This window comes from Cyprinodon tularosa, unplaced genomic scaffold, assembly GCF_016077235.1.
Source record: "Cyprinodon tularosa strain WSP-4 unplaced genomic scaffold, ASM1607723v1 ctg501, whole genome shotgun sequence".
In the NCBI taxonomy this organism is placed as follows: domain Eukaryota; kingdom Metazoa; phylum Chordata; class Actinopteri; order Cyprinodontiformes; family Cyprinodontidae; genus Cyprinodon; species Cyprinodon tularosa.
The window spans coordinates 247,400-391,578 of NW_024039232.1; the positions used below are offsets into that span (position 1 = coordinate 247,400).

General features: G+C 39.7%; 2 protein-coding genes across 5 annotated transcripts in view; one reads left to right on the forward strand and one right to left on the reverse strand.

Moving 5' to 3' along the window:
- The first annotated feature begins 10,525 nt into the window (after positions 1 to 10,525).
- asph (aspartate beta-hydroxylase) lies at positions 10,526 to 63,087 on the forward strand. Of its 4 annotated transcripts, none has more exons than XM_038303019.1 (11): positions 10,526 to 10,693; positions 23,885 to 24,046; positions 26,508 to 26,552; positions 27,735 to 27,803; positions 49,280 to 49,369; positions 50,616 to 50,942; positions 52,288 to 52,340; positions 54,158 to 54,229; positions 58,856 to 59,339; positions 59,515 to 59,559; positions 61,987 to 63,087. In XM_038303019.1, exons 1-11 carry the CDS (start codon positions 10,651 to 10,653, stop codon positions 61,992 to 61,994), a joined length of 1,398 nt encoding a protein of 465 aa, XP_038158947.1. In that variant the 5' UTR covers positions 10,526 to 10,650; the 3' UTR covers positions 61,995 to 63,087. The 4 variants fall into 4 exon arrangements, with proteins under 4 accessions (XP_038158947.1, XP_038158946.1, XP_038158948.1 ...); XM_038303018.1 differs by lacking the exon at positions 10,526 to 10,693 and adding an exon at positions 17,079 to 17,227; XM_038303017.1 differs by lacking the exon at positions 10,526 to 10,693 and adding an exon at positions 21,350 to 21,573.
- Positions 63,088 to 97,267: 34,180 nt separating this feature from the next.
- Positions 97,268 to 144,179, reverse strand: part of LOC119795163 (2-lysophosphatidate phosphatase PLPPR4-like) — a 52,038-nt gene continuing 5,126 nt past the window's right edge. Inside the window, exons 2-11 of the mRNA XM_038303014.1 lie at positions 135,438 to 135,623; positions 132,464 to 132,593; positions 127,521 to 127,716; positions 119,630 to 119,687; positions 119,338 to 119,511; positions 117,173 to 117,308; positions 103,555 to 103,783; positions 102,627 to 103,242; positions 99,576 to 99,705; positions 97,268 to 99,241 (exon numbers count right to left, since the gene is read on the reverse strand). Of these exons, the coding sequence (XP_038158942.1) occupies positions 98,349 to 99,241; positions 99,576 to 99,705; positions 102,627 to 103,242; positions 103,555 to 103,783; positions 117,173 to 117,308; positions 119,338 to 119,511; positions 119,630 to 119,687; positions 127,521 to 127,716; positions 132,464 to 132,593; positions 135,438 to 135,623 (2,748 nt within the window). The 3' untranslated portion in view covers positions 97,268 to 98,348. The remainder of the gene's footprint in view (positions 99,242 to 99,575; positions 99,706 to 102,626; positions 103,243 to 103,554; positions 103,784 to 117,172; positions 117,309 to 119,337; positions 119,512 to 119,629; positions 119,688 to 127,520; positions 127,717 to 132,463; positions 132,594 to 135,437; positions 135,624 to 144,179) is intronic.

A 144,179-nucleotide genomic window follows, 5' to 3' on the forward strand; every position in this document is an offset into this window, starting at 1 on the left:
CACAATCTGATCTCACAGCTTCGGAATAGCAGAAATTTCTACTACTACATGCCACACACATAACAATTCCCTCTCCATAACATGGGAAAAAATTAATTCACCTGCAAGTCTTTAACTGTGTTTATTCCTCTCCTCATTAACAACAAACTGTGGATTTGGTGACTTATTATTATTATTTGCCAAAGTTATGAGAGGGAAATCATATATTTTATCTGCCTGATATAATAAGGCTAGACTTAAAACTTTCCTTTTTGATAACGCTTATAGTTAGAGTGGCTCAGGTTATCCTGAGCTATCTCTATAGTTATGCTGCTATAGGCTTAGACTTTTGGAGGACATAGGGACCCCCATTTCATCATTCTGCTTCATTCTCTCTCTGTTCTCCTATTCTGCAGAATCTGTTAGTTCAATCTCTAACCTTCTGCTCTCTCTGCTTTTCCTCAGAGTAGCTTTGCCTCGTCTGTTCCTGTTTGGCTGTGACGTCATCCTGGAAAGAAACATCAGCTGTGCTGCTTCCATCAACACCCTTGTTTATAGATGTTGGAGATCGGCCTGTTTTCCAGTGTGGTCCTGTTTCTCTGACCGTGACTGAGTGGATGTGCTCTCTTCGTCCTCTGGCATGGGAGCTGGCTTGGAGCTTGTCTGCCTGGCTGTGTGTTTCCTGGACGGGGCCGCCTTTTACAGCTGCTTTTTGTATCTCTGCTTCTGTCTCCTTGAACCTCGGCAGATGGCCGCTCACACTGAGCCTGGTTCTGCTGGAGGTTTCTTCCTGTTAAAAGGGAGTTTTTCCTCTCCACTGTCGCTACAAGCATGCTTAGTGTGAGGGATGGTATTTGAGTCAATGAGTCGATGCAATCAACTGGTTTTCCTTAGATAGAAAACTTTGTATCAATTTGACTGTATGATCTGGTTGAACTGTAAAGTGCCTTGAGATGACATGTGTTGTGAATTTGGCGCTATATAAATAAACTGAATTGAATTGAATTATACTTGAAGTATACTAAATTGGGACACTTTTTATACTTCTCGGTGTAAGTCAAGTACACTTGACTTTACTATTGTTAAGTATATGAAATATAGTTTAGAATAAGTAAACTCTAAGTGCAATGCCTGATTTTAAGTATGAAATTAGTGCACTTTTAGTATACTTGAATAAGCTACTTTTTGCTAAGGGATATGATTATAGGAGTTGTTTAACATCGGGACAAACAACACCTGGAAGTCAGGCAGAGCTTCACCTCCCTGGAACTTCACTCTGGCTCTGTTCGAAATCCTGGGCTGCATCCTCCAAGGACGCGGTCTACCTAGACTGGATCCTTCTAAGACCTTGAAAATAAGGAGACCGGAAGAGTTTTGGCTGTGAATTCGAACAGGTCTACCCTTTGTTGGGTTTTACCGCCGTAAGCTCTGTTGCTTAGCAACCGTGAAAGTTGACATACAAAGCAGGAAAAGAATGAAAACCGAAGTTTTCAAAACTGTTTGTTTATTTATTTCTTTTTTATTGTAGTGAACAAGGACTACATTGACAAGAATCCAGAGTGGAATAAAGATTCCAACCACCGGGAGCAGGAACAAATAAAATCAAATGTAATGATATAAAACCTCAGTCAGTTAAATAATCTGCTGCTGTCATTTTGCACATCTCTGATGTTGCTGCTATTTTCAAATATCCATTACTGTAAAAATGTCCATAGCTGCATATTGGTTATTATTTCTCCAGTAACGAGGAGTCTTGGAATCCGACCAGACCTCGGCGCCGCGCTATGACGTAATCGGCCTTCGAATCCGGCCTTTTAAGGACACGTCCTAGGTTTTCGAACAGAGCATCTGTTTAGCAACAGCTAGTGGTGACAACTTCTTCTGCACGGTAATGCTAAAGGCTGCTTTCCTGTGCATGCTGCCACTATCTGGTAAATTTCAGTACTGCACATTTTACTCAGACGGGCTCTGGGGGAAACATCCGGGGCTGCAGCCAAAGTAGCCGCCCCCTAGATCCGCCACTGGTTTAACCTATTCAAAATCGGAGATGAAATCAATTTCAACGTCACATCAACAGCAGCAGTAGTACCCTCTATTGGCAGGAGAAAGGTTTGCAGTCAAAATGAGACGTCTTTGCATCATCTTTAACCTTGAAGACTTGACATGACCGCTTTCGCATAAGGGTGTTGATGAGCTGGGTGACAGCTGCGTATGTGGGCTGGGTCCTTGGAAGGCAACATGGCAGTAGGCCATATATGTATTTCCGGTTGGTACAGACTGGATGAGCAGCAGCGCCCCCTGCTGTCTGATCAAGGGTACTACCCACAAGTCACAGATGATTTTTACCAATGGGACATTTGTGTCCAAAGTGAAAATGAAGGCGTAACTTCTAAAGTTGAATTTTTGACTCACAATTGCAGTTGTATTCATTGATTTGTATTTGCGTTAAGAAATATATATCCATCCATCCATCCATCTTCCTCCACTTATCCGGGGTCGGGTCGCGGGGGCAGCAGCTTAAGAAGGGAGGCCCAGTCTTCCCTCTCCCCAGCCACTTCTTCCAGCTCTTCAGGAGGAACCCCAAGGCGTTCCCGGGCCAGCCGAGAAACATAGTCTCTCCAGCGTGTCCTGGGTCTTCCCCGGGGCCTCCCCCCGGTGGGACGTGCCCGGAAATATATAAGTATATATAATATATATATATAATATATATGACAGATTAAAAAAAATCTATAGTTACAAAACACCAAAGTTAAATGCACAAATAGTTTTGCAATAATAGTTCTGAAACATTTGAATCAAAACTGAGAATGTCAGAGGTTTTTGATGTGCAACTTGTAGAACAGTGTACTTGTACTTAAAATTTGAACAGGTGTTAAATAAATTTTTACTTCTGAATTTTCTTTTATTCTACAAGTACAAAACTTAAAATGTAACTATCTCTAAAACTTCAAATTCACACTTACAATGCAGAAATAGTTTTGAAACAAAATAACCTTCATATACACAAACTTCTTGTTCTACAATCTATTTGAACGTCAAGTGATAAAACAGTAAAATGGTGTTGTCGCTCTCAAAGGAGCCGAAAGTACTTTAGTAAAAGTACAAAAAAAGATTGTGGTAAATTTACAAATAAAACCACTTTACTTAAGGGTCAATCATCTGGCACTGGTGGTGGGCTTGATTTCTCATTCAATTCACCTGTTTAACTCTGCCCAGTTTCTCATTACTGCTTATGTGATCCACCTGTTTCCAGCTCCCCAAATATGCTGCCTGTCTTCCAGCTACCAGTGCCAGATTATTCAAGCTGTTTGGTGTGACTAACTCTACCGTTCTGTTTGTTGCTCTGATTATTTGAGTGTGGCCTTGTGACAGCCTGCTGTCACACTCTGAAGCTGTGTGGTAACTTTTATATTTTTAATTTTCAAAATGGGTTGCACATTTCATATATTTTCATTAGCCTGACTTTAAGTTAGCTTTTTGTAGTGTACAGATTTAGTTAACTTTGTCAGGTTTCTTTTTTCGTTAAGATGCAATTGACTTATTTCTTTTTCTTTGAGTTGCCAGTTTCCTTTGGATCTGCTGGTGGAGGGCTGCAATGAGCTCCAGCTTTCCTCAATTGGTTGTTGCAGGCTAATCAGCGGGTCACACCATTTGTAATGGGAGGGAAATTTGTTTATCATTTGTTTAAATTTGCTTAGACTGGGTCATTTTGTTCATTAGTTAAATTTAAAAAGTACTTAGTGTCAGTATTTATCTGTTTAAGTTTTTTTTTGTTAGTCAGTTGTCCCCCTTGTGTGTCAACAGTAGTCTGATCAGTGGCCCAAAAACAGGGGTCAACAAAACAGACTTCAATTCAGGTACTAACATAAAGAACTCAAGCACAAACTGACCAAACAAGACATGAGGGAGACTTAAAGGGGGACGCCGATTTTTTTACATTGGGTCCTTGATTTTACGTTATTACATCATGTTCTACTCACCCATATGAGTTTTGTGTCATTTGGAGCTGTTCTGAAGATATTCAGCCCATAATAATGTCTTCCTATGGGCAACGACTTGAAACTAAACAGTTCATAATTTATCATTTATGGTACGCCAGCTTTCATAAAGTAGGCCAATCACTGTCCCCCAGATATCCACGGGTATATTTGCTATATTTATATCTTAAAAACGAAGCGGCGCATGTATGATGTCATCTGCGCGCGCCGGCTACCGTTTATTCATCCTGTCCGCTGAACTGCTGCTAGTTTTCCTCACATGCCTGGAAGATGTCTAGTGCTGCTACCACAGATGATCTCGCTCTCGAAATGGAATTGAACAATTCAGATTAGCTAGCCGCATGAATAGAAGGGGTAGAGCGTAGCCGCCTGTGGCCCGGGCAGCCTGTCACAACTCCAGTACGCATGCGCAGATGACATCAGACACACTCCGTTTTGTTTTTAAAACATATAAATAAAAAATATAACCGCAGATGTCTGGGGATCAGTGATTCGCCTCGATGTCATGAATGCTGGCGTACCATAAATGATAAATTATTAACAGTTTAGTTTGTGCCTTCAAGTCGTTGCCCATAGGAAGACGTTACTTGGATATAACCTAACAGAATATCGTCAGAACAGCTCCAAATGACACAAAACCCATATGGGTGAGTAGAACATGATGTAATAACGTAAAATCAAGGGCCCAATAAAAAAAAAAAAAATGGCGTTCCCCTTTAAGGGCATTTTTGAGGCCACTTTTTTTTTTTTCAGAGCGCTGAATGTAAGCCCCCCTGGCGCTGAGGGTAAACATGCTCAGACATCCCAAGTTCCAGAAACTCATTTCAGGGAGATGCTTGTTGTTTCTGCAACCCCCTTCTGTACATCATCGGCTCTGTTCTTCTGGTCTGTGAACTTGGTTCTCCTTCGACTTTGTCCCTTCAGGACAATGTTACCACTCGGCGTCAACTGGCATCAGCTCTGCTCTTAAGCCGAAGCTCCGAGGGCGGTGCCCGTTCAGCGGAGGAAAATCTCCCGCTTGGATTAATCTCCATCTGGGAACGGACTGAACTCAGAACCAGGTCAGTGACTATTTTCTCTTAGTTGTTATTGGCCCGTTATTAGTCACTGACCTGAGTTTCTGTTCCTACAGAGGATCCGGTTTAACTGCTCCAGCTCAAGAGCAGCCGCTCACTGATCCTTTAATAACGACTTGTTTGAACTAATCCAGATCTGTCTGCTTTCAGTATTGGGTCCAAGGTTTTGAGCTTATGGCACTTAACTACAAATGAAAAGTACAGGTTGTTCGTTTTTCTCAAGTTCGAGACAGAAAATAAATTCTTCCCTTTTAAACATTATTCCTAAAAAGACTTAGACGTAGACAAACTTTATTGTCATTTTGTACACACAGAGTGTATGGACACAAAACTCATATGGGTGAGTAGAACATGATGTAATAGCGTAAAATCAAGGGCCCAATGTTAAAAAAATAAATAAATAAATAAATGGCGTTTCCCTTTAAATTGAAAAAACCCATCAAGATGTTCTTTTACAAACTATACCATCAACGTCAGTATTGATAATGAGCATCATTCATAACATACTTTGATTTTTCTATATATTGGAATAAAGTTAATCTTTTGCTTTTTCGATGAATATGGGTACCAATTCGACAGAATGTAATTCAAATTAAAAGATATACCTTTGTGCTGTTTTTGCATTGTGTGTGTGTTTCCGTTTTCATCTCTTTGTGAGGAACTTCAGTGCCAAAGTGACATTGGTTTATACAAAGTCCCAACAAACATGAACTGATCAAATTAAGGTGTTTGTTTATTGTCCTCTTCTTTGTCCAAGGGAAATGGAAACCCTGACAACTCCCTGAAGGTGGTCCTTCTAGCTAGGTGTGGCTCACCTCCAGGGGAGATGCCTGGACCCTCTTGATGTTCAATTTCATCAGCAATTTACTGATTATATTTCGATTTAATGAATGTGGCAAAGTACACAGACTAGGGATTAAAGTCATGACCATTCAAGCAAATTGATATCCCCTTGAACAAGTAGCCAAGGTGCAAAAATCAGTTGGAGGCATAGTGACGGGATCCCACACTGTCAAATCCAGATAAATAAGTTTGTCACCCTAAATTTGAGTTCAGCCATCCTTTGGAGGATGATCATTTCCTCTGCATATTTTGGTCATGATCCATCCTTTAACCATAGCTGAAGATGGGAATGTGTGCAGTGCAGTAAAGTTGAGAGAATATTTTCGGACTGGGGAAGCATTTGCATTACTGCAGAAAAACCACCAAAATACAGAAATGTCTGGAGGAAAAAATAATTTCTACTCAGGATGAAGCAATCCCCTTTTATCTAGCTGAGTACCATGACCTCAGACTGAGTGGATCTGTCTCTTATCTCATCTGCTTTAGCTACAAATTGCTTAAATAGGTTTGAGGCTTGTAGCCTAAAGATGTCAACAGTAAAACAACCCCAGCGAAAAGAAAAACTGAGACCACTAAGGTATATGCCTTCAGGTTCTCTTCCCCAAAACCATGCTGTCAATGAACACCATAAATGGAGTCAGTGAAAAGGGGAAGTCCTTGTCCAACTGGTAATAAAAACAGGCATGACATTAATCATACTAGTCCTCCTGAGTTCAATTTGTTGCCAGCTCATGTTGTCTTTACAGTCCACAGTTACAAGACAACGGTGAACATCTTGATATTTTCTGATAACTACTGATTATAGTAGTTAAGACAGGCTACATGTTTCAACATTGCATTAAAGACTATGCCAATCGTGGCAGATGAACGCCATGGCACATTAAACCGGGCATACACTGTGCGTTTTTATTTTTGAATCGTTGCACGCAGCTCACACTGTACATCTAGAAAAACACTTCGGACTCAGCTGAGATGGCGCTACTCTGACTCGTCTATCTGGAAGCCAGACGAGTAGAAGAGGAATATGAAACTCACTAGAGTGAAACGCGCTGCCTTGGCAATTTGTGCTATTTTGCGTGCTGAAAGCCCTAAAAAGAAAAGGAAACTACGTATTTGGACAAAAACATGGCTGAGAAAACGTGGCTACTACGGTCTGTCAATTTTACAGAAAGAACTCCATTTCAGTCGCACCCCCGCCATGCTTCTGTGTTTACACCTGAGAGGAAGAAGAAGTGTCCTTGTTTGCCCAGGACCACCTTACGACAGCCGACTGAATTTCAAACATGTTGAATTTTCTCCCGACCTTAGAATTCCTGATTGGGAGGTGGTAGTGAGAGGCTGATCGTCCCTCATTACCCCCTGTATACTACATGATGCACGACCAGGCTGAAAGTCGGCCTGATCGAAAAATTCTCGCATGACAAAAAAATTGTGCATTGTATGCCAAGCTTTAATTATGTGAATTACCTTGACTTGAAAGTTGTGATGGTGCCTCATGCTGAGAGTTTCATCAACTAAGTGGTGAATTACTGTTTTGAGCTCTTGCTCCATCTGACTCTAGTATTAAGCACTTGATTCGTGCTACACGGGTAGGGAACATTTTTAATTGCTTTATCATTGCGTTCTTTACATCTAGCCTGCCATTGCCTTTTTAAGACACGAGAATAGAAAAAATTGGGAACAAAACAATTAGCATGTAGGATATAACTTTTCTTGGAAATCAATCATTTCTTTCTTGGTGTCAAATATCTAAGAATACTAAAGCTATTGACAGTGTTGAATACTTTTTTCTAACATTCTCACATTTTTAATTGAAAACGCTTCCTGGCTGGGAAGCGAAACACCAAAGTCCAATGGATTGCTTTTAATTTTTATGGAATGATTTGATTTTATCCATTACTTTTTTGGTTATTTTTATGAATAAAAAGTTTTAAATTTTTAACATATTTTTAGTTTTGCTTTTCAATGTCCTCAGAATAATATGTGTGCTTTACATAAAAAATATATATAAATTTTTTTTAACAAATAATAATTTGATAAAAAAAAAAAGGTTTTAAGGTAGGGTGGCCAGATGTCCGGCTTTAGGGCGGACAGTCCGGATTTTCATTGCACTGTCCGGCGTCCGGCGCCGCATCCAGCCGGACGTGTATTTGCCCTCCTTTACCCACAGATTCCACATACTCCGTCAGTGCTCCGCTCCGCTCAAGTACATCGTGCGGAGTACTTGTCTGTCATGTAAATCAATTAGAGCTGTTCCCAGGGGCGGGGCTTGTGGACAGGCAAGCCAGGCAGTTGCTTGGAGCCCCGGCCTTTAGGGGGCCCCCAATGGCTGATAAATTGTACTTTACAGCAACGACAAGACTGGGGATTTACTTTACAATGAAATGACACCGTAGTCAAAAACCCCCTTGTTGGGCCCCCACCCCATGCCTTCAGCCTGCATCTGACGCTGCTGGCGCGACTCTGCAAAAGGTGAACTTTTATGGTAAAGCTTCCCAACCTTCCATGAGAGAGTCATGAAGAGGAGTTATCCCAGTGGGGCAGAAAAAAAGAGACAGAGAAAAGAAAAAGAGGAAAAACGAAAGAAAGACAGTGATAAGAGCATTTTACCTACTGACTTACTGTATTGTCACAGACTCCAAAGGGACATACAGTAGCTAACAATTAATCATGATGAATGCTGCTTAACAAGAAACATCAATATTAGCAGCTAACCTGCTAATATTGAGCCTAATTTTTAATTATTTATTTAATTTAGTATAATTTATCTCCACTGCATGTGTTAAGGCTATTACATTTTTTATATGGCTTCCTACATTGTTTAATTATTTACTAGATTTTACTTTTTATATTTGAAGTTTAACAATTTACAGTGCACTTTTGTAATAAACTAAAGTTCATATTTTATATATTTTGTTGGTGTCAGATTATTTACAATGATTATTGATAGGCCTGGGCTGTCATGGACTTCTGTTGGACCTCACTTTGAGAACCACTAATCTATTCTAGTCTATTTTTTTCAGTACACATCTTAAATGCTCTAGAAATTGTGCATTTATTTCTCCCAAAACTTTTTTTTTTTCTTTTGCGTGCAGAGGTGGGGTGGAGGCCCCAGAAATGTCTTGCTTGGAGCCCCATTAAACCCTAGCAACGCCACTGGCTGTTCCACATCCTCCACTACTCCTCCGCACGTCTCTGCCCACGTACGTCTTCTCCGTCCTTCACCGTCAAAATACGGAACTGAGCTCTTTTTGGCTCCGCTCCCGTCAGTCCAGATCAAGACCCGCAATTGCAATCGCACCAAACAGGATAAAGAATGTAGAGAGGACCCGGTTTGTCAAATTAAATTATAGTAAAAACAGGTCGGTTACTAGAAATTAGAGCATAGTTCGTATATATTCCCAAAATCAAGAGCAATTAATTAAATAACTGGATGCAGACTATTGGTGCTTCAACAGACCAAAAAATTCTTATTGCAGGAATGGATGAAGAGATGATGAGTTTGGAAGCGGAGAACAAACATAGTTCATACAAACTATGGATGATTCTGTTTATTCCTGTTACAAAAATCCACAACAGAAAGAAAATATTTGGGCAGAAACTGAACATCTGCTGGATGATGATGAGGATTTTTTTTAATAAGTCATATTAAATTAAACGTTCACAGGGTTTATACCGGAATGAGGAACTCTAATTTAATGCTATTTTAATGCTATTAGAAATAATTTTAATTTCATCAACAAGTATCATGTACACAAGTTATTAGTATACATGAAATAAGGAGCTGTAAGCACAGTTCCATGACTCAAGTTTGTGTATATATATATATCTATCTATATATATATATATATATATATATATATATATATATATATATATATATATATATATATATATATATATATATATATATAGATATATATATAGATAGATAGATAACATGGTGAAATCATCTTTACTCTCGACAGGCTGCAGCCATGTCACGAATTCCTCTTTTCCAGCCATTCCAGTATTGTCCTATTCTCTAGCTCTCTCTCCGCCTCAAGCTTATTTTCCAAACAACTGCTTTATGATCAATTGCAGTTCTGCTCAAATTAATCGTGTCAAAAAATAGACACTTTTTAAACACCACAATGTATTAAATAAATACAAATGCTGGGAACCAATTCTTTTTTTACATCTCTTTAATATTTTGTTCTATTCAACTACACCAGCATCATCTTTAAACTACTAAGAATTGTACTATAAATGTGACTTTACCCGATTTTTATGTACACCGTAGTAATTTATTGATATGCCGCACAATGTCCTCCTTTTTGGTGCTATAGAAATGGCCACCCTATTTTAAGGGCATCAATAGTTTTGCTGTAATATTCAAACATCTCTGAACGTGAGGGTTTTTAGCAGGTTTAAAGGTAAAAGACAGCAGCAAACGCAGAAGGGAGAGGAAAAGCGACGACACTGGATCTACCATCTTGCCACGTTCCAGAGGAACACGGGGGGCGGGACTTATATCAGCAATATCCACACAGTTGAATAAGCCCTAGGGTCCTGGAATCCCATTGGCTGTAAGATGTAAAATCCCCGCCTGTTTGAGTAAGCGGGTCATTTCATTGGCTGTCAGAGCTGCCAGCTAAAACAGCGGATGGGGGTTTGCCGTTCCGACTCATAGAACTCAGATCTCAAACTATTTATGATTTCTTTTCACTACCAGAACTGTATCAAGAGAGCTGCTCCAGGTTCTATTCTGCAACATGGCCTCCAAGAAAGCCGCGAAAGGAAACACAAAAACCAAAGGTGCGTTGTTGCTAATCTTGTTAATTCTGTGGTTTAGATGTATTATAACCTCAGTAATTACAGCCAGGCCTGGAACCTACAGAGAACATCTCCAGTTTCCTCATCAGATTTTGGTTTTGAGGCGCACAGACACTGAACGTGGTGTCATCCTGCTGTTTGCAGAGTTTTTTACGCACAAAATCAGTGTCAACGCAAGCTGGCTGCTAACACGTCAACAGCTGCGTCAGAACCAGCCCTCTGATCCACGGCTTAAGCCGTTTGGCTCGGTAGCATTTGCAGAATTATGTCAAACGTTTCTGTTGTCAGCCTGTTCCATCTCTCTGGCCGTTTGCTCTGTAGCCTTGAAGGCTGCTTGGTTGGCGAATCCAGCGATGGGGATTAGAAAGGAGCCCCGCTTCTCACGCACACATGACGCAGCTCTGCTGCTCGCAGCCCCGTCAGCACGCGCAGCAGGATGGAGGCCTCGTCCTTTCTGAGCCGCTGGGCCACGCACCCACTTTTCCCAGTGTTGTTGCTGTGCGCCCAGCTTTCTAAATGTTCACGTGTCAGTGAACCATCTGAAAGGAGGGGGAGGGCTTTCATGGTCCTAACCAATCAGCACTGGTTGAACTGGAGCTTTTGGAAGAAGTATGCCTGGTTTACTCTGTGCCGCCTTTCCTTCACCAGGGGCTGATTTAGGAAATTTGGGGCCCTCTGACAAAGACAGACAGGGGGCCCTCTGAATTGAGAAGACAATACATAAGCTACATTCACACTGCAGCCTGAAGTGACCCAAACCTGATTTCTTTGGCCCATATGTGACCTGGATCTGATCTTTTCATGACAGTCTGAACAACAAAATGTATTTTTATTTTTTATTTTTTTACAAACCCACCAGGGCCACTTGGCCACTTGGCTGAATCTGATACGAATCTGATCTTTTCAAACGCGACCTGTGTCTAAATGGCCAGATCGCATTCATCCAACCTGAACGGTATTAATACTCAACAAAGGTCACTATTCTGGGTCTTGCTATGAAGTAGCCGCAAGAAAAACAACAACCATGGTGGACGATGATGCGGAGAGCAGTATTTATGTTTAACCATCTTGAAAAGAATTAGTTTTTATGGTTGGGAAAGATCGCTAGATGCGCTCCTGTGCTGCCATCCATGTTTACTTCTGTAAACACAGAGCACGCTTGCTTGTGATGTCATTGATTCCTCTACTGTGCAGGCGAGACACTTGCGTTGCATGACTGCAGTTCACACAGGAGATCACATACAAGTCGCATATATTTGAAAATGTGAATAGAGCATCAAGGCCTGCAGTGTGGGCGTAGCCATTAAACATTATACAGGTACAGAAATATTTATAGAATAGACATCTATTATTTGTTCTACATTTTGTCCCTTTTCTTGTTATTTTCCTTTGTTTTGTACTCAGCTGAAAGCTGACATGCTGTCTCAAAAGGAATGAAAGATTTTTTCCAAGCACTAAGCTCATTTAGTTATTTGCTCCCAAAAAGGTGATGGCTAAAATAAATAACCCGGTCCTTCTTTTCACTGTAGACAAGTCATGATCTGCTGATCTCTTCTCCATTTTTCATTTGTATGAAATAATCGCTGCATGAATCGTGACAGCAGACAAGATACAGGAGAGCAGGAGGTGGGGTTACCAATCTACTTGCTCTGGACAGCAGAGTTAGGTGCTTTTATATGTTGTCGCTAAAGTCTCCAGTAGCAGAAAAAAGTAACTAGATTTGGCGCTAGGTGCTTTTTTGAAATAAAATTGGTAGAGGGGCCTGAAAAGTCACTAATTATAGAGACAAAAGAGCTAAGTCGGTTACATTACTCTACGCATCTTTTGTTCAAATGGTTTGCTGCTGTTTGTTTTGCCCTTTCTGAACATGTGCAGCAAATTGACTGATCCGAAATGGGGGTGGGGGGGGGGGGGGGGGGGTGGGGGGTCTGAGACAGACTTAATATTCGAAGCGTTCTTTGGCGTTTTAACAAAAGGATTTTTATTAAAAACATAATTAATATTCAAAAATAAGTCAAAATTGTATTAACCATACATGTCAAAGGAGTTTTATAAGGCCCCAAGGAGCTCGCTTGGCTCCACAGGATTAACGTATGTAATTTTGTTTACAGCTGTTAGACATTTCTTTACTGGGCTCATCCGCCATTCTCTTTTTTTTTTGACGCTTCTGATTGGATCAGTGGAGTATCATGATTCCCCACATACTGCAGTATCTTAAAGAAATACCAGCAACCGCTGCACACAGGAAAAACAGCAGAATTAAGTTTATTTCTTTTACCAACGGTTATTGTGGTGAACAATGGTAAGGTAAAAAAAAATCAGATTTATCGGCCAGCCCTAATACATATTTATAAAAGCAATACTGGATCATTGAAGGCCAATTAAGTTACATATTAGCTGTTTAAAGGAGTGCTGTTTATCTTTTAGCCACTAGGGGATGCTAGACCCTGACTTCCATGCTTTTAGACCCTGAAATCAACTAACAATACTGCAATGTAGAAGAATTAAACTATCACCCTCTGTGTTCTGGTCTGATAGCTGACCAGCAAGTTAACCCCCGGATTCCACATCCTCCTCAGCTGTGGCGCGCAGCTCCAAGCTGACAACAGAAGTTCCAAACCCCACAGCTCTGGAACTGTTATAGCTAGAGGTCTGAAATTTTTAGCATTTGTGGTATCATTTCTGAGAATAAAAAAACAACAACTTTGAGTCATCTTTGAACTGATGCAGGTTGAAATGTGTTCTAGTCACCCAATTTTAATTTTATATATTTGGGAACTAGAGGGTGTTAGCTTTCAAATAATGTATTGCACATGTAATTACATTTGCTAAGTTATTTGCTTTTCCATTTGGGAATGCAAAATAGGCGAGGATTACCCAAAATGAGGTGGATGTTATGAGGTTAAAGAATAGTACTGATAAACGTGATTCGTTTTTTACAAAATAACCTGTCGCAATATTTTTTTCTGCTTTCTGGCCAGAAGGGGTATAACTGAGTAGCATGAACAATGTTTTCCCAATGATTGGCTGCAATGTGCACTTTGTAAGCATTGCTGAAGTTATGTCACATGACTGGGACTCATCAAGTCCTTTGCTTTGTCTTACACAGTCAGTTGATAGCCAACTGCAAACAGTGAGTTGTTTGCCAACTGTTACAATGTTTGATCATTGGACCTTGGATTAGTTTTGGATTGGGGGTTGGGGGGGTATAGTACGTTTGGTTGATTAACCCGTCCTCTATCAAACATTGATATAGCTGGATTTGGTATGGTCTCCATTTTTTAATAAATTAATTCGTTGAAGTAGAGCTAAGAAGACCTGGTAGTTAGAGCTGCTGTTTGGCCCATAGGCCGAGACAACGGATCCCTTCGCCTTCCTGCTACCCGAAGGCGAAGGGATCCGACCCTGTCTCCAACACAAGAAGGCTGAGCTGGGGGAGACTAGCAGAGACCTCTGCCTCTCCCAGGCCCCTCCAGAGTAGAAGAGCCCCAGGCTATGCTTGGAAGTGACCCTAAGTCTAGCCGGTAACGCTCCACCCAGAGAGGTGACAATACATGGCGCCAGGTCTGGTTAGTGTCCATGGATCACTGGACCCGGCGCCTCTGACTGCTGCTCCATCCTCTATGTACCGATACCTGATGGCTCCCCTCAGAGGTGGGGAGGGATGACCCCCCCCTCATTCTTTGTTGGAGTTATTTAGTCTTTGATGGAAGTAAATTAAATGGGCTAAGTCACAGATGTCTATGGATGTTTGACTTTGCAAGCCCTCACTAGCAGGAGCTGTCGCTCATCCATTTCTTTTTACTTATTTTACTGTGCAGCATAGTTACACATTTTCAGGTGAGGAAAATGACCTAATTTGGCCATGAGGACTTCACCAGGGTTATGTGTCCCACAGAGAGAGGCATAGATTGTGAAAAGGTGTGAAGCTTGAAGGCACTGAAAATAAGGGAAAAAGTAGGAAATGTTTTTTTAGGGATCCCCAAGACTTCAAAGACTGGTGTAATATGCTGATTTAGACTCCCTGAAGCACTGATCTTGGCTCTATGTGTTGAAGTGAGTCAAGTATTGATAGCCAACCTGCTAGAACCAGGCCATCCAGAGGATTGGAATTATATTTGTCTTTTTATTTCCTTGTTGACACAGCGGCTGCTGAGGAACAAAATGTCCCATGTGCCAGTCTTGTCTCCTTGCTACTAACACCTGAAAACATAAATCTGCACACGTTATTCCTAATTTACAAAGAATGAGTTGATTGCAATGGAAATTTAGGGATTAATCTTAAATATGAACATAACACAGTACTATATAAACACAAACAACGATAGACGATCATCTGAATTGAACAGCGTACACAACCCAGTGTGTCAATCACAAAGTCCTTTGTTTACTTTGTAGATTTAATTATCCTAATCTGATGCCATGCTGTGCATCTTAGGAGTTTACTCAAAGGACTTTAAAAGGAAATTCACTTGTATAGACCTTGGGCTTCTACAGGAAGACCAAAATTTCATTTATTCTGGAAGAATGACGACTTTCCTTCTTTAAAAGTTTGGACAATGTAGACAATGTCCTGCGTTCTACTTGAAAGACTTGCAGAGGAGAAGTTACGAGAGGAAGAGCGGAGAACTATGAGGAAATATGAGACCTTTGGTTACGTTTTTGAAAAAGTAACTATGCTTGAATTTGTAAATTTGATTGCAATACCAGTATCTTATTGGAAATGACAAACATCTCTAAGTAGAACAGTGGGACACGCTTTTATTTTTATATCCATCTTTTGTAAAATGAATTGATCTTTAGGGATCCTGAGTCGATTCAGGTTTGGAAAATCTCTTATTTTTCAACACAGTTGAAGTTCTGGCAGCAGGTGAGATATCAGAGCGATCAGCTACTGGGCGTCATCGACTTCCTGTCACTTTTAATAAGCTTCTTCAGGGTGATGGAAGTTAGAATGAAGCTGAGCCCCATTCACACACATTATCCACTTTAAATAAGACACTGCGGTTGTTTTTTTCTTATTTTAAATGTAAATTGTCTCATTTCATCGGCAAAGTGTCTCACTTAGCTGCTCAATTCAAGAAATAAAACTTATTTTAAGAAAAATAGACTTACTTAGATGGGATTTCTTAGCAGTATAGAAGCAATATGACAGAGAAAACTGAACGTATCTTTTAGTTAGGCTCCATCCCTCGTGATAGCATTTCCACACTTACTCTCTTAATCTTCAGAATCTCCAGAAAACTTCCTTGCCATTTTTCCTATTGAAGTTTAGTGCATATATTATATTTTTATTTACAAATCTTTTTTCGATCCATTGAATCGGCTTGTTGAATATTCGTTCTTTCCTTAGAAAAAGGCACAATTCTAAGGAATGAAATGCCCTGAATTATGATGAGATCGATGCCTCTGAGTGGAAAACCTAAAGATTAATGATGTTGGATTCCGGATCTTCTCCTTATATTTCTATATTGCTGTCCCTCAGGCCTCTTCCTCTGTTCCAAATCCCGGAAGCTGCAGAACTGTGCAGAGATGGACGGGTAACAGGCTTCTGTTCCTCTTGGTCTGCTGTGTGATGAAGTTTTTTTGTTTTTTCTTTTTATTGAATGTGCTCAGTGTAACCTAAATGCAAACATCTCCATTTGACCTTGCATGGACCTGTGGTGCTGTGTGCATCTGCATTGTGTGTGTTATTATAACTGCAAAAACCAAACTGTACTATGAAAGATATAAACCTGGCTTTAAATGGTCAAAACTTAAATCCAGAATTTTGTAGCTGACTGAAAAGTTTCTAGTAACTCTGTTTTGTTAAGTAAGGCAAAGCATATTTATTTGTGTAGCTCAATTCAGTACAGAGATTCAAAGTGGTTTTCATGAATTAAACTGTAAAACGGAAGAAAAAAAAAGAAAATGACTTATGGAGTTAATATAACGAAACATATGACAGAATAGAACAGTCTAGCCGTACAGTTAGTTCCCACATGTATTTTAAGCAGTTTTTCCTTTATTATCAGCTAACATTGGTGACTTTCATGGTCTTCCTAACAAAGCCAGATATGGGATTATTGGTGTGCAGGAAATATATAGTCCAAATCCACAAATGGAAGTGATTCGTGAGGATCAGGCGGCTTTCTGCCAGGAAATACCTGTCATAGATGGTGATTCAGTGATTCCTATTCTTTTTAAACAGACTAGTTTGTCAACTGCATCAACGAGTGCACAATAAGGCGAGCCAGAATGTCCTCAGAGTTATGCAAAAATGAATTTGTGAGTGTGGTACGCAACAGCTTGCATGTTTGTAAAAAGCCTGCAAGGGAAAAGTTGAGTTTAGGAGCCAGGAACTCTGCAGCTCTTACATAAGATATAGGAGAAGTCGCTTGAATTGCAATGCGTCCGGGGTATCGCAGAGAGAACAGCTTCAGCGGCCACGGTGAATATTGTGCAGAGCAGGGGGCATCCATGTGTGAATGAACCGCTGCAGCAGCAATAACATGGAAGGCGTGGAGGAACAGAATGGTATGTTGAGCAACGGTTTCTGTGTTTTGTCACGTCGGTTTTTATTAGGTGTGTGTGCATGTGTGAAAATGGCTGCATAGGAGGGGCTGTAGATCAGAACAATTTAAAGCCAAATATTTCAATTTTCAGACCGTTTTTCCACTTTTTGATTATTTTAACTTCAGAGAGACTTTTGTAGCTGGAGCCATTAGTACAGCGAGGTCCTGCAGACGGTCTGCATGTACTCTACATGCTTTCCCCGGTGCATGTATGCATGCATACTCTGGGTTCCTCAGGTTAAAACATTAGCTTGACCGGTTGCTCTAAAGTTGCCCTTTCGCCTAAATCTGAGTAGTTTCTCCTGTGTGTCTCTGAGTTTATCCTTTGATGGAGAGATAACCCGTGAAGAGCAAACCCTGCCTTGGCCCTGCAGGGGCAGGAGGGGTTAAGATGATGGATCCATGGAACTCAGTCCTTTTATCATCTTTAGTCAGGATTTTATTTGAGATGAGAACAAAATGAAATCCATTTTTATTGAACTACTGAAAGAGGTTTGTTTAGCAGGTAGCTTGACTGTGCGTTAGACTGTGCCTCTGTTAATGAAATAACTTCAATAAAAGTTGGTTATTTTAAGGTGTTTAAGCTGCTGTCTAATTAAACAGGCTTTGTAGTTTATTTAGTTTGAAGTAGTAGTTAAATGCTAATCTAGTTTATCAGTAAAGCATTTGTCATAACCTTTATGAAAACCTGATTATCCTGCTCTGACCAATTAGTTTGATCCCAGCTATGGTGTCAGAGGAGCAGAGATATTTAGTCTGATTGACAGCAAATAAAAAAATGACAACAAACAGCATTCAAACTTTCTGAAGCTGTTAATTAACTTCATCCAAATAAAACGTCTCTTTCAGGACCGAGGAAGGAGCCGCTCCTTTGATCTCAGTTTCTGGGCGAATTTACTGGTTTGTTAAATGGAATACATTTTGTAATGTGTTTGTTTTTGAATTCCATGCATGGTTATGAGGTTTGGTGTTTCAGTGATTTGCTGTGGTTTGTTTTTAGTTTGGTGGTTTTTACTTATGAATTGGATGCGTTCATTCGTGGTTCCCAAAATGTGGGGCCTCCCTAATGGGGGCCGGTGTAAATGCAGGTGGGGTCATGGTATGAGGGTATGGGGGAGTAACTGTATTATTAACACATTTTTTTATGTATTGATTTTGAATCCTGTTACACAATAACATGAGCAGTTAAACTTAAATAGTTACACTTTAAATGTGGTAGTTTTGTAACCTAACTGAGAAAGTAGTCTAATTTCTTACAATTGTTGTCATTCGACTGTTGAAAAGCAAGGGCAGTGTTCGTCAGACCAGTATACCCATACTCCATACAAATTTATCCCTGTAGTTTATCCCTGTTTATCCTTTTAGTTTATATATGTAGTTTATCCCCTTAGTTTACATATTTAGTTTATGCCTTTAGTTTTACCCCTTAGTTTACATATTCAGTTTATCCCCTTAGTTTACATATTTAGTTTATCCATTTAGTTTACATATTTAGTTTATGCCTTAGTTTTCATATTTAGTTTACCCCTTAGTTTACATATTTAGTTTATTCCCTTAGTTTACATATTTAATTTATCCCTTAGTTTACATATTTAGTTTAACCCCTTAGTTTACATATTTAGTTTATCCCTTTAGTTTACATATTTAGTTTACCCCTTAGTTTACATATTTAGTTTATGCCTTTAGTTTTACCCCTTAGTTTACATATTTAGTTTATCCCCTTAGTTTACATATTTAGTTTATCCATTTAGTTTACATATTTAGTTTATGCCTTAGTTTTCATATTTAGTTTACCCCTTAGTTTACATATTTAGTTTATCCCCTTAGTTTACATATTTAGTTTACCCCTTAGTTTTCATATTTAGTTTACCCCTTAGTTTACATATTGAGTTTATGCCTTTAGTTTACATATTTAATTTATCCCTTAGTTTGCATATTTAGTTTACCCCTTAGTTTACATATTTAATTTATCCCTTAGTTTACATATTTAGTTTAACCCCTTAGTTTACATATTTAGTTTATCCCTTTAGTTTACATATTTAGTTTAACCCCTTAGTTTACATATTTAGTTTATCCCCTTAGTTTACATATTTAGTTTACCCCTTAGTTTTCATATTTAGTTTACCCCTTAGTTTACATATTTAGTTTATGCCTTTAGTTTACATATTTAATTTATCCCTTAGTTTGCATATTTAGTTTAGCCCTTAATTTACATATTTAATTTATCCCTTAGTTTACATATTTAGTTTACTCCTTAATTTACATATTTAGTTTATCCCTTTAGTTTACATATTTAGTTTACCCCTTAGTTTACATATTTAGTTTATCCCTTTAGTTTACATATTTAGTGTATCCCTTTAGTTTACATATTTAGTTTACCCCTTAGTTTACGTATTTAGTTTATCCCTTTAGTTTACATATGTAGTTTATCCCTTTTTTTGTACAAAAAAATAGACTAAATTACGTTAACCAGCGTGACTCCCTTTAGTCATGTATAAAAAAAACTATTTAATTACCTAGTTTTTGCTGTTTTTTGAAGCGTATGGCGATCTGACCTTACATTGTGATTACTTTTTTTTTTTTTTTTTCAAAAACTAAAACCGTCCAAAAAGAGATCCAACATCATTAAAGTGTTTTTATTTTCCTTTCTGCTATTCTAGTAAACTGGTTGTTTACTAGAACAACCAGTTTACGGTCTCCTATCTATTGTTCTCTGTTAGCCCCAGTGCTAAGTTGGTCTCGTTCCTAATTCAAACAAATTCTAGTTACTGAACCAAACTTTGTTTTCATGCTGAGCTTTGATATCGCTCTATTGTTTTTTCCAGTTATCTTCCCTTTATTTATTGTTTTTATTAATTGCTTTTCTTATTCTTTATTAGTGTAGTTTCATATTGATAGCCTGCTTAAAGGTTTCTCTCAGCCGGAGCAGCGGAGCGGGGTTCAGGCACAGGGGTACATTGGAGTCCGCAGGGCACGCATCTCGTCCCTGATTGGTTACTGCGACACCAATATAAACAAAGTTCAGGCGAAGCAGCAACAAATTTAGCTGTGATCACAAACACAATATCATGATTTGACTGGAATGTATTTGGATTACATAATTGTACCAGATTGCACCGTTTATATAGACATAAATACAAAACCGGCAATTGGGCTAAAAAGGTGCCCTGGTAATACGGGATGGGGAATATTCAGACTGTCACTTTAAGCTGCAATGAGGTCAGCTTGCCTCCTGCAGAATAACTAGATATTTATGCTGATCAGCATAAAACGCGACTCCCAGATGATTACAGTTTTGTTCTGATCCTGACGCCATTTGTGTAACTGGCTCTTTCCTCACATGAGCCAGTGAAGCCCTCACCACCCTTAACCAGCAGGCGCTGGAACCACACCAACGCCCATTTTCTTTTTCATCCCGGTGGCGCCAGTGTACGGCAGCCTTGCTTCTGTCAGTGAGCCCCAGAGCAGCTGTGGCCACAGCTGCCCTGTTGTTTGCCACCATCAGTGTGTGAGTTTGTGCGTGAATGGGTGAATGACTGAATGTAGTATAAAGCGCTTTGGTCAAGTCTCCTAACTTGAAAAAGCGCTATATAAGTACATGCCATTTACCATTTATTTCATCCGTTTGTTCATTGTTTCATTTGCTGACTTCGAGTACTATTTTTGGTGGATCCAAGGAAGGAGCGGCTCAGGTCCGGAATAAGGTTCCTGATTGACCGTGGGAGCCAGTTTACCTTCTGACCTGCATTCATGGACCAGCTGATCCATTCCTGTTTATATGCAGACTAGTCACTGTTAGAATCAATGATTGCTGAAGCAGGAGGTGGATATCATTAGATTATTTAGCCTTTTTCCTTTTTAGAGATCATTTTGTTTCATAAGATTTGAGTATTAAACTACAGATTTGAGATCTTTTCATTTTCTTCTCTACTTCAGAGAGAACGTTTCCTGACTCTCCTTTAGCTTTGTTCCAGGCTGCGGCAGGCCATGACTGTGTCCCTTTCTTTGTATGTCAGGGCCAGCTGGTTTAACAGCCTATAAATAGCCCTGAATGACCTCCAGATCCATACCAGGCTCATAAACAAGTGTACCTTACTGACTGTCTGCAGAGAAAACAAGTCAGGAGGGAAGGGCTAGATAGAGAAACACAAAGAGGGAGTGAGGGAGTGGAGGACGGCTGTTTTTTAAGTTGCCTTAAGTTCTCAAGCCCTCAGAAAGCAGGGATGGGGGATCCAGCAAACCTGGTGGAGTCCATCACACCTTCCGTGGTCACAGCAACTCCTGCAGCGGTAGCCGGGGAAATGCAAGGTGAGGAACAGGTCACTGGGATGTATGGGAGGACTGGGAACCTTCAAGGTCCCTTAATGGGACTGGCTGTCGAGTTCAAAGTGAAGAGCCATGTCGTCTGAAGCTCCGGTTCTTCTGGTTTGGTATCAGCTCTTCCTGTCCTACTAATTCTGTGTTTTATTATCGGTTATACTAAACATGAATAACAGCTATTTAATGGATTTAGTTTCCTTCTAAGTTTCTAACACCTACTTGTTGAACTGAATTCAAATCAACCTGAAAAAGCGGACGGTTCTTCTGCTACTACATTCATTTAGTTTTCATGCAAGGATCTCATTTATGTTCAGTTCAACAAGTGCAGCTCAGACCTCTGAATCAGACATTTTTCTGTTCAAATCCTTCCTGACAGCTGAGCGTTTCCATGACGATTAGACTGAAGTAACCCTTCATGTGCCTCAGGCGGTTGGTAAACTTTCAACTCAGAGTCAAACTCATCACGGAGGTGTGTCTTTGAAATCTGACCTAGCAACACACATCTCCTTTACCACCTGTTCATTCTCTCTGCCATTTCTCCCATCATGCTTTGCGGGGTATCTTGACCACACCCAGAATAACTTTCTGGGTGTGAGTGGGGCTGTCTGGTTTGGCTGCCTTCTTACCTCTAGGGCTGACTGTGAAGATGACGAATACATCAGGTTGATTTACCTGAAAAATATTTGACTTTTTATGTTAGGGATTCACCAATCAGTTGTTCAGAAGTAGGACATGACTTTTTCTTTACTTGAAAGAATGAAAGGAACAGTTTACTGCAGGAAGACTCAGTTTTTATAGCGGTTTCAACATTTTAAACTGAAATTCTTTTTTTGTTCGGTGGTTTAAATTTATAACTAAATAAAAGTTATTACATCAGGTGCTTATCAGCTAAAATGTTGATGCTACTATTAAAAAGTCCTAAATGGAATTCTAAGTGATGACTTTAGAGGCCGTTGCTCCTTCTTGTCATAAGTGGCTTTCTTTAATTTCCTCACCATGGCTTTTTTATTTCTGGATACCTTGACCAAACAACTGATTTGTCCTTTTTCAGCCAAAACAGCATGGCAACAGGTAGGGGAGGGGGGGTCACTGTTAGGCCGGCTTTGCATCATTCCCATTCTGAAGGTACAGTGCATTGATGGGGGGAGGCAGAGGGGAGGAAAAACACTTTTTTCATCTAAAAATTAGATTATTTTTAAGGCCCTCCTGCATAAAACACAACTTCGTAACTTGTTATATCTCTCTGAGATAAAACTTTGCGGCTTTAAAACTGTGAAGCTCTCCCTTTCTAACTATGGAGAAAGAGGTTCTCCCACCTGAGTCTGGGCTTTCAAACGAAGCATAAAGCACATCTACGCTCCTACAGCTTTAACACAGTTAGGCTGCTTTTCTTCTGTGCTTTTATCAGTAGGAAAATAATACAGCATTGAAAACATCAGAATTAGAAATACTTTAATAATACACGCTCCAGATACAGAAATGTATATATATTAGGGATGGAACGGTTTTTGAAAACCGTCCGAACCGTTCGGTTCGCTTGTGTTGCGTTCGGTTCATGCGCTGCTCCTACTCAAAAAATAGTTTGAGTTGATTTTTTTTATTTATTTATTTTTTTTTGTACGCAGTTGTAAAAGAACAAAATTTGTCTGAAACAGAGACATTTGGAAAAAGCTAATTAAAACAAAATAATAAAAAAAAAAAATAACCTAAAAATAACAGAAGTTATTCCCAAAGTTATTCCTGTTATTTTTTTTCTTTCTTTTTTTTTTTTTTTTTAATTTCCATTTCCAGAAGCTGGTTTCTATTTGCAACAATAATGGAAGAAAAGTGACTCCATAGAGGAGAGGGCCCTCGTCGGCCTTTAATCCTCAGCATTTCTGGTATCTGCTCCTTTGCAGCAGCCAAACAGGAGGAGTTCTGCCTTTCAAAGTGACCTCCAGCAGGCGTCTCTGAGCAGACCACTAAAAATATACTCCTGATGGTTGCCTGATGGCCTGTTCCCGCTGCCCGCCATTCAAACCCCAGAATGCAGTGACATTTTAGCTAACTGGCCTGGCTTCCTGCAGCATTATTTTTGTTGTTTCTCACGTTTAACACATTGCCTGTCATAATTTCTTTTATTAAGATCTGGTGCCTTCCAGCTGTTCCTTTTGTATTGAAAGTAAAGAATGTGTTGGAAGAGAAAATGGAAACTGGTGCATGCAGAGAATTATGATTTGCTGTTCTTCATTTAGCATGGATTAAGAGAAAACTATCCAAGTCCAATCCTTAAACTTGTGTTTTGCTCTTTTTGTTCTAGATGGGTCCAAAACCCAGTCCGTCAATAAGAATGGAAAAAAGTCCGACTCTGGATCCAGCAGCAGCAGTTTCTTCACCTGGTTCATCGTGCTGGCCCTGCTTGGCGTCTGGACATCTGTAGCCGTGGTCTATTTTGACTTAGTTGACTATCAAGGAGTTATTGGTGGGTACAGCTGCTCCATGGAGAAGCTCCTCTGTCGATTCTTACTTCATGTGTTTGTAGATGTAAAGCTTTATTGCAATAAGTGAACTAAAAGAAAGTAAGATTTCTGCAAAGAAGCGTTTTTTGACTTTATTTATGTAAGTAATAAAATTAACTGCCAGCAGGAATAAAGTAGTTTCATTTTAAATAAAAAATTATATTTCTTCCCTTAATCTTATTTCAAGCCCAGTTACAGCAGTAAATAGAATTATCTGACATAAGGGGCCCATTTCATTGGTGGATAATTTTACTTATCTGCTCAAATAAATGGCAAGTCATATATTCAAGAAATTTGACTTATTTTCTAGATCAGTTTTCACCTGAAAGGTGAAGGTTGCCAGTGCATCATGTGTCTGCTTCAGTATATAATCCTGCTTGTTTGGGTCCTTTTCTAATTGTCATCTCAAACTTTACAACATTAAGACACACGCTGCTAAACTGTCTGTTGTTAGGCCTTTTAACGATGTTAATACAAAGCGCCACAATCGGGGGTGGACATCTTTAGATTCTTTGTGAAATTATTATGCAGTTGTGAGTCAGAAAGTGGCGATGCAGCTTAAATCCAAAAGCATCTGTCCTTTACAGAGCTCTGAAACGGCTCCAGAACGCATCATCATGGTAAAATGGCAGCATAGTGTATTTTGATTTATTTTTGTTGTCTTGCACTATTTCTTATTGTAAAATTGACTCTTCAAGCCCTAGCAAGTTGAGGTTAGCTGGTTAGGAAGTGAGGCTAATCCTATTGGATCATCGTCAGTTTTATTTATGCAGCACATTTAACACAACGCCAAAGTGTTTCCCACAGAGATCTCTGCAAACAATGAGATGTAAACATCTACAATCAGAAGGTTGCTGTAACAATGGCAATGCAAGCAGGGTAAAAGAAAGCTGCTTAATATAACAGGTTTCATGAAACCTATTGGGGTTCACACTAAGGATGCATGACGTTTGATTTTCTGGCCGATGTGTAATAATTTATATTTAAACTGGCCGATAACTGATACCATTATCTTTATTTTCCTTTGACCTACTTGAAGTTGAAGCCTTTGGACAGTAAGCATCTAGGGCTGGTTATACTCCTGCAGCAGTGTGTCGCAGTGAGCTTGTCGCAGGTATGAGGCAGATATTGTAATTATATGATTTATGCCCAATATTGAATACATGTTATTCCACGCCACAGCGCAAGAGGGACAATCACGAACTAGCTGTGGGTCTAGATACGGCCGAGGCGCTGAGGAAGTGGAAAAAGGCAAGGGGCAAGTTTGTCCGACAACGGAGGGACATGAGGGCGAAAAAGAGCGGGGATCCAGGTGGAAAAAGGGTGCCAGCGTTCCTGTGAACCTCACTCTTCTAGCTGGTTCATCTTTATCAGTCGTTTCCACAATGGCGGTCATACAAACAAAACAAGCCGCTAAGGTACCAAACAGGAAATATGCATAGTGTAGAGTGGATGTAGAATCGACCAATCAGAGGCCTCCTGTCTGCGGCCACCTACGATTTTGGAGAGATGCAGCAGAGTGTCTGCAGAAGGGGCGGGGCATATTTGCATTTATTGTGACACACATGCAGATGACCCTGTTTCTGAGGATAAATCAGCCTTTAATATGCAAACATCTAAATTACCTTTGGTGAAACTCAGTTTTGGACATTTAAATAATATCACAGGCTAGTTAGTAAGACCTAACATCGTTCAAAAAACGGGATAATCCAATAGTTTGAATGTTACACTTCCTCAGTTGAGTAAAGACTTTCCCCTCAGGTAGTCCCAGCTGTACAGGCTGGAAGAAGAGTCTGCTGGTGAACGGCGACAGATTTGCTGTGTTCCTCCAGGCCACCATAGTTCATTGTAACAGCTGGAATGCTGCTTCCTGAGATGGTTGATTTGAAATTTTCCCTTTTGCTCCTTCTTGACTCACTGACGCTGTGCAGTCATTGCAAACAGCAGTTCAGCTCTTTCTGGCCCTTTAGAAAACATCCGCAGCGCCAACATTTTCACATCAGCATCTCTTCATGGAAGACGCTTGGATCAGGCAGGAGCGCTTTACATCATAACCTCTGCAGGCTTATAGAAAAAAGCAGCACCTTTTATATTTCTGAGTTATTTCAGTGAGATATAAGATAGTGTTGAAGCTAACAGTGTGGTTAGCTGTTGATAATATCGTGCATCCCTGCATTTATGCATTTTATAGGTGGATCCTGGGAGGTCAAAGGTCAAAGGAAGAAAATGTTTTTTACAAACTGTTTATTCTTTTTTTGTTTTACATGCATGTATTATATCATCTGATTCAATCTGCACGTAAAACACAAACAATGCTTTCTTGTCTGTATATGGATCTTTGATAAATGTCGGCTGTATGATTTTCCTCTGTTTGTTTGCTAATCTTGCTATTTTTTTTCTTCAAATTTCTTGTTTTGCATGCAGACAAGGCTAGGGGCATACAGATTAACCTGTCTGAAAGCTTGCAAGGTAAAAAATCAAAACAAGATGACTGTCACTGTCTCATTTTTTTGTGATGTTAAATGCAGTAATCAGTCACTTTCTGCAAAGGTCTGTTCTAGATGTCTTAGTGTTGCTTAAACATGTTGAACGAGCCAAATTGCATTCTGCATGTTTAAAAGCAGCATGCTTGCTGAACTGGCCAGCCTGCAGACCTATCCCCGCTAAAACATCCTGCTCATTATGAGGTGAACCGTAAACTGCCAAACAACAAGCCTGAAAAAAATGTTCTTCTTATTTAGAAAGCAATTAAAACAATATATTCAAGGAGATTAAAACGATCTCCTTGAACCCCAGTCGGCCTCAGCAGATGGCCGCTCACACTGAGCCTGGTTCTGCTGGAAGTTTCTTCCTGTTAAAAGGGAGTTTTTCCTCCCCACTGTCGCTATAAGCATGCTTAGTGTGAGAGATTGTATTTGAGTCAATGAGTCGATGCAATCAACTGGCTTTCCTTAGATAGAAAATTTTGAATCAATATGACTGTATGATCTAGTGAACTATAAAGTGCCTTGAGATGACGTGTTGTGAATTGGCGCTATAGAAATAAACTGAATTGAATTGAATTAACTCATATTTAAACACATAGAAAATGTTTTTATTTTCCAAACCATTAAATGTTTTTTGTGTGTGTTCAGCAGCATCAACGCTTTTAGGAGCTTGAGTATAAGATCTGGGGTTGAAATTCACCAGATTGTATTTTCTCACTGTAAAACACTCAGATGCACAGATCTGTGCACCTGTGCATCTGAAATGATAGTCCAGTGTCACACTATGAAACATGCAGTAAATTGAAAAGCATCAGTAGCTTTTCATTAAAATATGATCAATCATTTACTTTATAATTTTAAAGAAGATGTTAGCTTTGTTTTCTCCTAAGATCCATGTATTATAGTATAAATCTAGTGCTTTATCCATTTGCCCCTCCAGGGCAACACTTTTCAGCAGGATGTAGACCACTGTTCCACACATAGTAAGAACTGATGTCAAGCTGCACTGAGCCGCGCTTAAAAACCTGAATACAGACCAAATCATAAAATAGTTTTTAGCCTCTGAACTAATTAAGGTTTTGATTGTGCCATAAATAATGAGATGATGTATCTCAGCAAACCCCTGTGAGAACAATCATGTTGTGCGTGTTTGTGGTTTCTGTAGGTAAACTGGCTGCATATGACACGGATGGAGATGGAGACTTCGATGTCGAGGACGCTAAAGTACTTTTAGGCAAGTGGATTTATCTCATTCATCAACAGGATAGTGTCCATTTTCCCTTTTTTAGGACAGAAACAAATGTTTAGTTTAGGAAATTGGTTTGATTTGTGCATGGACGGCTGGCACCTCGTTTGGATTAGCTGCTCAAATAATATTTGATTATTTTGGTTAGTTCACTCAAAAAAAAACACACTACTTGGTGGTAACATAAAGGATGAATATAAGTTTTCTATGAATCTTTACATCCGAAAAGGTTTGGTTAATCTTTGTTTATTCAACCGTCAAACCATTTTAAGTTTTTAACATCAGGTGTTTGTTCTACAGCAGGGTTTAAACTGTTAAACCGCTTTCTGTCTGATATTACAAAACATAATGAATAACAGAAAACTCCAGTCAGAAGGTCTTCATTCAAACTCCTACTTGTTTAAGTCTGTCTGTCTGTCAACAGAAGTTGACCCTCTAAGACACAGCCCCTCCTCATTTGCATATTAGGCAGAAATGCATACAGAAATGTAAAAATGACTGGCAGAAATAAATAGTGTAAAAAAATCCAAAGGAGAATAAAACAGAAAAAATATTATCACATGCACATAAATAAATACTTAAAAATATAAATATTAAATAAATTAAGTTGAAGATTATAAGGGACATAAATAAAGAAGGTAATTATTGCAAAGGTGAATAAATTAAGAAACTAATTAAAAGATATATATATATAAATTATATACTCTATAATTAATTTCTATCTACATTTATTTTCGGGGGCAGTTAATTTTATGCTTATTTATTTATTAAGTATTTATTTACTTCTGTACTTATTTTTAAATATGGCAGAGTTGGTACTCCATATGTATGTATATATATATATGTATATGTATATATATATATATATATATATATATATATATATATATATATATGTGTGTGTGTGTGTTATACCCTCATCTATCTAGCTGGAGAGCATAACTTCCGTTAATGAAGGGGTCATGTGACCTAGAGCATTGCTGCCTTTCCCATAAGCATGAGTGCTAACTAAGCTGGAAAGTGCTAAAAAACGGCAACAAAACAGCTTTAATCTTGAGGAGACATTTTTCTTTTCTTTTGTTTTCTTTTCTTTTTTTGTTTTTTTTTGTTTTAGGTATTTTTTTAAAGAGGAAGGCACCGTAGCTTCTGTGAAAGAGTTAGACTCAGATTAGATAATACATAATTACATATAATAAAGGAGTGATAGTCTGGTATTTTACATTTACAATCTTTCTGAAATGACCCTTAGATTCACATTTATTCATTTTTAGGACAAAAAAGGTATAGCTCAGGACCCTTTCTTTACTAGTGAGGGTACGTAGATGATTCTGACCTGCGTGTACGCTTGTTAATGTGGCTGTAACTTTAGGATCATTAGCGGTTAGCCAGGGTCCATTTACCATCTTTCCTGATTTCTGACACAGACTGCCTGCAGGTGAAAGGAGACAGTAGTGATGATAGCAAGTCTGGCCAATGTTGGCAACGTTCTATACATGAGAGGGCACATTTGTGGAGAAAAAAACAACTAGCCAACTTCAACTGAACCCCATAACATCCACACGCTTTAACATTAAAAAGTAACATTTCCCTGAAGCAACTGTTTTAAGGCCCAACTAACCGAGGCCCTACTCTGCCTACATCTATCATCCGAATGGGTGTGGTCTTTGCTAGGGATGGGAATCGAAAACCGGTTCCTGTTAAGAACCGGTTCCTTTTTTTTCCGATTCCATGGCATTGTTTGGCAGCTCGCTGAACGATTCTTTTTTCGATTCCCGCAGCACCAGAGCCTAGAGCGCCGGCTCTGGGGAGCACGACTTACGTCACATTTTTTACGTAAGTTACGCAACTTACGCAAGTTACGCAAGTTGGAAGAACTATTCGAGGAGGAAGACAACGAGCTGCGGTCACTTTGTGAATCAAAGCCCCGTCTTTCCTTAGCCCACAGGGTAGATCAGGAAATCCAGCTTGCCCTCCATCCCCTGCAGGGATAGCGCCACACTGTGGTGGTGGAACAAGCAAGATACGCTGCCCTTGCTATCTGCACTGGCTGAAAACTACCTCTGTGTGCAGGCTTCCTCCACCCCATCTGAGAGGGTGTCCTCCACGGCTGGAGACACCTTAAGCGCTGAAAGATCCCGTATCCTTCCAGAAAAAGCAGATATGCTCATCTTTCTGCAAAAGAACTGTTAATTTTCCCTACTACTGTTTTATAATTAGTATTTTTTGTTATTTAAAATAGGTTATTATCCCATCATTTGTTATTAGACATTGTTGGTTATTAAGTTTGTTCTTGTATTCATTTTTCATTTAAACACAGATGTTACTCCAGTTTCACATTTCCTGTGGACATCTTGATCTTGTTGAGTTTGTAAGATTGTGCAATAGTTAAGTAAACAAAGTTGATGCTGATAATCAAACTGTTTGTTCTCCTTTTTTCCCCAAATTGGAATCGAAAAAAGAATCATAAAGAATCGAATCGTTTCATAGAATCGAAAAGGGAATCGGAATCGTGAAAATCTTTTCAATTCCCAACCCTAGTCTTTGCTGTGATTGGCAGATGGATGGACCCCAAACCAAAACATGGAGAGCATTTATGGTAATAATAGTTTAGTGATATGAGGTTGAGGGTTTTTCCTCACTGCGCTCATCAGACACGGCAGAACTAATTCTGATGGCTGGCGGCTCGAGCTGCCCTGGTTGGAGCTGCTCCTTCCAAAGGCCACCAGTGTTTCAGAGCTTCCCAAGGTGATGTCATGAATATCTGTTAAACCTGGTGCACTGCAGTTGATCCAAAATCAAATGCAGCGCTCCAGGTACACCAGTAGAGGGCGCCAAACAGAGGTTTTAGACACATCCAGGAATGCAATAATGCTGAGGACATGTAGAAAATATGGTTTACAGGCAAAAAATAGGCTTTTGGGATTGATTGTCCTGCTAAAATATTTGTTTGAGTGTGCTCTCCATTTTTTTTTTTTTTTTTTGGTTTAGATTTTTTTTTTCCATGAAGCATATGAACTTGTTTTTCTCTTTTATCCTTGAACAGAATCTGTCAAAATGATTTTGCTTCTCTGAGCTCTGTCTACTCTGAGCAAGTTGCCAAAAAGGAAGAAAGTTACCTGAAATAATTTCTTTGAACATTTTTTAAGCCCAAACTAAGAGAACTGGAGATTTTTAAATAGTCCACGTTAATCTTAATTTGCTTGGTGTTTTTATGATAATAATAATTGAACTTTATTGATTTCACATTGGAGAAATTTACTCTCTGCATTTAACTCATTCTCTTGGGGAGCAGTGGTCTGCCAAAGTGTGGCGCCCGGGGAGAAATGGGGGGTTAAGGGTCTTGCTCAGGAACCCAGAGTGGAGGCTTTGAGGATCGAATCGGCTACTTGCAACCTTCTCAGAGCACAAGCGCACTGCTCTAGGCAAACACTCCCCCTCTTGACCTGGAATACCTTGAAAAGGAGTTTTGATTAATCTAAATGGGACTTTTCAGGTAAAATATCAGTGTAGCTAAAATAAACTCTAAAATAACTCTAAAAGTTGCTCTACATCCTCTATGGCTTCATGTTTCCCTGTGACCTTAGGGTTCCTCTGTTTTTCCATGGCTGTCTGCAGATTGTGATCCACAAAATGGTCATTTGTTTGTTTTTTCTCTATTTTAAGGTTTTATTTCTAATAACCAAACCTAAGGGCTGGCATACACTTATGATGTTTCAAACTTTCCTCTCAGCTAAAGCTCAACCATTACGATGAACTGCTGGGGTTAGAAGTTAATCACTCACGGTATCTGCTAAAAGACCAAAGACCGCGGCGGACTGGAGACAGCTCTGCTGGATTAGTCTATCCATAAGTAAAGTCAGATTGTTTTCACACACACTGGGAGCAAAGTTTAGTTAAATCGGGTATAGCTCTGCTTCAACAACAGGATATGCTCATCATCACCTCACAAGGGCCGACTGAATTTCAAACATGTCTGATTTCTATTCAGCCAAATGATTCCCGATCAGGAGGTGGTGTGAGAGGCTAATCCTCCCTCGTCTCCCCCTGCATACTCTAGCGCACAGCGAACGATGAGGCCTGATCCAAACTACATGAGCACAGCTGAAAAATCTGCCCAAATCAGGCCATCAATCGTTGAGTGTATGCCGGCCCTAAGCTCTATCTACTTATTGTTTTAGATAATAATATAAAAGCTTATTTCTAGTGGATCACATGCAGATGGTCTGACTAGTGGTGTGAATAGTTCCCTCGCTGCCTAACCTACACTTTAAACTTTCTTACCTTCTTGTTTCTCCCTCCTTCTCTCCCCCCTCCCCCCACATATTTTTCATTCATATGATCAACATTTCTTTTTTCACCTCATGTTTGTTTTTACTACCCTTTGTTTTCACCTCCACACCTTTGGCTCCTGAACTTCCCCTCTGCCTCCCCCTCACACCCGTTTGTTTGCGTAGGCCTGACCACTGTGGGCCACAGTCAGGGGGAAGCCCTGGATTGGTTAGAAGAAGTGGATGAAGGTGGCTCTGATTGGTTAAACAGTTTCTTCACTTTCCTCTACGGTCTGATAAACCCACTGGAGAACCGGGAGGACGAGGCGGGAGGTGGCACCGCCGGGGGAGTCATGAAGGGACACGAAGAGAATGATGATGACGATGATGACGTCCGACAGGAGGCGGCCAAAGGCGATGGAAATAACGGTCAAAAGATCATCATTGTTGGCCTCCATAACCAATAGTGAAAGGCCAACGATAGCGGCCGGGTTCACTTTTCACAAGGGGCTTGGACATCAAGAAGGGAAAACCATGCAATGTTTGACCTGCAAACCATTTAGTCAGTTCTGGCGTTTACAATACGAGCCCGCTCCTTCAGCACCCTTTTGGTACCACGTCACAATGGGGCTCCTCTCAAAGATGGCCAATAAGTACTTAATAGATGTGTTATTAAGTTGTAACACAATCAGAAGTTTTTATTATGCTTTGAAAACTTCATGGACACAAAGAATATGCTTGCAAATGCTTATGATGCTTCCGAGGCAGTACTTTATTTGGACATGTTTTAATATAAGCAGCACTCGATGAAATGTGTCGTTGAACAGATTACTTTCACTTTTTAGAAAGAAACTGATCAGTTTTGTTTCTTGCTCACCTTTAATTAATGCATAATAAGCACATATTATTAATTCCTATTTTAAGATTACTTAATAAAATATCTCTAAACTATCATAAGGGAAGCCCTAACTCAAGGTGGTACTGTTTTTTTAAAGAACCTATTCATGCCGTACCAAATTCAGCTTTATTCCAAAGCAAAGATGCAACAGCAAAAGCCGTCCCAGGCCCTCCTCGTAAGGATGGGCCCGATTTGGAAGCAGAGACATTCAGCACCGATCAGTAGTTTTCTTTTCAGCATCTACATCCCATGTTCTTACAGTTAAAAAAATCCAGGTTAGAACAGCCGACTAATTTGTAAAAAGACCCTCATGACTGCGCTGCATCTCTGCTCGTCCACACGACACCGCCATGCTGGCAAGCACACAGTGACAGTGGAGAAAATAGCTTTTTCCTCTTCAGAACCAGACTGAAAGCCATTAGCTGTGGCTAACTGGAGGATGAACGCAGGTTTAGTCTAACCGACCGTATCGCTGCGTTAGCAGATCTTTTTCTATGATGTCCATTCGTCTGCCTCGGCAAGCAGAGGATCCTCAGGAAAACTGTAGTACTTTTCTCTCTTTCAACCTTTTTAGAGTTTCTTAATGCATTTTGTGCTCAAGATTTTTGAAAACAACCAGTAATACTGTAAAGGAACAGAAGGTATAAAGGGCTTTGCTCTTTCTCTAACGCTGCATGCCTTCAAACTGATCTGGAAACATTCTCTGTACAGTTTGCATGCATTTCTACCTCTGGTGGCTCTTTCAACTTTAACCTTTTTTTAAACTAAGCCAGTTTTCTTTCCTAGAATAATAAAAAAGCTTTTGTATCTGTATTAAAAGAAGACATAAATGTTATTGTAAATGAATTATTAAACATTGTCAAGCAGAATGATAGATTATAGCATGTTACCAGTTTCTGCCCACTGGCTGCATCTATTATTAGTATTTATACTTGGAGATATAGCCACAGATTGGCTGTTATTCCCAATATCTTGCACGTTGCCATAGCAACAGCAACCGTTGGCTGTGGAAAATTTAGCAGTGAGGAACAGAACAACTGCAGTTGCCAGACTGATGGTACCACTCTGCGTTTGCAAAGCCATTCTTTTGCAAATCTTTGCCCAAAGCAATCTGATATGAGGTTGCTGGAACTTAATATGGCTGCAACTAAGAGTTATTTCTATAGTCGACTAATCTAACAATTAGTTTAATGATTAGTAATACTTTGACTTCTTTTCAATTTATTCATTATATTTATCTTAACTGTTGAACCATCAAATAAGAATACGAATGATTTGTTTTTTCTGCATTTGTGCTGTATAAATTGGGTATATAGGTTCTGTTTAATGGTACAGTTTTTTTATTCATGTGATGTTTTTTAGTTCTGAGATATGCCTTTGTAAATTCTCAGGTAACCAAAAAAAGGTTTTCTCAAAATCCTCCTAGATCTGCCCTACGTGGTTGAACAGTTGATAATAGTGCCTGATCATACAGCTGTATTCAAAATTTCTCCACTTTCTTTCATGTGCCTTTGGCTGGTTCCCTATTATTCCTTTTTAAACATCAATCTTTGTACTAAAATATTCTTTCTGTCATGATTTGTGGACATTAAGATCTAAAGAGAAGCGCCATCTCCTGGTCAGAACCTGTAATTCAATGAAAGGGTGGAGTCAGAGTAAAAAACATGTTGGGTTCATGGAGGGGATTTTGCTGGGAGTTGGCTATCATTCGGTTGGCATTTAACTGGGAAGGGCCATTTTGATTGGCTGCTACTCATACCAGGGACTCATCCCAGTCCCTGGTACCGGCATTCGTCATCAGAGCAGCTCAGTCAGGCATATTCCTCTGCAGCTGGTCATCCAGTCAAGCTTCTGGTCCGGAAACTTGTCAGAAAATTGAAGCCATCAGCCTGAACTGAGAAGACTTTTGCTCACTGGGCTCCATAAATCCTTTCCTCATCCTTCAGTGTTGAGGGGCAGGGATAAAAAATTCCACCTTAAAAAAATCTAGATGTCGCTTGGCTGCTTCTAGGTTTGGCTCGTCGCACACATCAACAATCTTTATCGTCATTTAACCATAAAGGCTTGCAGCCTAGAATGCATACATTATAAGCAGACCTAAGTTAAAAACACTCATAAAAGTACAAACATTCTTAAAAGAAATGGAATTTTTTCATAGAAAAAACATACCTTAGAACACACTTAAAAAAAAAAAGATTTTTCATAAATCAGAGCTGTCTTTGAAAAGAGCTAACGGTCTCTTTAATTGGTCACTCTTACACAAACCCTGGATATTCAGTCATACCTAAAATGGCCCATGATTTATTTCAGAAGAATGATAATGCAATATGAGAACTGTAACAAAGTTTTTAAGAATCCTCTTAAAATAAGTCCAAGACGCTGAAGCTTCACAACCTCGGTTTATCTGCACCACTTTGTCCTGGATCAATAACAACATCTGCTTCACTGATCCTTTCAGGGCTGTTTGGTGTTTTGAAAATAAATTTTAGAAAATGTCGGTGATGCTTTGCTATTCCTTCTCCCTTATTTCACCTACTGTATCAAATAACCTATTATCTTTATAAAGTTGTTTGTATTCTGTACCTTTTCCACCTTTTATGTGATTTTAGCGAAGCAGAGAAGGGAAATGGGGGAAACAAAGTTGAAGAGGAAGGTATTTGATGTATAGAGGTAACATTTGAACCCTCTTCTTGTTTTTATTCAACATTAGATGATAAACCTGCTGGAAGAGCAAACAGAGGAGCTAATAAAGGTATATTTGCATCAGCATGAAGCTTTGCTTTGTTACAAGTATAGCTTGCACTACTAGATGCAATGCATGTCCCACTCAAAAAGGATTTTGATGTTTGACTAAACAAAGTGTGACGATACAAACTAAACCGCTTCTTGTTTGGTTTTCATATGATTGAAGCCTCAGTTCGACTAAAGTGGTTTGTTGAGATTTAAAGAGATGATTTGCTGTGGAAGGATACCTTGAATTTCTCCTGGGATATTCCCATGGCTGCCTTCTGTGAGCTTGAGTGTGGTCTGAATCTTTATACACGCTCTGACTGATGAGACCCCAAACTGATGATGATGGTTCTGTCCCAGAAACATCTTCTCCCAGGGATGTTGGCTTGAAGCTTCGTGAAGCTCTAAAGCAGCAGCTGGTGATCATCCATGAACGTGTGGAGGCCAAGAAGATCGCTAAGCTCGCCCTAGCTGAGGTCAGGCAGCTGCTGGCCAAAGAAGAGGAGGAAAGGGAGCTGGATTTGGGAAGGAAAGAAATAACTGCCAGAGTGAAGGAGAGAGTGGCCAATAGACTGAAGGAGGAGGAGGCAAAGATGGAAAAAGAAGAGATAGAAAAGGCTTTGGAAAAAGTGGTGAAGGAAAAGTCTAAACAGAAAGATGATGAAAAGGAAGAAGAGGCCATAGAAGACAAGAATGGAGAAAAGAAATCAAAGAAAGCAGCGGAAAAAGAAGTGGGAAAGGAAGAAAAGGAAAAGAGATTCAAGATGAAAGAAATAATGAAGAAAATTAAAGCTGAGAAATCAGTTAAAACAAGAAAAAATAAATAGTTTGGCATATTTTACAAGAAACTTTCGATTTTCAGCTGTTTTAGTTACAGGGCTGATTTTTCGTTATGACTATATTACACAGCTATTACTCGTTTTCCCCACAAAGGCAGTTGGTTCGCCTTTGTGCAGCTGCTCTGTGGGCTTATGGGCAGCAACTGACTGTTATCATACAGATTAAGTGGAAAACTTCATCATAATGATCTTTGCTATAGAAAAACAAATATTTAAGTACACCCCTTTACTAATTTATAGAGTAGCAGATAACATTTCTGGATTTCTGGTCTACTTTGATCATTTGCTTCTAGGACCCTGGCTCCGTATGTTTTAATTCTGTCTCTCCCCTTAACAAACCAGATTCAAATGTACTCATCCTCTGCGTCCTATCAAGCGCTGCAGAAGCCTGTAATTTACAAATTCATTTAAGTCAGGTGTGTAGCTGCAAGGAGACACCTATAGGGAAGGGCTCCCTGGGAACCACCGCTTTAGAATACCATTTAAATCAGAGGTGTCGTTCAGAACGTTTACACAACTGACTAGAAGGCACTCAGATTAAACATTAATTTTTATTTTTTTAAATTTTAGATTTCAGTCACAGCTGCCTAGCAAATGTATTAATTACTCAGCTCACCAACGGAAATCTATCCACCTTCCTACATGCTGACCTGCCACAGACTCTGTCTTTCATTGCCACCTCATGAAAGGTGGCTTTAAAAAGTCAAGAAAACTTAAAATGATATCAATGAACATATTATGTATTTGATCTGATGATTAGAGTTTGAAGTTTTTACACCATTAACCAGGTTAGTTTCTATGATCAGAGGTGGCTTGGCCTCATTCTGATGTGATAGCTGGTTAAGCTAGCATTGCTAACATTGAGTAGCAAGCTAGTTGCACTATTTTCCAACCGGAAAGTTTGGACTTGGCTCTGTTTTAATGTAATAAACCTCTTAACATCCCTTTTTTCTCAGTGATACATTTATTTATTCACAACTAAAGCGATCCGTACTATTATTAATTAAAGTGCTACTTAAATAAATGAGCTTTCTCCTAATGTTTGCGAGGCTGAGCAGTAGTTCAACAGGGCTGGACCAGTGGTCTCAGTCTCCACTCCTTCAGAACCAGAGTCCTACAACTGTTGGGTGTTTCTCTGCTTCAACAGGGTTTATACATAAATACTTTTTAATGCTCTTTTCATGCTCTTAGAAATAATTATGCCACCAACAAGTAAGGCAAGGCAAGGCAAATTTATTTGTATAGCACAATTCAGTACAAAGACAATGCAAAGTGCTTTACATGATTAAAATATAGGAAAATAAAACAGAATCAAAGCAAGTAGGAAAAATAAAAAAAATTAAAATAAAAAATGCAGAAACAAAAAAGAGTATTAAAAACAGTTGGACTAAAGAAAATGAAAAAGTTAAACTAATGATGTTTCAGTTGAACTGTTTAACTAGAACAGTCGAAGGCAATCCTAAACAAATGTGTTTTTAGTCTTGATTTAAAGGAACTCAGGCTTTCGGCACTTTTACAGTTTTCTGGAAGTTTGTTCCAGATAAGTGGAGCATAGGAACTAAATGCTGCTTCTCCATGTTTAGTTCTGGTTCTAGGAATGCAGAGCAGGCTGGAGCCAGAAGACCTGAGTGGTCTGAAGGGTTGGTACACTGATAGCAAGTCTGTGATGTATTTAGGTGTTAAGCCATGCAAGTACACATTAGTCTTTTATATTTATATATATATATATATATATATATATATATATATATATATATATATATATATATATATATATATATATATATATATATATAAAGATAGATAGATAGATAGATAGATAGATAGATAGATAGATATAAACACAGCAAAATCTTCTTCAACTTAACTGTTGACAGGCTGCAGCCATTTCCCGAATTCCTCGTTTTCCAGTCACTTTTATTGAAATAAACTGGTTTATTGAAATAAACTGGTTCTGCGTGTTTGTGCTGAACTTGTGCAATCATGTTCACACATCTGAAAACAGTTTAGCTCGTTACAGAAGCTACAAAACTGACCTTCCTTTGAGCAGATTGAGTTTCTGGAGCATCACATTTGTGGGGTCAATTAAACGCTCAAAATGGCCAGAAAAAGAGAACTTTCATCTGAAACTCGACAGTCTATTCTTGCTCTTAGAAATGAAGGCTATTCTATGTGAGAAATTGCTAAGAAATTGAAGATTTCCTACAACAGTGTGTACTACTCCCTTCAGAGGACAGCACAAACAGGCTCTAACCAGAGTAGAAAAAGAAGTGGGAGGCCGTGTTGCACAACTGAGCAAGAAGATAAATACATTAGAGTCTCTAGTTTGAGAAACAGACGCCTCACAGGTCCCCAACTGGCATCTTCAGTAGCCTGTTTGTGCTGTCCTCTGCTCTGAAGGACAGCACAAACAGGCTACTTTTGAACGGTAGTGTGTATATATATCATACTATATCATAGTGGGAGATTTTAACATCCATGCTGACATTGAAGGCGATAGCTTAAGAGCAGCCTTTAATGCTATCTTAGACACTATTGGCTTTGTTCAAAATGTGAATAGTCCCACGCATTCTCATCTTCATACTTTGGATCTTGTGCTGACATACGGCATAGAATGTGAAGAAATAACAGTATTTCCTCACAACCCTGTCCTCTCTGACCACTTTCTAATAACCTTCAGGATTACTTTAACAGAGTTCTCCTCCCCCAAAAGAAGGTTCAATTTTAGTAGATCTTTATCAGATAGTGCAGTTATAAATTTTAAAGAATCTGCTTCACTTTCTCTCTCCTCTGTGTCACTGAGCAGTGCTGCAGAGTGCAAAAGTTTAGCTTATTCGCCTTCACAGGTTGATGATTTTGTTGATGGGGTTGCTAGTTCTCTGCGTATTGCCTTAGACAACGCAGCTCCTTTGAAAATGAAAACCGTTAAAAATAGAAAGCTTGCTCCTTGGTTTAATGCAGAGCTGCGTACTTTGAAGCAAAATGCTAGGAAACTGGAGAGAAAATATCGCTCCACAGGCCTGCGAGAGTCCTTCCTAGTCTGGAAAAATGGTTTACTGCTGTATAAGAGGACCCTTTGTAAAGCAAGAGCAGCATACTTCTCCTCATTAATAGAGGAGAATAAGAATAATCCTAGATTTCTTTTTAATACAGTTGCCAAACTCACCCAGAGCCATAGCTCTGTTGAACCGTCCATTCCACCTGCTCTTAGCAGCAATGACTTTATGGGATTCTTTATAAATAAGATTGATCTTATTAAAAATAAGATCATAAGCACTCCTCTATCCGCGATTGTACCTGAGGTAGTCATGGAATCTGAACTGGGTTTAGACTGCTTTGATCCAGTTGAACTCTCTGAATTAGCAAAATTATTGTCTTCATCTAAGCCTTCAACTTGTATGTTAGATCCAGTTCCAACCAGGTTATTTAAGGAGGTATTCCCTTTGATCTCCTCCTCCATTTTAGATGTGATTAATCTATCTCTGTTACAGGGATATGTACCTAAAGCTTTTAAGGTTGCTGTAATTAAACCTCTGCTTAAGAAACCGTCTCTTGACCCAGATGACTTGGTCAATTATAGACCTATATCCAATCTTCCTTTCTTATCCAAAATTCTTGAGAAAGTAGTTGCCAAACAAGTTTGCGATCACTTCCACCATAATGAACTTTTTGAAGAGTTTCAGTCTGGCTTTAGAGCTCATCATAGCACTGAAACAGCTCTGGTGAAAGTCACTAATGATATTCTCATGGCCTCAGATAATGGACTTGTATCTGTGCTCGTCCTGTTGGATCTTAGTGCTGCATTTGATACAGTTGACCATAATATTCTTTTAGAAAGACTTGAATATTTTGTTGGAATTAAAGGAACAGCACTAGACTGGTTTAAATCTTATCTATCTGATCGAATTCAGTTTGTTCATGTTAATGATAGATCTTCAACACGCTCAAAGGTTACCTGTGGAGTACCACAGGGATCAGTGCTAGGACCAATTCTCTTTACTTTATACATGCTCCCAATTGGTAGAATTATTAGACAGCATGGGATTAATTTCCACTGTTATGCTGATGATACCCAGCTATATCTGTCTATAAATCCAGATGAAGCTAACCCATTACATAGATTACAGGCATGTCTTGAAGACATAAAAACCTGGATGACTCTTAACTTTCTGCTTCTGAATGCAGACAAAACAGAAGTTATAGTCTTTGGACCAGAGTCTCTGAAAAAGAAACTGATTAGCCAGTCACTTCATTTGGATGGGATTAAACTGATTTCAGATAATAAAGTAAAAAATCTTGGTGTTGTTTTTGATCAGGACCTGTCATTTAAATCCCACATCAAAGAGGTTTCTAGAATTTCCTTCTTTCATCTGAGGAACATTGCAAAAATTAGAAATATCCTGTCCAGGGGTGATGCTGAGAAACTAGTCCATGCATTTGTTACTTCAAGGCTGGACTATTGTAATTCTTTACTATCAGGAAGTCCACAAACTGTAGTTAAAAGCCTTCAGCTGATCCAAAATGCTGCAGCCAGAGTTCTAATGAAAATTAAAAAGAGAGATCATATCTCGCCTATCCTGGCTTCTCTTCATTGGCTTCCTGTTAAATCAAGAATAGAATTTAAAATCCTCCTTCTCACATATAAAGCCTTAAATGGCCAAGCTCCATCTTATATCAGAGATCTGATTGTTCCTTATGTTCCTAACAGAGCACTTCGCTCTCAATCTGCAGGTTTACTAGTGGTTCCTAGAATTTCTAAAAGTAGAATGGGAGGCAGATCTTTTAGTTATCAGGCTCCTCTCCTGTGGAACCAACTACCAGTTTTAGTCCGTGAGGCAGACACCCTGTCTACTTTTAAGTCTAGGCTTAAAACTTTCATTTTTGATAAAGCTTATAGTTAGGGTGGCTCAGGTTATCCTGAGCTATCTCTATAGTTATGCTGCTATAGGCTTAGACTTTTGGAGGACATAGGGACCCCCATTTCATCATTCTGCTTCATTCTCTCTCTGTTCTCCTATTCTGCAGAATCTGTTAGTTCAATCTCTAACCTTCTGCTCTCTCTGCTTTTCCTCAGAGTAGCTTTGCCTCGTCTGTTCCTGTTTGGCTGTGACGTCATCCTGGAAAAAAATATCAGCTGTGCTGCTTCTATCAACACCCTTGTTAATAGATGTTGGAGATCGGCCTGTTTTCCAGTGTGGTCCTGTTTCTCTGACCGTGACTGAGTGGATGTGCTCTCTTCGTCCTCTGGCATGGGAGCTGCCTCGGAGCTCGTCTGCCTGGCTGTGTGTTTCCTGGACGGGGCCGCCTTTTACAGCTGCTTTTTGTATCTCTGCTTCTGTCTCCTTGAACCCCAGTCGGCCTCGGCAGATGGCCGCTCACACTGAGCCTGGTTCTGCTGGAGGTTTCTTCCTGTTAAAAGGGAGTTTTTCCTCTCCACTGTCGCTACAAGCATGCTTAGTTTGGGGGATTGTATTTGAGTCAATGAGTCAATGCAATCAACTGGTTTTCCTTAGATAGAAAACTTTGTATCAATTTGATCTGGTTGAACTGTAAAGTGCCTTGAGATGACATGTGTTGTGAATTTGGCGCTATATAAATAAACTGAATTGAATTGAATTGAATATATATATATGTATATATATATATATATATATATATATATATATATATATATATATATATATATAGATATAGATATATGTGTATGTATGTATATACAGTCAATACTCGTTTATCCCTTTAATTTCTCCCTTTAATTTTGTACAAAAAATACACTCTAAACTACCTCAATGGGCGTGTATCCCTTGTACAAAAAAAACAATTTAATTACTTAGTTTTTGGTGTTTTTTGAAGCGTATGCGATCTACCCTTAAATTCTTTTTTTTTTTTTTGTACATGACTAAAAGAATACACGCCCGTTGAGATAGTTTAAAGTCTATTTTTCCAATAAAACTAAAGGGAACGCAAATCTGATGTCTTTCACGTGCGTATTGACTATAGGTATTGCTGGTCTGATGAGGTAAGCTCAACTGACAGAACATCTGCATCCAGATAAACATTAACTGCCTAAACTAAAGTATAATTCTTGTACAAAACTTTTATCTCGTTAGACTTGATAGTGGAAAGTATCCATATAATCATGACAAGTAGATTCATTAGAAGGATGTCATCAAAACCAAAACTTCTCAAAACACAAAAAGAAAGTCTTCATATTATTTGAAGTTAGAAGGCTTAGAGCACTGCTGATCCATTTAAATCATTTTGAACTAGAAAAATCTGTAACAGTCAGAACATGGGATCATTTCTCATGTCTTTGCTTCATTTGAATGGATACTTTGTATTGTTTGTCATTGGTTCATACAGATTCAGAGGCGTAGCCAGGAAATTTTAATAGGGGTGGCCAGTCAAAAACTAATGTGAACTGAGGGGTGGCCAAAAGCAGATAGGCGCCAGAACCTCAGGGTCCATCTACACTTTTTCCAACAGGAACGAGCACAACATCCATATTTTCTAAATAAAGACAAACTATAATTTCCTGCAGCCTTTTGATTACAAATAGATGAATATATTTAAACGTCCATGCTGTCTAAAAGATATAATGGACAAAATGTCTGGGGAAAACATATTTTCCATTGTCATTATTTACCCACTTTAATCAAAAATTGTTCTGCATAGCATTAATATGACATGTACTAATACATTCAATGGATTTTGAAGTTATTAAAATAGTTATTTATCTATGATTTCATTGAAAACTCCTTGATGACTAGCAGAGACATAATTTTCTCTTCACCCCATATAACACAAAATTAGGGTCTTAAAAGAGCATGAATTCTTCATATATAAACTTTAATGTTAGTATTTTGATGTGCCATAATTAACCACAGCATTTTAGTTGTCAAGTAACTATTAATATATGAAAAATTTAAATGTTTAATAAGTTAAAACATTCCTATTGATAGTATTACTGCTGCCAATGTCTGTATTAGAGGGCGAAAAAAATGATAGGGGTGGCCACAGGGGTGGCTAAGGGTGGCCATGCCCAGCCCTGCCCCCCCATCTAGCTCCGCCCCTGTACAGGTTTAGTGTTAATTAAATAGGAAGTATCTTTATTACTATGTAAAATTATGGCCGTTTCTCAATATGCGTTCTTGAGCGTTCTCGTGTGCTCCTGTACTCGTGATACGTCATCAGCCTCAGCCCGAGTACCGTTCCAATTCTCAAGAACGCCAGATCGAGAACGCATCAAATCCCCGGATGTTGTTCTCACCCCGCCCTCTTTATCGAGCATGCATCAGAGCAGACTTGTGCGTTCTTCAGACTGACCGCTTCCCCAGAATGCCCCGCGGCCGCAGCTTGATTCGAGACAGCGCTCATAGTGTTAAGTTAAACATTCCCTTTTCTGCTGCTGTTGTTCTTCAAAAGTATATTTTGAAATCGTTTGAGGCGATAACATTATACATTTAAGCCTCCCTTTGTGGTCTGTTTACAGAGTTAGTGCGAAATTAAAAAAAAAAAGTCCGACATTGAGCGGACCAGAGTGACCAGCAGACCTCCGAGGGTAACCGCAGCCAGGGCTAAATTTACCCCGTCTGTAGTGCACTTCTCTCGGTCTAGTTATGTGTGAACTACTGCTCGTTCTGATGGCGTTTTTTTGCGGTTCGGTAATTTTTTAAAATGTTTTTTAAGCTTTAGAAATTAAAAATATTGTTTTCAACATGTTTTGTGTAGGGAATAAATAGTTTTGACTGTTAAAGAAATGCTAAACAACGTTGCATGTGATGACGTCACGAGTACACTTCTGCTCCAATACACATACGTGCTTGCGTGCTCGCGTTCTCGTCAAGTCCGCTCTTCCTGCGTTCTCGCCAAGAACGGACTTGACGAGAACGCGAGTACGTACTCGCGTTCTCGTGAATTGAGAAACGCAGTATGTTTCACTAGTTTTCCTTTGATCAACACTTCAAAGATTGGCCTTTTCCTGTCCTTCACCAACAGGTGTCCTGATTACAGGTGTGGGTGTTATAAAGGAGTGGACCTGTCTGTTAGACTATATCAGAACAATTCAGAGCCGATGAGCTTCTAAAAGTATGAGAGGACAATAAAAGAAAATAATGGGGGCTGAAGAGAGGTCCATCTTGTTTTAAGGCAATTTATTTCTTAATGTGTTGCTTTTTTCGAATATTAAGCTTTAAACCTGTTTTCCTTAACACTAAAATCAGTTTAATTGTGATGAGTTTTTTACAAGCCTAATGTGTCCTTTATATCCTCCTGGGAAGTGAAGTGTGCGAAATCGTGGGTGGAGCGTTGGTGCCGCATGTAGTGACAGGACAAAACCTCCTGCAAAGCCAGGCTCAGTGTGAACAGCCCGTCTGTTTGAGAACACAGAGCATGCACACAGAAAAAAACACTGATCAGGGATATATTAATATTTTAGTCAAAGTCTTAGGAAAATAGTTTGGCTTTGTGGCAAGATGGTTATTCTACTCCACTTTGCAGCTGTGGGGATAAGTTGGGGGACTGCAGCAGGTAGTAGAACATCAAAGGATCCCTGATGTGCTTCTTCTCCATATTGATTGATGTGTGGCACATCAGGTCCTTTGTAAGACAGACCATTACTGAAGATCCTCACTTCCCACTGCAATCAGCCTCTACACACTCTCAAAAAAAGGCTGCAGGATGAGTACATTTCTGTCCCCTGAGGTACATTTTGGACTTTTGTACCCCTTAGGTGTGGAGATAAGTTTGTTTCAACAGATTTGTGTCTGTAATGCTCGATTTTTAATGTAATTTGTCTATAACATTTTGTGCATAACTTCCTATAAATGTGTGTTCAAAAACAAGTACAAAGAAATTATGAATGAAAAATTAAACAAATCTGATATTTAGAAATTCAAAAAGGATCCTAAAGATAGAAACCTTTACATGTTCCGCAATTCATTGTGAGTCCAAGCAAGCCGGCTGTTCTGTGCTTTGAGGAAAAAGGGAAATGGCACCGAAATGGTGAATTTTATAAGTGCAGTTTAATATAATGCAAGTATGTGAATAGTTCCATCTGAAATTAAAGAAAATAGATTTAAATGGTTATATGTGGTGGGTAAGATTTGGTCTATTGAGAGGGTTTTATCTGTCCCTATGCAGAAGGGTTTCGCTGAGATTTAAGCACAGATTATTATTCGCGATGTCGGTACTGCTGCTGAAGCTCAAAAACGTTATTGGCGCCCAGAACAGTAGGGAGCAGTTAGGCATCCATTTTTTTGCCTGCTTTGTATGTCACTGTTATAAGGCGAGAGCGTATGGGCGGTGAAAGCCAGAGATGGCTGGAACTGTTTGAATCCATAGCCAAAACTCTTGCGGTGTAGGTACCAGATCTGCTCGGGGCCCTGCTCCTTCTTATGAAGACGACATATGGCAATACCACTCGGACAAATGGTATTGCACCCGTTTATTAAGGATCAAATCTCTTTTGGAGTTGCAACATATGTTTACCTATATTTGCTACTATTTCACAGGCGATCTAAAGTAAACGAAAGTAGAAATCAATCATTGTCAGTCATGAAGGAAAGTACTGCTTTCTAAGACTAAGCTCTTCTACTTAACAAGGTGACAAAAAGTCTCAGCTTATTTTATTTTTTTTTTTTATTAAGATCTGACGGACATCTTAAAAAATTACTCTTGGAGATTTTAGACAAAACTGTTATTCTACTTGTAGAAAACTATGGGTTGTTGTTGACATTAATTTAAAAGTAATGTGGCTTAATAGGGCTAACTGATAGGGGTGTAAATCACATCCATCATGGCAATTCGACTGAAAAATAATAATGACCCTAAACACACCAATTGTGCAAGAACTATTTAGAGCAGAAGCAGGTCACTGGTATTCTATGGGTAATGGAGTGGCCAGCGCAGTCACCACATCTGAACCCCATTGAGCTGCTGTGGGAGCAGCTTGACCGTATGGTACGCAAGAAGTGCCCATCCAACCAATCCAACTTGTGGGAGCTGCTTCTGGAAGTGTGGGGTGCAATTTCTCCAGATTACCTCAACAAATTAACAGCTAGAATGCCAAAGGTCTGCAATGCTGTCATTGCTGCAAATGGAGAATTCTTTGACGAAAGCAAAGTCTGATGTAAAAAAAATCTTATTTCAAATATAAATCATTATTTATAACCTTGTCAATGTCTTGATTCTATTTTCTATTCATTTCACAACGTATGGTGGTGAATAAGTGTGACTTTTCAGGAAAACACTAAATTGTTTGGGTGACCTCAAACTATGTATGTATATATATATATATGTGTATATATATATATATATATACATACACAGTCCGCTTTGTTTTAAAAAAAATATAAATATAAAAAATATAACCATGGATGTCTGGGTGACAGTGATTGGCCTACATGTTATGAATGCTGGCGTACCATAAATTATAAATTATGAACAGTTTAGTTTGTGCCTTCAAGTCGTTGCCCATAGGAAGACGTTACTTGAATATAACAAAACCGAATATCTTCAGAACGGCTCCAAATTACTCAAAACTCATATGGGTGAGTAGAACATGATGTAGAACGTAAAACCTAGGGGCCGATGTAAATTAAACGGTGTTCCTCTTTAAAATTATGTACATTAGCACTGCGGCTAACATTTTTGTCTTAAATCCATGTACACATGTTAGCACTGCAGCTAAAGTTTGTGCCTTAAAACCATGTACGTTAACACTGCAGCTAACGTTTGTGTCATAAAATTATGTGTGTTAGCACTGCAGCTAACATTTTTGTCTTAAATCCATGTACACATGTTAGCACTGCAGCTAAAGTTTGTGCCTTTAAACCATGTACGTTAACACTGCAGCTAACGTTTGTGTCTGGAGCTACGTTCACACCTACAGCAGCAAGAGCAACAAAAACACTTGTGCTGCTTCGTCTTTGATGCTTGTACAAGTTTAGTTCTGACGCGCGGCATCTAGCTAGAGCATCTTTGCTGCTCTTTGCTGCTTTAGCTACGTGGTGGAAAAGTGGGTCTGATGCACGTTGGGCGGAGCTACCCTATCCTTTCACTGCCTGTAACAATGGCAGCTATATATGCTGTGATCAGCGGGTAAACAGTAGTTTCAATATGTTTTTAAATGAGAAAGTCCACCTGAAATCTTAATCTGTGCAGTCAGTTCATCCAGATTACCATCCTGCCTTCAAATATTATTTCTGTGGCAGCCGCTCAGACCCCCACATACCGACGGTGCGCTGTCAGTAGGAATCCCATTCAACAGCAGCCTCTAGCCCGGTCGCCTCCTCGCGTTTTGCTGTGACGGCTGGAAGGCGGTTTTCATGTACTTAATCCAAACTACAGGCACCAGCATAATAAAAGTGAACATGTTTTGCCAGCAGATTTCAGCATTTTAAGTTAATTTAGCCGTTAAAGCTGAAGTCTGTAAGTTTTTAAAAATCACTTTTTTTTCATATTGGCTAAAACTGTCCCTATGCCCAGACAGCAGTACATGTGATATGTAACCTGTGAAAAAAACTGCTTCAATTGGTACCGCATACTGCCTGTATTTCAATCTGGAACGAATAATTCGGGACGAGTCAAAACAACCAATCACAGCCAGAGGAGCGTCTGATGGAGTGTCAATCACAGCTCACACACGCTGAATCCCGCCCCCCCCCCCTTCTGGTCGCATGCGGTAGCCGCGCAGATGCTGTGAGAGGGGTGGAGCTTAGAGGTGGGGAATGAGTGAAGCAGAGAGGGTGGGGGAGTGGCGTGAAACCTGTTTTTCTTCAAATTTTCAGTCGAAGTCTGCTCTCTTCTCAATGTTACAGACTGCAGCTTTAATAAAAGTTTCTGTGGAGTGATCATAGTGATCTGTATCATTAGCGATGTGTCTGTCTCTCTGCCAGCTCCCAGATCAGCTTCTCTGATTGGTTGATGTGGTGCGTTGAGCAGCAAAAGTTACATTTTTCCAACTCCAGCAGCAGCTGCGTTTACAGCGCGGCACGCATCAGATGCTGAAACGCTCACGACTTGCTGCTCAAAACGCGTTGTGGGACCTTTTGCTGCGCCTTGATGCCCGTCAACCATTGACCTTGCATGTAAACTAGCTGCTCCTGCTGCCTTTGCTGCTTGCGGTCTGAACGTAGCATAAAAACCATGTACGTTAGCACTGCAGCTAACGCTTGTCTCTTAAAATTATGTATGTTAGCAATGCAATTAATTATTATCCTCTGCTGTTTAACTTATCTGGTGGTTGTTATAAGATGGATAATCTTTCCTGCGCTTCACAAACAGTATTTTTAAGGTAAATTAATGTCAGTGTGTAACTATCTGGACAAGCTGCTCCTGTTATGTTGCTGTTACTTAGAAGCTCCTCAGACCAGCTCCTTGGTTAAGGTCAGCCTTTGTCTTCTGTATTATTCTGCTCTCCTATTGGCCATCATTATAAACTCTGACTGGTTGTCATGGTTGGGTTTGGGTGTGGAAAGCCAAAACAGCTGGTTTAGAAGACGGCTTAATGAGGAGGTTATTGGGTCATGCTGTCTGCCAAATCTGAGAGGATTTTCCTGCTCAAACAATGAAAACATGCTCTGGAAAGCTTATTGTTACTGATTTTATTTTCAAATGTACCATAATATTACTCATTTGAAGACCCTGTAAATATAACAGTATTTCAGGTTTAAAGCACTTTATAATTTGTACTGATTGACCTACTAATATGCCCATTATTTAATGTAGGACTGAAAGAAAAGGCTGTTGCCACCATCACCTCTACGCAGAAGGCTGCTGCTCCTGGAGATGCTGATGAACTTGAAAAAACACCACAAGGTACGGCTGGTTAAATATCTCTTTAGTAAACAATTGTAGATTTCCGTTACCTTAAAATAGGTAGATGCTGTTGATATAATTCAGAAGTATAAAAGGTTTAGCAATAAGATTTAAGTTACAACCTCACAGGTACCAATTTGTTTGAAATGTGGTTTTATTTCCCATTTGTTCTACTGTTTTTCAAATGACTACTTCATTGTTTGCCTGTTTTTGTTTGTAGCCACTATAACAGCCAATTTCTAAATGAAAGAGATGAACCTGTCATGATGCTTTTAAGGGATCTGACCCACATGCAGAAAACCACTCAGAACCAAGGGAAAGTTTAACAGGTTTATTGAAGAGGACAACAGGTGGTGGAATCTTGAACTCAGAGAGAGCTGTTGAACCGGAACTAGAAGTGGAAGGGAAGTTCACAGCGGTTAGTTCAATGGCCGTAGGAAACAGAATAGAGTTCTTGAGCATGGAGGAAAAAGGGACTCACATAGGAGGGGGTTTTAATCAAAGCCTTGAATCCAGAATGTGTGAGTTTTCCAGAGGGAGAGCAACTCGTTGGAGGGCGGACAGGTTGGTGGAGTTGGACCCTGAGGAGTATGAGAGCGTACTGCCACTTAGATTTTCGAGGGTACTTGAATGGATCGTGTGGAACATTTCCCCAGCTCAGTGTGAACACAAAATATCCTTCCTGGGGGAGAAGGCCAAAACTTCCAGTCAGCGGGAAGGCTTCCTGCCAAAAGGCAAAGACAAAAACACGGTTAGACTCAGAAAAAAGAAGCACAGGTTAGACTCAGCTGATCACGGCTTGGCTAGAGTACCCAAAACTGGCAAACACTCTGGCCTCGAGGTAGTGACAGTCCACTGCTTAAATACTCCTCCAGATAATGATCCAACGAGCCGCAGGTGTGCAGGAAGGCCCAACGACGACAGGGCACCACCTGGTGGTGGAGAAAAAGAAACACAAAAACAGACCACACGAACTGGACTCCTGACAGAGCCAGTATTGTGTAATCACATTATACATGTCTTAAAAAAAAACAGTTTTATAAGCACTGGATACAAGTCCTAACATGTAGAGTCTTGTTTCCATTTATTTAGTCGGATAAAATTAGTGTGTTGCAACAAATACGTACATAAAACAAAAACTTCCCTACTACAAATGAGAAGTGTTTACATTTACAGGTTGATCAATGTTATTTATATCAGCAGCCATTAGATCTGTGGTTCTGAAATTCACTTTCTCCTTTTTAAGCCATAATTGAACCTGACCCTGTGCCTGTGGAAGATAAAACTGAGGATGTGATTGAAGCTAATGTGGAAGAGGATGTGGCTGCGGAAGAGGACGCTGCTGTAGAAGAGGACGCTGCTGCAGAAGAGGACGCCGTGGCCGAAGAGGATGCTGCTGCTGAAGAGGATGCTGCTGTGGAAGAGGACGCTGCTGTGGAAGAGGACGCCGTCGCCGAGGAGGACGCTGCTGTGGAAGAGGACGCTCCTGCCGAAGAGGACGCTGCTGCGGAAGAGGATGTTGCTGTGGAAGATGATGCCGCTGTGGAAGAGGATGCTGCTGCATCATCAACAGGTGACTGTCTGCAAGAAGTGTTTTTGTGAATAGCCATGATGAATTAGGCCTGTCATGGTTAATGCATTACTCGCAATCAATTAAAAAGTATTTATAATGAGTTATTTTAGTTATCGCATTTAAGACTGAATCCTGACTAACCCATAGTCAGTGCCTTTGTCCATTTTGTGAAGCGGTAAAAGGTGATGGATGAAAAAGTACAACCTGAGTTTTAAACAGCCTTTTTTACTTAAAAAAAAAAGTTAGTTTGTTTGGTTTTTTTTTGCTCTCCTGGGAATAATGTGTCCATGACAATGGGCTAAGATCTGGAGATAAATGGCTAAAATGTTCATGATGGACACCGTGCGCTCTCGCCTTTTTTTTCTATAAGGTTTGCATGAACTACCATTGGCAAATGATAGTGTCTGAAAATGAAACGTGGCTGTAGTGTAAATATAATATGCTGATGCACTGAAGACACTGAATGGAAAAATCTGCCCAGTTCACTAGAAGGTGCAGATTGGTGCTCCTTAACCATAAGACCAAAACGGTCATTTCTGTCTATAATAAATGACTATATTCTACCACCAGATTATGGTTATTTTCAGACATGGATTAGTGCACTCCTCTTCTAGAGTCCGATTCTGCTTTCGTACTGACCCAAACGGACCAAAGCTGCAGGTGTAAAAAAAAAAAAAAACCCAAAAGTTTTTCTTATGGTGTTCTTAATTTCTCACGGAGCTTAAGGTAGTGGCCTGATATCCCATTAAATCTCTCAAAGTCACCCTTTAATATGTGGAAGTTTGCCTGAATTGCACTTTTTTTTTTTAAATAAAAAAAGGTTCAAAATAAAATTCTGGGCTTATTTGATTGGTTAAAAGGTTAAAGGCAAATTAACAGTATTGTAAGAGATGCAATTCAAACTCTTAAGTCTGCAATTAATCACAGTTAACTATTAAGCTTCTGAGATTAATTGCGATTTAAAAAACAAATCGTTTTACAGCCCTATTATTAATATTATTATTACTTTCCCTGCTATTCTGTTAAGAAGGCTCTAATCCTTTTTATTTAATTGTTAGTCTGAGTTGGCCTCACTTTTATCTCTCTTCTCAGCAGCTGATGGTCTATGAGCTCTGTTAAATTTTTAAGTGATCCTCTAACATAAATAACAGTGGTTGTTTCTTTTCTTGTGCTGTTTTTGGGTCTTATTTTATGGCAAGAAACTTGAAAAACCTGTTCTAATAATGGACTACGGTATTTTTTGTTTTGGACCTATTTGGGATTTGAGGCCACCTAGGAGATTTTAAATGTTTTTTCGATGCATTGAACTCCTAGTAAAGTACACATCTCTGTTTCTCTGTTCTAGAACCTGATCCTGAAGTACCCGCTGAGTCTGAGCCAGAACTGGAGATCAATGAGGTCTGAACAGTCCAAAGTGTTTTAAGAATGAATCTCTAGCTCTGTAGCTGTTCTGTATGGTTCTTTCATTCTAGATAGATGTTTAAACTGCCAGTATGTTGGTGTTCCTCATCACACTTTTAATATATTCTTGCAAAAATTGAGAAACAGACTGAAATACAGCCAGACCACTGTCTCCCTCTTGTTTTCATCTGAACAGTTTTACTAGCAGCAAAATAGGTTTTCTCATCGCTAGACGCATCCCTAGAAAACAGTTTAATTAGCAAGAGATGAAACAGACCTTGAGCATCAGATATCTAAACATCTCAGCAGACGTTGAGCTGCCCAGCCTATCTATCCAGAGAAAAGAGTTATCTTCCCACAGAATAAAAAAAACATAAGAGGAACGACTTCTGGACTTTGTTTCACCAGAGCTGTTTCAGTGCTATGATGAGCTCTAAAGCCAGACTGAAACTCTTCAAACAGTTCATATTGTGTAAGTGATCGCACACACGTATGGCAACTTCTTTTTCAAGAATAAGAAAGGAAGATTATATATAGGTCTATAATTGACCAAGTCATCTGGGTCAAGAGATGGTTTCTTAAGTAAAGGTTTAATTACTGCAACCTTAAAAGCCTTTGGTACATATCCCTGTAACAGAGATAGATTAATCAAATCTAAAATGGAGGAGGAGATCAAAGGGGAAACTTCCTTAAATAACCTGGTTGGAACTGGATCTAACATACAAGTTGAAGGCTTAGATGAAGACAATAGTTTTGCAAACTCTGAAAGTTCAACTGGATCTGCTTCTCTCTCTCACACTAAGCCTGGTTCTGGTTCTGCTAGAGGTTCTTTCCTGCTAAAAGACAGTTTTCCTCTTCACTTGCGCTGCTTGCATGCACAGCTTGAGGGATTGCTGCAGAGTAGGGCTGAAGAAGACAGATTAACTAGGATTAATCGATTATTAAAATAATCATCAAGTAATTTAGTAATTGATTAATTGTTAACTGGAGTTTAGAGAGTCTAAAACGTGTCTTTAATTAACAGATCAACCCACCTTGAGTAGCAATTATACCAAAATTGTAAAAAAAATAAAAATAAATAATATATATATATATATACATATATACATATATATATATATATATATATATATATATATATATATATATATATATATGGTAACATTGTGCATTTAAGATTTTAAAAAACATATATGTCTGTCAACATGCTTTATCCAGAACTCCTCAAGTGGAAAAGTTTCACCTAGTTTCATTTATAAAAAGTCTTCTTTAAGGAACCTTTGGCTATCAGATTATTAATTGATTAATCACAAAAATAATCGTGTCCGTGTCCATGATCTGAATAAATTGTCTCTGTGAAGTGCCTTAAGATTAATTGAATCGGACAGCGACTATGCACTGCCACCCTGCGAAGTATTAGTGCTGGTATTGCATATATTTGGTGAATAATTCTACACCAGGGCAAACAAATTGCGAGCTGCACCTTTAACACACTGAATGTCTCTGAGAGCATTTTCTTAATGTTTACTCAGTCAGACTTTTTTTATGTCAGTAAAGGTGACCTACTAAACAAATAAATCCCATAATCAAAAGTTTGTGAATAAAAAAAAGAATAAAAATTTGATTTGATGCCAAGTTTCTGCTTTTTTGAAACGACTCGAAATCTTATCCAAATCTTACCTTGTAGAGAGGATGCCCGGGATCTAGCCTTTCCTTTGGCTTTAAACTTTGACTTGCAATTTATATAAATGTTTTGTTTAATGTGTGAAGTTTGCACAGAGCCGGTAATCTTTGGGTGATCTCTGATGTTTCAGGTGATAGAGGAGGATCCAGAGGAGCTTCCTGCCGAAGAGGAGGATGCACCTTTCGAGCAGCCTGAGGAGGAGGTCAGTGACGTTATTTTGTGCTTCATCCTAGCGGTGCAGCATTTTAACACTTCAGCTGGAAGTAGGAATGTTCAGTTTAATACAAGTTTATACAAAGAGTCTTAGTAGCAAACGTGCCAACTTCTGTTGTGTTGCTGTATATTATAGCAAACTCGAAGTTCCAACTTCCTCATGATTCCCAAATCTACCAATTGTGCAAAATAATGTCCTGCAGATAATGAATAGATGGTTAACTAGAACTGGAGTTATAGTTAATTTTCTATCCTATTCAACATCGAAGGCAAAATCAATTTAGTGTTCTTAGGTGGATAATTGTAGCCTTGAATTATCTACTTACCGGGTTGCGGATTCACCTCTGGAGGGTTCCGGGACCGGCTGTTAAAATCCAGGTATCCACCAGTCTAGTGGCCCCGGTTAAGTTATCAGCAAAGCTATTAAATTATCAATAAAGAACCTTCTATCTCTGTTTATTCGCACTATTACCAAAAGGGGGTGGATTCACCCTGAGTGATAAACCCTCCGTTATATGAACGAGCAAAACCACTACAGATTAACCAATGATGTCTTTATTCTAATAATTCAGAACTACAGAAAATCTAACCTCTATGCAAACACTACACACTACTAGAAAAATAAACACGACGTAGATTAAAATGACTAGTTTAAAGAAATCGAAAATAAAGAATAAAACGAGATAGAAAACAAAGAAAAAAAACCATAAGAGTCACTTTACTGGCGTCTGAGATTGTCGAAAATATGCCAGATATTAATACATTCACTAATGTCCGTTAGCAGCAGGTATGATGATAACAGTGCAATTACTCATGTAAAATTAATACATCCAGCTTAATATTGGTAAAATGATTAAAAATGTATTAACAACAGCAGCAGAAGTCGTTTAGCAAAACACATTAACGGACAATGTAGCTGTGTGTGTGAAGGGGTGTAGGTAAATGAGGGACTCCCCCCTTTCACCACGGGGTGATAGGAACAAAGAAAAATGGGGGAGAAACAGTCTGTAATCAACCGCGTGGCCCCACACGGCTGAAGGTGATAACTCTATAACTATCTCAAAGCGGAAACAAAAGAGGATAGGAAAGCCAAGAAAAAGAGAATAAAGAAGTATCACTCGCAGCTTTCACAACACACTTATTTCAACCAAATGAACAAACTCTTGATCAGCACAGATTAAAAATCAGCATTAATTCAAATCCCTGAATCTACCTGCCTCTCGCCGAGCGCAATCGCCTCTATAATGCATCAAAAAGGAAAGGAAATTGCTTTACTGTGAGCTGCCCGGTCCCTGAAGGAGCGGGGAAGTTCCGAGGGAGCACGTGGTCTGGCTCCGGCCGCGTGGATCTCCTTCAGCCCTTCAGCCCAGATCCGCTCTCGGGAAAGTCCAGTCAGTTCGATGCTACAGCAGAGGCCTTAATATGCTCACAAGTCGAAGAGGATGGATTTTGCTGAAGTAATCGTCCTTCCGGCCGATCCTTACAAAAAGGGAAAAACACACAGCTCCCAAGCTTCTTTCTCCGGTGTTGGTGCAGCCGCTATGCACGATGGAACACTGCAATCCGTGACTTTTGGCGCAGGAAAAACGAAAGCTACTTCCAGTTAGCTTTCTTCTGTTATTTCACGTGAAATGAGCCTCCCCTTTTGGGCCGTGACCCACGGAAAAGAGAAAGAAAAATGTGCTCGGCTGGGTTTTAAACCATGAGTGACGTGCAAGCACTTCCTGTTGGCGTATCGGCTTATTGGTTCGTTTGAGGTGGCCGCCTCCCACAGTGGGCCGATACGTTCTTGTTCTTGTTTTGGCAGGAATTCTTTGTTCTCCGTTTTGGGCGGAATCCTTTGTTATTCTTTGTGGAGAAGAAATGGATGGTTTGAGATGGCTCACCCCACTGATTTAGCTACATGTTGGTAATATATCCCAACACAATCAAGTTAGGCGTCTGACACAAGAAGAAATACGAAAATAACATTGCCTTCTGCAAACAGCTTAATTTAAGTAATTATTTTTGTTCGGTTTGATGATTATTGCTAGCTGCTGAAAAAATTAAACTTTCTTTTTTTTTTTTTTTTTAGAAAATCTGAATATTTTATGAGTTATTAAATTCAATTCAGTTTATTTATGTAGCACCAATTCACAACATACCGTATGTCATGGCCAGGCTCTTTAAAGAGACAGTTTAACAAGATCATCCGGTTAGATTGGTTTATAGTTTTCAATCTAAAAAAACATCAGAACCAGAAAATCAGCTGTTTTCATCAGAAGCAGAGATACAAAAGGCGATCCGGTCCAGGAAACACAGCCAGGCAGACGAGCTCCCATGTCAGAGGACGAAGAGAGCACATTCAGTTAGTCACAGTCAGAGAAACAGGACTACACTGAAAAACAGGCCGATCTCCAACATCTATAAACAAAGGTGTTGATGGAAGCAGCACAGCTGATATTTCTCTCCAGGATGGAGTCACAGCCAAACAGGAACAGACGACACAAAGTTACTATGACAAAAAGCAGAGAGAGCAGAATGTTAGAGATTGAACTAACAGGTGTGAGTGGGAGAATAGAGATAGAATACAGTAAAAAGCAGAGATACAAAAGGCAACTGTCAACCAGCTCCACAGGCGGCCCCGTCCATGAAACACTCAGCCTGGCAGTGTAGCTCTAATTCATTAGCATTTATCATGAATAATGTCCTTTAATGCAGCGTAGTTCAATCCATTAGCTAAGGAAGAATAGCCTCTTGCCACAGAATTCGTGTTCCTTTCATTATAGAAACATGTTGATCGATATCTTGTGAACTTTTTCTTTCCAGTGCTCATTGCTAGTTGATTTCTATTGTACCTTTTCTAAATGTTTAGCCTCCACTTAACACTCAGTCAGTTTGCTCGATTATAGGCCTCTGGGAATAACACTAAATGGACTGTCATTTTGTTCACACAAGCGTAAAACAAAAAGAAATTTCGCTTGGAAACAGCTCACTGGACAATTTCATCTTTTAAAAGTGCAGCCTGGAGAAATAGTAAAAGTGACTGTAAATATACAATTCTAACAATTCTAATGCTAAAAAATAATAAATAATTATAAAATACCATACAGTAACCCATTCTACAAAACATTCAGCAGTCTAATGGCAGTGGGGGAAGAAACTGTTGTGGAAAACAGATTTCTGCATCCAATGCTTCGAAGCCTCTTCCCAGAGGGCAGCAGGGAGAACAGTCCATGGTGGGGGGGTGAGGGGTCATTGATGATGTTATGGGTTCAGGACACACAGCTCTGGGATGAAATGTCTTTTATGGAGGGAAGAGGAGCCCTGATGATCTTTTTTTCTGTAGGACGTCAAGTCACCACTGAGGTGTTCAAATTGCAAGAATTGAACTAGAAATCAGTCAAAATGTCCTGAAATAGGTGTATTTGTCATCAGTATAGCCTGTTAAGTAAACTGCCAATTTAATTGTATTCAGCCCCTTAAATTAAATAATCAAGGATAGCTAAAGTGCTAAGTCTTGTTCTGGGCATACCATTTTATTTATCTACTCAAACCAAGTGCAAATATATTCATATTAAGAATACATTTCTTCTTTTCTTGCAGTACAGAGTTTCTCTTACCTGATAACAAACACATCCGCACCATTATTTATTATTTGGGTTAAAAGCCGTTTGTCTAGTAGCACAAGTTGGCGATGGAATCAAAATCCTAACTTCCTTTTGTACCTCAGTCATCTTATAGATAAGCCCTCTCCGTTGTATGCAGGCTGTTGAACTGTGGCTTTACATCATGATGGTTGCATCAGAAAACATTTCACAGTTTTTACACTGCTGCTGGACATAAGTCCACTAGTATTAAAATACTCAGAAATAAAAAAATCGGAAAACATCCAGCTAACTTCTCCTGCTTATTCCAGCAGTCTATGGGCGAGAGGCAGGGTCCAACCTGGCCAGAACGGCAGTCTGTCACAGGGCGACACAGACACACAACCATCCACACAGTTTAGAGAAGCCAATTAATGATTTCATGTTTTCAGACAGTATCTGTAAAAAGTTTCCGGGCCGGTGTTCTGTCAGATCAGCATACCTTATCAGACCAGCATACCCATAGTCAATGCGCATGCGCAAGACGTCAGATTTGCTTTCATCCCTTTAGTTTTGTACTAAAAAAATAGACTTTAAACTACCTTGAAGGACGTGTATCCCTTTAGTAATGTCCAAAAAACCCAAACAATTTAAGGTCAGATTGCCATAGGCGTCAAAAAACACCAAAAGCAAAGTAATTAATTAAATCGTTTTTTTGTACATGACTAAAGGGATACAGGCCCATTGAAGTAGTTTAAAGTATATTTTTCATACAAAACTAAAGGGATAAAGATGGATAAACTAAAGGGATGAGCAGGTATTGACTATGGGTATGCGGGTCTGACTGGGTATGCTCATCTGACAGAACACCGGGAATCGTATCCGGAGCCTTCTGGCTGCAAGGCCACAGTGCTACACACTGCGACACCATGCAAGCCTGCTTAAAAAACATTGTGTGCAAATAAGACCCAATGACTGTTTCCTTTAGATCAAGCAAAACAAGACAGCTGTATGTTCATGAGGTGAAATAATTTTTGCCAATTACTCAGGTTGGAGCTTACGAGGAAGAGGCTGAAGAACCGGAAGGGACCAGTGATGGAGCAGAGGAATCTTTAGACGAGGCACTAGAGCAAACAGAGGAAGAAACTCTCCCTGTTGATGAGGAACCAACTGAGCAGGAGACCTTCTCAGAAGAATTTGTAGAGGAGGTAGCCGCCACAGATGGTTCAGAGGAACGTGCAGAAGAAGAGGATGTGGCTCCACTGGAGGAAGGTTTTTCAGAAGAGCCTGCTAGAGAGCTGGCTACAGAAGGACACCTAGAAGATGAAGCTGTGGAAGAAGCAGCTCTCCCAGAAGAGCATGTTATAGGAAAAGATGCACCTCCAGAAGAAGAGGTGGTGGAGGAAGAAGAGTTCTTAGAACCAATGGTTGAAGGCGAAGCTGTTGAGCATCAAACCAAGGAGGAGGAAACGCCTGCAGACGAGGAAGAGGAACAAGGCGCTGATGCAGCCGGCATGGAGGCAACAATTCCAGGTAAGAATAATCATACAAGCAAAAAATAAAAAGTTTATCCAATGTTTAGCTTTTGGTTTTTTATCTTTTCCATCTTGTGATTTACACGCTTTCATTCTCACTTAAACAAGGCTAAATTTACCTGCCTGAATTTTAAGGACCACAATCTTCACATTTTCACCCTGATATTTTTCAGACACAGAAACAGTGACGGAAGAGGTAGAGGAGGAGGCAGAAGAAGGTGGGTAACTTTGAGTTTTTACACTTTATAATTGTCTTTATAAACTCACTTTAACATCAACCATGCTGAGACCGGGGAACAATTTAAGAATGAGCCCACAGTTAAAACGTCAATTTATTATTTAAATAAACAATAAATGCTCAGGTTGGCCACAGATATGAGATATAGTCCCATGAAAGATGTTCCACCCCTGGGACTTTATTGTGGTATCCAGGAGGGAGGAAACACCATGGAAATTCAAACCTTTATGTAAAATCATACTGTATATTTACACACAGTTTGCTCCCCTAGCCCACCGTACTTTATCCTGCCACGTTATAAATACTGCCTTTAGTGTTAGTATTTCAATAGGATTTTATGTGATGCAGAAACATACAGCAATGCATAGTGTAAGTGGGGATAAAGGAGAAATGTCACAGCATAAAGAAATATAAATTTAGGCAAGAATTGGTATAAATACACACTCAAAGCGTTAAACTCACCCAACCTGGTGCCATTTAAGAGAAGCGATTCATATTCTCCGCATTTATAAAAGTAGGTCAGACATTCTCACATTTTTACATTAAGTAGAATCATATTACAACTCTTAAAATTTACCGAAGTAAAAGAAAATTCTCCAAGGAGGAGAAGATAAAAGAGGACTGCTGCTTTCTAGGGGTGTTAATCACATCCGTCATGGCGATTTGATTCAGTATTGATTTCCTGACCCAACGATTCGATTATTTTCGATACTCAAGAAAACACCATGATTCGATTCGATTAATTTGTTAATTTTTTATTTTTTTTTTTACACCTTACAGGCTAAACAAAGTTTAAAATTTGAAATTAATCAATTAAAGCTATGAAATCGTTATGCTTTTTTTTTTTTTTTTTAGAAACAACAGCTATTAACAGAAGTAGAAAAGTTGCATCAAAAAATACTGCACAAAATCAGTGCAATGAAATACCTCGGCTCCAGACGTTACCGCCCCCTCCACAGACGCTCCGCTGCTCCTCTCCTAAATTGTAGCTGACCGCAGACAGTGCCGCAGACAGGAGGCCGGCTTGTTTTGTTTTTATGACCGAAATTATGGAAAACAACTTGTGAAGTTTGACCCGCTAGAAGAGCGAGGTGCACGAGAACGCTGGGGCCCTTTTTTCCACCTGGATCTCCGCTCTTTTTGGCCCTCATGTCCCTCCGTCGTCGGACTAAACTCGCCCCCACTTCCTCACCGCCTCGGCCGTATCTAGACCCACAGCGTGTAGCACAGACCACGCTTCAATATTGAGCATAAATCAAATATTCCTGTGTCAAGCTCACTGCAACACACTGCTGTAAGAGTATAACCAGGAAGCGAGGTAGGAGGGCAAAATAGGTTTAGCGCCACAGCAGCACGGGAGGGAGAATTACGCCCAGGAGCAAATGGATAAAAATAGACCGGAGGAAAAAAAAAACATGCGGATGTATCGATGCATCGGATCGTCAGCTGTTGGATCGATGCATCGATACAAAACAATTATTGTTTACACCCCTACTACCTTCTCTGATCCACATATTTGGGGAACGAATCTGTCATTAAATGAGTGGCGTTGGAAATGCTGTTCTACACACAAAGCAGACCACAGACCTGGGGATAGTGCAGATGTTTCCATTAAACTCCATGTTTATTTAAAACCAACTATGCAAATTAACCAACACCTAGGAAAAGTACACTATATCATATTATTTTCCATGTGAATCCCAGATTGTTCATTCTTCTTTGCAGTACAAATCAGTAGTACATGTCTTTATCCAAGCTGGCTCAGATCCTGATGTTTGTAAAAAAGGAGGCAGGGAAAGCAGAATAAAGCGTTAGCCTCTCTGCATGCAGTTAGCCAAGCCGTATACCGTCTCCATCTGTCTTTGGACTAATGATTAATTTTGATGTTCGGCCCATCAGGTCCAAATGCTTTCACCTCTGGGTAAGTTTGCTTTAAGGGACTTAATTAAATTTTTCTTGCTAAATTTCTCTCTCTCTCTATCTCTCTCGTCTCATATTTTGGCGACTCAACCTGTCAATCAGCCACAGTACTACTGTGACGACAGTTCCTGTCAGCTCAAGTCGCAGGTCTCCTGCACCCTCCTATACGTTTTCATTGCAGAGGAGCTATTGCGCATTTACAACTTTTAACGAGAATCTATGGCCAAAGATTTTTGCGCCCCATGGCGGAAATTACGTCACCAGTGCGACGACCATAGAAACAGCTTTAAAAAATTAAAAAAATATGATGATATATTTTAAAATATTAAAATTGTATCATTTGATTTTTTTTATTTTTATGTATTAATCAAGCTCATTGGGTGGGTGGGGCACCCTAGCCCACTCTATTGACCAGCCGGCACTGGCTGTAACTTCTCTTCCAGAGAGAAGTGAAGGAATTTCTAACTTATTATTTTCCTTCTTGCAGAAACGTAGAGGTTGCAGCGCTACCTGCTGATGGAGTAGAGACCCTCTGATGGATCGGCTCTATCTGAGCACGCTCAGAATGATGCCTCTCTCCATGTGCAGAGAAGTGCCCATGACCCCCCATACCCCGACCTTCACTCCCTGTTTTGAAATGGTTGCTTTTAGTAAAATTGTAAGACAATGGATGAGTTGTGTACTAACACGGTATTCTGTATTTTCACTACTCCTTTAATGGCCCCTTTTTTATTTTCTGTTACCGTTTTTTCTGGCAGTTGAGGATTTATTTGGATATGTCTGCTTTTACCCACAGCAGTAAAACAATGTCTTAGCTTCATTGCTGAGTCTTTTTCTATATTTTCTTTTTAAACGGAGCAAGACTCAGCTGCAGTTTTTATTAGTCAGTGAATGAACTCAGACACTAAGGTTTAAAACTGAATGAATCTCCTGACAATTAATTCCAATTTCTTTTTATGCGGTCAGCCCAGTTTATATGCTTCTTTTTTATCATAAATGAAAATCTTTGACTTTTACCAGTTTAGAATCTATGCAAAGCTGTGATGGCGTTGGCCTTACCTGCTCTCCACTTCTGGCCAGGTCAAATACCACTCCTGGATGAGCCATATACCCGCCCTCTGAGGGAAAGCTGTGTGTGTGTGTTTTCTTGTTTTAAACATTGTGGGGCCCGTGTTCTGGAAAAGTAGCATGTTGTGGGGACCGATGAGTGGACCCCATGTGAGGAATTGCTGTTTTTAGGTCAGGGTTCATTTTTAGCACTAAGGTATAAACTAATCTGCTGATAAGCGTTCATCCAGTCAGTTCATTCTGAGCCCAGTTAATCAGGAAATACCATCATTTTAGAGACTTTACCTCCTCATGATGTTCCTCTCACTTTAAGTTAGTGTGTATTAGTTATCTTTATTGTCTCATTTCTTTGTGTATATTTGTATCATATCCTGACCAGAAAAGAAGTTGTCTCATTTTTTAAAGGGGAAGTTTTGGTTATATAATTGTGGACAATACTTACACTTGGACAAAGTAGGGATTAAAGCAATTTTGGTCACAAAGTTCTGATATCCAGAGGTCCCTCTGATGGGTGGGGGGTAATTTTTTCTTTTTGAGGAAATCCAACTTCTACGGGCTCATTTACTTCCTCCTTCTGTTCTTAAGGGGAAAGGAGTGACAATTCAGGTGATTTAATTTCAATTTTTTCCTTTAAACTTTGTGACCCAAAGAGGAAAACTGATTTAAATTCAATCATCGCTGACCTTTGCATTGAGTTCAGTTTAAATCAGCATCTATTTCTGGTCGCAAACCACACACTACCATACCGATAAACTGTGTTCCTCTTTTTCTGTTTATCTATTTGTTTGTTGTGGACGTGTTTTTTTTTTTTTTTCCTGTAACACTAACTGGTCTTTTCTACTTTGTGTTTGTGATCTTAAAGACCACTCTAACAATGAACACTACAATCTTTAGTAAAAGAGAGCTTCTAGGTCTTTAAATGAATATATTTTATATGTCAGGATGACCATTAGTTTAACTTTTCAGAAACACACCATGTGATGACTGGTTAAAGGGACCAGGCCACTTTTATATTATGAAAAAACAAAAACAAAGCAATAAAGTAAAAGGCAGGTAATTGCTGTGAAAAATGTTTTCATCACTGATGTTTAATCCAAAGTGGTTGACATACTCAACCTGCTCCTGCAACCAAACTCTGCAGGGTCATAAAGCATTAGCAGGTCAAGAAAAGAAGGTTTATCACATTCATAATGTTTCAGTGTTTCTTTAAGTTTTACTGTCTTACAGCCCTGCTGCTGTTCTTTGGACAGTGACTGTAGTGAATAAATTATTCTGATGTCACAATGGTTTGTTTTTTATCCTTGAAGTGGCAAATTTCTCTGCGAAACTATTCTGGAAGCCAAAATAAAAGGTTTGGGACAACAGTACAATGTCTTCATCTTTTTCTTTCTGAACATCATAATTAATTTCAAGCCTAAGAAGAGAGATACTCTGCATATTAAGCTTCAGCTCTGATTTACAAAAGCGTAAGTATACATTATTTCCTCAATAAACCTCCATCCAGATAGATAAATGTGATGTTTTGCTCTTAGTTTTATGATGCAATAAATTACAAACATTTGTATGTAATCCACCAACACAAAGTAGTGCCTAGTTTCCAAGCAGAAGGAGATTATGCAATTTAATTCAGTCTTCATATCCTAAAAGATCAACACATAATCTCATTGTACTTTAGAACAGAGAAAGTTTTTTTCAGTTGTATTTTGCAAGTTTCAAGCCAAGCACAGGATATCCCACTTGATTCCGGTTATCAAACAATGCAGCACAGTTTATTTACCTACGCCAAGGAGGTTATTTGATAAGGTGAGTTTGTGTGTTTGTCTGTCTTTGTACAGGATGACTTGAAAAGTTATGAAGGGATTTTATGATTTGATGAGTAGTTGTTTTTACCAAAGGTGCAGATAAGTCCATGGAACAATATCAGTTTTGGGGATGAACTGGATGCAGGAATTTTCTTAAAGGATTTTTTAACATTATTTGGCCTAATAATCAGTTCCCCCTTAAACCAGAGAGCGCAGCAGTGACAACTGACAGCTTCAGAATCTGGCTTAGGGACAAAGAGAACATTACTTCGAGGCCTTAGTTTAAAAGGAAAATGATCATGGGTCATAGCCCTTACCATTCTGCGAACTACTGGATGACGATCTAGCAGTACAGTGGTTCTGCATACCTGTCTGAACTGCAGGTAAAGAGCATAAGCGAAGGGTCAAAGTGTTTTTTGTAAGTTGATGACTTTCTGTAATGGTAAAAACTAACCGTGCCTTAACAGCAATGGTCAACTCAAATTCTAAATAAATGAAATAGAAAATCTGGGGCATAGCTGGGGAATTGCTGTTTGATCAAGCACAACAGACATTTCTGGAGCAGTGCACAAGTGGAAGAAAACTAACTTGATTCTGGATTCAGTTCAGTCTGTTTATATAGCGCAAATTCTCAACACATCTCAAAGCACTTCAAAGACAAAATTCAACCACATCATACAGTGAGAATGGTTTAAAGTTTTCTATCTAAGGAAAACCAGCTGATTCATTGACTCGAAGGCAATCCCTCATACCAAGCACGGTTGTAGCGACGGTGGAGAGGAAAAACTCCCTTTTAATAGAAAGAAAACTCCAGCAGAATCAGGCTCAGTGTGAGCGGCTATCTGCCGAGGCTGACTGGGGTTCAAGGAGACAGAAGCAGAGATGCAAAAAGAACCAGAGTTACAAAAGTTAACTATTAACTAGCTCCATAGGCGGCTCTCTCCAGGAAACACACAGCTAGGCAGATGAGTATATACTACACTGGCCAAACTCCAACATCTATAAAAAAAGGTGTCGGACTCGTTTCCAGTGAGGGTTGGACTCCGCCGAGATTGCCCTTTTTCACCGATTTTGTTCAAAACTTTTATGGACAGAATTTCTAGGCGCAGCCAAGGTGTTGAGGGGATCTGTTTTGCTCTTCCACATCGAGAGGAGCCAGTTGAGGTGGCTCGGCCATCTGATTAGGATGCCTCCTGGACGTCTCCCTGGTGAGGTGTTCCAGGCGCGTCCCACCAGGAGGAGGCCCAGGGGGAACGCCTTGGGATTCCCCCCAAAGGAGCTGGCCCAAGGAGGGAGAGGGACGTCATGGCCTCCCTACTGAAGCTGCTAACCCGTGACCCAACCCTGGATAAGCGAAAGAAGATGAATGGATGGAACTTTTTCATTAAAATTAATATTTTATTTATAATATTTGATTTTCTTTATGGCCAGGACACTGTTTGGATGGAGTAGCAGACAGTCTCCTAGAAGTTCCGGGAGTCTCCCTGATATCGATAGTTGTTCACTGATGCCCGCGAGTTGGATAAATTATCCCGGATTTTAGACTATGGGAGGTGGAGTTTTTTTTTTATGAGAGTGAGAGCAAGCAGGGAATAATTCATGCATCATGTGCGAATTAGAACTACTTTGATTGCGCAGACAACAAGAGAGCGCGGGGTGTATGGAGGAGGTTGCTTTTGGATCCTGTGCAGCGTATTTGTCCAAAGCGATGCTCTGTTCAACCAGCGTTCCAGGAGGCTGGTTGATCAGAGTGCTGATTGGATCAGTTCGATAAGTTTCTCTGGGTTACTCTCTGGCAGTCACCTAGTTAGCACTCAAAGCTGTGCATCCTGTAAAACGGCAGAGGTTCAATCCTCGAGTAAAAAACGAAAATATCAGACTAATTTCCAGCAGAATATACTAAAGTATATCCATGTCTATTGAATGGGAGGGACAGCGGCGGTTCTAGACCAAATGTACCAGGGGGCCAGTGTGTTTTCATGGGGGGCACAGCAAAGCATGAAATAAATAATCAGGGCAAGGGATTCAAATATATTAAGAGAGCTGCATGAAGGGACATTTATTTTCAATTAGGTTCAATAGAAATTCTATTTCTTATGAGGTCAATATACATTTATAATTTAGGACTGTTACACATGTTTTTCTTAAAGGAATAGTACACCCAAAACATGATTAGCCTTCATTTTCTACTCATCCCCATGCTGAACAACCCTCTGGAGTACTTTTTTGATATCTCAAATGCATCTGGAGATCTGGGAGGCTTCTTGCTGTCTGCTGACATTCAAATAATGGAGGTCTATGGTGCCCGAGGCAGAAAGGTCCATAAAAGTCCACAAAAAACGTGTCAATATTCCTCCATACTGCTCGTCCAATGTATTCCAAGTGTCCTGAGTGGGTAGCATCCAGAATTTACTCGAAACGAAGTTATTTAGAATGTTTTTAGAGCATAAACAGTAGTGTATAGGATTTCCTGAAAGCGCGTTCACGACGCTACGGAAACCGCGGTAGACCAAACCAGATGTAAGTGCGCATTCAGCTCGGCAAAGAACTCATGCTCTTCCTCAACACTGAAGTCCTCAGACATTTTTCTTTCGTTGTTTCTTTCTTTGCACAGGTAAACAGCACATTTCTTCTTCTACGCTTGCATTATTGGCAGAGCAGACGCTGAATGCGCACTTTTGTCTGGTTTGGTCTGCCGGCTTCCGTAGCGTTGTGAACGCGCAGGTGCGCGCTTTTAGGAAATCCTATACACTACTGTTTATGCTCTAAAAACATTCTAAATGACTTTGTTTCGAGTAAATTCTGGATGCTACCAACTCAGGACACTTGGAATACATTGGACGAGCAGTATGGAGGAAAATTGACACGTTTTTTGTGGACTTTTATGGACCTTTCTGTCTCGGGCGCCATAGACCTCCACTATTTGAATGTCAGCAGACAGCAAGAAGCCTCCCAGATCTCCAGATGCATTTGAGATATCAAAAAAGTTCTCCAGAGTGTTGTTCAGCATGGGGGTGAGTAGAAAATGAAGGCTAATCATGTTTTGGGTGTACTATTCCTTTAATGTGAGTTAAAACTCCTGTTTTCTATAAAGTTTGAATTAGAAGTCAAGAAAAACTGTTATTGATGTTATGTAATTTATCTATAAAAAATAGAGCATTTTTTCTCATTTTTTTTCATTTAGCAGCTGAAAACTGGGATCCTATCTCAATACCACTGAATCTATCACCTTATTGTTTTTGAATAATTACTAAACCAGAATTTGTAAAGAACAATAAGAAATAGATCCAAATGACCTATCAGTAACCATGTCTGTTCCAGTGCATATCATCATTAGAATTTCTTTCAAGTATTATGTCTTCAGTACAGGGGCCATAACAGGGGCCAGGGGCACTGGCCCCCTTTGGCCCCTGTCTAGAACCGGCCATGGTGAGGAATGGCGACACCGTGGCGAGGTGCACTGTATGCTGAAGTCCCATGAAAAACAGAAAGCACAACCGATGTTCAAGGCTACAAGATTAAACTACTACTCCTGGTCTGCACCCTGGGTTTTCACAGTTTTGGAGGACAATTTTTTTTGCAAGATTCCTAGTAAAGAAGAGCTGCACCATTTAAAGTGGAATGGATGTCATCTCTTTGAATCAGTCCAGTTTTTCCCCAAAAGAATGCCAATTATTAAAGTAGCCACATCACCACCTAGACAACCAGGAGGACATAAACCTAAACATGTCAGATCAGGGAAGGGACCAGAAAAATTGCGTAATCTGACATTGTTTTGGCAAACTTACACACCAAAACAACAGTAATTTCACCTCCAATGACCTCTGATCGACGTACCCAGGGCAGACAACCACGGCTATGCTTTCAGGCATAGCGGTGCGGCTATGCTTCCTGGCATAGCGGTGCGGCTATACTTTCTGGCATAACCGTGCTTTCTCTTGGACACTACAATGTGGACGTGTCCCCAATCTCGATCTTGGTGACTCCAGGCTGTGAACAACTGGGCCTACTCTAACTCCTGGATGTTCCACAGCCTGAGGCTGGGATTCAGACTCTCACACCATTGCCCCCAAAGCTACACAAATACTAAACTTATTAGACATATCATTATCTCTAAGAGGGAAGCTCCAGATCCTGTTCTCTGAACATCTGATACAGAGAGCAGGAGAAAGGAGAGGAAGGTTTAGAAAGACTTGAAAATGGGTCAGGGGAGAGAAACAGAGAAGCAATTACAGTGCAAAATTACCTCTAGCATTAGGGGCGACAGTGGCATTGGATGTAGGAGTTTGCCCTGAAATCGAAAGGTTGACGGTTCAAGCCCCGACTCCGACTTTCAGTGTCGTTGTGTCCTTGGGCAAGACACTTCACCTGCATTGTCGATGGTCAGAAGGCCCGGTGGCGCCAGTGTACGGCAGCCCCGCTTCTGTCAGTGAGCCCCAGGGCAGCTGTAGCTACAATGTAGCTTGCCACCATCAGTGTTTGAGTGAGTGGGTGATTGAATGTAGTGTAAAGTGCTTTGGTCAAGTCTTCTGACTTGAATAAAGACACTATATAAGTACATGCCATTTACCATGTCCAACATGGGGGGAACACTATCCGATAGTACTTTTGACCCATCATTTACCGTTCTCCCAATGTTAGACAGAATAAACGTTATCTGACAGGGTTTATAGGCCCATCAGATACAGTTCCCTGCATGTTAGGCAGCTAGAATGCTTTGTGCCAGGGATTATAAACCCATCACATACCGTTTCCCCCCATGTAAAGCTAGGGGTAAGCTATCTGACAGGACTTTTTGACCCATGATTTACTATTTCCCCCATGTTAGACAGGGGGAACGCTATCTGATAGCGTTTACAGGCCCATCAGATACCGTTCCCCCATGTAAAGGGAATGCTATCTGACAGGACTTTTGGAACCATCAGAAACTGTTCCTACCATATTAAACAAAGGGGTCGCTATCTAACTGGGTTTATAAGCCCATCATTTACCGTTTCCCCATGTTAAGCCGGGGTAACATTATCTGATGGATCTTTTGGACCCATCAGATACCGTTCCCTGCATATTTCACAGGTTAAACGCTATCGAACAGGGTTTATAGGCTCATCAGATATTGTTGTCCCCATGTTAAACATGGGAATGCTATCTAACAGGGTTTGTAGGCCCATCAGATACCGTTGTCCCCATGTTAAAAAGGGGGGAAGACTATTTGAAAGGGTTTATAAGCCCATCAGGTACCGTTTTCCCAATGTAAAGCTGGGTGTATGCTATCTGACTTTTGGACCAATCAGATACCATTCCCCCCATGTTAGATGGGGGAACTCTATCTGAAAGAGTTTATAAGCCCATCAGATACTGTTCCCTACATGTTAGGGTGGGGGAAAACAATGACAGTACTTTTGGAGCCATCATTTATCGTTCCCCCCCATGTTAGACAGGGGGAATGCTATCTGACAGGACTTTTGGACCAATCAGATACCATCCCCCCCCATGTTAGACAGGGGGAACTCTATCAGCAGGGTTTAAAAGCCCATCAGATACCGTTCCCCCATGTAAAGCAGTGAAAAAGCTATCTGACAGAGGTTTATAGGCACATCAAATACCTTTGCCCCCATGTTAGACAGTGGGAATGCTATCTGACAGGACTTTTGGACCAATCAGATACCATTCCCCCCATGTTAGACAGGGGGAACTCTATCTGAAAGGGTTTAAAAGCCCATCAGATACCGTTCCCCCCATGTAAAGCCATGGGAAAGCTATCTGACAGTACTTTTGGATCCATTATTTAACGTTCTTCCCATATTAAACAGGAAGAACGCTATCTGATGGGTTTAAAGGCCCACAAAATACTGTTTACCCCATTTTAGACAGGGGGAACGCTATCTGACAGGGGTTTTGGACCCATCTGATACAGTCCATCTCATTTTAAACCGGGGTACCAGTATCTGACAGGGTTTATAAGCCCATCAGATACTGTTTTCCCAATGTAAAGCTGGGGGTATGCTATCTGACAGGACTTTTGGACCAATCAGATACCAATTCCCCCATGTTAGACAGGGGGAATGCCATCTGATAGCGTTTATAGGCCCATCAGATACCATTCCCCCATTAAAGAAATGGAATGCTATCTGACAGGACTTTTGGAACCCTCAGAAACCGTTCCTACCATGTTAAACGAAGGGGACGCTATCTAACTGGGTTTACAAGCCCATCATTTACCGTTTCCCCATGTTAAGCCGGGGGAACGCTATCTGATGGATCTTTTGGACCAATCAGATACAGTTCCCTGCATGTTTCACAGGTTGAACGCTATCGAACAGGGTTTATAGGCTCATCAGATACCATTCACATGGGTGAATGATATTTCACCCATGTCTAACATGGGTTAGACAGGGGGAATGCTATCTGATGGGGTTTATAGTCCCATTCGATACAGTTCCTCCCATATAAAGCAGGGCAAATGCTATCTGACAGGACTTTTGGACCCATCAGATACCATTCCCCCCATGTTCGACAGGGGGAACGTTATCTGACGGTTTTTATAGACTCATCAGATACGGTCCCCCGATGTAAGACAGGGGAGCGCTATCTAACAGGGTTTATAGGCCCATCAGATACTGTTGTCCCCATGTTAAAAAGGAGGAAGGCTATCTGAAAGGATTTAGAAGCCCATCAGGTACTGTTTTCCCAATGTAAAGGTGGGGGTATGCTATCTGACAGGACTTTTGGACCAATCAGATACCATTTCCCCCATGTTAAACAGGGGGAATGCTGTCTGATAGCGTTTATAGGCCCATCAGATACCATTCCCCCCATGTAAGACAGGGTGAACGCTATCTGACGGGGTTTATTGGCCCATTAGATACCGTCCCCCCTTGTTAGACAGGGGGAGCGCTATCTAACAGGATTTATAGGCCCATCAGATACCGTTGTCCCTATGTTGAAAAGGGGGAATGCTATCTGAGAGGGTTTATAAATGCATCAGATACCGTTTTCCCAATGTAAAGCTGGGGGTATGCTATCTGACAGGACTTTTGGACCCATGAATACCATTCCCCCCATGTTAGATAGGTAGAATGTTGTCTGACTGTGTTTATAGACACATAAGATACATTTGCCCCCATTTTAGACAGTGGTAATGCTATGTGATAGGGTGACAAGCCCATCAGATACTGTTGTCCCAATGTAAAGCAGGGCCAATGCTATCTAATGATGTCTGATTTAAAGGCCCATCACATACCATCATATACCATTCCCCCATGTTAGATAGGAGGACTGCCATCTGACAGTGTTTAAAGGCCTATAAAATACCGTTCCCCCCATTTTAGAGAAAGGGAACGCTAATCTGACAGGTTTATTAGCAGTTCAGATACCATTGTCCCAATATAAAGCAGGGTGAATGCTATCTGACAGGATTTAAAGACTCATCAGATACTATTCCCCAATTTTAGAGAAGGGTAACGCTATCTGAAAGGGTTTATAGACCTGTCAGATACTGTTCACCCGATCTTGGACAGGGTAAACGCTGTCTGACAGGACTTTTGGACCCATCAGATACTGTGCACCCCATGTTAGACACGGAGACCGGCATCTGACGGGGTTTTTGGGCGCATCAAATAGCATTCCCCCATGTTAGACAGCGGGAAAACTATCTGACATTACTTTTTGACCCATCATTTACAGTTCCCCCCCATGTTAAACACTGGGAACGCTATCTGACAGGGTTTATAAGGCTATCAGATAATGTTGTCCCAATGTAAAGCAGGAGGACCGCTTTCTGACAGGACTTTTGGACCCATCATTTACTGTTCCTCCCATGTTAGACAGGTAGAGTGCTATCTGGCGGGCTTTATAGGCTAAGGTGACCAGATTTCTGAAATCAAATCTGGGGACATTTCTTGCTCGTGGATAAAAATCAATATATCTTATCGAGATGAAATTAGGAAACGGGGACAGTAATGGTTTCATATATTTTTACATATTTATTAATATTTAAACAACAAAAATCAAGTGTAAAAGCCAGGAATGTGCCTTTCCAAACGTTTAGTGTATCCTAAGATTAATAACATGAATAGTGTTATTAGTAGAAAACTAGAACTGTGTCTCTGGGTTGGGTCAAAGTGGTGGGGGTGGGAGCGGAGGGGTCAAGGGTCATTAGCAGGGCTTTCCAATTTTGTTGGGCTCAAAGAGCTCTGCCGCCTCCTAAGGGGAGAGTGACATGAGGAAAAGAAATTTAGAAAAGTAAATACAAATATTTATTCTATGCCTGTGGCTGTCTGTTGAGACAGAGTTCCCCCACCTCTTCAAAAAAGTGCAACAAATATTTATTCTGTTTACATCTACTGTACATACCTATAAGAAATATTTTTTTTTCTTCATTAACATAAAAAAAAAAACAAGTAGTAGTCAAGCCTGCAGGTAAAGGTTCATATATGTTTCTTACTGTCACCTAGCCACATCAGGGGCCTGTGTGTCTCAAAGTAGCAGGTTCATTTTTCCTACTAACCTGAGTATACAGCCACTCTGTGTTCCACAGCATACTTTGCACACTACATCACTCAATATGTTAGTTTATCACTCAAATCATGTCAACGCTTTATCACTTGAACTTTATTAATACATATTATACATTTTAAATGTTTGAAACAGAAATATTAACTGAACAGGGTCTGAGGCAGTGGCCCTGGTAATTTGGGTAAAATAATATAAGAGAAGACATAGCAAGTAAAAAGCAAAATAACCTTTTTAAATGTCTTAAACAAGTTTAACCATTGAACAGCAGAATAGGCTTAACATCAACACAATGTATATAATCCAAGAATAGTCCATATTTATAAACAGCAATAACATATACATATATAATTTCCCAATGGAAATTCTGATTGTAATTTCTCCGTAAAATGACACTTCCTCTTCTTTGAAAGAGCCATCTGGTCATTCAGTCTTGTCTGTTTTCTTCCCTCTCCACCTTCACTTTTGTTTCTAGCCCTCTTCTGACTTCTGCCTGCTCTCTGCTTTACTCCTCAAAGTAAATTTTTCTCCCTTCTTGTCAACCGTTTTTTCTATCAGAGTTCCTAGTTTCCTCCTCTCTCATTCAATCTCCTTTCTGTCTTTCTATCTTCTTCCTCACTCCTCCAGCATCAATCTTACATTATTCTAAAACAGAGACATTATATAATCAAAATCACCTCCAAAAAAAATTAGGATGTGCAACATGAAAACTTATTATTATTAATATCTCATCTAAATACTAAAAATGCTAATTACCACAATATTAGGAGCTACAAGCAAAAACCACATAATAAATGAACATTAAACAGGTGGTTATCTCTTCCTCCATCATTCTCAGATCATGTAGATCTTGTCTTATTCAGTTCTCCTGTTACTGACTCCTATTTTTTCTCAAGGAACTTTCATATATATCCAAACTGAGCAGTAAAAAAGCACACCAAAAACTGGAAGTCTGTGCTCATAAATCACAACCATAAATCATCAAAACAAATTGAAATAACTCTACTTATAATAACTATCTGAAATATAAACTAAAGGTCACCTATCCATTCTAAAACATCTTTATACAAACCAAGGGCGTAGGTTTGATTTTAACTTTGGTAGGGACACGATTGGTCGGGTGTCATTGGTGCTATGCAATATGCACGCCCTTTTTTATGCTCGATGTGAGCATCCGTACTGATAAGAGGAATTCAATGTTAAAAGAGAAAAGCATAATTTTGCTACATTAATAAAAATTAAATAAAAAAAACACTACACTCATTAGATGCTGTTTATCAATGTTTGAAGCATTAATTGATTATTTCAATAATCGTCAACTAATTTAATAATTGATTCATCATTAACTGGAGTATAAAGACTCTAAAACATAATATAAATGTAAAATGTGTCTTTTTCCAACAGAGCAACCCACTTAGATCAGTAATTATACCAAAATTGTAAAACTACAATACATATATATAATCAAAATTCTCCATCCAGAACTCCTCATGTGGAAATATTTTAGTTTCACCTGGTTTATTTAGACGTCACCTGAAGCACTGAATGGCAGCTGCTTCACCTACAAGCTGCCCTGCACCATTATTACTGGATATCTGTGTTTCCTATAATCATATAATGTATAAGTGCATTTTTAATAGTAAAGGATTAAATGTAACACAACCTTTTATCATTGTCCTATATTGCTACTGTCTGACTGTATAAATAGCTCCTTATGTATATTTTCTTTTTAGTGGCATCATCTACAAACACAACACTGAGAATGAGCCTAAGTTTATTAAAATATAAAATCACTTTTAACAATTATAAAAGACAATATAACACTATCTTATCTGTAATTTAATAATATCCAAAATAAACAGTCAGATTCCAGCATTTTTACCAGACATTAATGTTTGTACTAATTTACTTATAGACTGTGTGGAAATCTATGTAAGATAAAATCAATGTTAATATTCTTCATCTGTTTGTTCTTCTCTTTATCCTATTTCTAGAAGTATAAATAGTCAATTAAATTATTATTATTATTTGGAACCCTAATTATGCTTTTTAAACGATATACAGCAGATGTTTAGCCGCCATTTCTTGTTGTTTTCCTCTATAAGAGAAATAACACCTGCTAATAATTATACCTGAACTTCCTCAGAGTCATCAAAAAATGAAACCAGTAACAGCAACTAAATATTGGTAAAAAGGAAACCGTCACATTTTCTTTTTTAGGTGGCTGTGGCTAAGAATCAGAAATGTTGATGGCTTACAGCCTTTATTTGCCCATTTTGTGTCTTCAGAACTCCTGGCTGACTCAGAATATTTCGTTTTATAAAAGAAAAAAAAAGGTTTTTGTTTTTTAGTGTACATGATATTCATTTTTTTATTGGGACTAGTTTCATAGTCTAATATTAATTGTAGTAACCGCTGCATTCTAGTGTGAATAAATTTTCAATGTTGTGCTCCAAGCACAGCGGACTAGAAAACAGCCAATCAGAAAGAGAGAAGGCGGGACCTAAGGCAGAACAGCCAATGAGAGTGGAGTTAAACAGCGCAGCACAGTTCAATGCGCTGCTAGGTGAAAGGGACAGGAGAGACCAGGCAGAGGAGCTGCGAGAGGAAAAGAGCCACTGCTGTAAATTATAAACATGTTGCTCACATCCAATTATTGGTCGGGACAATTAGGACGGTTCAAAACTTTGGTAGGGACATGTCCCTATGGTCCCTATGCAAACCTACGCCCATGATACAAACCCTTGTTGATCCCTGGAGAACCAGCGTACCAGATTAGCGCCTTACAAGGAGTTTTCAATCATTTTGCTACATTTTAACCCAGCGTCTTTTACTCATGCTCAACTCGTGGTCTTGTCTTACTTTTTATTATTGTTTTAACCTGGACACAAACCAAACATTTATCACAAGATCAGCCCGATCAGAATAAAATAAATTGATTAACACACTTACCATCACTCAGCGTAGCTCCCCATCAGTTGCCACAGGTTGTAAAAAACGAACTTCCACTTCTTCTTCTTCTGTTTTAAAAGTGATGCGCTCTTCTTCTTTTTTGTGTTTTAATGGCAGCTAACATCCAAAAGGATAATTTACCGCCCTTCTAGTGGTGCGCTCTGTTCCTTATCTTTATGTTATCAGCAGCGCAACCAGCTACCGTAATACCTATTTTTGCGCGCAACAGCTCTACCGTAATAACAGTCTACACGCAACATTTTTCGCCTCGGTAAAATCGGGGACATTTCCGGGGACAGCTTTAGCCGGGGACAGGTGGTCCAAAACGGGGACAGTCCCCGGAAATCGGGGACGTCTGGTCACCCTATTATAGGCCCATCAGGTACCGTTCCCCCATGTTTGACAGGAGGAATGCTATTTGACAGGGTTTATAGGTGCATCAAATACCTTTCCCCCCCATGTTAGACAGTGGGAACGCTATCTGACAGGGTTTATAAGCCCATCATATAACATTAAAATGTAAAGCTGGGCGAATGCTATCTGACGGGATTTAAAGGCCCATCAGATACCATCGCCCCATTTTAGAGAAGGGGAACTCTATTTGAAAGCGTTTATAAGCCCATCATATACCTTTCCCCCATGACGGGGTTTATAGGGCTCTCAGATAACGTTCACCTGATCTTGGACATGGTGAACGCTGTCTGACAGGACCTTTGGAGATGTATGTGAGACGTATCGTGTTCTCTTCCTGTTTGGACTACTTGTTGCTGTCAAGACTATCTTGGTCTAAATCATTTTTTAATAATTTTTTCTGTGATATCTCTGTATCTAAGTAACTCTAACTGTCCAAAACCACTTTAAAACATAGCTCCTTCTGCTGCACTTTTCTACCTAGCACTGTAGTCAGTTTTAAAAGGATTTATGTCTGGTAGAAAGGAGTAGCTAGCCTAGGCTAGCGCTAGCTTTGCATCTCTATGGCTTTTCTTTCTCCCTCCCTTGACTCTTTTCCAAATCTTCCTTCTTCCTCTCCTCTCTCCTGCTCTCTGTGTCAGATGTTCAGTTATTCCTCTGCCTCCTTTAGTGATAATGGTCTGTGTAATAAGTATGGTATTTTTAGAGTTAGAATTCAGGCTTCAGACTGTTGTAGGCCCCCCCGTGTAGCTGTCCTCCACCGGTGCCTGAGCAGCCAGGCGATTGGGTAACTGTACGCAGAAATTGTAGTTGTGGATCTCTGCCCACTGGTCACCACCAACCCGTTCTGTCATGATCTTGGCGCTGATGGTTTGGTTTTTTTCCTTTGCTCCTTGCTCCCCTGTCTAATTGGTTCTGTAGCTGATTATTTCCACCTGGTTTCTCTACTATTTAAGTTGTGTGTTTGCCTCCCATCAGCGCCAGGTTATTCGTTTGTTTTGGTGAGATGTTTCCGAGCAATCTTTATTTTTGTTTTCCTGATTATGACCAGTTTGCGGACAAAGCTCCGCGAACTGACTGAACTTTGAATCAGGTCAGTGACTAGCTCCAAGTCATACTCAGCTCCACATCCAGTCACTGACCTGTATTTTCCTATCCCTGCAGAGATCCGCCCCGCAGCAGACGAGCAGTCCGGTTTTGGTTAATAAACGCTTTGAACTTTCCCACTGCATGTCTGGCCTTGAATTCTGGGTCAAATATTCTGAGATCATTACACGTTCATGTTTTTAACCGATTTTTCCCAGTCAGTGACACCCACTGAGAAGCGCACTCTGGTGATTGGCAGCTCCATAGTCAGAAACGTGGCATTAGAGACACCAGGGTCCATAGTAAACATCAAATCCTACCTGAAACTGCTGGCGAAGGATATGGTTAAATACAATAAGATTGTTATTCACGCTGGCGGTAATGACACCCGGTTACGCCGATCTGAGGTCACTAAATTTAGTGTTGCTTTGGTGTGTAAGTTTGCCAAAACAACGTCGGACGAATTTTCTCTGGTCCCCTCCCTGATCTGACCAGTGAGGACATGTTTTGCCGCATGTCATCATTCAACAACATGCGGCTGGCTATCTAGGTGGTGTCCTGAAAACAACAATGGCTACATTAATAATTGGCAATCCTTTTGAGGAAAGCCTTAGATAGAAAATTTTGAATCAATTTGACTATATGATCTACCTCCCATTCTATTTTTAGAAATTCTAGGAACCGATAGTAAACCAATGCTCTGTTAGGAACATAAGGAACAATTAGATCTCTGATATAAGATGGAGCTTAGTCATTTAAGGCTTTATATGTGAGAAGGAGGATTTTAAATTCTATTCTGGATTTAACAGGAAGCCAATGAAGAGAAGCCAGGATAGGAGAGATATGATCTCTCTTTTTAATTTTCATCAGAACTCTGGCTGCAGCATTTTGGATCAGCTGAAGGCTTTTAACTACAGTTTGTGGACTTCCTGATAGTAAAGAATTACAATAGTCCAGCCTTGAAGTAACAAATGCATGGACTAGTTTCTCAGCATCACCCCTGGACAGGATATTTCTAATTTTTGCAATATTCCTCAGATGAAAGAAGGAAATTCTAGAAACCCGTTTAATATGGCATTTAAATGACAGGTCCTGATAAAAAAAATAACACCAAGATTTTTTACTTTATTATCTGAAGTCAGTTTAATCCCATCCAAATGAAATCCTGACCAATCCGCTTATTTTTCAAAGACTCTGGTCCAAAGACTATAACTTCTGTTTTGTCTGCATTCAGAAGGAGAAAGTTAAGAGTCATCCAGGTTTATATGTCTTCAAGACATGCCTGTAATCTATGTAATGGGTTAGCATCATCTGGATTTATAGACAGATATAGCTGGGTATCATCAGCATAACAGTGGAAATTAATCCCATATAGTAAAGAGGATTGGGCCTTGCACTCATCCCTGTGGTTCTTTTACAGGTAACCCTGGAGCATAAGGAAGATCTACCATTAGCGTGAACAAACTGAAATCAGTCAGATAGATAAGATTTTAATCAGTCTAGTTCTTCCTTTAATTTAAACAAAATATTCAAGTCTTTCTAAAAGAATATTATGATCAACTGTATCAAATGCAGAACTGAGATCAAACAGGTACAGATACAAGTCCATTATCTGAGCCCATGAGAAAGGATATAGGTCTATAATTAACCAAGTCATCTGGGTCAAGAGATGGTTTCTTAAGTAAAGGTTTAATTACAGCAACCTTAAAAGTCTTTGGTACATATCCCTGTAACAGAGATAGATTAATCACATCTAAAACGGAGGAGGAGTTGAAAGGGAATACTTCCTTAAATAACCTGGTTGGAACTGGCTGGAAGTTGTGTCCTCACCAAGTATGTTCTTGAGAACACAGTAAAGTTTGGGAGCACGCAGCATAAATATGGGTCAATTGGAACAGAAGTGTACTTGTGACGTCACCACACGCACGGTTTGTCTGAAGCTGCATTTCTCCTTCTCTTATTAATAGTCTCTAGATAATAATGATTTTTTTTTTTTTTGTGGGGGAATAATGATTAACACAGTGAGATAGATATCAAATAAACATTTTGCCAAATAAAACAAAAATCTCCATCATAGCCAGCGGTCCTTCAAACGTGGCTATGATGAGAGAGGGGCAAAGCAGACGTGCTGTGGTTAGCCCTGACTGCCGTTACTCTTGGAGCTCTGCTGGTTGCTGCGGTCCTCTTGACTTTTATTTTTTTATTTTTTTATTACACATTAAATCGGTAAATACAGTGGGCTATATAGTGACAATTAAAAGTATAATGTTCTCGCCTCAAATGATCTTAAAACATACTTTTATTGAACAACAGCAACAGAAAAGAGAACTTTGAACTTAATACTCTACCATTGAAAGCTGCTGCTGCCGCAATGCATGCTGGGACAGCTGTCAATCTCAAGAACAGAAAGACTGGAGATCTGTAGCATATGTTTCATGGTCCTTAACTGAGACTGAACAGAGGTATGCACAGGTGGAGGAGGGGCGCTTGCAGTAGCATGGGTGTTAGAGTTATAATTATAAAAGTATGCTACATTTGTGTGCTCTGAATCAATCAAGAGGGTCGTAGACTTTTGTGACCTGCATCCTGCTATCCTGTGATTCAATCATTAGGTCATGAGGCAAAGTCACACGGTTGCATCCTGCTGAGATTCAATCAAGAGGAGCATTTTGTCCTATGACCCAATCAATTGCCTTGTCAGAAGAACACTGTTCTGTAACCCAACCCATGTGTTATGATCTGCTAATAAAAGGCTTCGGTTGAGGAGACCCTTGGTAGAGAGAGAGGGCAGATGTAGCTGAACGTGACTCTCTCCTCTTGGAGGAGCCAAAGAACCATATTCTGTGTGGACTCAGTTTCTTTTATCATAAACCTATGATTTTCAACGTAACAATGGGGATGTGAAAGGTTTAAAGACTTTCTTACTGGGGCACAATTTTCCTTAAAAACTGATCATAAGCCAGTTGTTAGCCTGCTAGGACAACAAGCACCTACAGAGCTTCCTCCCAGGATTCAGTGATTCAGACTCAGGCTTATGAGGTACAGTTACTCCATCACCAACACTCCAGGTAAAGCAGACAAACGCACAGCAGACAAACTTTCACGTGCACCTGTTAACCAAGATCCAGATCCTAAAGCTACTGTGGAACATTTGGCAGACACAGACATCTGTGTGGATGAAATAATCACACAGTTGGGTGTACATCACACAGCTGAAAGAAGAGCTTAAATCAGACAGTATCTGCCACTCTGACCAAATGCTCATTTGGTCAGAGTGGCTGGCCAGACTATAGCTTTCATACTGGCCCCAGTGTTCTCAGTGTACTTGAGGACATTTACTGGAAAACACCAGACATGTTATTACAACCATATGCTTAACCCTGTCCTTTTCGTCCTGCATTAGGAACATCAGGGCTCTAAAACCAATATTAGACTGAAGGGATTGTCATCTCACTCCACTCTCCGCTCATATGTTGTGGAGAGCCCTTTCGGTGCCGTCATGAGGAACAGACATCACTTATTGCCACTACCAGACTCCAAACCAAAGGTACTACTCCCCAGTACACCTACACGTGCTACAGAGGGTGCTCTGTCCACACCAAACAAATCTTAGACTGAAATACAGACTCAAAAGCCCGTTTTCCCTGGTCCCGTCAGAACAAGAAGTGGGAGGGTCATCATTAAATGTCAAAGACTGAAATTATGAATGTGGAAAGAGTTCATATAAAGGCAGTGGTCAGAAAGGAAAAAAATAGTATTCTGCACTCATAACAGAAGAAATTTAAGGTTAAGTTTGATAAGAGTTCAATTATGAGGCAAATGTTCATTTGAGTGCATTGTTATCTAAGAAAGGGGGATGTGTTGTGTTCTGAATAAACACTTGTTTTAATGTCTCGGCTGGCTTCTTAAACAACGAGCGCGACACAATGGGAAGATTTTCACAAAGGTCTATTTTTTATTATTCTAAAACGACCTATCACTCTGCGATGGACTGGCGACCTGTCCAGGGTGTACCCCGCCTCTCGCCCATTGACAGCTGGAGATGGGAACAAGCACCCCAAGCGACCCCACTTGGGAGTAAGAGTGTTAGAAAATGTATGGATGGATGGATGGATGGAGCTACCTATCACACGGGCCTAATAAAAATGCTGCAAAGATCTACACAGAGACACACAATTCAAACCACCATACACACAAAAATAAATCTGAGTTCAAATAACTAAATATAAACTATAAAAATGCCCATAGTTAATATGGTGTGTGATAGTAATTCTGTAAATAAACCCCAAAACATTAGTTCTTATTAAACAATGTGGGTTCTGTTTCAGCTTTCTTCCCCAAGCAGATATATGATGCCCCAAATCTTCTGCAAACTTAGCTGTATATACTCTGCTTCTTCTCTTCCAATTTAGCTGTGTGTGTTTTTTTTGTGGGATCCATGTGGAAAAGTCAGCTACTTGGCCTTTGTTACCATGGTAATTTTTTGACAAGCCAATGAAATGTTCCCAGCAGCAGAGGGATAGCAGTTTATGATATGTGAATTTGATATGTGCATATTTAGTTTTTTTTTTCTGTTGAAGAAGCTTATGTGACATAAGGTCACATAGAAAGATGTTGCATTTCTATACAAAAATGTCTCTCTTGTCTCTACACCCACCCCCGGTCTGTTTGGTTTCCCAGCTCTCCATCATCTTATTGCCATGGAAACTGCTAAAATCGCAGCATTGTAGCTTCAAAGAGGGAGGGGTGGTGGACACTAAAGATTGAGGAAGAGAGGGGGGACTGTTTTGTGCATTTTCTTTTAAAATGTGCAATGATTAAATGTGATGTGCAGGCTCCATTGCCGTTGAAAATCACAATATTCATGCCAGCAGCCATGTCACTGTAATGTTTACTGCTCTACGATTCCCTTCAGCCCACTCCAATTGAAAAGCTCAGCCCACACTATTACAGGCAGTAGATGTTACTGTGTCCCTCTTTTCCGTCCGTGATCCAAACAGATCCAGCTTTAAATGACCTCATTATCTTTCAAGTTGGCCCTAATCACTGTCACTTACTTAGCTATTAATAGCATGAAAAGCTTACATTAAGACATCAGCTTCCTCCGCTCTCCTCCCTTACAGTGAGCTGGTAATCTAACCATCGCTTTGACAATAGACAATGACAGCAAAAATCCATTATTTTAGGAGATATTGCACTAGCAGTTCCTATTGTTACCGCTTTTATTCAACCATTTTACTTGAATGTCATGGGGCAGATGAACAGCTTAATCATCTCATGATAAGAAAAATTAGAAATGTTTTGCTAATTCTTTAAACATCTAAAAAAGTGTCGCATATATTTTTATTCAGCACACTAGCCCAGGATTGCAGCACTGATGCCGGCTCTGACCACTCATTGAACACACCTGCTTGACCATTCCCAGTTCTCATTACTTGCTAATCAGATCCACCTGCATTAGTCACTATATAACCAGCCTTCAGACCAGTCATCAGTGCCAGATTATTTCAAGACATTAGTGAGACTTAAACGAAACTTCTGAGCCCGTGGCGTCCTCTTCAACAACATCTTCATCCCCGCTTTCATCCTCTAAATAAAAAATGTAGGACAAACGAGAGTCCTCCACGACCTCCGACACTAAACTGTCCTCCTCTTGCATGTTTCCACTGTCCATAGCGTTCCTGGACAGTGTTGTTGCTAAGTGCTAATGTGATTTCCCATTGGGAACCTACTAGCACTAAGTTGCTAACTGGTTAGCAAGATGCTTCGACAAACCGGCTACAATCAAACATGCTTGGGAACCTTCCGCCACAACAATCCCGCCTTTTTGATAAATGACCAATCACATTTACTTTATTCACTCATGTAAAGTCGGGCACCACTCAGGAGAATTTAGAACTGCAAGGCTTGGAACAAAATAAATAAATAAATAAATAAATAACCTTCAAAGTGTAATTATTTGAAGTGTAACTGTTTTTCTTACATAATTCAACATTTAGATTTAAAACGTACAGCTGGTAAAGAGGTTTTGGCTATATTGCTTTTCTCACCTTGGGGTCTGCAAAGGCAAAATACACTCCTAAATAAATGCAGCTAAGAAATAAAATAACATTAAATGACAAAGACAAGATATCATGATATCAAACCTTTATTTTTTTACATAAACACCACTGGAAAACAGAAAGATATCTGCTATCATCAATACACTTTTGCTGATGTGTGTGATTAGTATCCGTACTGATACAGTCCTCCACATGTGGCTGCTAGTCTGAATCCCGCTGCATGTAAAAACATCTCTGATGTTTTTCGAAGTCATGTGACACTTAAAAGGTAGAAGTAGGGATGATATGGCATCCTTTCAGATGATGCTTTTCCACATTTTCCTTGTTTTGACTTTGATCCCAGTTCATTGTCTGAGTTGGTTAGTCATTGTTGAAATACATGTTTTTCTACATGCTTGGAAATAACAACAGAGATAACTTGAAAGCATAAAAAGCACTGAGAAAGTGCCTAACATTTTATGTTGAACATTTTCATCAGAATGGCAAAATAAAAGGTTGTAAGAAAAAACACATTTCTTAGAAACAAAACGGGAGATTGTATGTGATATGAGGTTCTACACTGAAAAAAAAAAGCAAACTTTTTTGGTATTTACTTGATCATATTTTGTTACTTGAACACAATTGTTTCATGTTAGCAGGGTAGGACATAAAGAAATTTTGTTAAAGTAAATAAATATGATTAAGTAAATGCCAAAATCAGTTGCATTATTTTTTTCAGTGTATTACCAATAATTTAAAGGTACACTATGCAACCGGTGTTGATTTTCCAGTGAGGCTCCCCCCAGAGGGCGAAAGTAAAAGTGCACTGTCGTAAATATGCTCAGCTGTTCTCCTGGTTTCTCCGTCAAGCCAGGCGCGGTTGTTTTGAGCTTAGCAGCGAATGACTAACGCTGCGTTCACACTGGATGTAGCTGGCGCGACAGAAGCAGCGAGTTTACATGCAAAGTCAATGGTTGACGCGCGTCAAGGCGCAGCAAAAGGTCCCGCGGCGCGTTTTGAGCTGCAGGCGCAGCATGTCTGAGCGGCTGCAGCAGCGCGTCGGTGCGTTTAACGCAGGGAGAGAGACACAGCGCTGATGATCACTGCTCTTAAACAGTTTATTGACGCCTAAATTAACTTAAAATGCAGAAATCTGCCGGCAGAATATGCAGTTTGGATTATTTAGATGAAAAACACCTACCAGCTGCCGCGGTGAACCGCTGCTGATGAAGGGATCCATACTGTCGGCGCATCCCTGGTATGTGGGGGTCTGAGCGGCTCCGACAGAAAAAATTTTGAAGGCAGGATAATAATCTGAATGAACTGACGGCACTGATTATGTTTTCAGGTGTATTTTCTCACTTAAACACATATTAAAACTACTTTATTCCCACTGATCACAGCAAATATAGCTGCAAGGCAGAGAAAGGATAGTGAAGCTCCGCCCAACGCGCCTCAGACACACTTTTGCAGCCAGAGCAGCAAAGCTGCTTCAGCCGCGCGTCAGTACTAACTGGTACAAGCAGCAAAAATGAAGCAGCAGATGCGATTTTGCTGCTTTTGCTGCGTGAACGTAGCATAACTGCACAAAGATTGCCACTGTGCTAGCAACGAGAATGCTTTTAACTGGGGGGTGTAGCAGTTCTCGCCGTAAAGCAAGACTGACTCTCACGAGACTTCTGAGCCTGTGGGTGCGGGTCGGTGCTCCTGCAGTTGCAAGTGCAGTATTTCCCCCACAGACCACCAGGGCGGCCGAGAATACCTTTGTTCAACCTGAAATGACTCATTTAGTCATCCATAACGTTATGGAACACATTAATTAACTGAAAAATGTTGCATAGTGTCCCTTTAAATAAACAAAATCGTTTTAAGCTTAGGTGGTTATTTGCATTATACGTAAAAAAAAAACCATAACAAATTTTTTTCAATGTCTGAATACTATTTCTCTCTATAAAGACATTTTACAAAGCTTTTTTTTTATAAAAAAAACATAAGTCACATATTTCATGTAAAGAATAAATGTACAGTACATCACAGTGGTCTTGGAAATACGTAGGTCCCCAAAAAAATATATTGGCTGCGCTGATTAAACTGGGCTGATTAAATAAATTAAATAATTTAAAACTTGCTATCCATTTTTTCATTTTCATTGCAAAAAAAACTGTTTGTTTTCAATTTCTTGTTTTGGTTCAGTAAACCAAAGATGAGAATTCAAAATTTTCATTTTAGGTTTCAAATAAATAAACAAACTGCCTGAATGTAGATGGGTCCCTTTGCCAACTCAACAGTCTTCCTCATGATTGTGTGCTCTGCCGACTCAGACTGATAGAGCTAATGCTGGGGGAAAACTTGCAAATATTTTGGGTAGATTGGCTGTTTTAGGTGTGACAGCTCTGGTAATTAATATTTCATATTTCTGAGAAACTAAATACTAGGGTTTTATTATATGAAAGAAAATAAAGCTCAGAAAATGTTACTCCATATATAACAAATTCATATATGAGTTTTTCTTTCTACTATGGAGTGGGGTTTGTAAAGTTAAGCGGTCAAAAATTCGGAGCAATATTTATGGTTCTTTAGCGTTTTTCAAGAGAAAAATAACGGGGTTACTTAATTTAATCCAAGTCATTTTTTCACTATGTCATTTATAAAAATCTTACTTTGTTAAATAAATATTCAGTTTGCAGCTAAATATTTAGTTTGCAAATTAATTATTTAGTTGATTAAATAACTATTTATCGCCAAACTAACTATTTAGTTGTTATATAAATATTTAGTTCCAGATAAAATATTTATTCAACTAACTGAAAATACTTAGCTAGCTAAATATTGAGTGAAAATGCAAATTTACTTGCCAAAATGTGCAAGCAAACTTCCAAAGTAAAAGCCTGGGAATCTCTATACAACTCCTATGGCATCTTCATCACACTGAAAAAATGAAACAATGTGAAAAAACATAATTAATTCCAAAATGGATGGTCCTCTTTGAAATAGTTTTATTTGACCATATACATTTGTTTTACAAAATGGGCAAATGTTTAACGTTATGTCACCTGCACCACAGACCTGCAGCCATACACATGGAGTGTTGCCGTGGCAACAAATGCTTTTTTTTCTCTGCCGGAGGAAAGAAGCCGGCCCCTAGCTTGGTACTGGCTAAATATTTAGTTTGTTAAATAAATATTTAATTTGTAGCTTAATATTTACTTAACAAACTAAATATTTAGTTTGGAGCTAAATATTCATTTGTGCTGATGAAGTACACTATATTGCCAAAAGTATTTGCTCACCCATCCAAATTATTGGAATCAGGTGTTCCAATCACTTCCATGGCCACAGGTGTATAAATTCAAGCACCTAGGCATGCAGACTGTTTTTACAAACATTTGTGAAAGAATGGGTCGCTCTCAGGAGCTCAGTGAATTCCAGCGTGGAACTGTGATAGGATGCCACCTGTGCAACAAATCCAGTCGTGAAATTTCCTCGCTCCTAAATATTCCACAGTCAACTGTCAGCTGTATTATAAGAAAATGGAAGTGTTTGGGAACGACAGCAACTCAGCCACGAAGTGGTAGGCCACGTAAACTGACGGAGCGGGGTCAGCGGATGCTGAAGCGCATAGTGCGAAGAGGTCGCCAACTTTCTGCAGAGTCAATCACTACAGACCTCCAAACTTCATGTGGCCTTCAGATTAGCTCAAGAACAGTGCGCAGAGAGCTTCATGGAATGGGTTTCCATGGTCGAGCAGCTGCATCCAAGCCATACATCACCAAGTGCAATGCAAAGCGTCGGATGCGGTGGTGTAAAGCACGCCGCCACTGGACTCTAGAGCAGTGGAGACGCGTTCTCTGGAGTGACGAATCGCGCTTCTCCATCTGGCAATCTGATGGACGGGTCTGGGTTTGGCGGTTGCCAGGAGAACGGTACTTGTCTGACTGCATTGTGCCAAGTGTAAAGTTTGGTGAAGGGGGGATTATGGTGTGGGGTTGTTTTTCAGGAGCTGGGCTTGGCCCCTTAGTTCCAAGGAAAGGAACTCTGAATGCTTCAGCATACCAAGACATTTTGGACAATTCCATGCTCCCAACTTTGTGGGAACAGTTTGGAGCTGGCCCCTTCCTCTTCCAACATGACTGTGCACCAGTGCACAAAGCAAGGTCCATAAAGACATGGATGACAGAGTCTGGTGTGGATGAACTTGACTGGCCTGCACAGAGTCCTGACCTCAACCCGATAGAACACCTTTGGGATGAATTAGAGCGGAGACTGAGAGCCAGGCCTTCTCGTCCAACATCAGTGTGCGACCTCACAAATGCGCTTCTGGAAGAATGGTCAAAAATTCCCATAAACACACTCCTAAACCTTGTGGACAGCCTTCCCAGAAGAGTTGAAGCTGTTCTAGCTGCAAAGGGTGGACCGACGTCATATTGAACCCTATGGATTAGGAACGGGATGTCACTTAAGCTCATATGTGAGTCAAGGCAGGTGAGCAAATACTTTTGGCAATATAGTGTATGTATAAAGATACAAATGTTTGTTTTGTCAGCAATATAAACAGCAAAACAGTCATCATATAAACAGTTTACAATATGTGATAGAAAACAAGCTAAAAGGTTTAATCATTCACAGTTACTAAACTGCAGCAACATTTTAGAGATACAAATTCTGACGATTCTTAATGTGTGAGACAGACTAAGACAGGTATCTAACACTCTGGAGGTGCATTGCCTCTTGCTCTTCAAATGAATAATTGTATGAAGCCCTCAAGAAAACCAGATATGTTGCTTTCTCAACTTATGTGGGAATATAGGTAGTAAAGTTAGGTAACTCAGCAACCTTCTGTTTAACATGTAAAAAAGAGTAAGAGTAGCCTCATTTAAAGCATTTCCTGGCTTGATGTCATTTGCTTTTAAGATAGGGCTTGAGTATGGGGCGGATTGGAACTATAATTAAGAAACAAGTCGGAAACACAGTAGTGGTTGTTAGGTGCTGCACCTAAATTAGTTAAAGACAATGGACCTCTTTTTATGCATCCACTCAATCTAAAACAATTAAAATGCAATCAGTGAATGCAATTCAGGACTATCATCATCTCAAATCCACTGAGGCTACGGGCTGGCATACAGTGTAAGATTTTTGGCCCAAATTGGGATGATCCCAAATAGTCTGGATTGGGGCGGGTTTGGGCCTCATCCTACGGTGTGTAGAAAACAGTCTCTCACTCAGTGAGACTCAGACATATAATAATAGAATATTATGAAATTCAGTCGGCCCTATTCAGGTGTTTGTGAGCATATCCTATTATTGAAGTCGATTTTTTATCAACCTTGCGTCTTGTTTGTGCGCAAACAAGGGAATCGTTTTTCTTATCTACTTCAGATACAGGAGTCCGACCAGCGGATTCTCTCTCCAAGGCTGAGTCTAACAGATAGTTTTTGTCGTAAAGTCTAGGCCAGGCATACCCAAAGTTGGTCCTTGAGGGCCGTGGTCCTACAGCAGCTTGTGGATTCTGATGACTGCAGTTCAGCAAAAGCCTGTTAAAGAGCTATCGATGGAAATCAGCTGTGCTGAAGCAGAGAAACCTCTAAAACCTGCAGGAAAGCAGCCATAGAGGACTGACTTTGGGCATGCCTGGTCTAGGCAGACAGCATCAGAGCATCGGATCATATGGTGTAAGAACATACATTGTGGGCAGTGAACTTTCAAACCCAGCCGTTTCATCATACATGTTGGGCTGTTGCCAAGTATAACAATTGAAAATATCATACAGTGTATGCCACCGTGGACCATGTATTAAATGTGAGGGAATCCAGTGAAGCGTAACATTTCATTGCAATAAATCTAACCACAAGATTTTGACTTAACTTGAATTAGATTTAACAAAATATTTAATTAATGTAGGAGCCTAAATGCAGTTTATTTGAGTTAGAATATTTATTTTCTATTTTATTTAAAAATACGCAAATTCATAAGTAAGATAAATATTGTTTTTGATTTAATGATTCTAAGGGATTTAAAAGGATTAAAAAATGCTATTTTATATGTTCAGTTAATTGATATTGTGAGAAAGATATTACTTTTATTGTGACATTTAAAAACCCACGAAGGGGAGTGGTTTATCTTCATGCCAGGTGAGGAATGCAGTGGGAATCAGATGGAGATTGGAGCGCAATAGTTTTTTGACCTCACCCTTCCCAGGCTCCGTTGGACTTTAAAAGGACTTAACTTCATGGATGTATTTTATGTTTTCTGTAATGTTGCGTTAAGTTTTCAAGTAAACCGTTGAAGTCAAGAAGTGGACTCGTGGATTTATTTTTTGGATACAAGGGAGTCTGATGAGCGTCAAACTAAAGCTTCAATAAGGACAGTAAGAACCTACAATTAATATATATCATATATTTACCAATCAGCCATTGGTGCAGGTTTTAACAAAAAAATGGATTGTTTATTGCAATCCATCTTACCAAGGAGGTTATGTTTTTAGTCGAGTTTATGTGTTTTTGTTTGTTTGTCTGTCTGTGTAAAGGATAACTTAAAAATATAAGAACACATTTTATTGAAACTTTGAAACCGATCTAAGGAATAATCGATTATATTTTGGTGATATTCTACATTATAATCTGAATGCAGGATTTTGTTTTTACATTACTGGGTGGAATAAGCATAGACTATTGATACTCTCAGCTCTGGACTCAAAAAAGTCCAGAATATAATACTGAGGACAAAAACACAGTAAAGGTGAGCCTCAGATTCTACATCTGCTGATCGAAGAAGAAAGCAGAGTGAATGAAGAAGGTGAGAGCAGAACAATCACCAGAGGCTGCGGACAAGGGCTGTGCCTTATTTATAAACTTATGACAGGATTTTAGGGAAACTACTTTTAATAAAGGTGCTCCTCATACCAAGTAACAATTCAATAAAATTTCATAATCTGATCATGTGTAAGTTTTAGCAATGGGTTTAAAGTTACACGATGTGGCAAAATATGCTGTTTGGTGGAGTTCTGCGCTCTCTGATTGGATTTCTAGCTTAATGATGCTATAACACTGAACAAGTTTACTTTTGTATTCGGCTAAAATGTGTGTATATAATCAAATAGCACCTTTAACAAATAAAAACTAACAAATGTACATGTATTAGCTTGTATCACTAATAGTAGTTACCAACTAAACAACCTGCAAACCCCACTGGTTTTCCGACCTGCAAACAGAAGGTTCTTAACTCATGGTGATGTCATTCCATGATCAGAAGACTCAAACAAATCACCCCATAAGTGGCCCCATAAGCCTTTAAGTCTTTCTAATAACAGTGAACTTCAGAAACTAAGTCTAGTCAAAGAGACATTATCCTCCGACAGATAATGAACGGCAGTACAGCAGTTGTGTCTTCGCCCATTAGATCCCTGACCATGTAGTCAGGCAGACATGTTAACACAGAAAATTGTCAAAATAATACATTAATATAAAGCTATAATTCACTCACACTAGGAGAAAAATTTAACTGTTTAACAACTCTAGACATAGAAAGAAAAATAAAGTGTTAATGATTATAATGTAATCAAATAAGCTATTATCTAACTTGTTAGAAATAGTTCCAAAGGTAATTTGAGTAAGGTTGGATATGCACATAATATAACATACAAAAAGTACCTACTACAAAGCTCCTACCATGGTTTGATATAATGTAGAATAAAAATATTTAAAATCAAAATTAGAACTGTAAACATTTGATAAAGTTACTCACATGCTTGATGCTTATGATGCAGCAATGGCAATGACAATAGTTTAGACTAAAGTAATTATACATTCAGCGTTTAAGAACACTTTTAAAGTCATAAGGATGAAAATATGTTAAAACTACAAACATTTTCCTGGCTTTAGACTGGTTTCCAATAAATAAATGAGATTTGCTGCTTTTTCAATGGCATTGATTAAGATATTCACTATGGGACTAAGATAGGAATAGTGTGGTTCTTCTCCCCACATATTCAGCCGCTGAAAAGGAAAGGTTATTTCCTGCCTCCCACAGCATAGCAACCCTCGAAAGTTAAGCTTTTTAAATCCAGTCATGCGTTCAAGTTGTGCTTCCATTGTTTTCCAACGTGCATGCAATGCTTTTGCATTTTACAACCGATTTCAAAGTTGTATTCCAGAAAAAAAAAACAGAATATATTTTTAGAAATCAAGGCAGGAAAAGAATTTCACAACATAAATGAATTAATATTTACACTTCATTTTAAGCATTAAATAGAACACTTTAATTTACATAAAAATTTATCTATCAAATCTGGGAGAAAAAAAAAAAGAAACATCCAGCTAAATGCACATATAATGAAAATTACACACACCACTTGAAACTTATTCAAATATCTGATGTAATTGAATACTTTCCAGCATTCTAGTGCCAAGCATTTATCCAAAGTAACACTCATACCAGACTAGACAATAGCATTTGAAATCACATTCAATAACTTGTATCAAAATATACTTTACTGTATACAGAATGCAAAGGTAAACAAACCTATTCGCGGCATCCTCTGTGAGGGGCAAGCACACATACACTCAGTTTTATATTTAAATATTGTGGGTTTTTTTTCATCATTAGCATACTGGTGATTATGTCAGTGGAAAAAATATATGTGTATCTTTAACATTGCCGTCAGCCTCAGCCTTTCCCTTTGCTGAGAAACTTAACTGACTCCATTCACAACTGTACAAGCTAAAGTGAGACAGTGAGTGATGTGTCAAATTGCTTGTGTCAAGATTTTTAAATTTATGTTGTTTGATATAAAATAGTTTCACCTTTACACTTTAATTGCTAAAATAAACCATATTTTTTATTGGCCCCAGTAACAGTTCAACTGTTGGGTTCTTTTCAAAGAGCACTCTGGGTTTGCTGTATTTTGTAGACCAGAAAATATGTTTCTCCCACTAGCTGTAATTTATATTGAAGTTGGAATAGGTAGATGAAAATTTAAATGAAGCTTAGTAATGTTATATTTATTGGAAAAATGGCACTTTTGGGAAATAAACAGAACTAAACCTGAAATGGCTCAGCCTTGCCTGCATTGCATCTTACAAATATTCATCATAGATCCTAAATATTACATCTTTAAAAGACTTCAAGAAAAAAATTCAAAGGGTCTATGCTGTTCCCCTTTGGATAAGCCACTATATTTGTATTACATATAATCAGTGATGGGAGTAACGGCGTTGAAAGTAACAGCGTTACTAAGGCCGTTACCTTTTTTTAGTAACGAGGTAATCTAGCTAATTACTTTGACTGTAATTATAACGCAGTTACCATTGCAGACACCCCGTTACTGCGCGTTATACAGGTCACACAATGAACCTTTTTTTCACTCGTGCGTGCCTTGTCATGAGAGAGCGGAGGATGGGATTGGCTGATGTATATTGAGATTACGTCTGTCAGCTGGGTAGGTGGGTGTTTCCGTTGACGGGTGTTACGATCCCCCCATGATAAGCAGGGGGAACACTATCTGACGGGGTTTATAGGCCCGTCAGATAGCGTTCCTTCCTGATGTCATTTACGTTGAGTTGCAATAAATGCTAAACTCTCTGCAGGTTCTTGTCTTTGTCGTCCGCTCTATTCAGCTGGCTTTAGAAACACACGGCGAGAAGGTGGGGGCTGGGTGGTGAGGGTTACGGGGCGAGAAACGCAAAAGTAACACAATAGTTACTATTACTAGTAACTAGTTACTTTTATTGTGGAGTAACTCAGTTAGTAACTCAGTTACTTTTTGGGAGAAGTAACTAGTAACTATAACTAATTACTTTCCCAAAGTAATGTGTCCAACACTGCTTATAATACAATAAAATGTTAATTAGCCATAGAATAAAATACAATTCTCTAAACCTTGTATTCAAAAATACTTAATTGAAATGTGAACAAACTGGAATTCTTTTTGATCCCAAAAGTTCAAAATAAATAAATTTTACTTACTATTTACTTTCTGTAATATTTCCTTTCTCTATACGTTTTGTTAATTTCACCCATTTGAAAAAGACAGTTTCTGAGAGCTTCACTGGAAGCTCAGTTAAGACCAGGAGGAGAATGCTTTATATGAACTATTGAAATTGATTGACTGCAGTAATGCTGCTATGCAGGTTTCTATGCAATATTCTCTTTCCAACCTTAGCTCACACTGTAAGATACCAGGATGGCAGAACATTTAAGTCTATTTTTTTCACAATAAATTTCTGCATTTTCTCATTACAAGATATATATGAATGAAGAAATAAAGGACCATATGTATGTAAAGTGCTTTCAGATGCCTTCACATTCTGAATGGGCTCTATATAAATAGACAAATGCTTTACTTTACTAGCCTGGCTTTAAAAGAAATAGTAAATAAAACTGAGCAGATATTAGAAAGGACATATGATCTGTGATTTCTAGCTCCATTCAAAGAGTCTTAAATCCCATCTCTAAGTGAAAAGCAGGTGTTTCTCCATATATTGCAGAAAATAGTTCAATCTGTATGCTTGCTCTAGCTTTATTCACTCTGAACAATACACTGATACTTCATATAGCTAATCATAAGTCCTCAAAGCAGCAGCATCTGTATAGTATGTTTTGTCTGGCATGAATGGGTTAGTGGTTGGATTGTCAGGACGGAGCAAAGGAATGGATTAACACAGATCGTAGATATATGTGTTTTAGTAAACACAGGGACTGGAATTTCACAGAATATTCACTTAGATCTGTTTTTTTATTGGCTCTTATAGTTCTAACAAATTAAAGTGTTCTGGCTCATTTGGAATAACAGATTGAACTATATATATATATATATATATTGTGGATTTATAATTTAGGTGTGGATCTTAAACAGGCACTCTGGTAGGATACATTACGTTGCTTATAATTAATTTTCCCAAAAAAGTATTTTACAGATGTTTTTTTTTAAGAGTGAGAAAGTAAACTTTAAGTGTTTTTGGAGTTTTCAAAGGGGGCTCAGGCTCAGCTAGCTCAGTAGTAGCAATGAAAATTAGCAGCTATGGTCGTTTTAACTTGGCCAGGTTTTCCAGGATTACCTGTAATCTGCTTGTAGCAGCTGACATTTAATATAAAGCACTGATGAAGTATGCAGTAAACAATGCGAGTAGAAAATCTGATATTTCTAAACCAGAAGATTTTAAAATGTAAACTTGATGTCGGTTGAAAAGAAACTGTTTTGTTGTATTTTAGTAAGAAAATATTTTAGTACAGCAATAATGATCATAGAGAACAGTCTCTCTTTTCCTTGTAAATAAACAAAATAAACATTCCCCTTAACTGGCTCTTTATATAAATAAAGTGAATGTATGCAAACCTAATCTGGTGGTATGTAACCCCTGTAGGAGGAGGAGCATACCTCAAGCGGAAGTGCGCAGACAAAAAGCAGCTGTGATTGGTCCCAGCTGTCTGTGTGGTCGTCCTTTTGATTCTGTGGGGCGCGCCATTTTTAAAAACCGATGAACAACTACGATGAAAGGTAAATCAAAGAGGTTCCGAAGTACAACCACTTGTACGATACCTCAGACAAATTATACCGTATAAAGATTCAAAGGTCTCTGCCAAAACAAAGTTCTCATGACCGTCTACCAGAGTTTTTGCGAGTTCTCGAATTGGCTCCCCCTTGCACTTCAGCAGGAAACTGCTGTCCGTCTCTAGAAATTCCAAACCGACGGTGCAGAAGCATACCGGCAAAACTGGTTTGCGACCAGAACCAAGCCACATTTGATGTGTGCGGTTGCTGAAGTTTAATCTGCCCTTAAGACAAGGGAAATATAAACGGAGCTTAGCTTTTACTGTGACTAAATGTAATGTGCTTTCTTTTATCCCTTTTTACATTATAACTGCCTCAAGCTTTACTAACAGAGCCTACCATGGAGCTACTTCACTGCTGCCTTTGTTAACAAGAGAGAATTTATGTATTAGCATTTATAGTACAGTATTTATGCTTCTATATTCCTCTAGTCAGTGGCCGCCGGCCAATAGAGGGGCAAGGGTGGCGCCTCACTCACCCAATGACCTTAATTAAGACAGAAAAAAAATAATAAAAATGAATTCATAAAATTAGAATATTCAAAATATATTGATATATATTTTAGATGTGAAAGATAAATATTTAATCGTAAGTAAAGCTGTTTTCGGTCCTTGTCAGATTGGTGATCTATTTCCGCTCTGGGGTGCAAAAATCTTTGCCCATTGACTCTTGTTAAAAGCTGTTCATGCACAGTAGCTTCCATGCTAAGATCAGACCTTCCTGGGTCGCAGCTCTCCTGCTCCCAGAGCTGAAAGCATCTTTATTTGCACACCACCTCCCGCCACAGCGCTGATGTCACGGTCGGCTGTTATAAAGTGCGGCTGATTGACAGGTTTATATGATTAAGGCAGGTAGGACTGATTTTAAGCACTTTTTAGAACATTTTATAATGTTGCTTTTTGTTGTTGGCTTTAGGTAAATATACTGGTGTGATACCTTATTATAAATTTGATTGGTTTTCGGTGTACGACTCTTTTTGAAGCTATAGCCTCCGCTAGAGAAAACTCCACCAGTCACCACTGCCTCTTGTGTGTCTTCTTCTCTACTCAAGGCTTCTCCCTGTTAAAAGTTATTTTCCTCTCGAATGTTGCTGCATGCATGCTCGATGTGAGGGATTGCTGTAGAGTCAAGAGCACAACGGATCCTCATGAAAGCATCGTCATCCAGGAGGATGTGATGATGAAGTCAACGACTGAATGCAATCAGCTGGATGTCCTTTGACTAAAAACTTTAAACCAATTTGTCTGAATGACCAGATTATATTGTCTATGTAAAGTGAATAAACTGAGTTGAATTGGTTTTAACAGAAAAAAGGTTTTGTTAATATATTCTTGTTTCAAATGTAGGTGAAAATGAAGTTCCAAGGAAACAACTCTGGCTAGAAGCAGGTGGGTGAAACTTAAATGTCATATAACTATTTTCACTTATCCTGCAACTGGATCCAATTCACCTTAATGACCAACTACATACATCTACTATTATTCTTCAGTTCAAACAATAGGAACAAAAAATATTTTAAACCATTTCAATCAATCTATATTTGAATGGAAATAAAGGGTAATGCTTTGGTTTCTTATTACTGCCACCCACTGCACTGAACTTTTTAAAGCGGATTCAAATAAATATTTCAGGACATGGATAAAGAGTTTATATATAAAAAAAAAAAATAATGTAGAAAAAGTTATTGATTTCTAATTTGGCAACTTATTCTTTAAAACATATTTCCATTTAAGTACTGTTGTAGGTTGACTGTGTTGTGCTGGCACTGTAAGGACACGGCCACTTACTCCCGTCAAGCAGAGGTGAGATGAAGGGGTTCTTTTTCCAGCTAATATGACGGCAACATCTCTTTTTTTTAGCTTTTCTTAAAATCTGCAATTCTCCCTCAAACTTCCTGGACTTTGTTCAGAAGAGGCGTGACACAGCAAAGTCATGTAATAGGCAGTACAAAGATAAGGAGAGGGAGCTTTGCTTTGAAGGCAAGTATGTTTCTTCCAGGTTGGAAAACCATTTTTTTAGTTAATATCAAACCACTACTCTATAGTGCTTAAGGCAAATGTCTTACAGTTGTTAATTTTGAAAGGCTTAAAAAAAAACATGATATAGGCTCTATAATAATTATTAAGAGGCATTGTATTTATATTAGCCGTATTAAATGCCAGTGCTCAAATTCCTCTTTCATCTAATGTCAGCCATATTACGCTGCTGTTTACGTGGTAATACTCAATGGACAAAATGGTTTTTGATTTGATTGAAGTAAATTCAAATAAGAAAAGAAATTGACAACAAAAATAAAAACAAATACAAAAAAGTTTGTTATGGATTCTGCTTGAAAAGAACAAGTTTCATGTGTTTAATCTTTGGTCTTTAGTCAGAGGCGACAGTGCCATTGGATGCAGGAGTTTGCCCTGCATCGTTTGTGGGTTCGAGCCCTGGTTTCGGCTTTCAGTAACCTTTGGGCATTTCCTACTGATGGCGGTCAGGCCAGTAGTGCCTGTGTACGGCATCATTGCTCAACCTTGAGACCCAGGTCAGCTGTAGCTACAATGTAGCTAGCCACCATCAGTGTTTGTGTGAATGAGTGAATGACTGAATGTAGTAAATGACTGAAAGCGCTATAAAAGTACTGACCACTTACCCTGTTTCTCTCGGTTAGATAATTCACCTCTTACAAGTCTAAGCACCTACAACACACTAGGAGCACAAAAGTAAAATCTTTCATTTAAAGAAAAACACTATATATTTTACACAATATATAACTCCTGGTATTTATCTGTACCACCACAAACACAACAACAAAAGCAATCATATGATAATATCTTGGCTCTAATTTGACTCTATTAGGGTCACTTTGACTCTAATTTGACTCAGTGCTGTGCCTCGCTCACAATTAAGGTTGCGCTTAAGTGCTTTATGGCCCATAAACTTACATTATATACAAAAACATTCCTTACAGTAATAGTGATGTGCTCACTTTGTAAGTGCCTGTGTTGTTTTCTTTTTTCAGCAGAAAGACTGAGAAACCTCCAAATAATCAGTTATTAGTCCCATGATCTTTCGAGTAAAAAAACAGGAAAGCACTTTGGCGTTTAAATCTATCCTCATAGCCATGCATGTGTTGGTTCCCGCAAACACTAATAATACCAAAAGAGTTACTTAGTCTCTCCATAGGGTTATAATATAAAACAGAATGATAAATAATATTACATAATGGAAAATTTGACTCAAACTCTTAGACATATAGTCCAGGCCAAGAAACTCACAACTGATTGTGGTGTTGGTTGGAACAGAGATGGCTGGTTTAAAATGGAAACTTTTCCTACCTCTACCTTGTAAGGTGATCGTGGAGTCTAGTTATATAATTCCATATTCTTCCAAACTTTAGTCCAGACAGTAAAACCATTCAGTTTACCAACAGGTTCAGCCGGGTGACTCACTCCTTATAAGCCAGGCCCAGAGTGGGAGGTGGGGTGTGAGTGAGAAGGGGACGGGGCAGAGTAGGGGGAGGAGTCGGGCTTGAGCGCCCAAACACCACCTGCACTTGCCTGTGGAAATTAGGTGTGATTGGATTTTCTTGAAAATTTCGAAGGTTTTCATGGAAACGGTTGCTGCTCTCACTGTCAAGACGGTTGTTATCCTCATTTGGGCGGTGATTGTTGTGGAGATCGGGGGTCTGCCCTTGGTCTTGGACCTTGATGTTGGTGCTGCCCTTTCTTCTGAGGGTGGACTCACAGCTGGATGAGGCAACCGACTGGCAGTCAGAACCTCCATCACTGCTTGCCGCATTTGCCTCTACTGGTGTGACCCTAATAGTAGTAACTGCTTGGAGGTGAGGGTGAAAAGGAGGAGCATTGGTGACAGTAGAAGGCAAAGAGATGTGGGAGTTGGTAGAGCTTGGGTTAAAATTAGAATGAGCATTGTTAAAGTTGGGATTATTGGGATGGTTGGGGTTAAAATTTTGGTGCTGGTAATTGTTAGGATTATATTGTTGTTGTTGGGGGTATAAAGGGTAACTAGCACGTGGATGGTTGGAGTGTTTGCCCATCTCTCCACCATCACCGCCACCTTCGCTCTCTGATTCAGCCCCTGTAACACTTCTCCTTCCGTCCACTGAGCCACCATCTCTAAGAGAATCATAACTGTCTGTGTGTCTGTTCAGGTCGTTGAGGGCGAAGGTTGACTGCCGCAGAGATCCTCTTTGTTCAGGCGGTTTCCATCGCCATGAGCCACTGCCATCTGTGCTTGGAGGTTTCACCACAGGTTTTTGTCGTGACTCTGGGTGAGCGTCTACATGAACTATACTGCCATTTCTTTCCAAACCTCCTCCTAAAAATTTAAACCAAGGAAACTGTTACCTTTTGTAAGTCATGCAACAGAATACATAGCAGGCCTACTCGTGTAGCTGTCTTGTGTACATTTTTCAGTTTTGCCTCTTAAAATCTGCATGCTTCTCATATATATTTAATACGATTATGAAAATATGTATTTATTGCTTATAAATAGGGTTGAAAAGGAATTTCTCGGATTGAAACCTATCTCCTCTGTTTGTAAAGCACAGCTAAAACTCTGGAACTTCATTTGACCACTCTAGCTATTGTGCAATAAATCACAGTGTTATACAAAGCCAGAAAATAGTGTAAAAGAAGTATAAAATACAGACCTCCTATTGCCCCAGTGGTAGAGGCCGGTGGAGATGGATCTTGGTCTGTCAGTGCCCTGTACCGAACAGATCCACCGTCTTCAGACCGAGGAGAGTGAAGGAGACCTTGCTGTTTAGACAAGGCTATGACCTGGATAAAAAAAGAGATTCAATAAATTAAGATCATTTTTAGTCATTTTTATTATACTGTTAGGATAATAAAAACAACTTTTAAATTGAACGTAAAGTACCAGTGCTACTATTGAAAATATAACTGCAGTTTTTGGCCAAACCTACGCAATATGATGGAGATCATAGGATGTTTAAGTCTCATCCTATAAATGTGAGTTCAGGGTGGACCCTGCCTCTCGCCCGTAGACAGCTGGAGGTAGGCACCGGCACACCTCGCGACCCCGCTTGAGATAAGCGTGATGGAAAATGGATGAAGGGATGGAGTTCTATGCTGATATACCAACGCAATAGTCAACCTGACCGACCAATCATAGCGAATAACCGGTAGTGATGCACTTTCTTAAATGCCTCCTTGTTTGTGTTTGTAGCATCAGCCACATGGAGAGTCATGGCTGAAAGCCAATCAGAGGGGAAAAAAGTACTCTCATTATATGAATCTGGTATGTTTGCACCATATTATTTTGGTGAAAAAAAAAGTAATTTTCAAAGTTTGCCCAGAAACGGTTTGTACGTTGGGTGGTAATGCAAAGAACCTGTTTAATCACTTGAATAGAAAGCACCTGAAACAGTATCCTGAGAGCCATGCAGCAATGGGACACCCAGCAGCATCGCTGGACCCAAATGGACAATGTTAACACAGGCATAAGATAAAGGCAACATTACAAGAAAAGGAAGAGTATGAAAGAGTTAACAGAAGCTTTTTATCTTACAAAAGATATGTTTCCATTTAATACATTTGAAAACGGGTTGTTCAAACGCCTGCTCTAAGTAGTTGACAGCTTCCTGGCCAGTTACTTCTCCAACACTGCCATTACACGATTCAGGTGAATCTTTATGTCCTTTGCACATGTTAGCAAAAAACTGCATCTATCTAAATTAAAAGTGGCTCATAAAGGTTCTTTATCCTACATTGTTTTTTTTATTTGATTTTAGAACTATTTTACTTCCAGAAATGGTTTCTTTAAACTGACCAGAGACTTCAAAAAAAAGAAAATTAAAAACAATCCCCTGGACTTTGTTATCAAGTTGAAGATGTTTCGCTTCCTCTCCAGGAAGCTTTTTCAATACCAGAGACTTGCAAATTCTTCTGAAAAATATACACATAAGATCATGATAAAACCCAAATTGTGATTTTTCTATTTTAAAAAGGGTTGTATAATATTTTTGCCATATTGTCCATCGCCACGTGCTTCTTTGGGTGCAGTAGAGCAGTTTGTTTGTAATTTTGAAAATGAAACAAACCAATCAGCACAGTCCAATCAGCTACTTAGGCTATGTTTTTTATGATATCCGATTCTTCTTGGTGGTCGTTCACATTTCAAAGTATATGCGACTTGTATGTGATCTCCTGTGTGAACTGTATTCATACAACTTAAGTGTCCCGCATGCGCAGTAGAGGACGCATGACATCACAAGCGAGTGTGTTCTGTGTTTACGGAAGTAAACATGGATGGTAGTGCTGGAGGGCATCTAGCAGTCTTTCATTTCTTTCCCAACCTCAGTGTATTAGCAATGCAATCTTTTCAAGCAGGTTGAAAATAAAGACTGCTCACTGCATTATCATCCGCCATTGTTGTTTTTTAACTGCTTCTGCTTCTTGCTATTGTTGAAAGACACAGTATAGGGACCTTTGTCAAGTATTAACAGCGTTCAGGTCTGATGAACGTGACCTGGCCAAGATCCGATATGTATCAGATTCAGGGCAACATAGCCAAGTGGCATGGGTCGCTGTTAGGTTTATTCAATGATGATTATAAAATGAATGTATGTACATATGAAACATTGGAACAAGGAGATGCTTCAGTCTGTCTTGTGATTCAGTCAGTGGAGCATCCTGTCTTATGACCTGATCAATTGTCCTTTCAGAACAATACTCTGTTTTGTAACCATGTGTTATGTTCTGTTAATAAATAAGGCACTGCAGGAGGGGGGTCCAGGAGAGAGAGAGTAGTGTGTTGAGTTGCAGCTCTTTCTCCTCTGCTGCAGGAAGCTGTTGAAAATCCCTTTCTGTGTGTACTCAGTCCTACTTTTACGAACCTACATTTTTTAACCTAACAGTCACATTGGAAAAAAATGTTTGTGTTATTCAGACTATCATAACAAGATCAGATAGAGGTCACATGTGGGCAAAAAAATGGATTTGAGTGACTTCAGGCTGCTGTGTGGCTGCATTTCACAAACCTGAGAGGTGCAATCACAAGCCAGAGGGGAGATGGCAGTGCACTTGTTCACATACAGGTGTTGTGGATGGACAAAGTTTTTTAAAGCATTTTACAGTTTATACTCTACTATATTGTAAAATATTGTTTGTGCATTTTCTTTTATTTGTGGTAATGCATTCCTTTTTTATTATCTAAATTTGTCTTCATTAAAATTCTCTGGACTAAAACAACCTCTGAATGAGGAGTATATCATGTATTTGGTTTGTTTGTTACTGCAACCCCATACTGTTCTAACCTTTACCATTCTCTCTCATCTGTTACTATTTAACATATGTGTTAATAAAGTTGTCTTTCCATTTGGTCAAAACATTCAGCTTTGAACTTAAAAATATCTGTTTCATATTAATAATGATGTCAACTTCCTGGGGTCATCTGATCATAGCTTTTCTGTTGGCAGGAGGCTAAACCTGAACACAGAATAATCAGGATTAATCACAGCTGAAGCTGTAAAAGTCAATCTGCTCCAACTGTCAAATTTAGTAAGAGCAGCTTGGCTTTATTTACTTTGATTCAGCAGAAACGGATATGCAGTAGAGATTATTAGGCATGATTCATTTCAGCCTTAAGCATTAAAACAAGCAAATGGACAACTTATTAATGGAATTAAATTGCAAAACTCGTAAAGAAACATAAATAAGAGCATAATGAAAAGTTTAACCTGCATTAGACGAGGCTGTCCTCCAGCACTTAAGGGTCTGGATGGAAGGGTGGTCTTCTCTGCTACTCTAAGCCATTTCTCTCTCACTGACCCACCGCCGTCCATCATGCTGTCCTCTGATTCACTCTCCTGATCCTTACTGTGAAGATTTTCCTCCTCAGGAATGTGAACAAGCTGGGAGGAGCCAGGTCGAGGGTGAATGGCAACACGGGCCCCAGCAGCCATTCCAGTGCTCCCATTATGTGCAAGATGATTATGGTTACTTATAGGCACCGAATTTGCTGCAAGTTTCATGTATTGTGCTGGGATGTGGGCCCCGGTACGCATCTCCACTTCCTGGCTGGAGGCTGATGGCATGTGGCCCCCACTCCGGAGCTCTGCCTCCAGGCCCATGGCAGATGGTTCTGAGGAGCAACGAAATTCCATGTTTCTTTGGGGAGAGGAAGAAGGATGGTGCCGTATTCCATCCATCGCCTGCATCGACAGTTTCCTGTTATCATTCTTGTTCTTCCACTGGCTGAGCAGCTGTTTGGATCGGGTGGAGTCCATGGAAGTGTGGATAGAGGCATGGCGCCTTTGAATACGGCCCTCCTCCACCGAGGAGCCTCCATGAGACCTGAAGGATGAAATATATACAAAAAGAGAAAATGAAGCCTATCTAAAAGTATAGTGGAGGATTTTTGTGATTCTTTTTTTTTTAATTCTCCACTTTAGAAGAAAAATGCAAATACACAAGCCTGTTACCCCTCCCGTACGCCTATTAAACGTGAGTGAGAGCATTCCTAAGCCCATTTCTCCTTGTGCATGCTCAGTTTAAAAGTTGCTATTTGCATCCCTCATACAAGCTTACTTTAAATTAAAGGTATTGATTGTACAATAAATCTGTTTTGATCAACTCTGGTTGGACAAAATTAGATTAAACTGCTACCTTGGTAGTGTGCTGCTGCTAAAAGTCATCATATTGTCACGGTTTCCTGGTGGACTGGACTGAGTGATCACCTCCACTTCAGCACTAGCTCTCTTCAGATTGCTCATAGATGGCTCTCGATAGGAGGAGCTCCGCGTTAGGATGGGTACTGGATGTTCAGGAGCCAACGTGTGGGAAGACGTCCTTGTAATGATTGGCTTTGGTGGGCTGGGAGCTCGGGTGAGGTGGCCTATGAGACGACACCAAAAAAAAGGAGTTTATATTGAACCACTGAAGTGATGAGAACATCTAATTAAAATGCAAATTGAAGACAGATAATCACAGCTCTATATCAGCTCTATGGAGGACCAATCCTGCCATAATTAAAAAAAAATACATAAATAAATAAATGCTCCAAAAATAAATAAGCATACAATTAACTGCCCCCAAAAATACGTTGTACGTTGAAATTAAATCATACAGTGAGACATAAATATACATATCTCTTTTAATTACCTTCTTTATTTATTTGCCTTTGTAATAATTACCTTATTTATTTATTGTCAGTTATATTCCTCAACTTTATTTATTTATTACTTATTTCTTTAAGTATTTATTTATATGCATGTTATAATATTTTTGTCTGGTTTATTCTTCCTATGTATCGCTACCCTATTTATTTATTTCAGTCTCATTATGCAAATGAGGAGGTTGTGTCAGAAGGGCTAAACTTCTCCTCACTGGCTGGTTAGCAGCCACTGGCCACCATGACAACAAACATGGCTACCTACAATGTAGTTGTCAGTGAGCTGAGACATTTGGCTGGGCCGCTGACTGGACCAGACCAGGAATTCAAACCGAGCCACCAGCTCTGGGGCTGATCCGGGTCCGGAGCCAGCCGGAGACGGGGCGACCGAACCCAACCCGGTGACGGTATGCTTCCATCCTGCCCTACAGTGCTTCCCCCCACTTGCACGAGGCTGCGGGTACCGTCACCGGGTCAGGTTTGGTCGCTCCGTCCCCCACTCACTCCCTTCCCCTGTCCGCCGGAGTTCCCAAACTAGCCCAGGAGCTCACGCCTCAGTTCTGCTGAACTGCACGATTTTGAAATTCCCCCTGGGGAGCCAGCAGGGGACAGAGCGACCAAACCTGACCCGGTGACGATAGCCGTGGCCCTGTGCGTCCCCCCGCCGCGAGGGCCGCAAGCAGCCAGAATCCCCCCCCCCCCCCCCCCCCTCCACCACCACCAAAAAAAAAAGGGTCCTCCTTTTCAGAAACACAAGCATTGGCATTGTTTTCAAAAACAGTTGCTAAATGTCTCAGCTCACTGATGACTTCATCGTAGGTATCAATCGAATTGATTGTATTTTGGGGGGGCAAATAATTGTATGCTTATTTATTTTTCAAGTATTTATTTATTTATGCATTTATTTTTTATGGCAGGATTGGTCCTCCATACGGCTCTAATACTGTTTTTTTTAAATACATTACCCTAAATTGAAAAAAAGGAAAAGCATTTTTAGTTATTGCTGTTGTTATTTGGAGAAGTCTCTCAGAAAAAAATTATTCAGAGATAAATAAACAGTCAAAGGAAAAAGGGAAATTTCTGATGAGATTTTATAATCTGCTAAAAAATCTACAGAACCTTAATTTATCCACCTGGTTCAGTTAGCCTTAATGTAATCCTGTAATGTTGAATTTTGTGGATCTCGAGATGTAATGCACGTTAAAGTTGCAATTTTGAAGTCCAAAAAGATTGTGTGTTAAATTAAATTATGTTTTAAAGAGCCAAATGCAAAATCAACTTTTTGAGCTTTTAACTGTTATAAGGCTACTCCTTCAAAACATGTCATGCACAACAAGGTAAGCATGACTGTTTCGATTCATGCATCAATTCAATTCAGTTTATTCATATAGTTTCACAACACGTCATTTCAGCGCACTTTACAGAGACAGTTCAACCAGATCATACAGTTAGATTGGTTTTCTGTTAAAGGAAATGACATGTTTAGCCGCATGTCGTCATTCAACCGCTGGTTGTCTAGGTGGTGCCCTGAAAACAACGTGGGCTACATTAATAATTGGCAATCCTTTTGGGGAAAGCCTGGTCTGATTCGGAGAGACGGCATCCATCCCACTTTGGATGGTGCAGCTCTTCTTTCTAGGAATCTGGCCACATTTATTAGTCCTCCAAAACCCTGACCACCCAGGGTGCAGACCAGGAAGCAGAGTTGTAGTTTAACACACATCTCTGCAGCTTCTCTACTGTTACCCACTCTTTACTCCATCGAGACAGTGTCTTGCCCACGACCAAAATCTAATAAATTAGCAAAGATTCCCAAAGGAGTAAGTCATGATAATCTAATTAAAATCAAAATAACTCCAATTGGGGAAAAAGTTAAAACAATTAAATGCGGTCTGTTTAACATAAGATCGCTTTCCTCTAAAAGTCTACTAGTTAATGACTTGATTTGTGATAATCACATTGACTTGTTTTGCCTTACAGAAACCTGGCTGCAGCAAGAGGATTATGTGAGCATAAATGAGGCAACTCCTTCAAGCTATTTAAATTTTCACATCCCCAGAAGTTCTGGGCGAGGAGGAGGAGTAGCAACAATCTTCCAGTCTGACTTACTGATTACTCCCAAAACAATTAATACCTACAACTCTTTTGAACATTTAACCCTTAATTTCCCTGATCCAAATTTCAAGGCAAGAAAACCTCTTCTTTTTGTAACTTTGTATCGTCCACCAGGTCCTTACTCTGAATTTTTAGATGAGTTTTCAGAGTTCCTTTCTGATTTGGTATTAAATACTGACAGGGTCATCATAGTGGGAGATTTTAACATCCATACTGACATTGAAGGCGATAGCTTAAGAGCAGCCTTTAATGCTATCTTAGACACTATTGGCTTTGTTCAAAATGTGAATAGTCCCACGCATTCTCATCTTCATACTTTGGATCTTGTGCTGACATACGGCATAGAATGTGAAGAAATAACAGTATTTCCTCACAACCCTGTCCTCTCTGACCACTTTCTAATAACCTTCAGGATTACTTTAACAGAGTTCTCCTCCCCCAAAAGAAGGTTCAATTTTAGTAGATCTTTATCAGATAGTGCAGTTATAAATTTTAAAGAATCTGCTTCACTTTCTCTCTCCTCTGTGTCGCTGAGCAGTGCTGCAGAGTGCAAAAGCTTAGCTTATTCCCCTTCACAGGTTGATGATTTTGTTGATGGGGTTGCTAGTTCTCTGCGTATTGCCTTAGACAACGCAGCTCCTTTGAAAATGAAAACCGTTAAAAATAGAAAGCTTGCTCCTTGGTTTAATGCAGAGCTGCGTACTTTGAAGCAAAATGCTAGGAAACTGGAGAGAAAATATCGCTCCACAGGCCTGCGAGAGTCCTTCCTAGTCTGGAAAAATGGTTTACTGCTGTATAAGAGGACCCTTTGTAAAGCAAGAGCAGCGTACTTCTCCTCATTAATAGAGGAGAATAAGAATAATCCTAGATTTCTTTTTAATACAGTTGCCAAACTCACCCAGAGCCATAGCTCTGTTGAACCGTCCATTCCACCTGCTCTTAGCAGCAATGATTTTATGGGATTCTTTATAAATAAGATTGATCTTATTAAAAATAAGATCATAAGCACTCCTCTATCCGCGATTGTATCTGAGGTAGTCATGGAATCTGAACCGGGTTTAGACTGCTTTGATCCAGTTGAACTCTCTGAATTAGCAAAATTATTGTCTTCATCTAAGCATTCAACTTGTATGTTAGATCCAGTTCCAACCAGGTTATTTAAGGAGGTATTCCCTTTGATCTCCTCCTCCATTTTAGATGTGATTAATCTATCTCTGTTACAGGGATATGTACCTAAAGCTTTTAAGGTTGCTGTAATTAAACCTCTGCTTAAGAAACCGTCTCTTGACCCAGATGACTTGGTCAATTATAGACCTATATCCAATCTTCCTTTCTTGTCCAAAATTCTTGAGAAAGTAGTTGCCAAACAAGTTTGCGATCACTTCCACCATAATGAACTTTTTGAAGAGTTTCAGTCTGGCTTTAGAGCTCATCATAGCACTGAAACAGCTCTGGTGAAAGTCACTAATGATATTCTCATGGCCTCAGATAATGGACTTGTATCTGTGCTCGTCCTGTTGGCTCTTAGTGCTGCATTTGATACAGTTGACCATAATATTCTTTTAGAAAGACTTGAATATTTTGTTGGAATTAAAGGAACAGCACTAGACTGGTTTAAATCTTATCTATCTGATCGAATTCAGTTTGTTCATGTTAATGATAGATCTTCAACACGCTCAAAGGTTACCTGTGGAGTACCACAGGGATCAGTGCTAGGACCAATTCTCTTTACTTTATACATGCTCCCAATTGGTAGAATTATTAGACAGCATGGGATTAATTTCCACTGTTATGCTGATGATACCCAGCTATATCTGTCTATAAATCCAGATGAAGCTAACCCATTACATAGATTACAGGCATGTCTTGAAGACATAAAAACCTGGATGACTCTTAACTTTCTGCTTCTGAATGCAGACAAAACAGAAGTTATAGTCTTTGGACCAGAGTCTCTGAAAAAGAAGCTGATTAGCCAGTCACTTCATTTGGATGGGATTAAACTGATTTCAGATAATAAAGTAAAAAATCTTGGTGTTATTTTTGATCAGGACCTGTCATTTAAATCCCATATCAAAGAGGTTTCTAGAATTTCCTTCTTTCATCTGAGGAACATTGCAAAAATTAGAAATATCCTGTCCAGGGGTGATGCTGAGAAACTAGTCCATGCATTTGTTACTTCAAGGCTGGACTATTGTAATTCTTTACTATCAGGAAGTCCACAAACTGTAGTTAAAAGCCTTCAGCTGATCCAAAATGCTGCAGCCAGAGTTCTAATGAAAATTAAAAAGAGAGATCATATCTCGCCTATCCTGGCTTCTCTTCATTGGCTTCCTGTTAAATCCAGAATAGAATTTAAAATCCTCCTTCTCACATATAAAGCCTTAAATGGCCAAGCTCCATCTTATATCAGAGATCTGATTGTTCCTTATGTTCCTAACAGAGCACTTCGCTCTCAATCTGCATGTTTACTAGTGGTTCCTAGAATTTCTAAAAGTAGAATGGGAGGCAGATCTTTTAGTTATCAGGCTCCTCTCCTGTGGAACCAACTACCAGTTTTAGTCCGTGAGGCAGACACCCTGTCTACTTTTAAGGCTAGGCTTAAAACTTTCCTTTTTGATAAAGCTTATAGTTAGAGTGGCTCAGGTTATCCTGAGCTATCTCTATAGTTATGCTTGGAGGACATAGGGACCCCCATTTCATCATTCTGCTTCATTCTCTCTCTGTTCTCCTATTCTGCAGAATCTGTTAGTTCAATCTCTAACCTTCTGCTCTCTCTGCTTTTCCTCAGAGTAGCTTTGCCTCGTCTGTTCCTGTTTGGCTGTGACGTCATCCTGGAAAGAAACATCAGCTGTGCTGCTTCTATCAACACCCTTGTTTATAGATGTTGGAGATCGGCCTGTTTTCCAGTGTGGTCCTGTTTCTCTGACCGTGACTGAGTGGATGTGCTCTCTTCGTCCTCTGGCATGGGAGCTGCCTTGGAGCTCGTCTGCCTGGCTGTGTGTTTCCTGGACGGGGCCGCATTTTACAGCTGCTTTTTGTATCTCTGCTTCTGTCTCCTTGAACCCCAGTCGGCCTTGGCAGATGGCCGCTCACACTGAGCCTGGTTCTGCTGGAGGTTTCTTCCTGTTAAAAGGGAGTTTTTCCTCTCCACTGTCGCTACAAGCATGCTTAGTGTGGGGGATTGTATTTGAGTCAATGAGTCAATGCAATCAACTGGTTTTCCTTAGATAGAAAACTTTGTATCAATTTGACTGTATGATCTGGTTGAACTGTAAAGTGCCTTGAGATGACATGTGTTGTGAATTTGGCGCTATATAAATAAACTGAATTGAATTGAATTGAAAATCAGCTGATTGCATCAACTCATTGATTCAGCAATCCCTCACAGCAAGTATGATTTTATCAAGGGTGGAGAGGAAAAACTCCCTTTTAACAGCAAGAAACCTCCAGCAGAACTAGGCTCAGTGTGAGCGGCCATCTGCTGACAGAGCTGTTTCAAGGAATTTTGGGGACCAAGCAAAATAATCTTATGTGCCACTATTTATGTTGTATTATAAAGCCGCTAATATATATATAATCCATTTCCTAACATTCCGGTATATTCTGTATATTCTGTATAATCTGTGAATGTAGCTCTCATATTCATATTCATATTTATATTTATACACAACTTTTTACAGTCCCTAACTATTACTTTTTGCTTGTACATATACCTGTAATAATATTTATATCCTGTATAGCACTTCTGGATAGATGCAAACCACATTTCATTGCTTTGTACTCGTGACAGTGCAATGACAATAAAGTTGAATTCTATTCTATTCTAAAATATTAGTCTTTCTAAAAGAAAATTATAATTAACTGTGTCAAATGCAGCACTGGGATCTAACAGGACACGTGCAAATGCAAGTCTATTATCTAAGTCCAATAGAGTATAATACAGATGTTTTAATGCTATTATGAGCTCTAAAACAAGATTAAAAGTGTTCAAAAAGTTCATTATGGTCTAAGTGGTCTCATACTTGCTTGGCAACTATTTTCTCATGAATTTTAGATAAGAAATGAAGATTAGATATAGGTCTATAATTTACCTAGTCATCTGGGTCAAGAGATGGCTTCTTAAGTAAAGGTCTATTTACAGCTACCTTAAAAGCCTGAGGTACATGCGATAGGTTAATCACATCTAAAATAGAGGAGGATATCAGAGGGAATACTTCCTCAAAAATTTTTATTGAACCTGTAAATATAACATACAAGTTGAAAGCTTAGCTGAAGATAATAGTTTTGCTAACTCTGAAAGCTTAACTGGATGAAAACAGCCCAAATATGGTTTTGGAAACCTCAATATTACAAAAATTAGAAATACCTTGTCCAGGGGTGATGACGAGAAACTAGTCCATGCATTATTACTTCAATGTTGGACTACTGTAATTCTTACACAAAACATGTCCTGGACATCAAAATTTGATAAGTTGGAAAAAACTGTTTTTTTAATTCAGAAATTAAACATTAAAACATTCTCTGCAGTAACTTCATCAGGATTATGATCCTAATAATAAAATATGCTCTTCTTGTTCGGAGCAACAGACCTACACCATACACTTGGCCAGCAGTGCTGGATATCCCAGCTGAAACTCCTCTGCAGCGGCAAGCATGTGGGGGACTTACTGCTGCCGTTTGGCTGGAACTGAATGTAGAGTAACTGGTAACTGCAAGTACCAGAATATACAATCTAATATTTTTTGTCAGAAGTCTATAACATTTAGTTTTTTTAGTTAATTTGGGGATTTATAGTTCTAGAATTGCGCTGCTTGAGGTGGCTGCATGTTGGAGTAGCTCTGCTAGCTTGACCTTTCAATCTTGAATCTTTCCATTTCTGTATCAGAGTTTCTCTTTCTGATGTTTTTCGAGTCTGTTGATGAATGCTGTGAAACTGTTGGGATTTTCAATTATATTTTTGTCTCTTTTGGATACTTGTTATGATCCATAACCACAGCAAAGATAGTAAGTTGATCTTTTATATCTGGGAGGAGCTCCTTAACATCTCTAAAGGTTAAATAATACTTCAACTATGTCCACAAGAACCAGTTTAGCTGAGGAGGGCGGTTGGCAGTGTATGTGACTAACGGATGGTGTCATCCAGGACATGTTACTCTGAAGATTCCTCACTGCAGCTCAGATATTGAAGTGTTGGCAGTTGGGTTTCAGCCATTTTATTTGCCCAGAGTTCACCAGTGTTCTGTTAGTAACCTTCTGCCATTGCTGACACTGCACGTCATGTAATCTGTTCCATTGTTGATAAGCTACAGACACAAAAGCCAATTGCATTTGTGGCAAAAACTGCTGGTTTTAGTCACATCTCACTCTCTGCTGCACTAACAACCACCCAACAGTTTGTGAGCTGCTGCACCAGGGAAAACAAAACTTTGGGCTTGTTTTATGCAAATATCAAGGATCAGATCACAGTCTTGTTTTTTTCTGCTCAGATTATAAGCCACTTTATGGCTTTAGGAAGCTGAAGAAGCCTTGCAAGGTTGTTTTTAAGGCTACAGACTGGGATACATTGTATCAGCCAAATGGAGAGGACATCAATGCAATGACTGAAAGTCTGACTGACTACAAAAAGTTCTGTGTAGATAACACCACCCCCACCAGAACAGTGCAATACTTCCAAAATAAGAAACCATGAATCACAATTGATCTGAAGCAAGTGCTCTTAAAACAAGCCTTTAAGAAGGAGGGCAGCGAATTACTGAGGAGTATACAGAAGCAACTTAGGGTCAAGATAAGAGAAAGCAAGGAGCAGTACAGGAAAAGTCTGGAAAACAAGCTCCAGCAGAACAATATCAGAGATGTGTGGTCAGGGATGAAGAGGATCACAGTGTTCAAGCAGAATGATGGTTAGCAGATGATGCCTGGGCAGAGCCAATGAACCGAATATATTCTTCAACAGATTCAATTCAGGAACAAGCACAGCATCTTTCTCTAATCTCCACAGTCACATGGACATCCTGCCCTCCACTGCCTCCTGCTTCTGTGATTTGTTATCAGCCAGGTCAGAAGATCACCTTTTTCAGTTCTAGGCCTGCTTCTTTTCTTGTTGTACCTCTCCACAATTGGCTCTATTTTTAGAATTCATTGTTATGCAGATGACACACAGATATATCTACCAGTAAAGAACTCAGACTCCACCTCTCTCCAGTCTGTTTTTATGCCTGGAAGATTTGAAGGCCTGAGTGGCCCTACATTTCTTGAAACTTAGGCCCCGTCCACACGAAGCCAAACCCTGGCCTAAACGCACAAATTTTTCACCAAACCAGCCTCTCATCCATACGAAGCCGGCGTTTTGGGGGTCTGTAAACTATCTTTTTTTTATTAAGCCTTCAGAGTAGGAAGAATTTGAAATGTTGTTTTCGGGTTTCCATCTTTAAGCTCTAACCGCATTTTTTTTTCTTACACGCATGCGTCATAGCGTCGCCTCTAAACACGCATGCGCGACACAGTATCACAACAACAATGGCGCTGTACTGTGTTGAATGGTTGCTGCTCATGCTACTCGCCCTGCTGTCAGGCTTACAACAGAATCTTCTTCTTCTGGAATATCTCCAGGAAGAACAGAGCAATATCGACGACATAGTTCAGCACCTGAATTTGACTGAACCACCAAAATGGACCCGCAGGGCAACCATGTATAAATATTAGTGCGCATGCCCAACATTTCGTTGCCTATTTTTGCTTTGGCACCACAGCGCCACTTACAGGCCTGGCATACATTTTGCAGCGTTTTCATGCATTCGTGTGGACAAGACCGAGGTAATTGTTTTTGACAGATCCATTTTAGATTCTCTGACCAATCTTGGCTCTTTGGCCCAGTAACCCAGTTGTTACAAATTTAGGGGTCAAGGTGAATGCTGGTCTTAAGCTTGAAGATCACATTCCTCTTAAGGTAGCTAGCCAAAGTAAAAACTATTCTTTCCAGACAGCATTTTGAAACAGTGATCCATGCGTTTGTGAGCACATGGCTGGTGTACTGTAATGCACTTTATATTGGGGTCAATGATTTTTATATTTCCCAGCTTCAATGGCACAAAATGCTGCTGTACATCTTTTAACAGGTACACAAACATTTTACCACATTTCCCCTATTTTAGCTTACTTACACCGGTTGCCAGTGCATTTTAGGATTCATTTTAAAATCCTTTTATTTGTTTTTAAGGCTGTTAATGACCTTGCCCCTCCCTATCTGTCTGAGCTGTTTATTCTTATACACCTTCCCGTTCTCTCAGATCAAAGTGCGGGCTCAGAGAGGACTGTGCTTTTTCTGTGGCAGCTCCCAAGCTATGGAATGATCTTCGTTTGGCATAAGACAGGCCTCTTCACTCGCTGTTTTAAAGTCTCTTCATAAGATCCATCTTTTTTTTTGGCTTTTGGGACAATCAGAGAGGTTTCACTTTGTTTTATTGTGTCTGTATATTAACATGTATTTTGTATTTAATATTTAATATTATATAATTGAATTGTATGTTATGATTGTGTACAGGACTTTAGTCATGTCAGTGTATAAAGTGCTTCATAAATAAAGTTAATATGGTATGGTATGGTCTATCTCTAGTAGTCAAGTGAAGAGGCAACTGGAGAGACTAAATTGTAATAAGTCACCAGGTCCTGATGGTTTCTGCTCTAAAGTCCTGAAGGCCTGTGCAGAGCAGCTCTCAGCTAGGGTTGTCACGATACTAAACTTTTCAACTCGATACCGATACTAAGGAAAATATTCGATACTCGATACCATTTTCGATACCACAAGGATAAAAACAAAGACTCCAAAATTCAACAGAAATATTTTCATTAATAAATAAAATACAATAAATAAACACAATAAAGGTTGTATGCTGTGCATAATATTATGCAAGCTTGATAAAAAACTTATAAAAATCAAATTAAGTGTTCCTTCCTTGGCTATGCTTTGCACACATAATAATGACACTAGCCAAACCAGTTAAGAAACAAAAATAAGTCTTAGCAGCTGCACCTCTTACAAAAAAAAAGTCTGAAACCGAAAAGTTCACAGAATTATTCAATCACACAGTGTTCAGAAAGTGCATTGTCCTCTATTCTGCACTCTAGATGAATGACTGCTTAGGTGCCACTGGTGACGGTACTGTATCGATACTTTTAAAAACGAGTATTGTATCCGGATACAACATTTCAATATCGATACTTTTTTGAGTTTCGATACTTTTGACAACCCTACTCTCAGCTCATTCTACCGCACCTCTTCACCCATAGTCTTGCACTCGAGACAGTTCCAGTGATGTGAAAGACCTCCTGCCTTGTTCCAGTGCCAAAGAAGACTCAGCCAACAGTCATAAGGCCTGTTGCTCTGACATCCCACATCATGAACTTCATAGAGAGAGTTCTGTTGGTTCACCTGAGCAAGCAAAGAAGCAACTATCTGAACCCCCTGAGTTGAAGATGCCATCATACACCTTCTTCAGCAAATCCACTATCATTTAGAGACAGACAGCACTGTAAGAATCATGTTCTTTGATTTCTACAGTGTATTTAATATAATTCAGCCTGACTTTGTGAAAAACTTCAGTAAACTCAGATGGAGGCATCAACAATCCCCTGGATCAAAGACTACCTGACAAACTGACCACAGTTTATTAGACTGAAAGGTCAGATGTCTAATCAAGTAGTCAGCAGCACTGAGCACCACCAGAGACTAATACTCTGTACACCTCTGACCTCCAGTACTATACAGAGTCCTGTCATCTGCAGAAATACTCAGATGAATCTGCCATCATTGGGTGGATCAAAGGTGGACAAGAAGCTAAGTACAGAGAGCTGCTGAACTGTTTTGTGGAGAATGTGATCTGTTCTTCCATCCTCTGCAGGGGTAACAGTATTAGAGCTAGTGACTTGAAAAAGCTCAACAAGTTAATTAAGATGACCATCTATGTTCTAGGAACTCTACTAGAACATATGGATATTATTTTACAAAGGAGAATTATTCATAAAGCTAAGAAAATTATGGAGAACATTGAACATTCTCTTCAGAAGATGTTTAAACAACAAAAGAGTGTCTTCAGTAAGAAGCTGCTCCAGATCTTTACTAGAATATCCAAAAGTAGAATGGGAGGCAGATCTATTAGTTATCGGTCTCCTCTGCTGTTGAACCAACTACCAGTTTTAGTCCCTGTCTACTTTAAAACTTTCCTTTTTGATAAAGCTTCTAGTTAAAGTCACTCAGGTTAACCTGAGCTATCTCTATAGCAATGCTGCAATAGGCTTACCCTAGGGCTAAAAGGACAAATCTTGGTTTATGCTTAACGCATCTGCGAGGTCCGCACAGCCAAACTACATAATTTTTGGCTTTTACATCCCTCCTACCCCCCTACACCCATGCCACGCTGCCACGGTTGGTAGTAGCCACTCTAGTCAATGAAGGGTTCAACCTCGTGTACCACGGGGCGTCCCATACTGTAATTGTGGTCCGTTGGACGTCTACCTCAAATACGTGGCTGGTCTCTTTCATCCTTGATGTAAAGTGATCCGGTGGGGTGTAACAGGTGATCCGCAGAGCAATCCTCATTATCAAAGTCTAACTGTTACAAGGTGAACAGGGTGCTTGGCAGAATCCGCAGCATTAACATGTTCTGTGGAACCTAGGGTTAGACTGCTGGAGGACATGGGAACCCTTTTAATCATTCTGCTTCACTCTACAGTATCTATATTCTCCCATTCTGCAGTACTAGTTTAAGTTTATGCTCTCTCAGCCTTTTCTCATCAGAGTAACTTCTTCAGATCTTTCTCTGTTTGGCTGCCTGTGACTCTTTCCTGGATAGAAATATCAACTGTGCTGCTGCCATCAACATCTTTGTTAATAAATGTTGGAGCTTGGCCTGATTTTCTTGTAGTTCTTTTTCTCTGACTGTGACTAACTATGTGTTCTGTTTCATCCTTTGCATGGGGCCGCCTGTGGAGCTGGTTAACAGTTGCCTTTTGTATCTCTGCTTCTTTCTGTATGTCTGCTTCTGTCTCCTTGAACCCCAGCCAGCCTCTGCAAATGGCCGCTCACACTGAGCCTGGTTCTGCTGGAGGTTTCTTCCTGTTAAAAGTGAGTTTTCCTCTCCACTGCACAACAACATGCGTGATTTGAGGGATTCCCTTTGAGTCATTAGGTCGATGCAATCAACTGGCAGTGAGATCTGACTGAATTGTGTTAAATGCCTTTTGATTACATGTTTTGAATTGGCCCTATATAAATGTAATTGATTGCAGTCCTTTTTAAAATCCTTAAGATGATTTAGGAATCTTGAAACATAGACATAATGCATACCTTTAAGATGGTTCTAATTTTGCAATGCGCTTAAAAAAGGATCTTAAATTTGAATCATAACAAGGTTTTTTAAATATTGGTAAAACATGCATTAATTGCGTTATTTGCAGCAGACCTCTCTCTTGTTTACAAAGTGTCATCCTTTTTTTCATAAGTGAATTATTAATGATTATCCTAATTATAGAAAGGCTCTTTGAAGCTTCTGTATAATAAAATAAACAATTGACTTTGGTGGCTGAACTCTTTAAATCCGTCTAGTCATGGGAGATTATCTCATGCTGACAGTCTTCTACTAGAAAGTTGTCAACAAGGTCAAAAAAGCCTTATCTTTGTCAGAGGGGTCTGTAATGTTCAAAGACATAGGAGTAAATCCAGCTTAATGGTGATGGTGAACTGTGAATACAATTCATTTTTACCAGTCATGCAACCATAGATAACTAATTCTGGGCTCGTTTAACCAGAAATAGTTTATTTCATTTTTGATAGTCTTTTGACATGTTTTATGTCTGTGCTTTCTTGTAAAAATGCTGTTTTGTGTTGAATGTATTTCAAATGCTTTCAACTGCCTTATGGCAACAGATACATTGTAACTTCAGCATATTTATCTTGAAGCATTTCCGACACATTCTCCTAATTCAAATATAATAAAATTTTACCTTGATGGCTGTTTTTAACTGCGGATTGGCTGACATTTGGGAGGGAAGTAAGTTGTGGCTCTTTAAGGAGGAGTAGATTCAGTCGACTTCTGGAGCGGTCTTCACTTGGCTTGAAGTTGCTTACTGCATATACACCCTGCATAAACAAAGTACTCAAAATAACATCCTGGCTGAAGGGCAAAAAAAAAACTTTCTCATGACTTTGGATGTGTTATATCAATATATCATAAAACAAATCAATGGAGTAAAACAAAACAAGAAAATAACCAGAAAACAATTGTAAAAACAGCTGTTCATAAAATGACTTAGACAAACTTTATTGTCATTTTGTAAACACAGAGTGTGTACAAAATTAAAAGGGCGTAATTTAAAAAAAGACCTTTGAGAGACGAGTCCTGGAGCAGCTAAGGCCCTTGGTCAGGCCCTTCACTGACCCACTACAGTTCGCCTACCAGCCCCGCCTGGGAGTTGAGGACAGCATCATCTTCCTGCTGAACAGTCTACAATCATCTGGACAAGCCGGCGAGCACTGCGAGAATCATGTTCTTTGATTTCTCCAGTGCCTTTAACACCATCCGCCCGGCTCTACTGGGTGAGAAGATGACTGCGATGCAGGAGGAGGCCCCCATCGTGTCCTGGATTGTTGATTACCTGACGGGCAGACCACAGTATGTATGCATACAGAACTGTGTGTCTGACAGGGTGGTCAGCAACATTAGGGCCCCTCAGGGGACTGTCCTCTCCCCCTTCCTCTTCACCCTTTTCACCTCGGACTATTGCACTGAGTCCTCAGCAATTGTTGGCTGCATTGAAAAGGGTGATGAGAGTGAATACAGGACTGTGGTGGGCAACTTTGTCACTTGGAGTGAGCTGAACGATCACTACACTTTGGTTTTAAAAAATATAAAAATATAACCACGGATGTCTGGGAGACAGTGATTCGCCTACATGTTATGAATGCTGGCGTAACATAAAGATCATATTATGAACAGTTTAGTTTGTGCCTTCAACGTGTTGCCCAAAGGAAGACGTTATTTGGATATAACAAAACCGAATATCTTCGGAACAGCTCCAAATGACACAAAACTCATGGATGAGTAGAACATGATGTAATAATGTAAAATCAAGGGGCCAATGTAAAAAAAAAACAAAAAACAACTGTGTTCCCCTTTAAGTATATAATATTGGGTAAGTCTACTGGTTGGTTATAGTGCACATATGGCATTCCACTAGAATTGACTGAACCCCAGAGGAGCGAGGAGATCTTTCAGATATGTTTGTGATATAGTTGATTATAGTATTATCCTAAAAGGCTTGCTCAGGGACTATTACATCCACAAGATGGATTTTTTTTTTTGTTCTTGCATCCACCTTGCTCTCTTTTAAACTCCGCCTTTAAGACTGGATGTTGCTTCTTGCGTCTCAGCCCAATCAAGATCAGATTGATAGTGCGTCCATATAGCATTATCAATCTGAAGCCTGTGATGTGCTATGTGTACGGTAGCACGGATAGCCTAAACATAGACTCCACAGGTGCCTCTTCTCTCCCTACCCCGGCTCGGATCACAAGCCAAATGGGCAAAGCAAGCAATGGGATTTAGACATTGGAGTGTCCTTTCAGTTTCATCTTCCATCATACCAAATTTCTTAAGCATTCTTGGCCAATGGGAAGGGAGCCAAATGCTTATTGATAGCCAGTCGACCCGGGCTTTTCGAACCGCTAATTTTAGTTGGAAAAAGGCTTAACTATCTAATTTAAATCTATCAAAATTATTAATCTCTAAATCTAAATGCAGTGCTGTTCAGTGGAGCAGTGGGTAGCACTGCTGCCTTGCAGCAAGAAGGTTCTGGGTTCAGTTACTGGCCCGGGGTCTTTCTGCTTGGAGTTTGCATGTTCTCCTTAAGCATGCAAGTGTTCTCTCCGGGTACCCCGGCTTCCTCCCACATTCCAAAACCATAATTTTTAGGTGAGTGTGTGAGAATGGTTGTTTGTCCTGTTTGTCTCTGTGTTCCACTGCGATGGACTGGCAACCTGTCCAGGGTGGACCCCGCCTCTCGCCCAGAGATAACTGGACATACGTAGGCACCAGCACTTCCACGATCCCGTTTCGAATAAGCGTGACAGAAAATGGATGAATGGAAATCTAAATGTAGATAAGTCTTACCAGATAAACAGCGATGGCAGCTCCCAATAACCAGCCACAGTAAACATCCACGGGGTGGTTTCTAAACTGAATGATCCGGGTTAATCCAGCCAGGATGGCCAGCATGACAAAAGAAAAGACCAGCAAAGGCTTCAGCAGCTTCGCTGAGTCTGTCAGCACTGTGTTAAAGTACATCTAAGGAGACACCATAAACAAAGAAAGTTCATTACTACAGCTGAGCATATGTTAAATTTTATGTTACAAGCTAAATTTACTTACTGTACAAGTTTTTTTTTTAGAAAAAAATACTTACAGAGATGTAGACAGCAGCAAAGGCAGCCAGTGTAGCATGTTGGGATGGGAAAGACTTTCTGAAAGACAGAGCAAAATAAGCCTGAGGGTCCTCCAGGTGAATAACCATTTCAGACAGGCAAAGACAAAGCTGAATACACATAAAAAGAGGAAGGGTTTGTGGAATCATATTTTTCCTTGGCCTATTTTTTGAGATAAAATATTTTAAGTGTGCCTGTTTGAGTAGGAGTAATGATAGAGACATCCTGACTATTCACTATACTGTACTGTTTAGGGGGGCAGGAAGCAGATGCCTCCCTACTCAGGACAAGGGTATAGGGAAGGACATGAGAGATAATGAGTTCACAAAGCCTTGTTCATGCTGTGGTTAAAATTTATGTCCTTGATGAACTGAAGACTCATTGATCGTGTGTGTGGAGTCTCCTTATATGCAGGGGTGGGAAGCTACCCCACCAGAGCCTCACTAACAGTTCAGCTGTATGTGTTGTTCTCCTCTGCAGAGTAAAATAAAACTTTTCTTCCTTGTATAACAACTCTCAGTGCTCATTTTACAGGTTTTTAAACAAAACATGGATGTGTTTTCTGTATGTGCATTGTGGTAAACTTCCCATAATGTAAATGAAGCATGTAAATGGATAGTATTGAAGGCCACAGTAAGACATCTGACGTATGGTCTTAAACAATGGCTTTAGTTTTTGATTGGTACCACATGTAATACATTGTTCAAATTAGCTACTGTTTTTTTTCTAAAGTAAATTAAACATGTTCATAAATAAAACTTTAGGATAGGTTTGTATCTGCATTGATACAGCTCATCACAATACTGTTTTAGTAAAGGTTTGAACATGATGTAGGGATCCATTGAAAAGCACTCTCAAGGTTTGTTTGTGATGCTACATTCACACTGGTGATGGGAACAAAAGTTCTCTTGAGTGAACTGACTCACTAGTATATTTAAATGATTAATTGTAAAGATTGAGATTGTCGTGATGGTTTTACATTTCATTCTCCTGCCTAGCTCCGCCCAGTTTCTCATTACCACTCATAATATTCACCTGTTCGAGCTTTTATTTAAACTGCTTGCTGCCAGTCATCAGTGCAAGATTATTCCTGAACCTTTGGTGTGAGAATCATTCTAGTGCTACAGATTGCATTCTGATTACCTGATATCAGACATAGGCAATGTGGAGTCAACAAGTCATCTCCATGTCATGTATTTGTTCTACCCAGCCACTGAAGCAGGTGAGTCCAATCTTCACTGTGAATTAACCTGTGCAGATTGGACTCACCTGGTTAATTGGCTGGGTAGAACCAATACATGACATGGAGATGACTTGTGGACTCCACATTGCCCATGTCTGCCTGATATTGACCTGTTCTGCCTCTCAACCTCCGACCTTGGCTGTCCCTGTTCGGATCTGTTTGCCTGACCTGTCTTTGGACTCTTGTTGAATTCTGTTTGTGGACTGTACTTAGATCTAGCTCCTGACTTCGCCCTCCGGATTATCCTACACTCCGGAATCTGGAACCCTGTGCGGCAACTGCTATGTCATATGTCAGCCGACTGGCTGGTATCAACCTTGGTCTCTGGGCACGGACTGTGTCTGAACCAGGTTAGTGACTTATGTGTTCATATCCTCCTCCATCAGGTTATCGTGGTTATTGTCCTCCCTCCAGAGTTTCCTGCCTTCGACGCCCTAGCTGCTGCTCCTGCAGATCAGCTGCCTGTTTATTTAGTTAAACGTTTTTGAGTAATCCCACTGTCTTGCCTGACTACTAGGGTCCTCTGCTCTGAGTTGTGACAGAGATGGTCCGTAGCCTGTCCCAGTTCCAAAACAGGCTCCACCTGTTTTGACCAAACATGGTCAAAACCTGTTTTGACCATGTTTGGTCAAACCAGGTATGTCTTGACCATATCCAGGATATGTCTTGACCATATCCAAAACATGGTCACTAACTCTTGAAGTGGAAACTCTGGCTCATATCCAGCTGGTTTTTCAGAGTGATTGATAAGTCAATAGTGACTTATCAACTTATCGCTCACCAGATACCTATTGACAGTCAGCATGGTAGGAAGAGAAAAACAAGTGAACTAAAACAAAATGTGTATATATGTTGTCCAGCAGTTCAAAAATACTGGTTTTATTGGACAAAGGATCAGATCAACAACAGACTGAAGAAGCTAAAGAAAACTGGACGATTTCAGTAATGCAATATTCTAATTATGGTAACACCATTTCTTATGTGTACATTAATGGTTCAGGCTGTAATGGCAATAAACTTAATATTTGTACTACTACTTGTTTGTAGCAAGTGTTGTTGTTTAAATGAAGGGATATATGTCCTGGCTCAGAACAGGAGGACCCAGTATTCAAGGAGACAGACGGATAATTCAAAAGCGTTTATTAATAAACTGACCTGCAGGAACAGCAGCTGGGGTTTTTAAGGCAGTAACCTCATCAGAAAGGAAACACAATTTAGGGACCACATCAATCTGGCGGAGGAAGATTGTGAACATGAATCAATTACCTGGTTTAGTTCAGTCCATGCCCAGAGTATGAGGTAGGATCCAGCTGGTGGGCTGCAAACAAGAAACGTTGGGCACCGCCCGGGGTGTCACAGACGCCGCAGCCCTGGAAGACGGAGAACAAGCAGGAGAACATATCCAGGCACACGAAGGAGGGCAGGATAATCAAGAGGGCAAAGCCAGGGGCGAGGACATGCTCAGAATTAAGATCAGAACTCTGAAGAGGTTCCAGAGGGAAATCCAGGTCAGGGACAGGAAACAGCCCTGAGTTCTTCAAACATGCAAAATCCATCATGAGTCCATAGACAGGGCAGGCAAACAAATCACACGGGAACAGGCAGGCTCAAGGCTGATTTATACTTTGAAACAAGGTCGTCTGCGTAGGTGTTGCTGTGAACAAAAAGACGTCCCCGCCCCCTCCGCAGACACTCTGCTGCACCTCTCCCAAATAATAGGTGTCCGCAGACAGTGCCGCAGAAAGGAGGCTGGCTTGTTGTGTTTCTATGACCGAAGTTGCAGGGAAACAACCCGTGAAGTTGGACCAGCTAGAAGAGCCAGAACGCTGGGACCCTTTTTCCACCTGGAACCCCACTATTTTTTGCCCTCATGTCCCTCCGTTGTTGCTCAAACTTGCCCCCACTTCTTTTCCACCTTGGCCATATTGAGACCCACAGCATAAATCAAAAATGGCTGCGTTAAGCTCACTGCGACAGGCTGCTGCCTTTATTTCTAACCAGCCTTTCAGTGGTTAGAAATAAAGCTGCATCCATTGCATCCATGTCCATCATCGACCTTTCAGCAGATGCAGGCTCTGGAGGCCGGCCGTGAGGCTGGAGGCGTGGCACAGTATCTATGGAGGACGGCTGTGAGGCAGATGAAAAAAAGAGGACGGCCCTGAGGCCAGCGACGAAAGAGTACCTCTGTAGGACGGCTGTGAGGCCAACGATAAAAGAAAACATGTGGAGGACGGTCATGAGGCAAGTGACGAAAGAGGACCTCTGGAGGACGGCCATGAGGACTGCGACAGAGGAGGACTTCTGGAGGACAGCAACGGAGGAGGACCTCTGGAGGACGGTGATGGAGGAGGACCTCTGGAAGATGCTGTCTCTACAACAGGAACCTTGGACCTTGGGGTGACAACGGCACAGGAATCTTTGGCTCTGCCGACTGCTGCACAGGTACCTCGGGGGCTGCCGACAGCGGCTCAATAACCTAGGAGGAGGCGGCACAGCTTGAGACCAATGAAGAGGCATGGAGCGTTTGCTGAGGGGCCTTGGATGCGTGGAGAGCCCACTGATGGGCCTTAGAGGCCACTACCTTGGAGCTCTGATGGAGAGGCAGTGGAATTTATCCGCCCAGCCGCAGTGTCTGCGTTTGGAGGTCAGTCCTGGACATACTGTTTTATGCTACGGTGGCATGCTTACCCACTATAGAGGGAGTAGCGGCGTCAGCCTGACCAACTGGAGAGGGAGTGGTGGCGTCAGGCTGACCCACCGGAGAGAGAGTGGTGGCGTCAGGCTGACCCACCGGAGAGAGAGTGATGCAATCAGACTGACCTGATGGTGAGGCCGAGGGATTTCTCCGCCAGCGACAGTGACTGCGTTTCGAGTGACTGGAGATAGTGTGCAGCGCGAGGTGGAATCTAGAGAAGTGGATGGACCTGACAAAGATGGCGTTGAACATGCAGTGGTAGCAGGTGATCTGATAGGCTGAGGTGGAGGTGACTTACTGAAAAGCTCTGCAAAAGAAACCTTTTGGTTCCTTCAAAAATGTCCAATAACCCTACGGCAGACAGAAGTGGAGATTATAGAATTCAATTTGGGAAGCAGGACATTAAAGACTCTGGTGGTCTATCGGGTTGTGGGTCCTGGTTTGATCTCTGCGGAGTAGGTCGGGTGTCTGACCGGGATGGAGGCCTGGGGTTGGGGGTAACTACTACCCATTTACCCACATATATGCACGCACTAGGCCCAGGGGGGTGGGTGTGCCGAGCAGTGTCAGGGGAGTGGGGCACTCAGGTGGTCGTGACTGTTTGAGGGACCTTGCTTTGGGGCTTTGCAAGGACACCCACCCAGCTGTTTTAAATGCTTAGCAGACATGGAGGACCCTACCTATCGAGGACAGAATTGTCCTCAACTCACAGCACTTTCAGGGTCACACTCTGTGCATTTTTCATGAATTCTGGCCAAATGTTTTAGTCCTTCAAAACCCTGCCTTGGTGCTAAATAGTCCTGGCTGTAGACAACGCACCAAAGTCTTAGTTTAACATACCTCTCTGCAGCTTCTACACTGTTACCCATCCATTACCCTATCCAGTGTCTAGCCCACAAACCAATTAAATAAATGGGCGGAAAAAAAATACTAAAGCATCTCATTACAATCTAATTGAAATTAAAATGACTCCATTTGGGAAAAAAAAGTTTAAACAAAAAAAATGTAGTTTTCCTCATTTGCACATGACGCTGAACAGGTTTTGAATGTATTTTAGCATGAGGTTAAAGTATTCCGAGATTGTGGAGGATAGTAGTAAATAACCCTCATTGCCTATTTCAAATGCCTAATTAATATGCCTCATAAAAGCTCTAATTAGAGCTTTTATGAGGCATACTCTGGTCATGAACAATGTATGTTGTTTACATTGTTCGAGCTTTTCTACATATGCTTGTTGGATATATGGTGTGTTATATAAGTGTTATGTGCTTACAACTTTGTTCTAATGTTATGTTGATCATGTTGTTTTAAGTTATGTTTGTCCTGTTTTTACAACATGTTGTCTGCTCTGTTTTCTAGACATATTCTAAGCCAAACTCTGATATTATTAAAAATAAATATATTAATGAAAAAGTACTCTGAAATAATGAATAAATAGGAGTGCATTTATGCATGATGATACAGCAATAAATACATGTAAGCAGTAATACGTTATACAATGAAACATATCGATATCGATTTTATGTAATTTCTTAATGGAATCATCTGTGGAATAATTACCCTATTTATTTGCTATTTATGTATTCACTTGTAATTTTTATTTATTTCTGTGTTTGAATTAATATTTTCCTAGTTTTTTTTTAAATATTTTTTTCTGCCTGTCCTTATCACTTAATTATCTTTATTTTTGTGTATCATAGAAATTCAAAGGTTACATTTATTTTTTGCTATATTTATCTACATTGTCTTGTGTAATCCTAATATATTTATAAGTAAGTAATTATTTATTTTTGCATTAATCATTACTAATATCAAAAAGAGTCCTTCATACTATGGAGTACAGCTAGAAAAAAAGGAAAGATGACAGGATTTAACAACTTAGGGGAGAAGTTAACGACTCCTGGTGAGCAAATAATGTTTTTACACATGCATAGTACATATGGAACTTTCATATCCACAAAAGTAAGTACAATGCACCTTACATATACACATAAACATGTTAAATAACATGAACATGCAAGATATAAGTCTTAAACAAAAACATAAATCAATTGTTGGCACTTTTGGAACACATTATTGATACTAGGTTTTATAAAAGCCCAGAATCCGAAGCAAATCAAACTGTAACTCTATTAATAATCAAGACTAGAGAACTATTAGAGTATATTCTTGATTATAAGCAGGCCTATCACAGACCTTAAGCTGATAAGTTAAACTAAATTAACCTCTCAAATATTATTCTTATCATTGTTAGTTTAATCAGTTTAATCTTAGTTTAATCACTCATAATGGCAGCAACTGTATGAAGGATCAATCCTACCATAATAAAAAAAATAAATACAGAAATAAATAAATGCTGAAAAAATAAATAAGCATACAATTAATTGTCCCACCAAAATAAAATAAACAAATATATATTGGTAGAAATTAAATTATACAGCCTTTATGATATTTACCTTATTTCGGGACCTGATTTTCGTTTCTCAAGAGTGCTTGGTTGAAAGATTTGTTGGCCGTCCCTAAATGCACCACTGTGTGGGGGAGGAGGGAGCAGCTGAGAGACGCTGGCCGCATTGGAGCCCCTCAGTCGGATCAACCGTGAGCTAGATCCCTCTGAAAAACTACATTGTCAACATCTGTGTCCCTGTGTGCTGCTAACTGAAACACACGGTCTGTCTAAGCGTCCAAACGAAAAATTATAAAGTCAATAGTTATAACCTTAGCATTGTTTTCAAAAACAGTTGCTAAATGTCTTAGCGCACTGACAACTTCATCGTAGGTAGCCATGTTTGTTGTGACTGTGGTCGGTGGCTGCTAACCAGCCAATGGTCAGAAGTTCAGCGCTTAAGACACACCCCTCCTCATTTGCATAAGGAGGCAGAAATGCATACAGAAATGTAAAAACGACAGGCAGAAATAAATAGCATGGAAGAAATAAATAGGGTAAAAATATACAAAGGAAGAATAAACCAGACAAAAATATTATGACATGCACAAAAATAAATACTTAAAGAAATAACTAACACATAAATAAAGTTAAAGATTATAACAGACAATAAATAAATAAGGTAATTGTTATAAAAAATATGAAAAAACAAAGAAGCTAATTAAAAGAGATATATACATTTATGTCTCACTGTATAATTTATTTTCTATCTACATTTATTTGTTTATTGCATTTTTTGGGGGGGATTAATTGTATGCTTCTTATTTTTGGAGCATTTATTATTTCTGTATTTGTTTTTAATTGTGGCAGGATTGGTCCTCCATACAGGTGGGGAAACTGATCTAGGAATCATATTTTGCAAACCTATTTTTCATATGTGCTGTATGCACATGTTTTCACACATTTATTACATGTAAAGCTTAAAAAATGATTGATATTTCATTCCATGACAGTTGGTGAACTGAGAAAAAATGAGTGAATCTGTGCAACCACACACAATAAAAAAATAAAAATAAAAAATAGTTCAAAGAAATGTCTTCATGGTTTCATGGGGTGGTTTTTCAGTCGTTTAAAATTTTTTGCCAAAAATACTTTGCAAAAACTATAATGTAAATTTACCACCCTGTAAAAAGATAAAAAAGACCGGAAGTAGTTGGAGGATGATAGCGCCCACTAAAGCAATGAATAAAATATGGATATATTTTTTGTGTTTCCATTCCTTGCTGTCATGTTGCTTTCACAGTTATCATGTAAACAAACGTGCAATTTTAATTGTATTTGTTATTTAATGGAAGCACTGAAATAGTGAAACTTTGCATTGTCGAATTTAGCAGAATATCAAAAAAAAATTTGTAACGCAACTTACAAAAATTGAGTGAACATTAAGGAAAATGATTGGAAGAAAAAAGTCTTCAGACTCCCACAAATATCCTAAAAAAAATCCTCAGGGCAATCCGCAGTCACTCCAATAATGAAAGGAAGACTTACCTCCCATTGTTGATGAGTCCTGGGTCTGGTCCAGAACAAATATCCTCCAGAATAAAAGCTTCATCACAACTGGACATGTTGATGTGGGTCAAATTGGGTTTGCATACATCCAACCAGTAGGGGGTATGTTGTCCAGTGGATAGTTGAAGGATGTTCGTAATAAGCGCTGTCACACACAGGCCAAAGATATGGACGCCTGTATAACAGACTGTTGTTAATTATCACATAATCATGTTAACTTCAACACCTGTACCTGTATGCACATAATGTAATTTATTTACTTTGCCATGTTTTTCCATCACATTTTTAGCAGCCAACATTTGTTAAGAAACCTGGTTCTTCTTTTTCTGTTTATCGTTAAAAACTATTTATATTGCACTCATGTAACTCATCCGCGAAAATGGAAAGAGAAGGCTGGACTTCGTGAGGAGGTTTAGATCCTCCACTGTGAGGAGCATGATGCTTCAGATCTCCCTTACCTACACTGTAGAGCAGGGGCCTTCAATGTTTTCCAGCTACCATAACTATGCAGACGACACACAGCTTTACATCACCATGTCTCCAGGTGATTATGAACCAATTCAAGCACCGAGGAAATGCTTAGAAGAAATCAATGCCTGGATGTGCCATCATTTTCTTCAACTGGATAAAAACAAAACTGAAGTAATAATCTTTGGACCAATAGAGGAGAGATCTAAAGTTAGCACACAGCTTCAGTCGCATCAGCTAGTAACCGCTGATCAGGCCCGAAATCTAGGTGTAGTACTGGATTCAGACTTGAACCTCCAAAAGCATTTAAAGACAATTACAAGGTTGGCTTTCTATCACCTGAAGAACATTTCCAGGATTAAAGAACTAATGTCTCAGCATGATCTGGAAAAACTAATCCATGCGTTTATTTTTAGTTGAATTGATTACTTTAACGGTGTTTTCACAGGTCTGCCTAAAAAGTGGATCAGACAGCTGCAGCTGATCCAGAACGCAGTAAAAATCTCTTTGAAAGGGAAGAGGTATAGCACACACAATAAAGGTCCCAGCATAGAACCCCAAGGGACTCCACAATAAAGGGGGGTCAGACGATGACATGGACGCCCCCATCCTGACAGAAAGACCTCTCTGACATGCAGGAATTAAACCACTGCAGAGCGGTCTGCCTCTTAGGTGGTCTAAAAGAATTGTGTGGTCATCTTTGTCAAAAGTAGTAGTAAGATCTAAAAGCACAATGGCGGAACTGCCAGAATCAGTTGTTAAAAACCTTTAAAAACCGTTCAAATCTTTAACAGTGCTGATTCAATACTGTTAAATGTTTTGTACCCTAACAGAATATATCATGATATAAAATGCCATGTTTGTCAAAAAAAGGTTGCACCAAAACTAGGGGTGGGTATTGCCAAAGAAGTCACGATTCGATTCGAATCACGATTCACAGGCCACGATGCGATTCTATCATGATGCATCACGATACTTGAATTATTGCGATGCATTGCAATATTTTCTCCTCCATGTTTTGTTTTTGAATGACTCGGCGCAGTATCCCGCGGCCGGAAATGCTTGTGACACAAGGCAAAGTGAGTCAACACATCCGCAGCAACATCTACTGGACTGGAAGTTGTGTTACACTTGTTTTGGCTGATGTTCGCCAACCATTCATACAATTTTATTTATGCATTTTTTTAAATTAATAATCGATACTTGGCGTCAAGAATCGATGCAGTAGATCACGAAAATTAGAATCACGATGCATCATCATGACGATTATTTTCCACACCCCTAACCAAAACACATTTCTCCAAAATCTTTGAGACAAACAGTAATTTGAAAATTGGTCGATAATTAGAAAGAGTCTTGGGATCCAAACTAGTTTTTTGATCAGTGGTTCAACAGCTGCTTTTTTTTACAGGAAGAAGGCACAGTTCCAGAAGACAGACTGCTTTTAATTATTTCACCAACAACAGTGTTAGTAGTGTCCCAAACCTCAATAAAAAAGCAAAGAGGGACAATGGAACAGGAGGATGGTTTTAGCTTTAGATCAATTTCTGTTAAAACAGCTGAGTTTACCTGCCTGTCCACCCTCCAACACCATCTGCAATGTAGAGAGAACCACTGGATTTACGCTAACCTCCCGGACCGTGAACACTACCCTCCCTAGATCAAGCCAAGTCTCTACCTCCAAGATCAGCCTGCCAGCACTGCCTCTGCTTACACTGCACCTTCACAATGAAACTTCGGTAAAACAAATTGTCTGTCTGTCCCTGAAGAGGCAATATCATTTCCCATATGCAACTTGTGTGGCGAGGGGACAATTACTTAACATCCTCCAGCCAAGCAACCAGTGAAACCAGAGTTCTAATGAAAATTAAAAAGAGAGATCATATCTCGCCTATCCTGGCTTCTCTTCATTGGCTTCCTGTTAAATCAAGAATAGAATTTAAAATCCTCCTTCTCACATATAAAGCCTTAAATGGCCAAGCTCCATCTTATATCAGAGATCTGATTGTTCCTTATGTTCCTAACAGAGCACTTCGCTCTCAATCTGCAGGTTTACTAGTGGTTCCTAGAATTTCTAAAAGTAGAATGGGAGGCAGATCTTTTAGTTATCAGGCTCCTCTCCTGTGGAACCAACTACCAGTTTTAGTCCGTGAGGCAGACACCCTGTCTACTTTTAAGGCTAGGCTTAAAACTTTCCTTTTTGATAAAGCTTATAGTTAGGGTGGCTCAGGTTATCCTGAGCTATCTCTATAGTTATGCTGCTATAGGCTTAGACTTTTGGAGGACATAGGGACCCCCATTTCATCATTCTGCTTCATTCTCTCTCTGTTCTCCTATTCTGCAGAATCTGTTAGTTCAATCTCTAACCTTCTGCTCTCTCTGCTTCCTCAGAGTAGCTTTGCCTCGTCTGTTCCTGTTTGGCTGTGACGTCATCCTGGAAAGAAACATCAGCTGTGCTGCTTCTATCAACACCCTTGTTTATAGATGTTGGAGATCGGCCTGTTTTCCAGTGTGGTCCTGTTTCTCTGACCGTGACTGAGTGGATGTGCTCTCTTCGTCCTCTGGCATGGGAGCTGCCTTGGAGCTCGTCTGCCTGGCTGTGTGTTTCCTGGACGGGGCCGCCTTTTACAGCTGCTTTTTGTATCTCTGCTTCTGTCTCCTTGAACCCCAGTCGGCCTCGGCAGATGGCCGCTCACACTGAGCCTGGTTCTGCTGGAGGTTTCTTCCTGTTAAAAGGGAGTTTTTCCTCTCCACTGTCGCTACAAGCATGCTTAGTGTGGGGGATTGTATTTGAGTCAATGAGTCAATGCAATCAACTGGTTTTCCTTAGATAGAAAACTTTGTATCAATTTGACTGTATGATCTGGTTGAACTGTAAAGTGCCTTGAGATGACATGTGTTGTGAATTTGGCGCTATATAAATAAACTGAATTGAAAACTGAATTGAAATTCATGCATGTGAATTTCAGCTCTGGCCACCCAATGCCAATAAATTAGGCTTTCAAAGACTGATCATAAAGCAGACAGCATGTGGTAAACTACACGATGCACTCTGCTACCAAATCATGCTTGAAACAATTTTCTGACAATATATGATTTCAGTAAATTTCAACAAAATGTTCTCTATTTAATAGCATATATTTTTTTTAGAAACAAGGAATATGAGAGCAAAATTTGAAACCGCTGTTGCTGCTACCCTGTCTCTGTGATGAAAGCTAACTGTTGCCGTTGCTTGTTGCATTTTGCATGCGGAGCTCTTAACAGGGACCACAACAGGAGATGTTGTTTTAATTTACAAGTCATTGAACAAACTCAAATAAATCCCAGTCCCATTAGTACCAAACTCTGCTGTTAACATACATCGGTTATAGTTAAAGAGGGTTTTTACACTGCCTATGCCAGGGTGCAGCCGGTATATGGCCATGGGCTGACATCCGACCTAAAGCAATTTTTTTGCATGATAATCAAAAAAGATCACTCTGCACCAATGGCAAACTGCACAAGCAACGCATTAACATTGTTAAAATGTTTATTAAACCCTTTATTAAGTAAGGATTATGTAATAACTGTGTCACAATGAAAATCTCTTGAGACACAGTCTCATTAACAAGAGAGGCTTCTTTACCACAAGCAGACTAGTTTTTTTTTGAAAGCCTAACTATATTAATAACTATATTTGTTTATTTATATGTATTTGACAATAAATGCACTAGATCTATTAAAAAATAGCTTTTTTGCTATTGGTGTTACAGTTTGAACCAGAGGACCCAAAGACAGCCAGACAACAGATAGCGTTTAAGAGTTAATTTGAGGATGCAGTAGTTTGGGGAAGAATTATCAGCATAGGAGAAGGGAAACTCTGGGAGTGGAGACGGATTGTTAGTGATCAGGCAGAGACTATGGGACAGTTGAACGGAGATAACAGATTTCACTAACCCTTTCACAATCGGGGAAAAAATCAGCTGTGCTGCTGCCATCAACACCTTTGTTTATAGATGTTTAAGCTCTGCCTGTTTTCCAGTGTAGTCCTGTTTCTCTGACTGTGACTGTCTGGATGTGCTCTCTTCATCCTCTGACATGGGAGCTGGCTCGGAGCTCGTCCGCCTGGCTGTGTGTTTCCTGGTCGGGGCCGCCTGTGGAGCTTGTTGACAAGTTCCTTTGTATCCCTGCCTCACCACTGGTTTTAAATCTTGTTTTGTGTTCCTCATTCAGTTGTTTGGATCTAACTTCTGAATTCAGCACTTCATCACTATGGCATTATTGTAGTATTTTGGGAACTTGAATTTACTTTGGCAATTTTTTTTCTTATTCTGTCATTAGCCGTTATCTTTTAATATAAAACGCACAATATTTGGATAATCATAAATTCTTTCCTTTGTCAATTTATGATGTTATCTTTCCGACACTAGGTACGTTTCTTTACAGATGCATGTACAATGCATATTCTCTCTCACCTATAAAGCGGACAGCTCGACGGATGTAGGAGTTAAAATTACAGCCTGCAGCACTGATGTTGGCCTCAGTCTGAGTAGTTGATGACCTCCTGGACAGATAGCAGTATAGGATAGCTTCTCCTATCAAGATCTACACACAAAAAAGAAAAAAATGATTATAACAAACGACACAAAGCTGGTTAGATAAAAAAGTTAAACAAGATCTGCTTATCAGTGAAAGACCTTTTGTCAAACAAAGCAGCATGCTGCATGTGTATTGAAGATAAACGGCCTGGAAGATAAACAATCTTTAGGCATTGAATTTATAACACTGACTTTCTTACCTGTGCAATTATGTATGGGATTTTTTTTTTTTATTCACTAGCAAAAAAATTTGCATGTAAAAATACTGGAAATTTATATTAAAAAAATAATTTATTAGTTTATCAGCAAAAAATTAAATGCAAAAATTCAAATGAAAAATTTTGTTTAAATTTCCTAGATAGAGTCAAGTGGCTGTTATCAAATCTAATGACCCTAATTTGGTAATTTGATTTGATTTCAATGGCCTTCCATATATAAGCTGTCAGGGTTCTTCTGTGTTGTGCTTATTCTCTTCCACAGGTGGTTGTTGTTGACAGGTGGGCGTGGCCCCGCACCTGCGGCTTGTCGAGGCTACTCGGCTGAGCTTAAGAGGAGTCAACTGAAGGAGAGTTAAACTGTTGTGGTACGCCTAAGCCTCTGTTCTGTCAACAGATCTCTGTAACCTGGTGTTTTGGATTCTTGATTCTAACCCGTCTCCTGTCTCACTCAGTTTGTTGAGTTCTGGATTGCTCACCCGCCTGTCTCCATGCTCTGAAGACTGGTCTCTGAATCCCTGTTGCTCAGATTCTGCTCTGGCGTTCCCCTCGAGCCCCCTTGGTGCTACCAAGAGACCCCTTTACTGGATTTACAGTGGTTCCTTCAGCTGCTCCTTGAACCTGCCTCTGCTGTGGTGCTGCTCGGACCCCCGCCTAAGTCCCACCTGTCGCTCAGCGACCTCCCGCCATCAGAAAGCTGTGAGATACAGAACCCTTTCCTCTACTCACCCTGCCCTGATAGGTTATCCGTACCTGGCAGTAAGCAGGGCAATAACAGCGTTTTTTTTAACCTTTTTCTAGTCTTAATCAGTTTCCTCTTTCCTCCTGCAGAACCCCGAACACTGATGTTCCAAACCTCGCCTGCAACTCCCGTTCTGAACCTTTGTGTGTAGTTAACAAATGTCTTAAACTGCTCCTTGTGTCTGCATGTTGGCCAAACACCTTAAAACCATGACATCAGCACTGACTCTAATCAGTGAAGCATTTTACCTAAGATGGTTTCAATAAAAGAGTTTTTTTTTTCTCGTTTTTAAACTGGTTCAGTTCAGCTGACATGGAATTTAAGTGCTTTATTATCTGCTTAAACCTATTTCTATAGGTATGGAGTTAGTCTCAATTTTCACAAATACACATATGTGATTCATACAGTCATGGCCAAAAGTAATTAGAATGACACAAATATGCTGCCCTCTGGTTTTCATGTGTGTATGTCAGATGTTGTCATCACATACAGAAATACTATTATTATGAGTAACAAAAGCTTTTAATGACAGTTAGAATGAGTTAATGCAGCAAGTCAATATTTGCAGTGTTGACCCCTCTTCTTCAGGACCTCTGCAGTTCTCCCTGTCATGCTCTCAATCAACTTCTGGACCAAATCCTGACTGGTAGCAGTCCATTCTTGCCTATCAATACTTGCATTTTGTCAGAATTCCATTCCATTTCGTTTGTCCACCCGTCTCTTGATGATTGACCACAAGTTTTCAACGGGATTAAGATCAGGAGAGTTTCCAGGCCATGGACCCACAATCTCTATGTTTTGTTCCCTGAGCCAGTTAGATATCACCTTTGCTTCATGGCAAGGTGCTCCATCATGCTGGAAAAGGCATTGTTCATCACCAAACTGCTCTTGGATGGTTGAGAGAAGTTGTTCTCGGGGGACATTCTGGTACCTTTCTTTATTCATAGCTGTGTTTTTAGGTAAAACTGTGATAGAGCCGACTCCCTTGGCTGAGAAGCAACCCCACACATGAATGGTTTCAGGATGCATTACAGATGATATGAGACAAGGCTGGTGGTAGCGCTCACCTCGTCTTCTCTGAACAAGCTGTTTTCCAGATGTCCCAAACAATGGGAAAGGGGATTCATCAGAGAAAATGACTTTACCCCAGTCCTCAGCAGTCCACTCCCTGTACTTTATGCAGTATATCAGTCTGTTCCTGATGTTTTTCCTGGAGAGAAGTGACTTCTTTGCTGCCCTCCTTGAGACCAGGCCTTGCTCCAAGAGTCTCCGCCTCACAGTGCGTGCAGATGCACTCACACCTGCCTGCTGCCATTCCTAAGCAAGCTCTGCACTGCTGGTATCCCGATCCCGCAGCTGAAACACTCTGAAGAGATGGTCCTGGTGCTTGCTGGGCTTTATTGGGCGCCCTGGAGCCTTTTGGCAACGATAGAACCTCTCTCCTTGAAGTTCTTGATGATGCGATAGATTGTTGACTGAGGTGCAATCTTTCTAGCTGCGATTCTCTTTCCTTAAAGGCCATTTTTTGTGCAGTGCAATGATGACTGCACATGTTCCTTTAGAGATAACCATGGTTCACAGAAGAGAAACAATGATGCCAAGCACCAGCCTCTTTTTAAAGTGCCAAGTGGTGTCATTCTTACTTAATCATGACATCTGTGTAAATAGCGCAATCACTGAAACAATGTTAGCTGGTCCTTTTAAGGCAGGGCTGCAATGACGTTGAAATGTGTTTTGGGGGATAAAGTTCATTTTCTAGGCAAATATTGACTTTGCGATTAACTGCTGTTACGCTGATCACTCTTTATAACAATTAGTTTTAGTATCATTAATAGTTCTTCTTGTACTCGTGTGCTTTAAATTATTAAAACAATGTAATGTCTGTGTTACTTACTGTGACTGTTGGAGCTGCAAAGGCCAAGCTGAAGAGTAAAGGGAGTGGGCAGACTTCTTGTCGGGGCAGGATGTAGGGCAAGGAGAGGCTACGATCATTACAACTGTACCCAGAATGTACTGGCTGGAAAATATCGGTCAGCTCCAGAAAATAAAGACTGACAACCGAGGAGGCCATGATAGGCAGCTGCAACACAGAGAGAAGACCAGAACACATCTTCTCAGAAAAGACTTCAAACTACGCAGCCATAACATAATCAATATGCTGAGTAAAGAGACACCTAAATACATACTCATTTATCACAGACATGTTTCACAGAATATTAATTAACCTGTGTGTATGGAGATATGTTTTTAAATTTAAAAATCCTAAAAACTAGTTAACTCAGTGAAATATCTTACATCATGAAGAAACAAGGAAAAGTATTTTTTTTCTTGTCAAAAACATTTTGAGAAACTTATTGTATTGTTATTGTTTTCTGGCACCAGGACACCCTAGGCCGTAGTTCAATGATTGACTTTGTTGTTGTTTCATCTGACCTCAGGTGAAGAGAGGAAGAGCTCTCTACCGACCACCACCAGGTGGTGAGTTGGCTCTGATGGTGGGAGAGGACGCCGGTCAGACCTGGTAGGCCTTTAATTGTGCCAGTGAAGCACACCGTATAGGCAGTATAGTATATAAAAAGTAAATCAAATGCTACCAAATGGCAGTAAGTTTTGGTGTACTTTAAATTTAAAGTACACCGACCCTAATTTGAGGATGAGCTTCATCACAACATCCCAGGTATTGGAGTGTTTTACAGTCCATATCCCGGTGGATCATTACTTAAGCTGTGAGGACTCCCCAAACTCTTTTAAATGCTTCCGACTCATGATGCGTTTATTTGTTCCCCAAATTTTAATTGCTCATTATATTTCACATAATCCACAGACAACAGACAGGTTTGTGATAGATCGTAGGCCAGAAATGAGAGCATTTATTTTGACCCGTTTGTTTACTTTTGGAGCATTTTCATCGGTCAACCACACAGCCACCTAATCTCCCCACACAGCTGTGTTGTATACCCAATTTGTCACAAATTAATCTAGTTGATTGCATCCCGATTTCTTATCTGCCTTTCTTCTACATGAAGAAATATCAAACATCCACGGCGTGTGAAACATCATATTGGTAGCTGCTAAACTCTGGGATTTCAATTCTACTGTGAATACATGATGTAAAGTTTCCGCATCAGCAGGTACGTGATTCAGATGTCATTAGCTGAAATGCACTTAAATGAATAAATTGTAACCCCGTCGTACATATGGGCCAGTAAAACCAGTTCAGAAGGAGCCTGTAATGGTCTGCTAACTTGAAATTGCAAACAGACTGAACACAATAGCAATAGGTGTTTCTTTCCGCAAATCACTGTTTGTGTGAAATGACACAGGTCATCCTACAGGACAGAGTTTTGGGGTCTCTGAGAAAAAACACAAAAACAACCGCCTTTGTAGTGACTTGTATTTGTGTCAAAACAAGAAAATCAAATAAAGTGAGAGCATGGAATCTAATAACAAGAAAATTATGTTTGCAGTCAGCGATCCAGTTTTTGCTTACACATGTGTTGCGTCCTGAATGATAGGCCTACTGTACATGGATTTATATTTACAATCAGGATTTTACATAGTGGGAATTTACATTGACTTGCTCCTACAAGCTGCAGGTTTTGATTTACCAGAGTCTACTCTAGAATCATGTCAATAAATATGTTTGCATTCTTATCATCATTACTAAGGGTTCTATAGCCAAGATAAATAATGTGATAAAGGGCAAAACTGGCAAGTAGAACTTTCTAGGGTCAAAGATTTGGAGGCTATGTTTTTCTACCAAACATTTCCTTCAGGATTCGTATATAAAGACTTCACAGATTTAAGGAAATTACAGCAGCCAAATCCATATATTAGTAGAACGTTAAAAAGATGACTATTCTAATCTATCAAAGGCCTGGCGTGCATTGAGTGATATCAAAGCTGGATCCCATTTCTCATGGATTATGTTTAGGATTGTTCATTATGAACTAATTTTGATCATTATGATCATTATGAACTAACTTTGAGATAAAGGGAGCTAATCTTTTTGCTAGAACATAAAGTATTTCAGTATCTACCCCCGTCAGACTTAATGTTCTATATGACGCACACTCTGTGAGGGGTTTACCTATTATTGCGTGGGTAGGTGGAAGAACTACATTTTTAAATGCTTCCTCATAAATGCTGAAAAGCAGGGATATAAATTTATCTTTGAAGGTTTTGAAGAATTCAACCGTGAAGCCATCTGGCCCAGGAGCTTTATCGCTTTTAATACTCTGTATGGCCTGAGATATTTCTTCAGTGGTTGAGTTTACATCAACTCTTGTTTTGTACCCTCTGCAAGTGTCTGAAACTAAAGATTTTCTAATAATGTATCTTGTTCTTCCAAGACATGGCAACGTTCTGATTTGTATAGATTTGCATAGAGTTGCTTAAATAAACCATTAATTTCAGATGGATCTACTGTTACCATTCCTGAGGGAGCTTTATGGTATTAATTGCTATTTCAACTCAACTTTATTTATAAAGCCCTTTAAAATAACCACAGCTGCCACAATGTGCTGTACACAGCTTCAGACTGGTAAACTGTGATACAGGGCCTTTGTCCGGTGGGCCGGTCCTGATTTCAGCGTGCGAGGGCCGGCCCTCCTTAATCATACCGGCCCCAACATTTCCTCTTCCTCTCTGGCCAGTAACTGTCGCGTCTGTGTTAATAACCAAAGCCAGTAAAACTGCATTATAGAAGTCTTGGTGATGGTTGTTGTGTGAAGCTTGAAGATAGATTAATTAATCCACAATATGTTTCCGTGTGGTGTTTCACATTTGAGACGCACGCATTTGATTGTGCTTCAAAGGTTGTTGTTTTTTGGAGGGGGGGTTTTAATGGTCTGTTGTAGATGGAAAAAAGCCTACGCTGAAAATCTTTTTGTTTCTATTTCTATTTCTATCTATTTAACCACTTGCATCCAGTCATAAGGGCCAGATTATTTCTCTCCAGCCTGTGGTGAGAGTGTTTTTAGCGTGCCTTAGTGTTTCTACTACTCTGGAGTAACAGAACTGCCCGGGTTTGCCATGTCGCCACCGGGGCTTCCTCCGGAACAAAACTGAGCCCAACAGTTTTTTCACATGACCAAATCAGATTATCTTATTGGCTAGAAGCCGCTCGACCCGATTGCGACCTGATTGCTTTGGCTTGAGGTCACCAAAAGGTCAAAACATATACAGGCAAATTTTAACTGTTGATATTTGCTGGTGAATTTATCAGAGTTAATTTATATCAGGGAAATTTGTGACAGTTGTATTGATATCAGTAGATTTTTTTTGCAGGTGATTTTTATATGGTGAATTTTTTGCAAGCAATTCTTAAATAATGAAAAAAAAATCAGTGTGATGAATTTAATGTCTAAACAAATCCGACTGGAACTGTCTTCAAGAGAGGAGATATGTAACTGCTTGGCCATCATTCTGAGGGAGTCATTGCTGCATCCAGCAATACCGGACAATGCTATTAGCCTGGAGGGGCTAACGCTATACCACGCCGATAGAACAAAGTGGTAAGACTCGGGGTGGTGAGCTTTGTATTCACATCAACAACAGTTGGTGTAAAAATGCTAGATCAGTCGCCAACTTCTAATCTCCAAACATCGAGTTTCTGACTGTTAACTGCAGGCCGTTGTATCTGCCCAGAGAGTTCAGTGTGGTTAGGATCACTGCTGTTTACGTGCCCCCCCGTGCTAAAACTAAAGAGGTAATGAAGACTCTATACCAGGCTATCTCTGAGCTCCAATCTGCACACAGAGGGTGTTTTCATCATTGCTGGGGATTTTAACCAGGCTAATTTGAAGACTGTTCTCCCTATTTTTACCAACATGTGGATTTTGCAACTCGGGGTGAAAACACTTTAGACCTGGTTTACTCTAATATCAAAGATGCATTCATATATATATATATATATATATATATATATATATATATATATATATATATATATATATATATATATATATATATATATATATATATGTATATGTATTAGGGGTGTGGGAAAATAATCGTTTTGGCGATATATCGTGATATTCGGCTGTCCAATATAATATCAATTTTTCACTTCTTAGTATCGATTTTCAAAAAAAAAAAATGGGTACATAAAACATTGATGGGAAAATGGGCTACCTCTGTACCACCACTCTGGCAGAAAGCGATGTGGAGCCCTTTAACTGTGCGTGCAGCACCAAATCTGTATATGAGGCAGTCACAGTGGAAGAAAACCCCAAACAACATGGATAATAATACCTAATCAATATTTTCTGATGAAAATATACAGCACTTGCTGTTTCATCTCATCATTTGATTTCGATAGCTGGGGAAAATATGGCAATATATAGTGATACTGCAATATCGTGATAACTGAAAAAAACCTACTAAATCCGGTTCAGATTCTCTGGTTACCTCAAATGCAGCCTCATCTTGTGGATATAAAACAGTCATATTGAGAGGGATCAAATAATCTTATTTTCAAAAGAATAAATTTTCTTTATAAAGAATCCCATAAAATCATTACTGCTAAGAGAACGAGGAATGGACGGTTAAACAGAGCTATGGCTCTGGGTGAGTTTGAAAACTGCATTAAGAACAGGATTATTCTTATTATCCTCTATTATTGCAGAGAAATATGCTGCACTTGCTTTACCAAGGGTCATTTCTTAAAGCAATCAATTGTTTTTCCAGAGTAAGTAGGATTACTGTAGGCATGTAGAGCACCATTTTCTCTCCAGTGTCCTATCAATTTGCTCTTAAAGTGCTAAGCTCTGCATTAAACCAGGGAGCCAGCCCTCTCTTTTTAAAGTTTTTTTCTTTTTCAAGCGGGCTACATTGTCCAAGGCAGTACAAAGGGAAGTATTAATCCCATCAACAAAATCATCAATTTGTGAAGACAAATAAATTAAAGGTTCACTATGTAACCTTTGGCACCTAGGGGCGCTAGACTTGTAACTGCATGTATTTTCTTATACTAAACATCTGTCATGGTCCTTTGTTTTCTGACCCACATGCAGAACACATAGAGCAGTAAGGCAGATATAAGCTAATTTATTTAAGACACAGAGTTTCTTCAGGGCAACTGGAAACAAACAGAGCGTGAGGTACACTGCTTATAGTGGGCGGATGGATCCTAGGACCGATAGTATGGATACCAACGCTGGTATTGATATTGAACAATACTCGTTTGACAAGATCGATCCTTTTTATTCTTTCCCGCACGCAATAACTGCAACAGATTTACCAGTCTGTATTACAGCGCTTTGCCTCCCCTCTCGTCACCGACTCAGCACACAGTCTCAGCCTGGCCCGCCCACTCAGCTCTCTCCACTTGACACACAAACAACTGCGCTGCTCAAACGCCAGAGAGAGAGAGAGAGAGAGAGACCATCAGAGCAGAAAATACTATAAATGAAAACAACAGCAAGCTGTATGGTTTGTTAAAAGCCGGTTAAATGCAGTTTAAATGAAAAACAATGAGCAAGAAAATGTCGAGCTACAGAAACTCAGAGAGGAGACGACACTTTGCCCATCAGACATGATTGACAGAGGTGTTTCAGACCTACTGAGAATATCCTGGTAGATAAGAGTGATCACCTTCAGAAGAAATGGAGCATAGGCGGAAGTTTAACTGAAGAAATTCATTACTTTTCATACATCCGCCATGTTGAGCCTGGTTCTGCCAGAGGTTTCTTCCCAACGGGGTGTTTTTCCTCTCCACTGTCGCTTCATGCTTGCTCATCATGGACAGGTTCTCTCAACCTGTGTTATCCAAACTGGACTTCCATCTTCCAGGTCCCTGAGTGAAGCTCTAGTATCAGCTCATATAATTCACTGGATCTCCCCATAAAGCTCAGTATACCGTCTCACTAGCCAGCAGTCTACAGACCAACGAACTTCATCTATCTTCACTCCATCACCAGTTTCAGGCCTGAGGGGAAACAGCCCTATTCTTTGCTCCTGTTCATGCATATCAATCAAAATTAAGCGCTATGTTTCCTGCTGAGGTCTGAGCGCCAAAGTCAAAGAAATTGTATCAATAAATTTCTCCTAATTGTCTTTTCTCTTTTGAGAGTTTTTCAGATTGAACTTCATATTAAAGGTATAGTGAAAGATTTTCAAGAATTTTTGAAAAGACCCGCTCTCTCCACTTTAAAAGAAATGCATATGCATAACCATGTATCTGCTCCTGAGAGAGAACGCCTATTAACCGCGTGCGAGAGCATGCACGAGCCCATTTCTCCTCGTGCACACTCTGTTTGAAAGTTGCTGCTTTCTTCGCTCAACAATACAAGCTTTTTTTCCAAAAGAAGATTTGCAAGTTTTCCACTATGTCAGACTCACTGGTATCAATACCATTTATTTTGATGTTCCATCTGGAAAAATATATCTTTAACTTTCAAAGTTGATATCATACGTCATATGTTACTGCAGCCCACTCAGAAAGTGAAATTAGGACCTTGAAAGAACCCGGTAAATTTATCCCATTAAAATGTGCTATCTAAGTGTCTAACATTAGCTAATCCTTTATTTATCCAACCACATGGAAATTTATAGAATTAAAGCAACAGGCAATTGCACACAATACAAGCATAATTACATAAGGATTGAAAGATACAAGAGTTGGATGAGGAAAAACACACTATTACCATTACAATATTAATACTATTATTATTCAATTGTAAAGATAAAAAACATCACTGAAACACTGAATGGTCAGCAGTTCCATGATACATGATACAAAGACAATCAGTTTTACATCCAGCTTATTCTTTCAGCCTGTGTTAACAAATAAACTTATTTCCATGATTGACTCTTGTTTTTCCTCAGGAACAATCCCTTTCATGTTTTCTTTTTTTGCCTCCTCAGAAGATTTGAACTTCTTCCTTGTCCCAGCCACGACCAGTAGTCGAGCAGGCAGCAAAATAGCAGAGCAAAATTAGCTTCATGACAATATAAGAGCCTGTGGTCATAAAGCAATAGGTTCTTCCACGTCCTATTAACTGGCCAATGACGGTCTGTCAACTCCCAACTCACATAGTCGGTATTTCAAGAGGGGAGCCCCGGTTGTAGCATAGGTAGTGTCAAGCACTGTATATTGGCCTGAGGAATCATTTAAAGTTACACATATGTGTCAACTCCTTGGGTCACAAAGTCTGTGGTGAGTGAAAGTTTATAACTGAAAATGTATAACTGTAGAATTTATAACTGCTTTATCTGATAATGATCTGCTAAAGTGAAATCTTTTTTGGGGGGAGGAGAACACAGAGGGGTGGAAATACTGTTATTCTTTTGATTCATGCCATATGTCAGCAAAAGGTCCAAAGTATGAAGACAAGAGTGTAAATGACTTCTCACATTTTGAACAAAGCAAATCAAGTCTTAGATAGCATTAAAGGCTGCTTTTAAGCTATCACCTTCAATGTCAGCATGGATGTTAAACAGGGGCGGATCTAGAAAAATATTTATGGGGTGGCAAGAGGGGGGCGGGAATTTTTTAGGGGTGGCAACATATGGCATTTGTTTACACTGAATTTAATCACAGTTATCACAGTTTGGTGAGAATAGTATGTACAGTACTAGTGTTTCATGTGAAACAGTTCATATTAGTAATACATCGTACAATGTGATCTCACTTAATAGGAGATAGAAGAATGATAACACTACTTCTAGAGGGGCCTTTTGACAGGAAAGGTATTAAGGTAAGACACAGGTGCTGAGTCGCAGATGTGTGAGATTGACTATCAGAGAGGCAGCTTTGCAGCATTTGCACAAGAAGAAAGAAAAAGAAAGATAGAAAGAAAAAGTTCCCCATCAGAGATCTATGGACTGAGCTGGACTAAAGTGAGCAGAACTACACAGTAGAAATAAATGGGTCAAGGCACCCGAACAAGGTAGTGGACATCTATGTAATGTTTACTCTGAACACACATTTACCCCATTTGTTGTTTGTATTTTTGGTGGCAATTAATTGTATGCTTATTTATTTATTGAGCATTTATGTATTTCTGTATTTATTTTTAAATATGGCAGAGTTGGTCCTCCATACTGCTGTATCAACAAAACAACAAAAAGGCGGGTACTGTATGTTACATCAAAATCTCCACAAATCTGAAAAGAAGCAACATAAAAATACATTTTGCTTGTGAGTAGGTTCATACGGGTCATTTCTGGATAGTTTCATATTATATATACAAAAAAAGAAACAACAACACTGCTTCATATTAAGCAGGATTTACTCCAGTATCACATTTTTAACTTTTAACACTTTTAGTTTTATTAAAGGAAATATCAGATTTTCTCAGGTGCCAAAACAAAATGTAACAGCCCTGTAAAGGCTCACCAGAGAGCATAACATAAAGTTAACATGACTATAACAGCTGAATGCGGTGATTTCCATGTTGCTCAGCAAAATGCTTCACAACTTTATTTAGATCCAATGCCTTTGTGCGTTTTGATTTGAGTTCAACCAAACTTGATTGTCTCTGTTCTGTCATAGTTGACCGCAAATATGTCTTTATGAGCCTGAGACGTCAGGCCTAACTAACATCATAGATAGAGAAATAACGTTCTGCAACCTGATTTTTATCATCTCTAAATCAGCATTGCAGCTATGCTAGCAACATTGTGCTTTCAT

What these genes read in the sequence shown, in the direction of transcription:
- asph (XM_038303017.1), top strand. Translation starts at nt 21,489, where the DNA reads ATGGGGGATCCAGCAAACCTGGTGGAGTCCATCACACCTTCCGTGGTC. An exon ending in GGTAGCCGGGGAAATGCAAG is followed by an intron (nt 21,574 to 23,884) that starts GTGAGGAACAGG and finishes TTTTTGTTCTAG; the next exon opens with ATGGGTCCAAAACCCAGTCC. An exon ending in CATGGAGGCAACAATTCCAG is followed by an intron (nt 59,340 to 59,514) that starts GTAAGAATAATC and finishes GATATTTTTCAG; the next exon opens with ACACAGAAACAGTGACGGAA.